This window comes from Tubulanus polymorphus, chromosome 4, assembly GCF_964204645.1.
Source record: "Tubulanus polymorphus chromosome 4, tnTubPoly1.2, whole genome shotgun sequence".
NCBI classification, from domain to species: Eukaryota; Metazoa; Nemertea; class Palaeonemertea; order Tubulaniformes; family Tubulanidae; genus Tubulanus; species Tubulanus polymorphus.
In genome coordinates this window covers 2,380,090-2,491,232 of record NC_134028.1, presented here as the reverse complement: position 1 = coordinate 2,491,232, position 111,143 = coordinate 2,380,090, and the positions used below count along the sequence as shown (strand labels likewise).

At 38.1% G+C, this 111,143-nt stretch overlaps 9 protein-coding genes and 1 long non-coding RNA gene across 16 annotated transcripts; 4 read left to right on the top strand and 6 right to left on the bottom strand.

Annotated features, from left to right (window-relative positions):
- Positions 1-3,152: 3,152 nt before the first annotated feature.
- LOC141903362 (uncharacterized) lies at positions 3,153-4,559 on the bottom strand. The gene has a single exon (XM_074791469.1). It carries the CDS (start codon positions 4,557-4,559, stop codon positions 3,153-3,155), a length of 1,407 nt encoding a protein of 468 aa, XP_074647570.1.
- Positions 4,560-8,484: 3,925 nt separating this feature from the next.
- LOC141904649 (uncharacterized) lies at positions 8,485-8,828 on the top strand. The gene is made up of 3 exons (XR_012619163.1): positions 8,485-8,584; positions 8,665-8,733; positions 8,813-8,828. It is a non-coding gene; the product is annotated as an uncharacterized LOC141904649 (long non-coding RNA).
- An 11,697-nt stretch (positions 8,829-20,525) lies between these two features.
- LOC141903360 (somatostatin receptor type 1-like) lies at positions 20,526-21,515 on the bottom strand. The gene has a single exon (XM_074791466.1). It carries the CDS (start codon positions 21,513-21,515, stop codon positions 20,526-20,528), a length of 990 nt encoding a protein of 329 aa, XP_074647567.1.
- A 978-nt stretch (positions 21,516-22,493) lies between these two features.
- LOC141903986 (translational activator of cytochrome c oxidase 1-like) lies at positions 22,494-24,271 on the top strand. The gene is made up of 5 exons (XM_074792414.1): positions 22,494-23,031; positions 23,118-23,227; positions 23,330-23,466; positions 23,556-23,727; positions 23,937-24,271. The coding sequence occupies exons 1-5, from the start codon at positions 22,773-22,775 to the stop codon at positions 24,153-24,155; spliced, it is 897 nt and encodes a 298-aa protein (XP_074648515.1). The 5' UTR covers positions 22,494-22,772; the 3' UTR covers positions 24,156-24,271.
- Positions 24,272-24,669: 398 nt separating this feature from the next.
- Positions 24,670-26,836, bottom strand: LOC141903840 (uncharacterized). Its single transcript, XM_074792178.1, has 3 exons — positions 26,764-26,836; positions 25,412-26,582; positions 24,670-25,081 (listed from the first exon to the last, which is right to left on the bottom strand). The coding sequence occupies exons 2-3, from the start codon at positions 26,518-26,520 to the stop codon at positions 24,859-24,861; spliced, it is 1,332 nt and encodes a 443-aa protein (XP_074648279.1). The 5' UTR covers positions 26,521-26,582; positions 26,764-26,836; the 3' UTR covers positions 24,670-24,858.
- A 433-nt stretch (positions 26,837-27,269) lies between these two features.
- On the bottom strand, positions 27,270-42,771 carry LOC141903839 (protein FAM149A-like). Of its 2 annotated transcripts, XM_074792176.1 has the most exons (17): positions 42,383-42,771; positions 37,220-37,342; positions 36,560-36,710; positions 35,690-35,835; positions 35,255-35,380; positions 35,034-35,159; positions 34,755-34,884; positions 34,512-34,566; positions 34,304-34,428; positions 33,438-33,538; positions 33,044-33,218; positions 32,422-32,610; positions 31,908-32,042; positions 31,140-31,215; positions 30,975-31,064; positions 29,964-30,017; positions 27,270-28,908 (listed from the first exon to the last, which is right to left on the bottom strand). In XM_074792176.1, exons 1-17 carry the CDS (start codon positions 42,421-42,423, stop codon positions 28,838-28,840), a joined length of 1,914 nt encoding a protein of 637 aa, XP_074648277.1. In that variant the 5' UTR covers positions 42,424-42,771; the 3' UTR covers positions 27,270-28,837. The 2 variants fall into 2 exon arrangements, with proteins under 2 accessions (XP_074648277.1, XP_074648278.1); XM_074792177.1 differs by lacking the exon at positions 29,964-30,017.
- A 755-nt stretch (positions 42,772-43,526) lies between these two features.
- On the bottom strand, positions 43,527-90,075 carry LOC141903135 (FAD-dependent oxidoreductase domain-containing protein 2-like). Of its 3 annotated transcripts, none has more exons than XM_074791111.1 (10): positions 89,960-90,075; positions 76,637-76,818; positions 64,619-64,949; positions 59,694-59,824; positions 53,232-53,352; positions 51,714-51,947; positions 51,167-51,333; positions 49,108-49,273; positions 46,647-46,882; positions 43,527-46,350 (listed from the first exon to the last, which is right to left on the bottom strand). In XM_074791111.1, the coding sequence occupies exons 2-10, from the start codon at positions 76,812-76,814 to the stop codon at positions 46,016-46,018; spliced, it is 1,899 nt and encodes a 632-aa protein (XP_074647212.1). In that variant the 5' UTR covers positions 76,815-76,818; positions 89,960-90,075; the 3' UTR covers positions 43,527-46,015. The 3 variants fall into 3 exon arrangements, with proteins under 3 accessions (XP_074647212.1, XP_074647211.1, XP_074647210.1); XM_074791110.1 differs by lacking the exon at positions 89,960-90,075 and adding an exon at positions 84,450-84,544; XM_074791109.1 differs by lacking the exon at positions 89,960-90,075 and adding an exon at positions 81,682-81,801.
- On the top strand, positions 85,177-88,374 carry LOC141903634 (uncharacterized). Of its 3 annotated transcripts, XR_012619085.1 has the most exons (6): positions 85,177-85,288; positions 85,385-85,483; positions 86,079-86,234; positions 86,447-86,641; positions 86,771-87,345; positions 87,621-88,374. XR_012619085.1 is itself a non-coding variant. In XM_074791839.1 (5 exons), exons 1-5 carry the CDS (start codon positions 85,186-85,188, stop codon positions 87,187-87,189), a joined length of 972 nt encoding a protein of 323 aa, XP_074647940.1. In that variant the 5' UTR covers positions 85,177-85,185; the 3' UTR covers positions 87,190-88,374. The 3 variants fall into 3 exon arrangements, 2 of the variants coding, with proteins under 2 accessions (XP_074647940.1, XP_074647941.1); XM_074791839.1 differs by having other exon boundaries at positions 86,771-88,374; XM_074791840.1 differs by lacking the exon at positions 85,385-85,483 and having other exon boundaries at positions 85,183-85,288; positions 86,771-88,374.
- Positions 89,605-91,081, top strand: LOC141903136 (very long chain fatty acid elongase 5-like). 2 transcript variants are annotated; one of them, XM_074791114.1, is made up of 4 exons: positions 89,605-89,646; positions 89,743-89,790; positions 89,884-90,035; positions 90,285-91,081. In XM_074791114.1, the coding sequence occupies exons 3-4, from the start codon at positions 89,895-89,897 to the stop codon at positions 90,831-90,833; spliced, it is 690 nt and encodes a 229-aa protein (XP_074647215.1). In that variant the 5' UTR covers positions 89,605-89,646; positions 89,743-89,790; positions 89,884-89,894; the 3' UTR covers positions 90,834-91,081. The 2 variants fall into 2 exon arrangements, with proteins under 2 accessions (XP_074647215.1, XP_074647213.1); XM_074791112.1 differs by having other exon boundaries at positions 89,636-89,790.
- A 796-nt stretch (positions 91,082-91,877) lies between these two features.
- LOC141903411 (uncharacterized) lies at positions 91,878-110,792 on the bottom strand. The gene is made up of 8 exons (XM_074791520.1): positions 110,287-110,792; positions 105,612-105,712; positions 101,063-101,213; positions 98,732-100,262; positions 98,175-98,307; positions 97,235-97,411; positions 96,569-96,788; positions 91,878-96,455 (listed from the first exon to the last, which is right to left on the bottom strand). The coding sequence occupies exons 1-8, from the start codon at positions 110,567-110,569 to the stop codon at positions 96,217-96,219; spliced, it is 2,835 nt and encodes a 944-aa protein (XP_074647621.1). The 5' UTR covers positions 110,570-110,792; the 3' UTR covers positions 91,878-96,216.
- Positions 110,793-111,143: the final 351 nt, after the last annotated feature.

Here is a 111,143-nt window from a genome sequence, read left to right as displayed (position 1 = left end):
CATCATCAATGCTCAACTTTCTGGCTTATGTATATCTAAAGCAATCCCGATTGTGAATGATTCATTTTCATTTGATGATTGTATTCAAAACTAAATATTCATTTTTATACTTCTAGTACTTAAATCTAATTAGAATCGAATTTGTTCGGGAGTTTATTCACTATAAACTATTCGGTTACTCGTCGCTCATTATCAGTCTTGTAGAATTTGTGCATGTTTATAGTTATTGTACGTGATTCGATATTTTCTTTAATTTATAGTTCCAGTGTTATATTTAATATGATTCTGATCAATAATTGATTTATCCGCCATCTGCGCCCGAGTAAACTATACACGGCGAATAGACCAGTTGCGTAGGAGTACACCCAACCGGAAGTTGGTAATCCTTCATTACATTTCATTTGTCTGATTCATTTTATCGATTTTTTCGGATATCGAAATACGACATGAAAACCATTCACAGCTAGTTTCATATCGATGATTGTAAATCATTTAACACATGTATATTTGTTATTTTCATGTATACCAATAAAATGGCTAAACGGTAAATCAAACGCCTCCAAAAAACCATTGTCATCTTCTTATCAAGTCAAAAATATGATGCCAGCATTAATTAATTTCGCAAGATATCTTATTCATCTTATCACTTATCATTTAACGCCATATCGTTAAGCAACGATTCAAAGAAAAAATTCCAATGGATGCTGATGTGTTAAAGAAATACGTACATTTGAAAAAAAAATTAGCTAAATGTGTTTAATCTGACCCAAACAATCAAAAGAGTCGCATTGTGGCAAATAATGAAACAAGTCAAATCTGAAAAATCTGATATATTCACCTACCCTGATAATCAGGCCCCACGTTGAGATATCCGACACATCTATGATAATTACTTGTTCTATATAGTACACGATAAATATATGACGTATTTAATCATTGATTAATCGAAGGTGGACAAACAGATGGCCACTCCCTACAGTTGACAAGTACGTCTGACTCGAGACAGCTGAAGCTTCATTTAGGCGACCAAAATGGTCAATGTGATTTACCATAACATCGAAAATTGGTTGTCGATAGCGAAGACATTTTTGAGCGTATGGATACATGTAAAATGTGCGTGTAAGCTCGGTTATTATGAACATTATTCTTCTTAGGGCGCTTCAACCAGTAATAACAGCATTGTATATTTGTACACAGGTTTTTATGCTATCACTATTTGAAAATGAAATTCATTCCAATATGAAATGGATGTAACTACGAACGTTATATCTTGAAATGACACACAATTTTTGAACAAGTGGTCGTAACATGACAAATTACGTGTTTGTGCTATATGATATATGTACATATTGAATGATATGATTATTTTTTGTTTAGAATATTGGTTTATTCTAAGATGAAAATGGGTGAAATAGTTTTTATATCGGAAGGTTCCTCCACCGAGAACAAGATTACTCACACTAAATCTAATCTGTCATTATACTGCAACGATCAAACAATTCAAATTCAAACAGGTCCACACCGTTCTTGCATCAATCGCATCGCCGTAAATTAAGAACGACATAATATTCACCGCAGACGATATCAGATCGTATACACACGTAATTAACCGAGCTTATCAGCGTTATCGGTGGGATAAGCTCTCCCGATGTCCGCGTTCCCACCTAAAAACAATCGTTTATCCAGACAGCCGGTCGTGTTGGAGCGAAACAGAAACGAAATGCGAGAACTACTCAAAACGTTTCGCTCTCCATCGATCGTTATACCACGTTAAAGAAAGAGTTCTCCCGATTCAGTTATTTAAACAGATCATCTGATTTAATGTGCGGGATAAACCTGAAAATTCATTCCATCATTCCATACGCGCCGCCTGTGTGGTATGAGCCATCGTATTGATCGACCAATGTTCATTTCTTATGTAAATCACTCTGATAGGCGTCTCTATTTCTCAATACATCTGCAACAGCTGGTCACATATCGTGACTGGAAACGTTGTATATATATATAGAATATGTGGTGCTGTCGACACAAATATGTGTTCATTGATGGAGTTCGCCACGTTTGAGTAGTTTTTACCATCATTTTACTGATTATTCGTGGATCCCTGTGTGAAATAACCACATGCTCCCTTCACACATAGGACGAATGTATGAATCAGTTACGTATGAAAATGAAAAAGATCTGTTTGTTTTTTTCCCCTTACGAAATGTTCGATTAATTCATCTTAGTTGTGTTTATATGAATTTTTGAGGATTTCTGTTGCAGTTACCGATCAAATGCTTATCGTCTTGTCAAAATAAGATTTTCTTGCCTGCCGCAAAATCCGTTTGCAAAATCCTACGAACGACTGTTACCATTACGTAATTCATTGTGTATTACTAAATGAAATCATAGTGTGCGCATAGTTAGACAACCGCTAATCGTGAGAAGATTATTCGGAAATAAGGACAAATAAATAAAATATGTAAAATGAAAGGTTACTGCAATAATGTCACAGCAATCTGCTGTTTGGCCAGATTTGCTCCAACTTGCTGGTTCGAAGTTGGTCTGACAGTTGTTGATATTATATGTCGCATACCAGTCGTCAATTTTGAATGACATCAGGGTCCACAGTTGTGAGTTGATATTTGACTCTAGACTTAACTCATTGAAGATGAACTCAGAGTTAACTCTAAACTCACAATTGTGGAACTGGAGAAGGAAATAATCCATAAAGGATTATCAAGAATTGAAGTCTATTTAAGTTTTTGCTCACATGACCAGATATAGATATCTTTATTGAAATTCGAATGTTCTAGCTTTGGCGTGACAACATGTTGAACGTAATATAGAAAACGATGCCAACCTGTCAGAAGCGATATAACGACTTAAAGTGACTCATTACGCTAATTGAAGCTAATGGATATTACATTAACGCCGAACACGTATGTTACACATTGAATTTTCAATTCACGTTTAAGTCTGCGCGGAGATTAGTCTTTTCAGGTGTAAATCCGTTACGGCGCTTTTAACGTACATTACAAAATTGTATTGAAATTCAAAAACTGTAGTTTAGGTATTTCTTTCGAAACACTTTCTCTTCAGATTCTTAAGATCTACGTATATAAGACAGTGAAAGTTCAAAGAAGGTTTATCTGCGAGTAGATAATCGTCTAAAGAACGCTTAACTTGCTCCCTGCGTTTCTTTTACGCCTCAGATTTGTTGGGGTTGTTGAGGGCTTTTTAGAATTTTGCGCCGACTGTTTGCCTCTGCGCACAGGTTTAAACTTACGAGGCGTGCCTATTCGACCCATTATGATCGCTAAAGATGAAAGTTTGGATCTCTTTTTCTTCGATTTAACCACAGGTGGTGGCGGTGTCGGCGGCTTCTTCGTCGTCTGTCTAAAAGCTTTCGTCGACTGTTGAGAAAGCACGTCCATCATGGCCGTCAAATTTGTTCCGGGATTCAATCCTGCATCCTGCCCTTTTACACCGTCAGCGTCGTCGAGCACTGAAACACTACCAACAAAATTCTGTACGTGTTCACCCTTCATTTCGGCGAGCAATTGCATCGTCGCACCGAATGATTTACTATTTTCGGTTTCCGAAGCTGAATCGCCATTAAACAACAGAGATCTTGACGATAGCGCGTTATTAGAATTCGCTAAAAGAGGACTCATCGCTTGAATTCTACCGTTCAATCGTCCAAAATTCAGCTTCTGCGAACTCCGAAAAGTCGATCTCGATGCGATGGACTCATTTACCGGTGACAGTGATGGAGTTCTGGCGCTATTATTGTTTACTATCTCACCCGATTTCAAAGAACTTTCGTCCGTAATTTGAATTAATGGTGGTAGTTTTCGAGCCATCTTTACGTGTCTTTGCATCGACGGTAATCGGCCTAGTATCCGTGCCCATCTTTCCCAATCCTTTTGTTGATTATACACGTCAATTTCTCTTCGTTTCTGCCCTTCTTCTTGCCAAAATGTTCCCGTACGGAAAGTCATACTGTCGAACTGTTTCTTAGCCGCATTTCCTCGCTTATTCAACATGTCCGCGATATGATTGAAACCTAATCTTCTGGCGTAGAGATACGGAGTCAAGCCATCTTTATCGGGTACGTCGACGGGCAGGTGATATTTCTTCATGTGGTCCAATACTAAATGAACCACATCAACGTCACCGGACATGGTCGCGTGATGCAACGGCGTCTTACCAGTTTCGTCGGGACTTCGTAAATCAATATTCCCGAGCGCGTTGTCGAAAATCTGTTGCACTTCGGAAATTCTTCCCAAACTACAAGCCCACGACAAAACGCACATTCCGTTTTCTTTATTTACGAAACAGCTATTCGCACCTCGACGAAGTAAATATTGAAATAATTTCGAACGTTTCGCGTCGTCGTCGATGAACAAAGCCACCGTCAAAACACCGTCGCCTTCTTCGTTCCTGCAGTTAATCGGAACGCCGTAATTGACGAGAAGTCGTTGCACTTCTTTAAATCGGGTGTCGGTTATAGCCTGGAAAAGTTTCACGACGTTCGGCGATCGCTCAGTCCCCGAGAGTCTGTTAGCCACCATTGTGCAGATGATATATATATACGTATATATATCTTGTACTAGATATCACGTGGTGTATTACGATTAATATTTGAGAATTTGATATCTACAACGACGGTCTAAATAGAGTTTAATTACTCACTTCCGGTGTACATGCTGACTGATATCTGCGAGTCTATACACGATACTGCGCACAACACTTATATATTACATATAATTGCAGAAAAAATCCATCATTTTACGACATTATAAATTAAATTTCTACTACATTAAAATCTTTGCCGCTGTTATTTATCGCGAACGGTATCAATTTAAATGCGATTAATATTCGCCGCATGTCAAACTGTCGGTGAGTTTATTTATCACGGCAGCGACGCTATAGTAAGAGTCTTGTCATTATCAGCCGGTTTAAAGTATTGTCCGCAAACGTCGCAAATTAAGTATAATATAAGTATTCTACGTGAGCAGTACGCGCGGGTTCCTCTGATTACTGCATAAATCCTAAGAATTTTTTCGACGACCTCCAGTATTTTAGTGGTTTGAATGTCAAACAGGTTATAGTACGTATAAGATCCCTCACCTATCTGTTCCAGCAATGCACGCACCGATTAATGCGAGCTAATGAATCCCGATTCACTTTCTAAGTCGCACCAAGCTGTGACGTTCCTGGCTAAATATTTGTTTTACGCGAAAGAATTACGCCACCGAACAGATTGAGATATATCCGTTCAATTTCCATTAGATGCCACGTAATGGCAATCTAGAATTAGATTTCGTTTCAAAGAACCACGCATCTTCTTAATTCCATCGTCCGAATGTCTGCATTACTGCAATAGACTACGTTTACTAATTTCGTTCATGTGCCGGTATATCAACGAGTCGTTCCCGCAATCTTTCCTCTGTCCGCCACATTTTAAATCTGTCTGTTGTGCTTATTAATACCGAAGGCTTTTATGGTTTTATTCGACCAATAAAACGATTAACTCTTTAGTTAACTACCGTTAACTAACCGACGCGTCACGTGTATTTCAGCGTTTAGTAATACGCTAACTCCGCGGTAAGATTAATCTGCGCGGTGTCCCAGAATAAATATGATTTCTTCGATATGATCAAATTATATTTGTTTGTTTAGATCTCGTTTCCACAAAGTCGGGGTTTGGCGACAATTCGAAATGCAGACAAAGCTGTTAGTGAGCATTCCGAATGAATAAAATAGTACATTGCGGTACGAACGTCGAGAAACTATGAAACGAAATCTACTGACTAAACGAAATAGGTACCAACCGACAGTAGCGCTAACTGACAGCATAAATCTACCGGTTACTTTCGTCCCGTGGATGCAAACGGAAATTGCTGTCGCGTAGAAATGATTGATTTCTGTGCTACAAAAACTATTTAACTATTTTTGTCTGGCGCGGGTCTTCTTCGAGGAGATCTGTTATCATAAAATACGTGGTTTTTCAGTCATGTCTTCCGATAGTACGTATATAAATAACGAGGTCTGCTGCATATTAATTAAACCATCGACTCGTCCGTTTTTAGAGTCCATGATTGAATTAGCAACCGAATGAAAACGTTATAGAAGCTCAATTTCACGGTAAATTTCTCGCTCGACGCATAACGACCCTTGGGAAATATACATTGTTGAAAATGACGAATGGAAAGCTTCATCCAGTAATTGGATGCCGTGGATGGCAACGAAAAATCAAAACTTGTTTTCATACGCGTTGATAGGGTGCAGGGAGTTCTAAGAAGTGATATTCGTATGGTTCCAACCTTGCATTTATGATGAACTTGGTTGTGACATGTTTACATTTTCGTAAATTCTGTTATAGTTTACAGTGGATTAATTACTACAGAGTACGGATACAAATATGTATCGGCAATGCTTTTAAATTCGGTTCATCTCGTTCACACGAATGTCAAATAAAACCGAATAATAATTCAAGAATGTGTGAAGTACTATCAACACAATTTTCTACTATTTGACTCGAATATTTACACATCGAGGCCACTTTAACACAAGAGAAGTGCAAAAAACTGTTTTAGTTTTCTATTATTCTATTGCAAGAGAGAGATTTGAATTTGGTTCATTGGTAAATAGTGCTTTATAGATAAAATGTTTTAAGAGCGGGCAACACAAATTTGAACCATAAACCTCCTGTGGGACACGCTGATATTTAGTATATCTGTATAGTACTGTAAATGTCATGCTTATTCTGAACTCCTTTCTCTCGTGGTTGAGGAGCGTTTAAATAGAACAATGCAGTCATTTTTAGACACAAATGTGATTCACGGGTCAGTAATTGTATGTGTTTAATATAAACCGATCCGATTAACAATTTGTAGATTCACCTGTTTTAAACTGCTTTATCTAGCCGCGTTACTCGATTTAGTTTGATTGATGATTACGATCATTTTCATTTTAATCTACAATCTAGTCACGTTCGGAGCTGTTTTAATGCACGGATCTTAGAATAATCGCATTAATCTTCGAAGACGGCCATGCATTAAACGACATGTAGCACTTTAAGAATAATTTCTAGCAAAGGAAATGGAATTTCAAAAAATAGAATTATATAAATCTATGATATTAAACTAATATATAAAACTATATAGAAAGTAATATGAAACTATGAAAATCTCTCAACGTTTTCGATTGGATAAGCAATTTTTCCTGAGATCTGATCAATTAAAAGTGAAAAACCCATTTTGGTCATTCTGGACTGGAACGGGCGGACAGCGATGTGAAAATATGTTCGCGTGCCTGAATATCAATGCCGACATCTGGCGGAATATCGTTCAGGTATTCACACATTCGATGATGAAATTAGTTCCAAATTCGTCAATTAACGTTAACCATGCTTGTTTCATAGATAGCAGAATAGAAGTATTGAAAAACTGCAAACATCGCGACGCGTGTTTACATTCATCCTGCTCTACGATGAGGTCATCCAACTGCTATTTGTCGCGAGCATCATTTACAAACGTCCTATTCTAACTGGTGGACGGGACGTGGTTGAAGCTTCATCATGATTTCGACAAAAGTGAGAACGTTAAGATCAACGTCGAGTTCTGCCAAAACAATCGCTGAAAACCGTTTGTGGATTTGTTTTCGGCCGTTGATGATTTGTATGAAAGTATGCGGTACCTGGTACGACGAGAATATGACTTACACTATGGCCGGGAAAATTCACAAAATCTACTGTTTCACGGCAGTTTTTATAAGCTTTATTAATTTTGTGAGGACATTATTGGTTCATTTTGACAAGAGATTATGGGCTGGAATCAGCAGGTCATTCGGAATGAAGTTCATATTCGGAATGTTTTCGTTGCTGTCGCTGGCCGTTCATATCGCGTTAATCTATGCGGCAAAGAAATGCTGGTTTCAGGAATTTTGCCGTTTGTGGACGAAACTGAATAATCACAAACATGATGACGACAAGGATGAAAGTCTTGTCGAATCAACAAGAAAATGGGTAAAAGTCATGTCTGGGTTTGTAATATTTGTCGTAGTGTCGGGGATATTATCGGCTGTGTATGGTGCTCTAATGCCGAGTTCTTATTTCGCATCGATGCCCGAGTATATCTCTCCAATATCCATCCTCGACCCGAATTTACCGTATTTCGTACCATTTCTTGCCTTTCTACAGCTGTTCAGTAATTTCGCTACGCAAACTTTGGTACCTTTATTTATCGTTTGTGCAAATCTCGTCCGAAAGGAATTCGCAAATTTGAACGCGCGTCTAACAGACTCGATTCGTGAAGGTAAAATATCGTCGCCCGATAGCAGTAAATCCTCACAATATTTCAGAGGATGGCACACAAAAATCTGTGAATTTCTGAAACCGATACGCAGTTATTTCTCATTCTATATCGTGGCTGGTTACGTGTCGTCGTTAGTAATGATATGTCTTGTAGTTTACGACATTATCAAACAGGGATATGTGAAAATCGAAGTTTTGATGACGTTAATCATGTGGTTATTGTCATCGCTTGCTTGTCTTTTATGTTTAACAGTACTTGGTTTGATGGTTAACAATGAGGTAAGACTGTTCCTGCTTACGATTCTGAACAATTACATATTAACAGTATAATAAAGAACACATTCAATTTATGTCTACAGGCTCATGCCCCTGCTGAAGAGGTCTATACCATTAATCAACATACATTATCAGATAAAGATGCAACTGAGGTAAATAAGGACGTAGTTTTCTTGTAACATCGAAGAAATAACTTCTAAATAAGTCTCATATATATTTTTTCGGTTTTAGTTGATCATGTTCCTGCAACGTTTAAATGGCCCTTCGATTGGATTTAGTGGATTGGGACTCTTCGTAATTGATGCCGATTTCATTCTCTCAGTAAATATAAAGTGAAAAATAAGTTCCTTGTGGGCGTCTCCAGGATTTTGAAGGAGTAGAATTTGACGGAGCCAGAAGAAGCATTTGCGAGCCCTCGCCCAAGGAATTTTGGACATTTTTTATTGTAGAATTTTCGTTTTGTTCTTCTCGACATAACTTACCAAACGTAAAGCGAGCAGAAAGTTCCATTTCAAAAAGGGCCGTTTACATTCAGTGCCCCCTGCCTTTATATTCCTAACTTGAGCTCCCCAGTTTTACGAATCCGTTTGCTTCGAATAAATTCATAGAATTTGCTGTTCTCTAAAATCTATTTTTGCAGGTTCTTGGCACGTTGCTTACCTACCTCATCATAGTTATACAGTTCAAACAGGCTGAAAATGGCGGACCGAACTCAGAGTGTTCAAACAGCACCTTGTCCTGAAAATGCGATTTACTCTTCGCAATATATACGTATATATCTGTATCAACTTTAATCTCAGAATATTTAATAATCAGATAATCATAGAAGTGTATTAGATAAGTATTATGTTATTTGGTTATAGTTAGAACAATCGTTAATTATGATTCTTGTACAACTACATAAAATCTAGTTTAATACAGTAAGTCACACTATAATGCGCAGTCTCTGCGGAATTGTATATCGGGATATTGGTTTGGCAATGATTTCAGAATAAACACAGAGTCCATGATTCGACTAAGACTATAATATTGACAATGATCTTGACGATGTAATAGTTTTCATTCGCAAATAAACCCATCACTGGCTAAATCCTCCGTACTTTACATGTCATGGGACAGGTAGTTATGTACTTAACAAATCAACGCTGTGTAATGATATTCCTAAACAACGCACATTACCGTGCACATCGATTTTGCCGGATGCTTTGATCAGAAAACGGAAATGAAGTTATGCTTGCCTAATGGATGTTGCCGGATTAACACGTTTTCGATTACAATATGGTTGAGAAATTTTGACTATTTCAAAAGTATCAGACATTTGCACGCTGAATATACCGTTTTTTACACAGCATAAAAGAGGCGTTATAGCTAACGGATATTTGTGATAATGATTGTCAGTGAGGATATTCATCGAAATACCCTTTGGGTTGCGTGGCGACCATTGATAATATGCTTGAAATGATCAGCTAGCTGGTACGATGCCGATTCCAAATCGAAAATCAACATCTTTCACAAGTTTTACTGCGCTTTCGCCTTCCGCATTAACTCGTTTAACATTTTACGCATCATTTCGGTTTCTTTCGACAAAAAACATGCAGCGCTATTCGCAAGGCTCGACAGTCGCGCGCGTCATTTACGGTTTTACGAGTTCTACAAGTTTCATTTGATATCCATCTAAGTTTTTAGCAGCGTTGCAATAAAACGTTGTTAATGATTCGCTAACAAACAGTGTTGACCAGATTCTATTCAGCGGCAAAATACATTAATTTGTTGAATCCTTTAGATTTATTTGAATGAGGTGATGATGTGTATCCATCGCAAACACCCTTAATCATTAATTGCATTTAGTTTGTTCGAGCAATTTTCGCTCAGATCTGTTTATTCGATGCAATGTTGTCATGTTTGCCGGAGCGACTGATTTCACCATCGAAAAATTGACATCGATTTGCGCAGGTTTTGTCGTAAAAAAAAACACAGAGCCCCCTGGAGTGGGGTAAGATGATTGTTGTTCAACAAGAGGACGGAACCATAACGCTAATACAAATAAATCGTTTAATCACAAAATTTCTAATAGGATATCTATTGCAGGAAGAGCAACATTTAAAACCAGCACAAATTATGCATAGTTGACATATGCTTATATAGAAAGCCAAAATGTGAGACATTCGCTTTCATGCTGTCAGCTTTTATTTATCGGGTAAGCAATAAAACAAGTTTCTGCACCGTAAAATTCTAGGTTGATGACGTAGATGAAGAACAAAACAGATATATCCGAACAAATGTCCCGCTCAACTTAACCCGCTTCTCCCGAGAAAAGGATAAGATTAAGGATTTTCCACTAAGGTTAAGAGAACCATTAACGAATTCCGTTCGGTAAAACATCCGAAGTCCCCTAGAAGCATGGACTGAAGCTCCGGGATCGGTAAAACGGTTGTTTTGATATTCCAGGGTTCTGGTAAAATGAATATATCACTGCTGTGGAAAGAATTCCCAAAACATCCGGTGATGATTCTCCACGCAATATTTTCTCGTACCGTAAAAAGACCATATATTTTCGTATGAATTGTTACAGTTATGTCTCTTACTCGGTGAAAGGCCTAAGTCGGGTCCGGTGCTAGTACCGGTGCTAGTAGTTAGAGCTGTGTCACCACTGGTAAATCAGCGGTAATCGTCACAAGTCAGACTCGACCCGGTAAATAACACGACGCGCATTTTTACGACACGCATTTCGTCTGCCATCTAACACGTGTATTTTGAATATCAAAAAACTGCAAACATCGCGACGCGTGTTTACATTCATCCTGCTATACGATGAGGTCATCAAACTGCTATTTGTCGCGAGCATCATTTACAAACGTCCTCTTCTAACTGGATGACGGGACATGGTAGAAACTTCATCATGATTTCGACAAAAGTGGGTCCGTTAAGATCGCCGTCAAATTCTGCCGAAACAATCGCTGAAAACCGTCTGTGGATTTGTTTTCGGCCGTTGATGATTTGTATGAAAGTATGCGGTACCTGGTACGATGAGACGATGACTTGCACTATGGCCGGGAAAATTCACAAAATCTACTGTTTCACGGCAGTTTTTATAAGCTTTATAAATTTTGTGAGGGCATTATTGGTTCATGTTGACAAGAGATTATGGGCTGGAACCGACAGGTCATTCGGAATGAAGTTCATATTCGGAATGTTTTCGTTGCTGTCGCTGGCCGTTCATATCGCGTTGATTTATGCGGCAAAGAAATGCTGGTTTCAGGAATTTTGCCTTTTGTGGACGAAACTGAATAATCACAAACACGATGACGACAAGGATGAAAGTCTTATTCTAGCTACAAGAAAATGGGTAAAGGCCATGTCCGGTTGTATTATATGCCTTCTGGTGACGAGCATATCAGCGGGTGTGTTTGGTGCTCTAATGCCGAGTTCTTATTTCGCATCGATGCCCGAGTATATCTCTCCAATATCCATCCTCGACCCGAATTTACCGTATTTCGTTCCATTTCTTACTGTTCTTCAGACGGCCAGTAACCTCGCTACGCAATCTTTGGTACCGTTATTCATCGTTTGTGCGAATCTCGTCCGACAGGAATTCGCAAATTTGAACGCGCGTCTAACAGACTCGATTCGTGAAGGTAAAATATCGTCGCCCGATAGCAGTAAATCCTCACAATATTTCAGAGGATGGCACACAAAAATCTGTGAATTTCTGAAACCGATACGCAGTTATTTCTCATTCTATATCGTGGCTGGTTACGTGTCGTCGTTAGTGATGATATGTCTTGTAGTTTACGACATTATCAAACAGGGATATGTGAAAATCGAAGTTTTGATGACGTTAATCATGTGGTTATTGGCATCAATTATATGTCTTTTATGTCTAACTATACTTGGTTTGATGGTTAACAATGAGGTAAGACTGTTCCTGCTTACGATTCTGATTGGTTACCTATAACGGTGTTACAAAAATACATTCAATCTATGTCAACAGGCTCATGCCCCTGCTGAAGAGGTCTATACCATTGATCAACATACATTATCAGATAAAGATGCAAATGAGGTAAATAAGTCTGTAGTTTTCTTGTATCGCCAAAGAAATAACTTCTAAATAAGTCTCATGTATATTTTTTTCCGGTTTTAGTTGATCATGTTCCTGCAACGTTTAAATGGCCCTTCGATTGGATTTAGTGGATTGGGACTCTTTGTAATTGATGCCGATTTCATTCTGTCGGTAAATATAAAGTGAGGGATAACTTCCTCTCGTCCCATGCTGTTGATGCCTATATGCCTATGTTTTGCATCCACGTAATTTCCGCTTGGAATGAATGTAAAAACACAACTGTGGAATTAGTTTTTGCTCAAATCTATTTTTGCAGGTTCTTGGCACGTTGCTTACCTACCTCATCATAGTTATACAGTTCAAACAGGCTGAAAATAGCGGACCGAACTCAGAGTGTTCAAACAGCACCTTGTCCTGAAATGCGTTCCCCTTCGCAACGCCTTAAGATTTCTGTGTCAACTTTATAATCTCAAAATAATCATTGAAAAATCAAATAATGAATATACTAGACGAATATCATCAATTAGAACTATTAAGTCATTATGCCGTTCATTGATTATGATTCTTGTACAACTACACTAAATTTAGTTCATCAACTTTAATCTATATGATCTATGATGTACAAATAACTAGACGAGTAATATACTTTATAAGTTAACTATTTATTTGACGCACGAGCTTTCGCTACAGGTGAATGAGTCATTATACTATGTGCAGTCCCTGTAGGATTCGTTATCTGGAAATCGGTGTTGGCAAAACTTCTGAATAAACACAAAGTCTAATCTACCAACTTAAGTATTGACAATGATATTGATGCTGTAACAGTTTCATTCGCAATAAAGCCATCACTGGTTTTAATATTCTCAACACTATGTGGTTGCAGGGACAGGCAGTTCTGTTTGACAAGTCAACATTGTTTAATGGTTTTCCTTACACAACGAGCATTACCGGGTAACCATAATTTTGCCGGATGCTTTGATCAATAAACGCAAAAAAGTTATGCTCGCGTAATGGATGTTGCGCGAATAACACATTTTCGATTACAACTTGGTTGACAAATTGTGAGCACCTCATAATCAGACATTTTCACAGAGAATGCAGTTAATTGCACACCGTATAAAGAGGCGTAACGGATATTTGTGATAATGATAGTCAGTGAGGATATTCATCGAAATACCCTTTGGGTTGCGTGGCGACCATTGATAATATGCTTAAAATTGTCAGGTTGCTGGTACGATGCCGATTCCAAATCGAAAATCACCATCTTTCACAAGTTTTACTGCGCTTTCGCGTTCAGTATTAACTCGTTTAACATTTTACGCGCCATTTCGGTTTCTTTCGACAAAAACATGCAACGCTATTCGCAAGGCTCGACAGTCGCGCGCGTCATTTACGGTTCTTACTCGTTCATACCCATTACCTGCCAGCTGATCGTCTTATATGCCTCCAGAAAACGATCAATTCAACAGTTCTGCGCGAGATGGCAAGAGATTCAAAACTACAAACAAAACGAAATTGACTTCGAAGATGTTGAAAAACGTCACCTCGCCATCACCCGGCGGTTTTCGTACGGCGCCTGCGCTGCGTTGGTATTTGGTGGACTTTACCAAATTTGCTATGCCGCTGTCGGTATAACCATACCCAAAGAACTTCTAATCTCAATACCCGAGTACATATCTCCTGTTTCGCTTGATAATGAAAACCTGTCGTATTTCCTACCGCTATTTGCCGCGTTTCAAATTTTTAGCTTCTTTCCGACAATCACTACCGAATTCTTCTTCATACTGTTTGCGTATAACGTCACCAAGGAGTTCGTTCACCTGAATAAACACATCAAAGAATTTACGGACGCCGATTTCCACATCACTGGACGAAGAGAGGTCGATTACGAATCGCGCAGTGTCGGCTATTTCAGAAAATGGCACACGTTGATATATCGATGTTTTAGCATCGGGCGCAGTTGTTTTTCGGTGTATGTCGGGGCAGGGTTTACCGCGGCATTAGTGAATATTTGCTTGTCAGTTTACGAGGTTATTCAACAAGGATTCCAACAGACGCAGATCATCGCGACTTTGATGATATTTATAATAACATCGTTTCTGTTTATGATTATCATAACGACTTGTGGCTTACAAGTAAATCTAAAGGTAGGGAACTGCATAAAGTAGAAATTTCGATGTTACGTCGCAAAACTTTTATGTCAACTCTTAAAGCACATATTTCGGTATCAAATGATCCTTGATTCAAGTAGAAATACATTCTAGCTGTTTGTGGTTTTTTAATGTAAATGAATGCGCGTATGTTTTTAAATCCAGGCACATGAGCCGCTTGATGATTTGTATAATATAGATGCTGGTAAACTGTCCACCGAAGACGCGAACGAGGTAGGAGGAGTAGTGATTATTACTGATGCTGAGTTATGGATGTTCCAAATTTATCTATTCTTTTGTTTCTCGTATGTGAAACAAAGCATTGTTAACGTATATGAAACAAAGCATTGTTAACATTTTTATTTGAATAATAATAATAATAATTTATTTTCGTAAATCGGTTACGAGGTATCCAGTGCAAGCCAACAGGCTGTACATAAAATTAAGGCGCTGGAACCTTGTGCAGAGTGCAGGGGAATGTGCAGTGATACTTATAAATAATGCTATTAATAATCTTAATGCTAACAATAATAATTATGCTAATCAATAATAATAATAATAATAATAATAATAATAATAATAATAATAATAATAATAATAATAATAATGCTAACAATAATAATACATGTAATGCTAATCAATAATAATAATAATAATAATACAAATTCTAATAATGATGACAACAATAACTTATACAAATACAAATACAATGATAATCATAATTACGGCAATATACTATAACCATTAATATTTCAGCAATTTAGGTAAAGATACTCATAATGATAATAATAATAGTAATAATAATAATAATAATGATAATAATAATAATAATAATAATAATAATATTAATCAATAATAATAATAATAATAATAATAATAATAATAATAATAGTAATAATAATAATAATAATGATAATAATAATAATAATAATAATAATAATAATAGTAATAATAATAATAATAATGATTGATTAATAATAATAATAATAATAATAATAATAATGATTGATTACAAATATGGAGAAAGCAAATGCCACAGATAATAATGATTACAAAGATAGATAGTCTAGTATAGCAGTCTAGTCAAGTTTAGTTAAGACTAAACACATACCAAGTTTTTCCTCAACGGGAGATGAATAATTACGCGTATTTCAGTAATATTTGTTTATTTGAAGATGATGGTTTTCCTGCAAAAGCTGAAAGGGCCAGCCATCGGTTTTACAGGATTTGGTCTGTACACAGTCGATTCTGACTTCATTTTGTCGGTTAGTTCGTCACTTTCAACAATGAATAGCTATCCTCAGTACAATGACTGTTCTGCAGGACACTTAACGGAAATATTGGTATTTTTCTCTTGCAGTTGATTGGCACATTACTTACGTATCTGGTAATCGTTATACAGTTTAAGCAAGCTGAAATGGCCACGGCGGGCAGTTCGCTGCCGAACACATCTCCGAATATTGCGACAACTGTGGCCCATTGAATGTGCTTTTCATAGATGCTCCTTTCATAGATAACCTGCGTTCATTATCTATTAATTTCGTTGTAAATCACTACAAATGACACTCTATGTGGATACAACGCTAGAATTTTCTCTTAATTTCTTCGCGGCTTAATGTGGAGCCATAAAACGTCATGAAAAATAATACAGCATGTAGAATTTGTTATCACAATAGATATGTTTCAAGTTCCATTTGATATCCATCTAAGTTTTTAGAAGCATTGCAACAGTGTTGACCAGATTCTATTCAGCGGTAAAATACATTAATCTGTTGAATCCTTTAGATTTATTTGAATGAGGTGATGGACGTGTATCCATCGCAAACACGCTTAATCATTGGTTGTATTTAGTTCGATCAATGTTGTTTATTTGATACCGTGATGTCATGTTTGCCAGAGCGACTGATTTCACTACCAAAAAATTGATATTAATTTGCGGAGGATCAATTTGTCGTAAAATAAACACAAACCCCCCTGGTGTGAAATAAGATGATGTTGTTCGACATGAGGACGGAATCATAACGCTAATCCAAATAAATCGTTTAATCACAAAATTTCTAATTGGAAATCTATTGCAGGACGAGCAACATTTAAAACTAGCAAAAATTATACATAGTTCACATATGCTTATATAGAAAGCCAATATGTGAGACAATCGCTTTCATGCATCGGTTTTTATTTATCGGGTAAGCAATAAAACGAGTTTCTGCACCGTAAAAATCTAGGTTGATGACGTAGATGAACAAGTTAAAAGAAGAACAAAACATATATATTCAAATAAACTCCAGCTCAATTTGCCCCGCTTCTTCCGAGAACATGATTAGGAGTAGGGTTTCCCATTAAGGTCAAGGGAACGATTTTAAAAATTTGATTCGGTAAAACATAAGGAGTCAACTAGAAGCACAGGCTGCATCTTTATTTCGATTATATATACGTCTCTTACTCGGCGAATAGCCTAATAACCGGGTCCGGTGCTTGTATCGGAGTTAGAATCAAGAGCTGTGTCGTCGCAGTCACAGTCGTGGCAAATGGGCAGACTCGACCCGGTCAATAACACGACGCGCATTTTTACTTGCATCGTCTGCCATCTAAACACGTGTATTCTAAATATTGAAAAACTGCAACGCGACGCGTGTTTGCATTCACCCTGCCCTGCGAAGAGGTCGTCCAACAGACATTTTGTCGCGAGCACAATTTACAAATTTCCTCTCCTGGCCGCTAGACTGTGAACGGTAAGAGCTTCATCATGTCTTCGACAAGAATGGAAACGTTACAATCGACGTCAAATTCTGCCAAATCAATCGCTGAAAACCGTTTGTGGATTTGTTTTCGACCGTTGATGATTTGTATGAAAGTATGCGGTACCTGGTACGATGAGACGATGACTTACACTATGGCCGGGAAAATTCACAAAATCTACTGTTTCACGACCGTTTTCATAAACCTTACGGATTTTTCGAGGATGATTTTAGTTTATTTTGACAGGAGACTATGGGCTGGAACCAAAAGGTCATTCGGAATACAGTTCATTTTCGGAATGTTTTCGTTGCTGTCGCTGGCCGTTCATATCGCGTTGATGTATGCGGCAAAGAAATGCTGGTTTCAGGAATTTTGCCTTTTGTGGGCGAAACTGAATGATCATAAACACGATGACGACAAGGATGAAAGTCTTATTGTATCAATAAGAAAATGGGTAAAAATCTCGTGTGGATTTATAATATCCTTAGTGGTGACGGGGATATTAGGTGGTATGTCTACTGCCTTCATGCCAAAATCGTATTTTGCATCCATGCCATCGTATATCTCTCCAATATCCATCTTAGACCCGAATCTATCGTATTTCGTACCATTTCTTACTGTTGTTCAGATGTTCGGCAACCTCGTAACGCAAACTATAATACCGTTGTTCGTTGTTTGTGCAAATCTCGTCCGACAGGAATTCGCAAATTTGAACGCGCGTCTAACAGACTCGATTCGTGAAGGTAAAATATCGTCGCCCGATAGCAGTAAATCCTCACAATATTTCAGAGGATGGCACACAAAAATCTGTGAATTTCTGAAACCGATACGCAGTTATTTCTCATTCTATATCGTGGCTGGTTACGTGTCGTCGTTAATAATGAAATGTCTTGTAGTTTACGACATTATCAAACAGGGATATGTGAAAATCGAAGTTTTGACGGCGTTGATCATCTGGTTATTGACATCGATAATGTGTCTTTTGTGTCTAACTGTACTTGGTTTGATGGTAAACAATGAGGTAAGACTGTTCCTGCTTACGATTCTGAACAGTTACATATTAACAGTATAATAAAGAATACATTCAATTTATGTCTACAGGCTCATGCCCCTGCTGAAGAGGTCTATACCATTAATCAACATACATTATCAGATAAAGATGCAAATGAGGTAAATGAAGGCATTGTATTGATAATAATAATAATTATCATAATAATGATAATGACGATGACGATAACGATGATAATAATAATGATAATAATAATGATGATAATAATAAAATTTGTATAGCGCGAAAAAAAAGCAATGTTCAAATGCGCTCCTCCAGGTTAACGTCAAGGTATGAAATAGTTGAGTTTTGATCATGGATTTAAATTCATTCTAAAACTAGTCTCTATTATTTTTGTTTTAGTTGATCATGTTCCTGCAACGTTTAAATGGCCCTTCGATTGGATTTAGTGGATTGGGACTCTTCGTAATTGATGCTGATTTCTTACTTTCGGTAAATACAGTATATTTGAATATAGGTTTCTCGTGGGCGCTACAAAGATCTTGAAAACGGTTTGGATTTGACGGAGTGGGGCCAGAGAGCTCAAGGCGAAGGATTTGAAGGCCCACATCCAAAAAGATTCTGAAGATTTGGGACAGATGGGCTGAGGCGTTTTCACGAGCTTTAACCGCAATATTTTTGTTAAGCACAGGAAATAACTATTAAATCCCTAAACGCAAAGCAAGCAGATACATCTATTTCAAAAAGGGGGGCATTCCCACCCACCACGCCTGATTGAATTTATGTATTTTATTCAGTTCCTAATGCTCCGGGTGAATACAAAAAAACAACTGTGAATTTTGCTATCTTAGCTAAAATCTATTTTTGCAGGTTCTTGGCACGTTGCTTACTTATCTCATCATAGTTATACAGTTCAAACAGGCCGAAAATAGCGGACCGAACTCAGAGTGTTCGAACAGCACCTTGTCCTGAAAATGCTCTTCACCGGGCTCTTTACTCTTCGCCGTACGTCTAAATTTCTATTATCAACTATAATCTCCAGATGACAATTAAGGAATCGGATATGTATTAGTTCATATTACATGTGCATCATGAATGTGTGGTTTTTTGCAGGTCTTCTTGTCGAAACGATGAGAACTAATTCGGGATATTTACTATACCTCGGTTAAGTTTGACAATAACTTCCGATTAGATTCGGCAAACCAAGTCTAACTACGTAAATATTAACAATGTGGCATTAACGTTGTAACAATTCTATTTGTAATTAATCTAGCTAAATAATTCTTCATTCATAATGTACGTGCCATGGGACAAATTCTGTCATGTCGACTATTTAAAAATGCTACGCTCTCTAATGATATTCATACAAAACGCTTGCGTGGTAGATTTATATTCATGTATAAAGCAAAATAATTATACACTATAATTTTGTAAATCTGGTGTCTATTGAAGTGAATTATTCAGGAAATAAATAAATAAATAAAATAGATGGATTTTATCGGATGCTTGATCGGTAAGCGTGAAGAAATTAATACTCGCCTCGAAAGCGTTCGATTACAACTTTGAAAAGTGTGAGCACTGCGCTGCGGTTGCAACATATGGTGGAATTTTCCAAATTTGCTATATAATAACCCCCCTCTTCCCGCGTACTTATTCCTTATTTCTTTTTGTGTATTTCGTTCCGAATTCAGATTCCATCATTCAATCCGTTATGATTTATGCCGGAGCAACTTTTCTCATTAAAAATAGATAAATCATTTATTTGCACAGGGCCCCTGGAGTATAAAGCTTACACAAAGTTGACTCATTTTGAATTGTTTTACCGACAGTTACCGGAACGCTGTTTGCAAACGGTTGTAGTGCAGTTGATATCCATTACCGGGTGAGCAAAATAAACACCTGTAAAATGGTATGAGTTGATAATATGAGTTTTCATATCCACGATCGAAAGCCATGTGTTTTCAACTGTCGGATTATATCCATCAACTAGCAGCATCTGAGCAATATGTAACGAACCTCGGCGCGGTAGAAATCTAGGCATATGACGTAGATGAAAAAGTTCAGACAAAAATTCAAGTCTTGCACATTAGTCGAAATCAGCGCTAGTTTCAGTACGTCGTATTTGCTTTCAATTCCAAATGTAACTTTGAAGAAATGCTGCAGCCAGAACATTCCCCATAGAGCAATAGCCGGCGAAACTGTGATGAGAAAAATGGCCGATACAGATGTCAGATTAAGCACGAATTTATACGATTGTTTTGTACCACTCCCGCCGGTGTATGCAATCAGTCTTTCCTTGCGCCATTTAAAAATGGCGGCCATAATGAAAATACTGGAAACTGTGATCGCCAGCCATGGTATGATAAAAGATGTTAGCCATTCAAACAAAATCATTAGAAGTGTACCGTAAGACGTCAAACGTTTGAACAATAAGCTGCATTCAAGTTCACCATTTTTGTTCAATACGATATCATATGAGTGTAGAAAAGGAGCCCTTATCAGACAGCCGACCGCTAGTACTACAAACAGGGCACGTTTTCGTCGTTTAGATGTAACAATTCTACTACGTTTCATCGGGTATCTGATGGCGATACATTTTTCGACGTTAAACAGGGTTAAGTTCCAGGTCGATGTAAACGTAGTTACATACCAGATATATCTTAATAATTTACAGACGACGCTACTGGATCCTAAAACGTTGACGTTAGCTGCCCCGATATCTCGTAGAGCGTTGTACAGCCAACTATCAATTAAGCCGTTTGAAAGTATATTGAGCAAGTCACTGGCAGCTAAAAAACTTAGATAATGCGCCGTCGATTTGTCGTGACGCTTCAAACGAGGAAAGACGACCAGCGAAATGCAATTCCCAGCGATACCACTAAATACAATCACAGGAAATATATACGCGCGGTAGATGTTTGTGAATGAGATGAAGTCTCTAGTCGCTGCACGTCCGCTCGAAACATTTCCAGCCATGTCTATCTTTCAAAATAGCAAATCAAAAATTCCTATGCACCTTTCTTTAAGTCACATTAAACGATCCATTTTCTCTAAAATGTTGTCAAATGATTTTTATGTTTGACTTCATATCGCACCACACTGTTAAAAACTTTACACATCACCGATAATCACATAGGGTTACACCCCAACGCTTCTAAACGGTCCATTAAATTCTATTACCTGCTTTTAGATAGTAAGTAATTTATTTCTGTTCTAATTTATTTGAGATGTCATTTTTGCAAGCTTTCAAAACATTTCGTGTGCGGGAAATAGCAGTGTAGATATTTCAATAAACATCCCCCACTATAGGGGCGTTCACAGAGGAGTTGTTGAAAATTGTTTTTGAGCGGTATTTTTCTACAACGTTCGCGCTGACGGTAATGATAGTTTGAAATCTTGCAGAATTATCGCCCACCGTTTTTTTATGATAGTTATCGTTTAATAAATCAATGATAACGGGTGTAGTATACAAACCACTTTGCGTAAACATTTCGCAAGATTTGCCATAAAAAGTTTTGTTAAAAATCGCTCACATTGAGAAAAAAAGACTTTTAAAATGCATGAAATGAAACATACGATCATCGAAATTCAGATGCCAAGACTATCATCAATCTAAATTCGAATTCAGTCTAACTCTATTTAGAAAGTGGCTTCAGTCTTGATTAATTGAGAATATCAAAGCCTAATAGTCTTTGAACGCCCCAGGAGCCTTGTCGAATCATACACATTCAGCATAGCATTAAAACAGGCAACCAGTCTAGGCTCAGAATTCGACACGCAACCAGTCTATTATGTGATAGTACAGTCATTCTCCGATGCCGCTTCTCCGATTGTACTCTTTTTCAACGATATCATCGAATCATCCGGGCGTGATAATAGAGTCGACCCCATGTTGGACAAACTATTTACCCGTAAAGTGCTGCCGCCTCTCTCTTTAATCATGTGACCGTTCAAAATGGCGACTTCCATGCATACCCGGAAGTGCAAGAATTGATAGAGGAAGGGTTGTACTCAATCTCAAAGGATTCTTACGGCGGATTCTCTGCTTGAAATAACTTTCAAATCATTTTAACGTTGGTCCAAATTAGCAAAAGTAAGAACCATTACTTTTTAACTTCTGGAACTGACCGCCAACAGAAACTAGCTGTCAATCAACCACTATTCACTACTGCCTGACTGGGTTTGGCTTTATTAGTTTTTTGGCGGCACAAAGCATCTAGAATCTCCTCCATTATGTCACTAATCATAGCGACTCAGAGTTTGAGAGGAAACCTGTCATCGACAATATCATTTATGACTCGTCACGCGGCTAGTTCTCGCTACAGTGGGGCAGTTATCCAACGTCAACATGTGGCTAGTTTTTATACAAATATCAAGTTATACGCCGGACACAGCAAGTGGCAGAATATCCGACATATCAAAGCAGCGAAAGACAAAGAAAGAATGAATATGACCTCAAAAATTGTACTCAAAATGAATATAGCAATAAAGGGTGGGTTATTCAATCTGTCCATTTTTTCGACTGAAAAAAACGTGTTCTTGATGTAGGAAGTTTGATTTTGGTTTCGTTTATTTTAGAAGGTGGAAGTGCAGATCCGAAACTGAATCGTCAGTTGGAACGCGCGATTCTCGAAGCAGAATCGAAAGATGTTCCAAAATCAACGATTCAAAATGCTTTAAAACGTGCCGTGAGTGCAAATCAAATGCCGTAATATCTCGCTTTAAGTAGTTCGAATATTTGGTCCAGGATAAGTGAATGTTACTACTTCACCAAAATACTTATAATTCAGGGCGAAAAGAGTAAAGATGGAAAAGTGATACACGTAGAGATGAAAGGGCCCGGCAACTGTTTCCTTATTGTTGAAGTATTGACTGATAAAGCCACACGTACTAGACAAAAAATTCAAAACATTCTAAAATCCACAGGGTTTGTGCCACTGTAATAAATCCAACACGATTAAATTTCGAACATGTTCTAGATTTAAGATTTGTAAAAGATGAGTTTATATTTTTCAGAGGGCAATTGCTAGATAACGGTATGACGAGATTCTCATTCGATTACAAAGGCATCGCGCATTTACCATATGAGGGTGAAGAAAATTTGGATACAGCGATGGAACACGCCATTGAGGCAGGAGCTGAAGATGTTCAATCAGTGTTAGATTCATCAGGAAGAAATGTCTATGAAGTGAGTCCATATTTGTAAGCGAGTCCCGAGATATTCAGGCTAAAAAATTATACCTTGTTTCTTCTTATCGGTTGTGGTTAGCTTGATCATGATTTTTATAAAGTAATGTACAGGGTGCAGCCGGCGGGGTCAACTTTAAGTATGTATGAAGGCTATAGATCGGAAATGTACTGAATATCTAATTGTTGCTTCTACTTCGTACGTTTCAGTTTCATTGCGACACCAAAGATCTCCACAAAATGACAAAACATTTGGAGTCTACGACGGGAAAAACTGTTACGCATTCGAAACTGGAATATGTACCGACGAACTTTGTAAAATTAAACAAAAATCAACTAGAATTTTTATCGATTTTGTACGATAAACTGGATAACTTCGAAGATCCAGTTCTCAGTATTTATGACAATGTTGAACCAGATGTTGAATGATATACACATATCTAGAATAAGTTGTTATAAATTAGTTTACTTTTTGGGCTCAGTTTTGTGTCTGAATCTTGAGCATTTGCTCTCTTTTTTATACATCTTAAACCTAGCAAGTGTTGTGGCATGTATATCATTATCGATTGTGTTGAATAAATTATAAATCATATCTTTTACATTTTCGTTTGTAAACTTATTTCTGCTATTCTATTCTACTTGGTCGAGATCTTTTGACAACAGTTCAAGTCGATACGCCAATAAAGCAACACAATCTATCGATTATTCCAACAGCAGATTTGTCATTCCCGGATATAATGAGTTTTGAAAGGAGAAAATTTTGAGAAAGCTTCAGCATCACTTTCACATACCAATAACAGTACACACACCCATTGCACCAATTAAGGCGTAGTTCACTGTACAACTGCCGTACAAACATTTCCAATTTCAAGGAGTTGTTGGGACCCTGAACAACAGCATTTAGTATTTCAAACATGTAACAATTTAGATCTTATTCATAAAAAGTTTTATTATTAAACATACGGTAGTACTAGTAATGGGCTAGTTGCTTAAAGTTGGTTAGAGTTCACTTTCAAATGTCACTAGAGCATCAATCTAGTGGTTAACTTTCCCCAACTTTTGAGCCACTTGCCGCAAAATGATACATATCAATCTTAATGTAATAACACATGATTCTAAGCAACTGATTCAACTAGTAATGGTAGTTTGATCTTCTGTTACGCGTTGCTCGTTTACGCATGGCCTCGGCCCTCCTCTCATCACGTCGTCGTTCTTCCTCGCGAATTTCCGACATCGGTATAACTTTACGTTTGGGAATATGACGAAGTGCCGTCGTCCAATCACCCGTGTCTTTCATATCTAAAAGAATACGCGTTATTTGATCCAACGACAAAGACTTCGATCCGCTGACAAATCTGCATTGGAAAAAATAGAAACATACAGTATCATTTCAGTAATGAATAATTTTCAGTAAAGCAGTAAAATTTGTCTAATTCAGGGAAGTGGGGGTTGTCATTAGAAAATGATTACTGCTTCATCATTGGAACATAAGTAATTATACAGAGCAAAGTGACACAAACTCAATCCATTCTTTACTCTGGTTCTTATTTCGGAGCAGTCTTAAAGCCAAAATAAGCTGTTTTGGATGAACAGAACATTTTCAAAGCAAAACCACAGTTAAGTTTCTCAATCGGGTAGAAATTATTGGTTAATGTAGTCGTCGATAATAAATTAGACAGACATACCTGTAATAAAGATCAATTGGTAACTTGGCCATACGAATGCCTTCGCGCTTCGCTTTTGCCATCGTAACCGGTTGACAGACAATCTTATCGACTAATCCACCGACGATATACACATCATCGTGATTATAGTCCTCGAGCATCGCCGGTGCATTCGGTGACAAGTAAACTAACTTATCACGTGGAAATATATCTAAGTAGCTTTTCTCGGTGACGGTGAACGGGTATTCGTCGATTCCCGACGCGCTGCGGTAGAGACGCTGCACCGACGCCGAATCGGGCGACGCGTTACACACATAGAAATAAAACGGATCGCGGTGAACGCGATTGTGTCCGTGCGATTCGAGAAACTGATCGATCATATTCGTGATATCTCGCGGACGCATGATATCGTCGTAGTCGAAATCGAACACGAGTTTCTGTCCCCATAGTAACGCGTTGTAGATATTGTTGTAGTAAAATCGATTCATCATCGGTCGTTCGATTCGTTGTAAGAATGAGTTACGTCTGAACGTCGTATAATGAAATCCGCCGTCCTCGTCGCGGTATTCGGTCTTCGGCAGCGATTCTAAATGTTCGCGTTTTTTCAATCGTTTTTTCTCGGCTTTCAAACCTTGTTGCTCGACGATCGCGAGGTATTTATACGTACGGCGACGATTAGCGTATGACGGATCCATGCATATTTTCATCCACATATACATCTCCATCTGTCTAGGAACGTGGTGACCAGTCGACAACATTACGTCGTACTCCATTTTCATGAGGTCGTAATATTTTTTCTGTTCGGACGTCAATGATTCGAACCAACGATCAGCGATATGAATCTGTTCATCTTTAGTCATCAGACCGATTTCTTTCAAAGTGATCTGTTCGATCGGTACTTCAGCCCATCGACTTTTTGTTATTCCGGCCTTTTCTACATCTTCTGGTGTGTTTATATCTGCTTCATTGTTTTTCTCGTCATAAAAACATTTCGAAGTTGACAGCGCTCGACTCAATGAGATTTTCCGAAGACTATTAATATCGTTATGAGATATTCGTCTAGTTCTTTGCGGCAGAATTCTCCTGCTTAACAGTAAAACGGTTCGAAAACTTTGCAACGCGAGTCTCATTTTCACTAAGTATTCTCTGCCTTCTTCCCTTCAGTAAGATGTGAAACGGTCTGTTGGAAAACCTAAAAAAATGAAATTGAAAGTGAAAAAAAATTTAAAAGTAAATTCGACGTTTTTTGCATATTTTCCATGTCTCATTGACATTAGTTAGTATTATGCATGGTTAACTTCAAAAATTAATGGAATGCTCACGGCTTGGATCTAGAGGCATTTTTTCGACGTACAGTAAAATAATCAGTTTACCTGTTGATTTAAATCAGCACATCATGCACTAATGGTATTTTTTCACGTGGATCACGGTCGAATTATCGAAGGCTGCACTTTTTAGAAAATATGTTTAGCGCCGCTGTATAGAATAAATACTAGTACCGTCAAGTGCTGCCCCTATCACTGACGGTGGAAATGTGAACTAAGCCACCACCTAGCTGGGTCACCACGACTCACACGTTCCCGTGTAAAATGAAACTAGCTCATTTCATATCAGCTCTTTTCACGTGTCTTATTTTAACCCTTAAGTCGAATCTTTACTCACAACCGATTCACTAGGTTCAGATGTTAAATAAATATTTAAATAAACACAGGAAATTTTCTACAAAAAATTATTTCAACTTTATTTCATTTAAGACCAAGATACAAGTACCTTTCTCTTTTTAAGTACATAATGATAATAATAATAATCATATAATGATAATAATAATAAATAATAACAATTCAAATCACTATCTTTTATATTTGAAGAAAATGTTGAAAATTCTGCACAGATGAGGTTGGAGGCCGATGCCAATTTTGGCGAAATATTATAAATACCGGTAGAGCATTTTGTATAACATAACCAAATGTGACTTCTTCATTCATCCAACACTTCGAAAATTCATCTTTGCTTTTTTAGCACAGGAAGAGGTTTTATGAAAACAGTTATGCATTAATTCAACTCCTTCAGTCGACCGAGTTCAAGTTTAAACTGACCTCTATAAAACCAGCACCTGGAGTTAAACTTACAATCAGTGAACTTTTACACACCGATTAGCTTACTTCTCACCTCCAAATATTTCCAGTTGATCCAACGTACTGAACGATATATCCAGTCAGTTAGCAGGATGAAGCCTAGAATGCGTTTTTCAATATAAAAGTTTTAAAAACATTAAAACCGATATTAGTAGATTAGCTAATTCATATGAAAACTAATGTTAGAGATTTTATACGTTCTGTACATATTATAATCTATTCTATTTACAATTTCATTTACAAATATACTACAATTTGACCTATGTATAATATTCATTTATTTCAAAAACATCAATAAAAAACCGATGCTGCTGCTGCTGCTCTTGAATAAGTACGTTAATTTGATATCATGATTCAGACGTTCATCAATGTGTCCTGCATGCGCACTACTACTGCAGTGCATAGAAAATGATAATATAATGATTTCCTATCCGAATCTGTAGTAACTCACTTTCAAAAGAGATCAAAAGACTTGAATAAATGCTAAACATTACTTTTAATTATACAATAACTAACTAACTAATCTAACATTATCTACGAGTCAGCTTCAAAATATTGGGCCATTCGAAGTTATTTACAGTAGATGCTAATCCTAAATTTTGGCTGAATTAGTTTGTGCATTTGACCAGGTCTATTACCAGCTCCCTGATTTGACAAAACTTACTTCATCTTTTATAATAATAATTATTTTTAAAAAGTTTTTCACCACGCACTCGTCTTTGTATCCCTGAGGTGTAGAATAATCAACACTAGAATTTTAAGCGCTCGCGAAGTACTGAAATAGTACGCGACAATCAGTCGGTGCGAAACAGAAATCAGGCACAAATAAATTCTGTGTTCTACGATGACTAAAAAGCAATGATTTTGTATATATAGATATCACAGCTTGAACGAAGTGAAAACAGTTTGATGAAACAGAATTGTCTTTATACATTGATTTATGGATATCAGCGGACACCTGCAGCATTAACTGTTCATATCAGCAACAACTGCAATGAATTCATCTCGTCCTGATGATGTGCTTATATATATCATACACCGAATTCACAATCCAAACACTGAAATTGTCAATTGGACGCGAAGTACTCGTTTTTCGATGATGATGTGTCGATGGACGCAAGAAGATTCCGATACATGAATACCATGTAAATAAAGCCATACTGGACTAGGGATGGCATTCCTCGATAATCTCGACGACAATCCATTGTTTTATAACAAGTTTTTAAAACAAGTTTGCGATGAAGCGAATGCGTAGTTTCGTCAGCTGCCTATAGGAATTACTCGATCCACGTTTAGTTCAGTTATTAAACGATCACCTGACCAATGAACTGATCACCTTGCTGCGACGGTATGGGTTGTTAGCCGGGTGCGGATGAGATGGCACTGGAATGAGAAATCGATACCATTTGTAAACATTACACGCTACACGGAGTTTCAGATATCTGTAAATTTGGTGAAATACTAAGCAGGGTAAGTTGTTTTCTCAATTGAAACATGAAAAGTCTGTAATTTTTTAATATCTATGATTATAAGCATATACCGGTAGATTCATTTAGATAAACGATTCACTTTCTGAATTTTGACAGCAGTATTATGCGTAATAAGGGGGTACTTATATCTAATTAGCATAATCATTTCATACACTACATTAGGGAAAGTATAAATAAAGATTTTTAGAAATCGTTTATATATTGTACATTGATAAATAATATGATAGCAACTACCATAGAAAATAGTTGAACCTCAGCACTAGGTTTTTGTACGAAGTCTAGGTTCACTCTATTGCTCTATAAAATTGAATGTTCTCATATGCTAAATACTGGACTTTGTGACGAATAGAATTTCTAAAAAGGCTGAAATTCACTTTTTGCTGAACATTATAAAATGAAAAACATACTGGAATAAGAGGAATAGGAAACGAACAATATGTGAGAATGTAATGAAGAATAATGTTTGTAAAAGTACATGTGTACATGCTCCTTTAGCAGGGATTTGAACCTGATGGCACGGTACGAAACCCTGCCACACTAGCCTGAATGTGCAACTTAGATGATGTAATTATTAGCCAATCAGAAATCCTGTTTTATCTTAGCCCGGGTTTTTCTGTGAAATTAGCCTCAGTGATTATACAATGAGCAATCTCATTGGTGCCACAAGTTTTGTGGGTGATGCCATCAGGTTCGAAACCCTGCCAGGGAGGATGACATGTATATAATACATAGAGTATCTATAAAGAAGCATGTGATTAGAATCCAGTTCCGCAGGTGTAATTTACACTCAAAACTTTCAGAGTTGATAAGATGATCGAGAATGAACTGGATTTTGATTATGTTTGATGGTTCATTCTAAATCACACCACGTGGAACTGGATCTAGAATTGCAAATGAATACTGGATCTAAACAACAACTATAAATATTATGCAGAATCGATTTCTTACCAAATCTATGATTTACTCTCCCATATTGATACATAGGGAGGTGTTTAGAGTTGCCTGCAAAAAGGTTAATCGAATCCATCATTAACAATTTGGCGCAAAGAAACTTTTTTAACGACTATTCGACAAGTGGCCAGTTGCACAGACATACCGCGTAGATCTAAGCTCAGTCTTAGCATATTTTGGATCTACGACCAATCTAAAAATATCTTAAGACCATAAACTTGTATCACAACCTCGCAACTGGGGCTAAGAAATCGTGATTTCTTCCCTCGAAATAGTGTATTTCAGAAATAGACTCTATAAAAACATTTTCGTTTCTAGCTTAAATTCAAGGTCAAGTGCAGCAATCAACGCAGAGCATGTGACTCAAATAGCATATATGTAGAGAAAGAATAGAAAGTGCTGCCGGAACTTTAGAACAACCAGTTCCACGAATAGTATAATTACATGCAGAAACGATAATGACGATAATAATCGAGTGCACACGAGGCTATAATTTTACCAATGTCATAGATTGGAAGATCCAGATCGTTGCCTATAAGCTGTAACAACAGGGGAAGCAGTCTTCATTTTAGGAGGAGGGAAGCTTTGGCCTGTATTCGTAACAAAATAGAAACGCAACAACAACTGATTTAATACAGAACACAACTTGAAACGTCAACGACGACGAATTCGCTAGTTAACTACCCGAACAGAACATCGCTACTACTTACAACATAAATGCAGTCCGTCACCTTAATAGAATTCTGAATCTGATCGTTATAGGCACAAAATTACTGGCTAATCTTATACATCGTCATCGAAAGCCGAAATTGGACGGAATTTTCGAAATTAAATCGACTTATTTGTATCAGAAATTCTCGGTTGGATCATCAAGCGGATGAATTCGAATCGAAAAAATTTGGTAATTCAGTGAAATGAGTAAAATGCCATTACGAAGCGGACAATCTTTGCGTTCACTGTGTTTAAGAAGCCGAAGCACAAATTTCGCGGAAACTCAAGGAAACTCACCCCAATGCGAATGCGCATCCTGGAAATCTTCATCATCCTCTTCATCCAGCTGATAATCCGCCGGATTTGGAATGCTGTTACCCGTTACATCTACAAGAAAATAAAAACATTCATCATACACTTCTAAATACCTAGTAGGTTTATGTGTACAAAATCAATACTTACTGAGACCTGCTCTGAGAGTTGTAATACCCAGTGGCGTTGATGAGCGACGAGCTGGATTGGTAAATGGAGTGTCAGACTACAAAAAGAAAAGATCAACAATCTTACATCAACCGTAATCATGTGATCTGCTTTTTAAAGAAAGCTACTTTCGACTAAATCATTAAAATCTAGATCTATCGTTCGTTTCAAGTCCTTTCGTATCAAACTCATTTTCACTAACCAACACGAACTTCAGATACGTAAAACAAGGGTAAAACTACATTAGCTCGGGATACCATTGATACGAGTATTTATACATATAAGGATACAACAGACCTAAACGCAACAACGATTTAAGGGAAGTAAGTTTTCAGTAAGATCATTGTTCTTTTAGCTGCATGCAACGTAGCTTGAATTCAGGGTTGAATATTTGATTGCTAACAGGCTGTTTAACAAACATCAGGAATGGGATCATAGAAAATACACTCCATTAGTCAGACAGCTACAGGCAAATCACCTCACATTTTCTTTAAATGCCACCCGGAGTGAGTCTAAGAATGCATCTTATCTTTGCGCGTTTATTTGATCGCTAAAAGAAAAGCTCTACAATGAATGATATTAATATGAAGGAGGTGGTGAGGGATGTTGAAACCGTAATGGAACTCCTGGTCGCCGAGAAGCACCTCTGATGTCTCTCCACACCCTGTCTGATACAACAGGATAGCCATCAGCTTCACGTCAAATGAATATCAGTAACGACCGATACTTGGCAAAATATATCGAACTTACTCTAAATGTATGAGTTGTGCTGGGTCTGTTGAGATTTTCTGCTGGCATAGCGTAACGTTCGCGATCGCGTACAGGAACTCTGTTCTCTAGTTTATCCGCTATTGCACTACTGGCTCGATTAAACTGATTTCTCCTCTAAAACGATAAACAAATTCAAACAAGTTTTTAACAATTGCCTGCGAAAGCCTATGTAACTAATATGTAACTAACTGTCCAATAAAAAATATCAGGATCCAGTTCCACAGTTATGGGTTAGAGTTAACTCTTAGTTAAAATCAGTTCATTGTCGATGAGTTAAATCTTGAGTCAAATCTTAACTCAGAACTGTGGAACTGGGTCCAGGTGAACAGATTTTGTTGTTAAATCTTCATTATGTGGGTTCTATATAGACATGCATGAGAAGGCCACGAGTTTGACACGATAAGTTGAATCTATACAAGTGAGATCGATCAAATTAAAACTCCGGGCATTTATGGAGGCAGACGTCATTTCCAGAATGGTCTTGCGAACTTACAATGCCTCGTTGCGATGGAGGAGGATGCTCCGGACTTTCTAACCCGATCGGTGGTAGAGCTCCGTTACGAAACATCGTATACGGTGACGATGATAGATGATCCGCTTGACTAGAACTGCGATCATTAACGGTTTGTAATCGATGACCTCGAATCACCACCTCTCCTCTCATCTCTCGTCGATCTTCCTCCTGAAATTAATCAATCAATCAAAGCGTCAAAACAGGTGCGTACGTCTGAATGTGGTCGGAAACCCGACGAATTGTGAATCACTGAATTGTTGAAGTCACTGAGAATGAGAAGGCTTCGTGAAACCAGTCTCAACTTATGTTTTCTTTCATGAAATCTAGCCTACAACATAGTGTTTAATACCAGGGCAAACTCAGGTTTAAATCTTAAAACAGTCTCAAACATTCAAAGTGATTAGATGAGCCAAAATCTGAGTTACAATACCAGGTAGGCCAAAAATCAAACCATGAAACCTCTCACAATTTTTACTTCATATTGTGATTTTTCTGGCAGTTACTTGTCTTTTGAAACCAATAAATGGATGGATTTTTGGAAATGAGGGGCAAGTTTCAAACTTTCTAATTCATTGAAATAAATGGCTTAAGTGATACTTACAACACTGGGTGTTTTAGCTCTATCTAATGGTGCCAGACGGCCACGTGGAGCCCCTTTAATGCGCGCCGACGTGAGATGAGTGTGCAATGTATCCGATGATCGGGCACCAGGAGGACGACCGATAAACTTGAGACTTGATCCAGGACGAGGAATTATGTCTTTTTCAGATACATCACTGGAAAAAAATTCAAAACATTGAAATCAGGAATAAATAAGATAACGAAAAATAGAACACTTCCCACAGTTAATGGCTATATGCTAAATATGGAACCGGTATTCAGTATCAGTATCAGCATATAAGTGAGTGACCGCTCTGCGATCTTGCACTGGTTAGCTGTACATAGTCCGTTATCTGTCTTAAATTAAAAAGTTATCCGTATTAAAAATTACTTACGGAATGTTTGAATTTTCCCTTCTCAACAACATCTTAGTTGAAATAGTTAAAACACTTGCTAATGAGCCGTCCATGTTTGACTGAGCCGTTGACCACCGAGACTAAAATAAAACACGAACAACATATTTCAAACTTCAGATAAACGGGCATGTGATACTCATGTAAATATTTCAATGAATCTTGGTGCAGTCGTGTTTTGAAAAATCGAACAACGCACAGCAAACAATTGATCAAATCGAATGAAGCAATAGGTATATATTTTCTGCAATAAATGAAAAAGTGCGATCGGCATGCATCGATTTCTTTCTTGAAATGATGATAAAATCATTAAAGACATTTCTGAAAATAAAATCATTTTTCATGATGAAATAAGAGTTGACTGTATATATATATAGAATTAGTGAAATAAACATTGTGGTAAATAGTCAGTCAGTCTAAACGGTGAGGGTGATTTTTTGAACACTATACTGGGAGATCCTGGGATATAGGGTTGCCGAATAGATCTTTAAGGTCGGCCAGTGTACAAGTATTAGCGGTGTATAGACGCTGAAATAATAACAATGAAAGCTTCATGCAGAACCAGCGCAGTTGATAGCGACGTACGTAAGCTATATACGGAAGCGATAGTTAGGAGCGTTAGAGACATTGATTATTCTAAAAACAGCAAGAATTTCACATTGATAAGGGTTTAATAACAAACATTGATTAATAATGATGATATACAGTAAGTTAGAAGTAAGCAAGAGATATATTTCATTCTAAAGCGGCTAGATTTACAAATCAATAATAGTTTAACAACAAACTTAATCGACAAATATGAGTTAGATATGGATTTCATGAACGAAGAGTTTATAGAAGATTTTTACCTTCTCTTGAAATCGAGGATACGTTAATTCTCTTTGAGGCAGATCAATAGGTAACCTCGATGACGGAGAAATGGCAATTGGAAGATCAGGAATTTCGGGTAAATCGCCAGAACCTTTGGCACTCTCTGAAATAACGAATTCGAACGATAATGAAAATATGAATTCAGTAAATGCGAGTCATACCTAGAAAGAATGAACTGAAACTCACTTTTTATTACGTCACTCGTGACCATTCTGATCATAACTCGCATCCATGAAACAATCTACAAAAATAAATAATACAAATTTAAGAAATATTATTTTTGACAGAACTAGTTCCACAATCACGAGTTAAAACCTTGACTTAACTGTAGTCAGATTTTAACCTTTTAAGCAGCCAAACATTATTTCAAACGTCAGATTCTCATAATCAGATGGAATACGTGTATATTTTACGTAGGTTTATACGTACTTCTGACCAGGCGAAATCAAACGTAGTGTTAGATACACTATCTCTGAGACAGGCATTAGGTGTAAGCGGTGGGTATCCTTTACGAAGATAACGTCCTCCTCGCCTTCCTCTTCCACCTCCTCCTTCATCTCTGAATTCATAGGAAAGAATAGAGTTTTTCATAGTAGCAGAACCCACTGAACTACAGGTTCTGATGACATCACGCGTTCAACTCACATTAACCACTTTACTACTCTTCGTTTAAGATTTTACAAATTATTTAGATATCTTAATACGTACATGTAATCAACTGCTATCACATCTTCATAAAGTCCATCTTGGGCAAAGATTTCCTCTTCTAAATATGAGACATTAGCACCAGGTGGAGGCAATTTGGCATCTACATGCTGCCCATTTATACACAATCTGCAATATCATCGCAATACACAAGTACAGATAGTAGAGAAAACATCCAGCATTTAAAAAGAAATATTCGAAAAACTTCTTCAAAGCGAACTTACATCTGGGGTTCATGAGAAACGAGATCGTTGTCGAATATTTCGACCAACATGTTCCCCGTCGAGTCGTCCATAGGTATCAGTTGAAAACCGTCGTCTTGAGGAGGTACGACTTGTTTTCCGAGAATCCTGAATAAAGGGGGATAGAGGAGAAATTGAGAAAAAACCAAAAGAACAAGAAGTACAGCGTTCGGTACCATTAGATACGCATGTCATGAATATATTAAATGAAAAAGCTTGAATTAATGGGAAGAACGATAAAATCACAAAATCAGTACCAATTTCCATTTCCATGCAATAAACGTTGCATTTTATTGATTTCATTAATTGGATATATCACTAACATATCGTTATTTTATTGCTACTAACATTTTCTAATTTCCGCGAGCGATTTAACACAAACGGCGCGTTACTAATTGATTTTCGCTATTTTTTTACCTGAGGTGTACAAACTGCGACGACCATTCTTTACATTCTTTCGCCAGGTTCGATAAATGCTCGGGTTCTTTGTTCGATTCGAACAGCATCGAATCGATTTCATTGAACACGTGTCGTACGTTGACCGTCGCTTGTCTATCGAATTCCTGTCATTGATACAAACAAAAACCTGCTTGAAAAACATTTCATCATCGAGAGACTCTCAAAAACAGGATTCAGGTCAACTTGCGACTCAAACGGTTCTACATTCATCAGAAATGGCAAAACTTTGTTAGTCGACTTTTTGGCAAACTGAAACCGAATGTCAGTTAGTCAGAACAGGGACACTTCCCTGTTCAGAAGTATAATCCCGAAATAGCGAACCATGCAACTGAGCACAGTTGCAGGACTAAGTTCCAAGATGGCCGATAATGAAATGCATAAGACCGAACTATAGCGCGTTCGGTTATTAGCTGCGACAACCAGTCAACCAATTACCAAATCCAAAGTTTGTCTTGGTTGCGTCGTATTGCCGCATAAGTTGCACATTGACCTAAATCGGTAATTACAAGCAGTATACACCTTCAAACCATTATTGCCAGTGCAATTAATTACATTCCATACAAAAATCATATTTCAAAATCTGCAAATACTTCAATCAAAAACAATCAATCAATCAAGTTATCACAGCAAAACAAAATGCAAACATATATATAAACTTGAAATTAATGCACTGCAACTATCTATCTATAGATATATAAACCAATCAGTAACAATCAGAGAACTTGACGAGCTTCCACGAAGCCACAAATCAAAATTCTTCGATTGTAACAGATTCTGATGTTTATATAATGATTTGATAAGGCGTATACTTACATCTCCCCAACTTACGTCATCCCAAGAACAGCTGGAATCGATGCTACTACGCTCAGTAGTGTTACCCGTCGCCCAGCCTCCGTTATTGATCTGAACGGCCGACCGGAAACTGTGAGTCTCCGCCGTCGGTGAAGATCGACCGCTGACCGTCGGCGTCGTATCATGACTGAAAATAAGACAACCATTTACAAACTATAAATCAATGCTGCGTAAACTGTTGATATGTTGAAAAAATCGACCTCTTAAAGATTAAATTTGGGCCGGGTGATGACAATTCCAGACAAAATGAACTGACGAAATAAATAACTTCAAATAAGTTGTTTTTTTTTTAAAGATGAATACAAGTAGGTAGTCTGAATCACTCCAAGAAATTCTTAGTGTCAAATTAAAAAAGCTAAAAAGATCAATTCAAGTTGATTTTACTACGTTAGAGAAGACCTTTCGACAATTTCATTAACAATTCCTCATTGAGGAATTTCCGTAGCTGTCTTTAGTGCACCGTCATACCCGAGCAAATAAAGCTTATATTACAGAACTGTTTAATAATGAATGACTTCAGGTTTAGCAAACAGTATAACCACAAACATGACATCGAGTACACGCTAGTGACGAGTAGAGGGCACATTACCGGTCACTAACTTTAAACACAATTCCAATCAAATATCGTTTACATACCTGACACTAGCAGCTAACGCTTCCTCGATGCTGGCTAGGTAATCGGGTATAACATCTTCATCAGCGCGTTCCGGTAACGGGTGAGATAAAGCATCAACTTGTCCAGTTCTACTAATTCCACGTCTAATAAAACAAAAATAAAAATAAACTATCAGGAGCGGGACATATGAATATAGGCTACAAGTGTTTCGCAAACCGACTTCAAAGAAAGGAACATATTAACAAGTTACTGAAACATATCAATCCATGAAAAAAGGTCTGAATGAATATTCAATTTCTTAAACTTCAGTCTTTCAATTCAAGTGTGGGAATAATCATTGATTTCATCAAATCACTGGCTTCACTTTTCACGAGTACATTTTTCAAAGTAAATGATATGACATATTTCTAGCTAAAACTAGACTGCAGCGCTCGAGCTTTACTCATCAAAAAAGATATTCTCTTTTTTTTAAATTTTTCCAATTACCACGAATAAATACATCCATAAACCGGCGGTATTATGTTATACGGCCAATTCGATTTTTCTCGCACACTTGCGGTTTATACGGCAAACGAGTGACATTTATGAGGATATGATGTGTGTTTGAAATAATAACAGAATAAGTTTCCATAGTGACAAACGTACATGGACAAAGTTGAGGACGTCCTCATTATACTATACTAATACAGCAACTCTCTCCAAGAGCAATCTCCACGTTACGAAATATAGACATTTCACTACTTCCCATGATGCAGTACGAGAGGAAAAGTCTCGAAAACTGACGTTTACTTTTAAGCTGAAAATCAAACCCGTCGCCAAAACGACGCGTATTATAAGCTGAAATTTCACAGATATAAAACATGATCGGTAGATAAAACGTGGCGGATATGAATAAATTATTGAATATAATTTTGAAGGACTTTTCTCGCTCTGACAAACGAGGTATGTCAATATGCCAATTAAGCAAAGTTGTTCTTCATTTACTGCGATACTGAAGTAGACTCTCGTAATATCGAATAGAACAAAACCTAAACTCCCCTATATCATTACCATTACCCGGTGCAAGAACACTACATACAGTGCCAATATATCAAAACACACTGTAGACTGAATTTAGGGTTTTCTTAGTATAGGGAAAGAGAAAGGGCAAGACTAACTTTGGTCAGGTCCGTGCCAAACTTTAACACCTGACAAATGATTGCAACTGGTTCCGCAAGTGACTCATTTCGCTTTGTTTAAGCATTATTTAGTATCGAGTGAGTGGTTTACGTGTGAGCGCGCTCTCTAATTAGGCAAGGGCTTAACTTGGCCCGGGCCAAATTGTCTGCGATCACGGCTATCGATATCAGGGCGCGCGACCCAGGACAGATGGATAAATCAGGCTATGAATTTTAAAATCCACCTGTCGTCATAGACAGTCTATATTTCGGTTGTTTTAGACGTTAATAGTTCGAGATTAATCACGAAATCATAAATGATCACGAAATAGATTAATTTGTCATGATCTTCAATCATCGAACAAAATCGAAATGACTCGAAGACCGGCCGATGAGATGACGAAAAAATCAATAAAAAATAATTTCCGTAGCTTAGTCGAAACTATGCTAATGGAAATAGACGGACAGAAATTATTCGTATATTTCGTAGATTTATCTCGATTAGAAAAATACTGATTGTGAAAAAATCAGAATGGATTCAGACTGAAATCAATCGAACAGTTCAGACTTACCCTTTAACTATTAAAACTTCCTCTAAAGGTCGACTAAACACTCCACTCGATAAAGGAATAGTCATATCTTAATTCAACGACGTTTTACTGAATTTTGTACCCTCGAATTTCGCTTAAATCTATGTATATTATTTCAATCCGACATCAGAGCATTAACATCAGCGTTATCATCAACTAAATAACTGCTTAAATTTACCAACTATCAAATTCTGCGAATTGTCATATCGAAATAACTGTTAATCAACTTAGAGACGGCGGGAGACTCCGAAGTTCCTCTCTTCGAAATACAATATGAAAAGTTATTACGAAATTCCCACAATTTTTCACGTTCGTCTAAATCCGTTTATATCTCTCTCAATTTCGAGTGAATATTTCTTCGAGCGTAAAAATTCCTGCTCGAAATATCTCGAGAAAAAAAGATTTCCCAATCGCGAAGAATAAAGATCACGTATTTTCGGGTCTATGAAACGTGCGATTTAAACATTATCCAAAAGTCAGTTAGTCGACATCTTCGCAGATTTAAATTCCTGATGGGAACAACAAAAACAAAGCGACATTCATCCGGCTGCTGTATACATCAATCTACCTGTTGATTTCATACGCGACCTGCATTTAATACGACGATCAATAGAATACTAACTGAATCTATGACCGAGCATCAAAACGTTTTTATCCGCATCACTGATCCATCAAACTCTCGACAACGGCGTTTTAAGTTCCGAGGCACTTTGATTGCGTCGATGTTGTTTGAGAAGCTATCGAAAACGCGTGTATCATACCTCCATCGTATTAGTCTCCATTGTTCAACATTTTTATGCCAACTTCACGAAGAACCAGCGCAATATTTCCAGTTACTGTAATAAGTGGTTGCGCGATGAATATCAGCGGCTGAAATGATGTTTCGTCGGTAGCTCCTTGCAGCGCGGAATTCACAGCTTTGTTTCAGCTGTCATTGGCTTTGATCCTGTTTCACTATTGAAGACGTATTGTCGCAAGTTGAAAATTGAATTGAAACCAGTCTTTAGGCTGTAATTACGCTTTACAGACTTGACAACCGTAGCAGGACATCAAAGAATTCAAAAGTCAGAAGAATGAATCTCACACCGCGCGTTACTAAAAACCGGATAGTGACTTTCACCGATAGCTAAAGACTGATTCAAAAGGAAGATGAGTTTCATAACTTTTCAGAGAAATTCTCCATTCTGGACCCATGCAGAGAGGTCGTTATCACCTTATAAAGATTCTCTCTTGCCTCCGTGCATTAGTTCACGGTAGGAGATCTATATCACCTCGAAGGGGGTCTGTCTCTCTTCATACTTAGATATGACTAATATCATCATAACAAATACTAGCCTACCACACCCTCATTATCACTAAACGCCAATGATCTCCACATTTCAGAGAGGCTGCATTCATTTTTGCGGACGCCAAATGCTAGCCTAAGTTTTCAAAACATTGAAAGATAAGCTTCACTTTGTCGTAACCTCTCACATTAGAACATCGACATTCATATCAACTCAGGGCAGCAGATTTTTTAACAGAGTTGATGATTTTTAGATGGGTGGATGCAACATTGACAGGGGTATAGCAACAACCTCAGCGGAGATGTGTTGACTAGGCCGAATGATTTCTGGTGAAAACAACCATCAGGCCTACCCGAGATAGGGTACAGATTACAGCTTTTTATACAACCACCGCCCCCCCCCCCATTATTTCTATCTCAACAAGAAATTCTGATAGCGCTCAATTATTGACACCGCATAATTTAAAATCGTCGAAATTTCACAGTTCGATTGTTAGCGATGTAATAATAACCCGTCATAATTCAGAAACAGATTGCTTGCATAGCCGACATTTCAAACCTGAAGGTTATCGCGCAATTCCACCTGGACCGTTCCGGTATAATGTTTAAGATTGTTACCATGGCAACGAGTTAATAGTAATCAATGAGAAAAAACGTCGAGGCTATTTCGTGGTATTTGCCGAGCGATCATATACAGCGATGTCACGCTCAGTCACCAACAGTGAGATTCAAGACTGTTTGTCTAAGACTCCGCGAAAACAATGTCGTTTTCAAATATCAATAACTACGCTGTACGCAGTAGAATAAAACAGCCAGACGCACGCACGCACGGAGGCAGGGCTTAACAAACACTCTTCACGTTTCCATCCGACAAACGATTCTTTAATTCAATCGAAGACAAAAATTCACAAAAACGATGTAAAATTGATATAGGTTTTTGAAGCTTCGACTCAAAGTGAACCATTTAAAAAAATTACATTATTTCATTTTTCAAAATTATTTCTTGAGAAATATTACAAATGCATTTTCAGAATGGGTCTCATGACATGAGTTGAAACATCGAAATTATTTATTAGTTTTGCTTTATAATTGTGTTTTTTTTTGTACGGATATTCTTGTTACAGTAACCAGTGAATAACCTTTTTGAAATTGAGAGATTTGTTCTTTAAAAAGAAAATGTCATCGAATTCCTTTAAAATTCAAGAGGTTTCATTTCACTCAAAACCTCATTTTCCAAAACATTCTAGGCCGACTGGATCTTCACAAGGCTGAATAGAATTTCAGAAAGTGATGCGTATTTTTGAAAGGTGTCAACATCCAAATAACGTGGTAGAAACCGTCTACGAATACGCCATCTATATCATTTCAAACTAATCAAACCATGCATTTATCAATTGCAAAGCTTTTCAAATATTCCTTCCTAATCTACAATCTGTTCTTAAGATTATTTAAAGTGGATTCAGATCATTCTGAGCAGACTAAGACTCATGGGCCGACAGCCTGTTTTAAGAGGGCTCAAAAAGTATTACATGAAATAAAAATAGATGACTATAATTTGGTACAGTATGAACCCGGGCCTAGACCAGCTGCACATTACACTTCACCAATGATGCATAAAAATATGCACACTAAATCAGATGATCAGTTTGCTCCACTTCTGTTTACTGAAACATTATTTATGACAGATTCAGGACGGAATCTTCTATTGCAACTTCGAGGGAATTTTTTGAGCCAAGTCTTGTGCAGCAGACTGCTGCTCCATTAGCCTGCAAGTAGTGGAAAACTGCTCTAAAAGGATTGCTGTTTTTTTGAAAGGGCATCGGAAATAGCAACACGCCAACGGGGCGTGCGCTCCCATCATAAATACGCCCCTGGTAGGGTTTCTGAGTAAGTCTCAAGATGCAAAGGATGGAGATATCATATCGGGTGGGGGTCGTTCATTTATTACGTACGCATTAGGGGAGGGGGAGGGGTCAGTGCAATTGCGTGCTGTGTAATGCTTAAATGAAAAAATGGCCGATTTTGCGTACAGAGGGGGGGTTGAAAATTCAAACTTTATGTGTACGTAATAAATGAATGATACCGTGTCATTCAAATTAGGCCTTGGTTGGGACTGGGTCGGGAGGAGCTGAAATTTGAAAAAATACTTACACTTCCAGTGGAATTGTCCTCCTAGTATACATCCCAGTCATGATGTGATGATTGCGACATCTACGCAATTGTCCACATGCTTCGACAATGATATGGAAAGTGTCATTATATTAACTCAACACAACATTTGACTCTAGATGGCGAATTATTTTTTTGATTTTAAGGAATTTTGCGAAACCAGGAAGTTGATCGAAGCGAGAAAGCTTCCCTGACGACGCCGATTCGACGCTGTTTACGGCACGATTCACACGATTTAACGCCTTCTTAACTCATTCGATCGAATCTTCCCGATGTATTCTACCATTTCGGTGCCAATTTCTATCCGTTTGACACTCGGGAACATCACAATCGACGACGATTTATCGAAATCACTCGCGTTTCACTCCTCGCAAACAAACAACAAACAAAATGGCGGCCGGTGATGTGACGTCATCGGTATGCTGAGATAGAATGTGATGACGTCATATTCCGCGAAATATGAAAAACACGTGGGGTCAGAACTGTCAAATTTAAAGTTTTGGACTCCAACCGGTTTCAATCAGTCAACTATGGTCAAAATTCAAACTGGAAACTATGTAACTGCAGGTCCTGAGTTAGTCCCTAGAATGCCAATTTGGGTGGCTCCAACTGCATGGATTGAAGCTTTGTTCACACAACCCTGAAACTTGAAAGTAGAATAAAATCGAATGGTAGAGTATGAGATGAAACAAATCCTCTGTGATGTGGATCCTCTCTGTTTGTTATTGATAGTTGTATGGGTGTGCGCATGTAGGCCTACAGACCACTTGGCCAAAAATTTGCCCCGATTTATGACCAAGCTTGAATAACCAGCGGGGTGAATGGTGGCAAGTGTAGAAATGTATATTGTGAATACTACGTATTTTCGTGGACACTAAAACGAATTTTGAGTCAATGGTATTCTTGACATGACACTTGCTCCTTTGTTGAGCATTTTTCACCAGTTGCTCAAAATGCAATATTTTGCTCCTGGGTGAGAGGTTCTAAGCAGGTCTATCAGTGAATTGGATGGTACTGTAGGGCTTAGCGAAAATAGCTTATATTTCATGTCCTTGACAGAAGGTACACATTGCAGCGTCAAGAAATGTGAATCAATAGAATAAAACCATAGCTTTTTTATTGAGTTTTTATTTTGAAAATAAATATTCATTTTACACCGAAACCATCTTCCACAAATACTTTGGGTCATTATACTCTAAAAATATATCTATGTTTTTAGGCTCCACCACATGATAAAAATTGTGTATTTGATGGCTTTGCATACATTAGGTGACCAGGCCACCAGCAAGCAGTAAACATATATATATATTTCCACAACAAACAGTATATACAAGAGGGGGAACCCCTTTCAACATGCTGACAACTGCTGACACATAATCACTCTTATATTAAACAGTCCATTGTTAATGAAATACAGACAATCCCTAGATTTTTAAAGTTATAGGTGGCCGGATCACAGGTAATACAATGATGTTAACATGATATTAGATAACATGCTTTTATAACAACAGAATAACCAACTGCATCTAACATCAAGCACACAATACCAGGTGCTTCAGTTGTTATTTACAATGTATGAGATGTTACATTATTAATCCGCAGCCTGGAACCCCTTTATATTTACTTGTTTGTTTCTAATGATGAACGTTTTGGAATGGGGAGACTGTCTTGTAGTCCATTTGTTTGTTCATTTTCCATTAGAAAAAAATAACTGATGTCCTGAAAAGTGAAACCCTCAAAGCTAAAAGTGATGAGTGGTTGTGGGGGTGGATGCAAACTCCAGATTAAAACCAGCATAGACAGGAGTGAGCTGAACTAGAATTGACAGTCTCACCTCAAGTCATTTTGCGTACCAGACACCGCAAACATATATACATATACTATAAACCAAAATACAGAAAATAAATATTGATATAATATGAGATGAGCTGTTGATTTTTTTTTTGTCAATACAAACCTCTTGGACCCCGAATAGATATATTCATATGAAAAAATTCATGAGATTCCGCACTCATGAAGTGTTAATACATCATGTATTCGTATTTATAATTTATCAAAGCTCATTCATTAATCCTAAGAATAGTTCTTCCATGGCCAGGTATAGAAAGAAGTCAATAAGGAGATTTGAAAAATGTTATCACCAAAGACAATGAAATACCTTGGATGTATTTCATCATTTTATCATTTCCACCGAGTAAGGCATAGCATTTTTAGATCAGTGCACCCAATAATGATGATTAAAATTGACAATTGATCAATTTCTTTTAGATTAAAGCATTTATGTCCTCTGTGACGCCATATACCCGAGAAAAATTACCAGTTTCCAACATCATTATAACCGTTTTCATAACAATATGTATATACTACGTACCAGTAATATTATAAACATTAGATAAACTATATTTTGATATTTCTCAGAAATGTCTGAAGAAAAGGTACGTAGGCATTAGTGTATCAGAAATAAATGCTGTTTACCTGTCCAAATATAGGTTACATACCTTTTTTCTTTATCTTAAAACTATGTATAAACCATCAACTAACCGATGAGTAAATGTAACCAACAAGAAAAACTACATGCAGTATATATGTCAAAAAATACTACTATGTTCTATCTGAAGCACCTTTCATGTCAACATTCTCGAAACTATTTTTTGAAAAACGACTTGCGCTCAAAAGATTATGATATCATGGTAGGCTCGTCGATGAGAACTGTATTATTCAAGGTGGTGGCGCCATCTAGTGACTACATATAAAAACTATTGCTCGCCGCAACAGATTTTCTTAGTTATTCTTCCAATTACAGTTAACATATTGATTTTCTCAGGAGAAACCAAGACCCCCAGAAATGCGGTTGTAAACTTCTCCTAAGAAATCCCCACGAACATATACCAGGGGTCAAACAGCAGAACGAATCACAGTAGGTGTCTATCAGTTCAACCCAGCCACCTCACATATATAATGCAAGAAATACATCAAACTTCATTTCTCTGTACGGGTATATCATTCACAATGTTATGTTTTATCTATGAAAGGAGATTGAACCGGAAATGAAGCGCCGTCAAACAGTAGCTACTTAATATCACAGGTTTTAGTCAGGTTGCCCACAAATATACATCAACCACTAATGGCCCACTAATACAAGCACAAATTAAAACAGATTCCTCTACTTGTGAGTGATATTGGGGAAATTGGTACCAGTTAAAATTATCAAAGCTAGGAAAATATGTACTGATTAGTGTCTCAGCCGAGAGGACATCACTAATAAATTCATGAATACATTCATGAATAAGCATCAAACTGATTTACAAATGTGTATGATAAATATGGGATTAACCCGCGAGGAATCGTCAATAAAAGTCACTAATTACCCCATAAATAACTTCACAATTGACAAACAGCTGTGAGCACAAAAGCTCTTCTCGTTTTAAAAGCAATTCACGCTTAAACTATTCATTAATTCCTAGCTTACATAAATATTGTGTATCAAGTCAATAAAATCCTTTTGATTTCTAGTAATAATACTGATATAGCTTCTAATTTTCATGAATTATATTTCAGTTGAATGAACATTTCGGTGCAGCGTTTTCAGCGGGATGGACTTTTTGCGTGTGGTTTTTATCCGAAAAATTCAGGTAGTTTCAATACGAAATTCGTCAACATGCCGGCATTCTTGGCGAATGTTACTTCTTCTGACTCGCCGATAAGACCATTTCCGCGAATATACGGCATGCAGCCTGCCGGTAGATTTTCGCCGGTCATCAACAATGTCATGCAGGATTCGCCGAAAAATTCTCGCAAGTCGGTGTTCATGGCGTACTCGAAGAAACGTCGCAACGGTACGAGATGTTCTTCTTGTCCGGTCCACTTGGTTAAAAAGTCTTCTAGAATATGATGCTCTCGGTCCGGTGTTGGCAGTGTTTGTTTTTTAGCACGATTTTTCATATCTTCTTCTGTAAAGCAAAAAGTTCATGGTATGTTAAATCAGTAAATAGATAAAAATCAAACTACATTTCTATATAATAACAGCCTCTCAACTGTTAACTATCATCTGTCAAAATATCCAACGGTGAACACTCAATTTCCGGATATATTGATGGAAAAATTGACGCCACTTTTGAAATTCAGGGCAACGCCCTTAATAACATAGCCTTTTTAAGGAATTGGAACTCATGAAGTGAATAGTGAAGTGAGGTATACAACATCATACATATAGATTCAATTCAAGTATGGATATACATTCACCAACCTGTGGGTAATGTTTTGTAGTAATAAAAAACTGGATGGAGGAAATTAGACTGGAAGCTGCGATGTGGGTCACCGATTGCTCGATCCTGTTTGAAAACGTCTTTTCCCGGGCCGGAGAAATTCTTTCCATATTCCATCACGACGACGATCACTTGTTCGGCGTCGTGGCCCGTCACATTCGGTATAGACGGAACCAGTTCTAAAGGATACTCTTCAAGGTATACAAACTGGTTGTCGCTGCAAAGATGAACAAAATATACTTCTTGAGTAAGATGAACAAAAAAGTTCATAAGTCTAATGACTAATATCAAGTAACATCTTAAAAAGGTCATCATTCAATTATGGACTGTTTTGCGAAACTGTTATGACTTAAACCGTAGGGTACCTTCAAATTAGTTAGTAATCGATTGAGTTGAACTGAGGAGTTGGTTTTATGGATTCTCTTTAGTCAATCGATAAAACAACATGGTTTTCAGTCTTTCAAAATGGATGAAAAAATACTATGGTTTTTAGGTATGTTTTTAAGTAGTTATTATCGACGTATTTCTATTGTGGGTGCATAGGTGCTACACGTGCGTTGTAAAAAATCCTCTCCACGCGCACAACTGACACTTCATGACTTATTCAATAACTTTGTCAAGAAAAATGAGAGAGTTTTATATCGTCAGCAAATGAGAATATGAGAGTTCTACATCCACAACACAATGCATAAACAATTGAGCATGTATAAATCACTTGTATGTGATTTAATTCCGAAATTGAAATATTCATGACGAAGGATGAATTGAAAATACCCATATAAGCCTACTGAAAATCATTAATTAAACACAGCTGTTTGAAGGGGAAGGTTCCACGTCACCCTGAAATATTTGCACTTAATTCTAAAACATTCGTTGTGAATTAATTATATGCAGTAGAATCTGCTCGACATCGGATTGACTTGGATGAATAATAATCTTTCAACTCGGATATATTCTGAAACTGATCACGATTGATAAGACACGATATCCATGTTGTGATGATAGTTTACAAAGAATCCACAATAATGAAGAGAAATAAAGTCCAAAAATGTTTCCATGAGCTTAGTTTCTATGTTTCGACTATATCCTAAAAGCCTCTTTGTTTTGGATTGTATGTATGCAGGAACAATTTTCATGGTCCAATAGTATTTGCTGAGCAAGAGTATCATACAAAGAAAATGGCAAAAGAAAAACCTAATACATGTAGTTATAGGTGAAGTTTATGCTATGAACATGTAGATCTATTCAAATAAACAATTCAACAAGTTTTATTCATACAAACTGATGCTCATCTACAGTTTACATTTATACTCTTAATACTGACGGTTTTTACAGACACATAAATTTCATGAATCCATCTTAAAATTCTGCATGTTTTCCGCTTACTAAACGCACCTCGCCTATCTACATAACTTCTACCAGGGACACCCTATAAACAAGAGTCCATAATTGCAACGTAACTGCTTAAGTTTTCTATTTCATTTCTTCCAAATAGCAATTGCCTCCCAGCGGCTTCCTACTGTAACTATGGATAATGGAGATTAAATGTGTTCATTGTTTCACGCATCGTTAGTCGTTATATATAAACAGTCGTAGCGGCAACAAATTGCTTCGATTCAGTGAATGTAGACTAATCCAATAATATCTCATTAACGCAATAGTCACAAAACCTAACGATACATACATTGGAATGAGCGGCTTGATCAACAAGCTAAATATAATTTCATCATGAAATACTGTATTATTATGGTGTATGTATGTAATAGGCAGTGATAGGTTTCATTAGAACAGGGAAGTGTCATTACACCTCCCTGTTTCTAATGAAGCCTATCACTGCCTATTACACTTCCCTGATTAGAACTAAAGTGACGACTAACAGTAAAACAATGGTAGGTAGTAAGGATGTTGTACACAATTACAGCGAACATATAATCCATCATTGGATGGAAATCATCATGAATCATCGTCTCTCAGCAACTTGGAATATCCGTCTGACGTCAGAACGCATTCGCAAATTAGACCTCTATTTGAAAGAAGTGAACTGACACTGACAACGTAGTTTTGGCCGAATGTGATTGAAAAGTAATTAGTATGAATAGAAATTGTAAATATGAACATGTCAGAATATGAGAACACTGAAATCATTCTCAAAATCATCAAATTTATACACCATATTCCTAAAAACGTAAATCTCTAGGGCCATGACAAGGTTGGCCGCTTTATTTGACTTACTTTTCCCCTGACTATTCCCTGACATGTACGCTATTTTACTTGACTAGGCCCGCTAAGAATCCAATCAATTAACGCAGTCAAATACGCCAAGACATTGATGCAATCTAGACATCTCAACAAATTTCCTGGACTTTTACCTGATCCTTAGCTTTTTACAAAATTCCAAGATCAATAAAATAATAATTTAATTGAACTGCTGACAATACTCACTCCTTCAATATAATAACGTCTGCGAGCATTTGGAACATTTGATAAATCCCTGAAGCTTCATTTATCCTTTTGATGACGTAGTTCAGCAGATCGAACTGTTGTCCAGTCACAGACGGCCATGGAACCTGATGATTCTTCCACTCTAGGATATGGAACAACGTTCTGGCTGTAAATGAAGGAATATTCGAGTTTAAATCATGTTAATCATGGCTTTTAGGAATGAAAATTTAAATGATAATCATTTTGTGCATAAAAAGGTGCAATTAATGAACTAAAATCAGTAAGTCATCCGGAAAAGGAAGATGTTCAGAAGTAGGTAATCATTCAGAGGACAATTTCGATCTAGTTTCGAACAGACTCTCAACCAACTATAACTGATACAAAGTAATAAATTGTACATTAAAGACCATAAGTGCTTCCGAACAACAATCTGAGAGTCTTGTCACTAACATCTTCGCTCAACTACTCACAAATGGCAAAGTAAGACAACTTAACGCACTACTTCATATTGATTCCATATCCGAGCCACATCACAAACGAGCAAGTGAGACGTAATTATTTATAGGAAAAAACCACCAGGATAGAAACTACATGTAATCAGTTAATGGAGCAGTGATTATGAAACCTATCTAGATGAGTGGTATATATATTCATCGCACAATTGATAGCTATGTCTTCACACCCACGAGGCAATTACGCCTTCTTATTTTATGATTATTAGAGAAATTCATCGGGGTCTCAAACAAGACATTATCATATACTGTAAAGATCATAAAACTATTCATAACATTATGATTTTCTATATATCCGATGACAAGGTTCGCTTTGGGGAGAAGCACTGCATGGAATCATCATTGCATCTAGCTCTATTAATGCTTAACTGTTATAAACAATCAGTCTGCTTTCGGAAAAAGTGATAAGTCAGAAGGGATATAACAGTTTTCTTTATGAAATGATAATATTTGTACTGGTCTTATAAGGCGTTGTTCACGCGTTCATTTACCCCGTTTCGAAGGAGGAGAGGGACACATAGGTGGACATAAAACGAGGCAATCAAAAGTATACATTACACGATGATAATAGCTTCGCTAATAACCTGTTGTCATCGACGTTTACTTCGAGAGGCGTCTAATGTACGCGTACGCAACGACGCGTGTTTTTCCTCAGCAGACATGAACTCAAATAAACCGAAGAAACGATTACCGCGCCATTTCATCCATCATATAACCTGCCTTGTTCGAGCGTCTCCGTTTGTCATCATATGAAAATAATAGCTAGCGGCCGTCGACGACTAGCGTTCAGTTGATACAAGTAACGGCTACGGTCACTATACACCGCGATATTGTCATACGCAGCGATTTCATTAGTGAATCGACTGCAATACGGGTCCGGTGGGAGAAATACTCCCGAGATTTCCGGCGATTAACAAATTAATCGAGCTTCGTATGTTGTTGTAGACCTCGTGTGTAGTGTACAGTTTTAAATCGCGCAAAATCGATTTAATATGAAAAATGGCCTCCGAAGAAACACTTTCAGCACGCTTAATACATTACGCTGTGTTATTTCGAAATTTCTAGCTACATCCGTGTAGAATATATAAACATGAATATCAATTTGGGCACGGGTTTTCTGAATTGCGAGATACAATATGGCCCCCACAGGCATAGGCATATACCACATAATTCCTTTACATTCTGAAATGGCGCTACTAAATTCTATAGCCGATGAATTGAAGATTTATAAGATCTGGGGCCAGTTGCTCAAAGTTTGGTTAAAGATAACCGGCCATTAAATACCATAGTAACAATGAAATTTCAATTGTCACCATATCAACTATCCACTGGTTAGCTCTAACCAACCTTTGAGCAACTGGCCCCTGGGCTATAGAAAAATACCCGCGCTTTCCACAAGTTTTACTCTAGTACGTATAGAATATTGAAACATGAATATCAAACGCCCTTGCACGTATCTATTTGCTGAGGTAGTAAAGCTTCTAAAAAGGCCACTACTCAACTCCTCACAGACCATTACAGTATTACGAGCATCCGGCTAGAATTACCTGTGTAACGGAAACCGTGGATAAAACCTCCGGCTGATTTACGGTGATCAAGACCATGCGATATGGTCCCGGCTATGAAGACGTTTGGTATGTTGACCGATTCAAAATTTGGTTTCATCGCTGGATACTTCTTCAGTTTGCCTTTTCCCAATGAAAACTTCGTTTGGCTGGAATGAGAAAATAGAAAATACCTTTAAGCTAGTCCAAAGTGACATAAGCTAGAATTGAAGTACAACATTCTCCCTCTCTCTCTTTGATTAGAACAGGGAATATTTTCGTTATCAGAAGAAAGATCCAAAAGAAAAACCATCTTAAGTCACTGCAGTTTATCATGACTAGAAATCGTTATGCCATGAGACAATCTCGCAATAAATGACATCTCACAACTGCGGAGAGCACTCGTACGCCGATAAAAGATGCGTTTTTAATTGCGATCGCGGGTACGAACGTCAAGATTAAACTATCAAATTTGTCAGCCCAGAGATACACATCGCGTTGCAGCTGTATATTTATCGATCGGCCGCTACTCAACCGTCAATTTACTTACTTGCTGAATATACTTTTATCGAATTGGAAGCCCAGACAACGTACTATAACGTCGTAATGGTCACGCAGAGGGTTGTTGTCGAATTTTGATATCGATTCAGTGCCGATATTCACATCCGTCACGTATAAATAACCGTCTTTGTGCTTGAAAACAACGAGATCTTCGACGGGAGCCTCTAAAATACCGTCTAATGACTTGAGTTGATACGTATCGAGTAGTCCATTATTCACGGCCCTGCAAATATAAAATACTACGACTAATGACAAGATAGAAGAGTTTTAGAAATGCGGTTGAAGTGATTTTGAACGAAACGTTGTCGAGTTCAAGGAGGTACATGTACGATGATTAATAAACATAAACTGCAGCGAACTGTTAATTATTCACATGTAATTTCCTTCACGAAATGAAATGATGCATACAGGACTACGTTTAGGCACGTAGGCACATCGCATCATTTTCCTCGTAGTTCATTGATTTTGCAATGAAAGCTGATCCTTCGTACGTGGGCAGAAATCGTAGAGAATATGATAAACCGGTAGGCTCGCTATGCAAACAAATGGGTACGCATTCTCCTGAAGGTTTTTTCTATGCGATGGATGTCTTTAAATCAGGTCTTTCTTCCTCACTGAATCATCATTCACCGATGAAGCAGATCTACATTCGTGAATAAGATAAAGTAGTCTGTTTCATGCTAATTTAGTCGAGACATGGAACTACCACTGCAGGACCTAAGTTTATCCATGGTTAAATGCTGGGAACTCCCTCATAGATTTTCAGACTGAAAACTGTTCCTAGTTTGGGCTCAATCCTTACAGCGACCCCGTCCTCCCCGATCGAAGATACATCGTCCAATTTCACCATTCAGAAATGATTGCGGTGAGAAATAAACCACAATTACGTCTCATAAAGGTGTGATAACGCAAATTTCTCTCCAGGGTCATGCCGTGTAAGACTTGCATAATTCATAGAGAACAGAGTAACCGCGTAACACGACTGGAGAACCAACCTCGGGGACTCATCTCATCATCGTCAGTGATTACTGGTGATTTGCTGGTGTCTCGTGTACACGGCAATGCCGTGCAACTGATTTGCCATCTTCTTGCCAACAACATTCGTTCGAGGGAAATATAGCAATTCATCGGAATAAGCCTACGATGCATGACCAGTGCGTACGAGTGACGCAAATCGTATCATTTGCGCGACATAAAACTGTCACTGGCACAAATTCATACGGATTTATCCGATTTCAGTACGGTTCAGTTTACACCACCAACAAGCACCGACCACCGTTTGTTTTTTTTTTTGTCGATATAGAAACCACTGCTGCGTAGGAGCTTCATGTGAATCAATTCTATTGATGACTGAAGTATTTGTTAAAATTAATAATGAGAAAAAAATATTCATCCATTATCTTCCAAATCATTCGTTACCACTTAACTTCATGATATCAACTGAAAAATTGAAATGTCGCCACATCCAAATTAATTCTCCAATTCAATTATTATATTCATGACTTACCGCAAGTCACCTACGTAATGAGTGGACCATGCCAGTCGCACCCTCGACCTGCTTAACATGTGAATATAATTAGTCGCACCAAGGATTGAGTCAGCAGTTTCAAAAGCAGAATTCCCTCGACCTGGAAAGAAAAAAGCCAAGAATGAGAAATGATTTAAAAGTATTTGGGGTCATACCAATCCTCAATTCATCTCTAAAGAAATTTTGGATGGAGCAGTAAATGTAAAGATAAATAGTACTTTGAAGGTTGACTTGATTTTACCACAAGTCCGAGCTTTCGCTAGTATCTATTAGCTTTTATACTCAAGTAGCAAAAGCTTGTACTTTTAATAAAATCAAGTTAACCTACAAAGTACTTTTTGTCTTTATGTTTACTGATTCGACAACAGGTTAACACGACTCCTACGCAACTCTCCTAGTGAATGGAGCAGTGACTGTTGCATAACTTGATGGATAAATCTCGCATACATAAACCTGTACAGTGTATCGAGTAAACAGCCATGAGGAAGGTGAAGCCACCGTGGAGAATCTTTCAGGCATGTAATGACTAAATTATCGGCTAATTATCCCCGCAGGTTAACGCATATTTACATATTTGTCTAGCTGTCACCAACTCCCCTCAATACCGAAATTAAAGGTGACGTTTTATCGTTGGCTCGATTTAGAATTATTACCTCCGCGGGCAAACAAATCGTATCTCGACAACAAATTGCAAATATTCGGGAATTTAACAAGAATAACAGCATCCACCGCCATAACCACCTCCTCGGCATCCACCGCCATAACCACTTCCTCAGTGACACCGGTGATCAAACAAACTTCGCCAGACATGTTATGAAATAGTTTCGGTGACGAGAAAAGCTTCAGAAATGATTTTCCAAACGAGAGAAATTCATTCAACGACTGTTACTACGATATTATGCAAATATTAACTCATCGAAGATTGAACAAGGATGCAGATTGAATACACACTTTTCAGGTAAACGAACTTCAGTAGAAAACTAATGATGATTGATGTGTTCAATTATAAAATACATCAATCCTTAACGGCTAAGACACTCCTCCGGGTAGAAACTTTCTTATTTGTTACTCAACAAATACTCAACAGAATCAATGTGTATAATAAATGAGACACTTTTCATGGAGAAATTGGGATAGCTAATGTAACCAAAAATGAAAGATTACCATTCTCGCTTTACGTAAAGATCTGAAGGTATAGGGAGATTTTATCTAAATATTAACAGAAGCCATTTTTGGGAAGAAAGATTAGTCCAGATAATATGAGGGTTAATCGATTCAAATTCAGTGAGGAAAATCGCGTAAAGGTTTTCGCATAAATTTCTTCTACCGATGGCAATAATGAAAACAGTCACCACGATGTTAACAGCTCTAGACGCTATACGCGTAAAAACCATAAATAATAAGAAAACATTTCATGGATTTGTAAAGAACACAAAATCATGACCACGCGATAAGAGCTCCGTACCACGTTTTTCCCACATTCAGCTATGATTGAGAATATCTGATATTTCACCGGTCGTTTTACTGAATCTGGCATTTCATAATAGAACATAACTGAATCCCGATTCTTCGTCCGACGGGGCTCAATATCGCGGCGTTACACGAACATCTGACAAAGCCAATTTCATAGCACAGAGAAGCCAAAGGGAGAGATTGATAGTCATTCAATCAGTGAACAAAAATGAACAACAAAACCCATCGGAAAAGCTTTTTGAACACGTCATTGATATACGAAACTTTAATGGCTGATCTACCTGAAGACTGGCGAAATCATCAAACAACATACTTGAGGCTCTCAGAAATGAAAAGCCAGGCAAAAATGAGTTAGAGCGTACTTCAAGAGGAAAGTTATCCGAGACATTTGAGTGATTACTCGTCGAGCTCTCATCAAAGAAAATATTTCCAATTACTACGGCGCAAAATGCATCATCGGCAGTACTCGTCCACCCACAGGTGTTTTTGTGGTAAAAAGAATAATTTCACCATTTCATCCGCAATCACTGATACTACGTCTGATGATTGAAGATTTGGTTTTTCCAGGAATAGAAGCAACAAATGAAAATGATTTAATCAAATCACCGGCGTTCGTATTTTTCAAATACGGAATGATTCGTTTCATCGTCTCACAAATTCTTCGCCGATTTCTATTCTTCAGGGAACGGTTTTCTTTTTGTTTCGCTCGCTAAAAATTAATCGAAACGACACAATGATCGAGCGTTAGTGTTTCGTACCCGAGTCGAGTCGATCGGCGAATTGTAACATAGTGGAATATTAGCGTCCCTTAGAGTGACATCAATATCCCTCTTAAAGTAATCAATCCAACCGAACTGATATAAATAAATGATGAAGACGTGAAAGCTGCTTACGAAATCATTAACAATTTCTCCGCGCGCCGCGTCGGGAGAAATACTGAAACAACAATACGTAATCGATATTCGCATTTACATTTTAACGAAACTCGGAAGAGAATATTCAATTAAACGCAATTAACTTCATCACGGATTTCATGAAATGAAAACAACATCCGATGATGAAATGATTGTTCCAGAACATGAATATTCTGCATGAATTATATCTATTTTTAGTTAATGATTGATTATTCGTTAATAGAAAATCTAACGATTCTAATAACGCCTGAAAACGAGACACACCCTTAATGAAACCAGACCCTCCGTCGGTAATCATATTACAAACAAGTGATCAGTAAAATTGTGATATCAAATTCGTGAAATCAATTTGTACAAACGGGGAAAAACATGAAAACAATTACATCGTAACACTGTGGTATTTAGACAAGTCACACACGCAAAAAGTCTATTCCAAATTTGGCCAGTTCCAGGTAAGGACCCATTTTTGTACTCTAACTCTAGTGATAGTGCGAATGCGGCTATACAGCAGCACAGACAGCTGTTAGATCACGATTGGTAGAACACTATATCCGTGTTGATTATTCCTTAAGATGACTATTAGGATATAGTCGAAACGTTGAAATAAACTCATATCTCGAAGTTTCATTTTCGGACTTTTTATTATCATTGTGGGATTCTCTCCTCACAGCTGTTAGAGCAGAAAAGTCAAATTTGATTCTAAATTATTATTCTTCCTACCATAAATATTGATTACAAAATAGTCGTATTCAAATTCTATCAGTCGCGATGAAATCTGGTTTATGGGACTCGCGGATTATGAGAAAAATTATGACCCAAATGAAATACGTGATTTACGTTACATATTCTAATCCTGCAAATTTACATTTTAATCTAGTTGAATTGTGGCAGATTTAATGGTATATTAATAACCTTCGCAAAATTCCTCGCCTGATGTTGCAAACCTGCACAACCTGTTTCCATCGAAAATTTGATTAAACATCGGTATGAAAGTAGCATAGAACATCAATAATCACCGTATATAGACACACAGATTCTTTATCAATACTTTTTGATCAAACTGTCACCGACGCTATAATATCACCAGCTGAACTCTTCCCTACGCATCAAACACACACCCACACGACAATATTTTATTTCCAGTTTTTCATTTAACCTCTTGCACGCACTTCAAACGCCCGAGGCCCCAGCGCTGTATCAAGGATTTATCTATAAATACGCTCTGAATAAAGGATACAGATATAACGCAGAAGGTTAAGCAGAATCAATGTCATTTTAGAGTAAAATCAAAACCAGAAAAATATTACATATTCATACTGTGTAATGTGAGTAGTGTTGATAAGAAACAATAATATATGAGACTAGAAAGAAGAAAGTGTCCTTATAACTGTCTTTGCTTTTCTAGAGGTTCAATCTCTTTATTTCAGGTTGTCAAGTGGTCCCTTTGAAAAAGTCGGGGAAAGGTGGGGGTCACATTCTTATCTTGATAGGGCTAAAAATAGGGGTTTTAGACGGCTGAACAGGGCATAAAAGTACTCAATTTCATGAAATGAACCGTCAAAACTATGTCTAACACGTCAATATAACATGTCACTGAAATTACAAACATTATTCTGTGATTCCATCTTCATATTCATATTCAATGACTTGATGAAGTTTTTGAATAAAGACTTTAAAACGTTCCCCAAAATTTGCGACTTCTCATTTGGAAATATGTTACACGATACCAGCTCTCTGAAGAGCTATCATCTGAGGGATTGTTAAATTATAACCCAGAGAACAGCGATCATCTGACCATCAGTTTGATAGATTGAACATGAGAAGATAAAACATGTATAGTCTAAGCCGGCGCCGCTGACGAGGGTCGCGTTCATCCGGTGGTACACCAAACTAAATCGCTCTGAACGCTGATGGATTCTGAAGGGTATTACGATGAAATCCAATCATCGAGTAATGAAATTTTTGACATAAATAGGTAATTTTATCCGCAGCGACCGGCTGCGATAGAGATAGACAGGCGTCTGCTATCAGGGGGCCAACGTCTGACGTAGTCAGTTTCCATCAAAGTCGAAAGTGACACCGACAGCAGTAAACTCTACAGCAGTCGTGATTTAAAGTGATTTCAACGGGAATTTATCCGTCAATCAGTGAGAACCGAGCGAGTGACAGGTTTCAATTTACTCGATGATTTCAATCACGCCGTTGACACGAGAATGATCGTCGATGATTATAAACGTCGTTTCGATCTGGACACAGCGTACGCCATCAACGTCATCGAGTTTCGACACATTTCACAAACGTAGAAATCTCTGGTCTCTCGATATCAGTTATATCCGTTTCGGAAAGAAAAAACTTCAACGGATTTCCGTATCAATCCAAATTTCTACTGCTGTTTTCAGTATTTCTGGTGACACTTTATTCATCAATGGAATCGAGGGATTTATACCGAAAAGATGTAGTTTTAGCCGAAGAGGCTTACAAACTGAACATTAGACAATCATGCCGTTAGAATTAGCATTTCACAAAAAAATAATGTCATTAAATTTGCATTTCAGAGACAAACTGCAGTAAAAACAAGACACAGATTCAGCATTAGCATGAAATCGAGAGATCTTGTATTCCAGCATTTGTAACGACCATTAAATACATGACTTATGAGTGACTATTTTGAATAAATGGCAACAGATCTTCTGATCATTGCATGAGATTCTGGGTTGTGGTATTTTCAAACTAATCTCCAAAATATTTTCATTGTTATTACCAGAAGTCATATAATGATCGCAGTAACTGGGACAGAATGGCTATATATCATGGTCTGGTGGCTTTCGTCTATTTGCGTTGGCCGTAATTGAATCTATCTATCAGTTTTAGTCGATTGGCGATTGCCCGTACAAGCCTGAATTGAGCATTCAATCAACATTCATCGGAAACGCCAAAAGGTCAGGCGCTCAATGAAAAATATATTTTCTCATCAATCACTGTCCCTCAAAACCCGAGGATTGGACTTTATTTTTCCTGTATTGACTCATGTATTGCCTACCAGAGCAGCCGATGATAATACGGAGTAAAACTTCTTGCCTATTCAACTCAAAGCTGGTTGATTATTTGCTATAACGATTAAAACCAGCGTTATTCACGGACATACCATAGATCAACATCTTCAATAGGTTTTCTGAATCAATGAATTGCACCTATTTCACGGTTAATGATGATCAATGATTTGATCATTATTTGCTCTTCAGTAGACCATGTCACTTCTAGTACCATATTCGAGTTACATCATTGATTTAACGGACATCTGGACCACGCGGTTCATTATATGGCCGTAACTAGAATCTTGTTCAGATTTAATTCCAATTCAAGTAAACCAATTGTCGATGACCCTTTAGATACAGCGGTTAATCATCCGCGCTATAGTGTACACGGTAAAATCAGATCGTTCATGTTTGTATCAATGAATATAGAAACGGATTGGAATTACTGATGGACAGCATTTCTGATTTCAGATATTCATTTCGAGGCAGGAAGAACGCTGTCATTATCATCACTTCACTTCCTCAGTAACCTCCGTAGAAAAAATGAGGATAACACTAATTCAATCAGGCTCTCAGACCGCCGGCATATTCCCTGCCCATTAACAGTTTTAGCTCAGGGAAATAAAAGTAACTCTCGCCTGACCCATTCAATCAGTAATGATCACACACTACGAACAAATTCACACTGAAAAAGTATACTTTATGCCCATAATTGTTGTAAAAGTTTTACCAACTCTACTATCAGAGGATTGTCTCCACTGACTGCCAGAGGATTGTCTCTTCTGACTGTCAGAGGATTGTCGGATTGTCTAATTGTATTCACATGGTAATGCATCATACACCATTGAAGGCCATCAAGATCATTCCATGATAATCAATGCCTTATTGACCACTACCCATTTCAGGACTTTTGAGGACCGCTATGAATACTTTGGTAACAGCACATTATTTCTTTTCAATTCGACACATTCGATGTCTTGAAAAGATTCCGATTGGACAGGATCTTCGAAAAGACTTACCTAATATCAGTACGGATTTTCCTTCGAATTCATCTGGATTGATCGACACATCTTCGTAACCAACCGTATATTCAACTCCTTGGAATTTTGGAATGTTTGGTTTTGACAAGCCGGTGGCGACAACTATCGTCCTGTAATTAGAATCAATACACGAATGACAACATAAATAATTTACATAGAGAATCACAATAATCACAGCAATGCGATAAACATTCGGGAGGACGAGTCAGTCTCGAGAGCCTGAAGATGAATCAACTGAATATCCCAAGCCGTTCTTCAAAGGGTTATCATAAGTAGCTTGTAAGGTCATCAAGCATGTCAATAGATTCGTGATTGCGTTCAAGTCGGATTGATGACGGTAATTTTCCGTGATCAGTCCACGACGGAGCTGTCCTTTGGCGTCTGCCATCAACGAATTATGATGCCAATTAGTATCGATATCGGCTATAACAGAGATTCTACCACAAACACGAGCTAAATATCACCACATCTCTACTAGCTAGCTAATGTCGAGCAATTAAACGTCGTGATTAATTCGTAATTGCTTATTAACATCGAACGAATTAATCGATCTACTGTGTTTCATTGATTTAACTTCAGATGCTACGTATACTGAGATCTCGTGCACCTGTTTCTCGAAAAAGACGATAACAAGTATGTAACGAGAAAAAATCAAATACGCCGACTAGCTATTAATCTAAGCTTTGTCAGTTGGACTTGGCAGAACCGTAGAGATTATGTATTAGCAATTTGCTGAAGATGTCGGTAGCTCGGGATTTAGAGGCCGGTTCCCAGGCACTCCGAGATTTGGCCAGAAAAGCAATAAAATCTCAGATACGGGCAAGACGTCTTACTTTAAAAACAACAGATCCGGGCACCGACTAAAATACTGATCCCTGTGTGAGCGATTCATTCATGTGAAAAATAGTGATCGCCTCGAATCACCTCGAATCATCTCGAAGATTTTCTGATTAAAGTTTTTTGTATTCAAAATTTCAATTTTTTTCAGGGAACGTCATCAGAGCGATAACAGATGAATTTCACCAACAGCAGTTTTAGGATCACAGAAGAATGAATTGCCACACGGTGATTGTCAACTTTTTTATGATAAAACAAAACAACTGGTAATGATATTTTCAATAGCCCAACGGCTCCAGCAACTGCATTCGAGTGACCGCGCTCCAGCCACTGCGCTCCAGCGACTGCACTCCAGCCACTGCGCTCAAGCCACTGCGCTCCAGCCACTGCGCTCCAGCCACTGCACTCCAGCGACTGCGCTCCAGCGATCGCGCTCCTGCGACCACACTCCAGTGACCACACTCCAGTGACTGCGCTCCAGCGACCGCGCTCCTGCGACCACACTCCAGTGACCACACTCCAGCGACTGAAAATACTTTTACAGCGCTTTGTTATAAATCTGAGACTTGAAGATATGAAAGACGTCAGCGAAATAACTGGCGCAGTGTGAGAATGCTTAAAAATTAGCCTGTTACTGACAACGTTCATGTTACATTCTCATATCATGGATAAATCACCGGTGTCTGTGGTATAGAATCACAGCGATAACAATTAACACTGATTTCTACTTGTTCGAATTACAAACATATCATGAAAAGTGAAGTCACCTTCGATGAAACATCCGTTGGTATAAAGAGACCACCGGTGTATACTTGTGAAATGAATGTCATTTGAAGACACCGGATAGAAGATAACACTCGTTCAGAAGACACCGGGAACAGTAGATCCTGACTGTATTTGACACCAGGAACAGTAGACCCTGACTGTATTCCGGATATCGTCAAGGTTAAGACTGACTGTTTGACCTATGTGATCTGATGTGATAATTCAAGGTTTTAACTAAAATCTCATCATCAGAGAAATGAAAATTTTATCAGTGTTATGATATATTTTCATTTACCTTTCTCTGATGATGTGTTTCAGTGAGTGTCCTGATGACTTATCTGCTGATGTTGCCTTTTCTTACGGACTAATATCATCGATTCCCCACCAGATCCGCCCTTGAACATGATCAGAAGGGCAAAATACCAACATACATCTCATCTAATCTCATTTGCAATTTAAAGGGGAAAAGTGATTTATCGCGAAAAAGTGTGCGGTCAGCGGTTCGTTTTAGAAATTGAGATGATTACTGCGATGGTTTATCGCAGGGCACCGGTTCCTCGTGTGTGGGTATTACCAGCGATGAGGCACGTTGAACAAACACACTCGCAAGATTTTATGGCGAAGGTGAAATGAAAGAGAGAAAACAGTGACGGCTTCGTAAATACGATTAGACATTCACCGGCGTAATTGACATTCATCCATTCGGCGTGGAATGTTGTGTGAAATAACAATCCATCGATGATTTCAATTCCTCTCCTGTAAATTATCAGTCAGTTAGTCATCAGTCAGTAGTCAGTCAGTAGTCAGTCAGTCGTCAGTCAGTCATCAGTCAGTTATCAGTCAGTCATCAGTCAGTCATCAGTCAGTCATCAGTCAGTCATCAGTCAGTCAGTCGGATGGACGGGCAGTCAGTCAGTCGGATGGACGGGCAGTCAGTCAGTCAGCCGGATGAGGTGCTGTCAGCCTCGTAGTTCCAGAGAGAAGTAGTTGACACACTACTTGTGTAGTACATGTATTACTACTACTGATGATGATAGAAGTGAAGCATCAACTCAACTCAATCTCTCTTCACATGAAGTAGGATAAAAATTTACGCGTTAAGGCGACAACTCGTCGACCGAGATATTCCGACTCATACCGCAATGAAGATAAATGAGAGACAGAGTGCGACTGAAAGATGTTCGTTGAAAATAGATTTTACCCATTTTATTGTAGAAGAGTACAGGGACTAACCCTGGGTTTATTTCAAACCTGATGAACTCAATTCCGCGATGAAGATCTACGTGGAAATAACTTTCAAAAAGTTAAGTTTGTTAATGAACCTTTGTTTGTCAAGATCTGAGAGTGAATCTGTGGCAGGTGAATGGAGAAATTGCTAGCTATATAATGGAACAATTCATTCAATATTCACAAATCATATATTGATAGAGAATTCTCTGAGTTTCCAGGTTATTTTTGCAAAAAGTTTTCCCTGACTTTTCTGATTCCTAGTGTGTTTTTCAGGTAAGTGGCCACCATGAGTGACTAGTGATGAATTCAGGTAAAGTATCACTAATAGAATTGCAGGAAATATCGATCAAAGCTTGAGAAAATGATATCATATACCAACCTCCCCTGGCGCTATTTAGAAAATCAGTCTTGTTGCAGCGCAACCCCAAATCTCTAAGGCATTCCAGCGATCATTATGTAATGTGAGCATAAATGACTAAGATGAAAATGAGGAGAATTAGTCCAGCATCATTATGTAATCTGAGCACAAATGATGAACGCGAAAATGAAGAGAAATATAGCTGCAAAGCAGCGACAACGGGTTTCTGCTTAACTGGTTCAAATATCGCACAGGGTAGCGTACAAAGATTTCATGGAAATAATTTTAATCAGTCCATAACATGACTATTTCAAAACAGCACAACATATGGTCAACAATATGCTGGATATATAATTCAATCAGGTCTACCACGTAAAAAGTACTGATGTACCAACTCTAGTCAAAATGGCTTTGAGGATACCGAAGATATGGTGCTTGCAAAGTCCCCTGGTGGCAGCTGCATGAACTTGTCTATCGCACATGCTCTCCGTGCGCGTTTTGAATCATCATCAAAATGCAAACTAATTCACACATAAACCGATCTAGACGCTGATTAATATTCATAAAACTAAAACTTAAACTGCTCAAGTCTGGCGGCGAAAAAACTCCGCGTAAAATCTTAGATGAAATATTCATACGGCGACGACGACGAGTTGAGTTGACATTCGTCTGCGTAATAACGAACATGAAAACGAACAGATCGACGACAGCTGATGAACAACGAACCATCTCACTGTCAACATGTCTACTTCATCGCTGTCTCATCCGACACGCGTTTAAATTATCGCTTACAGACACTGTATGAAATCTAAACAAATTGCTAGAAAAATAATTGCGGCGCGGCAGTCATTTTTACCGAAACGTCGACGCCGATGAACTTCCTGCGGGCGATCGGATCGATTCACCGATTGCACTCCTAGTTTCGAGATATCGTCGGACAAAACCCGACGTGTCGGATTGTCGCCCGCCGCCGCAAAATCTGCCTCATTACACAGGATTGAACGCTATAACTGACAATCTCATCCCATAATCGCACACCAGACGTGATGATCTCCACCGACCGAACATCGCTTGTTGTTGTTGTGGAGAAACTTTCAGCCTTGATGTCTAGACCTAGTCCGGTAGAATAATTAATCAAAAGTGCTTTCATGAACAATTAATTTCGTTCGTGTGTCTCTGGGAAGGTCTCGGAGAGGAAGGGCATTTATCTAACTTCAGGTTCAAATATCAATCTACGTGAAGACTCTTAGCATGGTTCCCATAGTTAAATGAATTCAAAGTTCCTTAGTTTTTCCCAAGTATTTCATGGGTAATTTTTCAATTTTCCCAAATGCAAATCTGGAGTTCTTTGCAGTGGCCGCGCTGTTAAAAATGCGATGCATTAACCCTTTCAGTGCATCTACACCGCAGTGCAGTGTATAAATCAGTGATGGATTTTGCTAGTACACCGCACTGCGGTATATTGATGTAATCAGTAATTAGTAATTATCTCTATTGAAAAATGGCAGCACTTGTCAAACAGTGAAATACTAGTAACTAACGATACACCGCACCGCGGTGTAGACGCACTATAGTGGTATTCCCGTAGTTCAACACACTAGGGTGGAATTTTTGAAAATTTTCAAATTATCTTCAGCACTATAGGGTATTAATTAGTCAGCACTGAAAGGGTTAAAAAGCCATTCTCAAAATAAACATTTCTAGCAATACTTACTTGCATGAGTAGTTGTTGCCGTGTTGGTCGTTGAATGACAGCAAACTAGGAGCATTCGGACTCGGTGCCGGCAGCATCGCGATATTGCTCACATCCGTATTATGCTGGACTTTGATGCCCAATTTTTGTTGATAGTCTTTTAAATACTGAATCATCACAGACTTGTCGGGAAAGAACTCTTTCGAGTAATGACGAAACAGCAAAGATTCGTCGTCGCTCAACAGCGAGTTCCAGTCATGTCTCAAATTGAATTCTTTGTTAGTTTTTCCAGTGTGACGTTTATTAATACTTATCAACTTGTTGTGGCGAGGATACGTGCTGAAAAATGTACCTGCAACGACAAAAATAAAAGGGAAATCATTATCTATCGAATTCACTTTGTATTCAGATTTGAATGAGTTATTCATATATTCATCCATTTCAGAGACGTCCAAATTTATTTATCTTGAGCATATATATCACCATCAACAAGGGATACTGGAGTTGTAAGAGGGTATCTATATAGTTTATAGAGAAACCAAAAAGGGAGAAATTCCCATATAGGACCATTAAATTATTTTTTCTGATATATCATTGCGGATTTGTCCAATTATAGCTAATTCAATATGATAAGAGGATTGCTGGGTGGATGAACAACGGCACTGTGTAAGAACTTTTAATAAAATAAATGGAAGGGAATCAATATTCGCTCGTATCATGGACGTATAAACCAGATCTTGTTCCATGCTCATACCTAATCAAGAATGTTTTGACATTATTTTGTTTATGCATACTGATAGGATCTGCACCTGGCGAGCAAATGATTTTAATTTCTCTACGAGAAAGATAAAAAAAGATTTATTTTTGACTCATTGAACATCATGAATAATATTGATACCATTGATGTCAAACATTTCGTGGTGAATTTGCCATCAATTTCCCTGAAACTCTAATATCTTTTGTAATAGTTTATACATTCGCCTTGCAGATGTTCATTGACATCAATTTCTAATATCCTATGATTGATTGAAACCGTTGCCCGAAGCTTCCACATCACGCATTAAACCAAGGACCAAGATTTTAAGACAACAGATAATATTATCAGGGTTCTTCTCAGCTTCAAGACTTTATAGATGACCGCGAGACATCATTGTTTTTCCTCAAATACCGAGCATGCTGGCTGCATGGGAATTAATACGAGAAAGAATTGAGCCAGCAGCGTGGACGACGAGTGGTTAGAATGTTCGATTCTGGGAAGCCAGGTCCTGGGTTTGAACCCTGTTCATGACCGTAGAGTCCCCGGGCCTTTTATCACCCAAAGTTAAATGGGTACCTGATAGATGACTCCTGAGCGCCCGGCAGCTGCTCGGATGTTATTTATCCCCAGGGAGAGATGTCTGAGAAATAGTTCGAGTCATAGGCTGGGGGTAGTAATACTAATTTGATGGAAAGTTCTGTTGAACAATGTAGCACAGGAAAAAGGGCGCAATAGAAATTAGATTACTATTACTATTACTACTATTCAATAATGGCGATTGAAGACAGATCTGTGTAGCTGATAAATCCTGTAGTAATTTGTTTATCGAGCTCTCATTGTATTCACTGATTCATCGCGTTCCACGTCGATCAAATAATTCGACAAAATGCGAAATTAAAAATCAATTTTTCTCTCTTTTTTTCTCCGGGTCTCAATCGTTTGTTGCAGCCACCGATCACGTAGACGAATCAGTCAAATTTTATTAATAAAAAAAAATTTTTTTTTGTTTTTTGAATCGTTACAACCAGTAATCGCGCCTGATCGGTAGGTCTCCCCAAGTGACTGAGAAATGGTTTGAGTCATAGGCTGGGGGTAATAATATTTAATGAGTCTTAACCCTAGGGTTAGCGTCTTAACGTATTCTATCATCACGTGACCGAGACGCCGCCCACATGTCAACAGCTGTAAGATGATGATAATCTTATCAGGAAAAAGACACCCACGCATTCATTAATCTATTCTCAGAGAGGCCGCCGCCTGTTATCACGACTAGTGTGAAACAAGACAAAACTTCGATTCTCTTCTCATTACATCTCAAACAGTAATCGTTTAATACGAGATGCCATCAGCAGTGACGACCGACGTCAGAACACGCCGAAATATAACACGTTAAGAACTTCTCGCGACCAATTAGTATCGCTCAGCCAGTCAGTCGTATTTGTGATCGTGCTGCGACAATTTCCGGCCAAGAAATCTAGACCCGAGACGAACGAGATCTTGTTTTTATATGTAACGAATGGCAAACGTTTTCATCATTTATAAAACCTTATAAGTTATTCTCCGACCGTCCGCAAAAAAGACATCTGTCTGTCGGATAGGCGTCTGTCAGACCGGAACACATGATGGTCATCAAACAACAACATTCCATCAGATTATTTCATGCTCAACATGACAAATGTTGTTATTAGCACATTTTACTTCCTAAACTTGTGTTCTATACACAGTTTATAGCAGCGATCACGGGATGATTTCGCCTGGATCACATCGGTACGGACAGATCAGACCCCAGTCAAATTTGACCCATGTCTGATCAAAGAGCGAGACAATGCTGTGGCAAGTATTCTCAGGCAATAATTTGAACCATGCTAAAATATGGCATGGGGCTGGTCTCCAACATTTTTTATCTGGCCTGTGTAAAGGGTTGGCCCCGGGCCTTATATGGCATTAGCCAAAAACACTTGCATGATCATGGCTTAGAGCCAATAGGATATGTATTATCTCTGCTCGCAACCAAGCCCTGGGTGAAACTAAAGAGTCTCAGTACATGCTGTTCCTCTCTCTCTCTCTGGCTGTCTGAACAACGACGACAGTAACGTGCTGTTCCTTTCTCTCTGGCTGTCTGAACAACGATGACAGTACCGTGCTGTTCCTCTCTCTCTCTCTCTCTCTCTCTCTCTCTCTCTCTCTCTCTCTCTCTCTCTCTGGCTGTCTGAACAACGACGACAGTAACGTGCTGTTCCTCTCTCTCTGGCTGTCTGAACAGTGACGACAGTAACGTGCTGTTCCTCTCTTTCTCTGGCTGTCTGAACAGCGACGATACTGTCGAGATGAATGATTAAACCATGATGGAATTCAATCCATGTATTTTTCTCATTTCCTTATTGAACCGGTTGGAATAATGATTCCAAACGACCGTAGTCGGCTATAATTGTATCATGAGGGGAATTAATTTCACGAGATTTGATTAAATGGAAGAATTTCATGCAAAACGTCGATCTAAATGTTGTGAGTAAAGTCACTAACTTCATTACGTAATAACCACTAATGTTAATAATGAATAGACGATTCATTCAGGACCCAGTCGCCCATTCAGGGCCCAGTCGCTCATTCAGGGGCCAGTCCCTCATTCAGGGCCCAGTCGCTCATTCAGGGGCCAGCCGCTCATTCAGGGCCCAGTCGCTCATTCAGGGCCCAGTCGCTCATTCAGGGCCCAGTCGCTCATTCAGGGGAGTCAAAATTAGTTTTAGATAACTATTGGATAAATGATGGCATAAAAATGGACTTTCACTCTCACTACAACCACCGGTTAACTCTATAATCATTGATGTATAAACTACAGCTCTACGCCCATTTGGCATTAGCACAGAGGAATGAGGCACCTATTATCTCGAGGAATGAGGTAGCTATCACCTCGAGGAATGAGGTACCAGTCACCTCGAGAAATGAGGCACCTGTTACCTCCAGGAATGAGGTACCAGTCACCTCGAGAAATGAGGCACCTGTTACCTCGAGGAATGAGGTACCAGTCACCTCGAGAAATGAGGCACCTGTTACCTCGAGGAATGAGGTACCAGTCACCTCGAGGAATGAGGCACCTGTTACCTCGAGGAATGAGGCATCTATCACTTCAAGTAGATATCCCATTGCAAGAAGTGCATAAAGAGGATTGAAATAAGACAACTACAAGGTTACAGGAAATCACTCTAAGTGCTTTGCATTTCGTTTTTTTCATACACTCAATGACTTTTTTTCACAAACATTACTTGGAAATATTCTATATCAGCAGCGAGAGTTTTATTACACAAAGATCAAGTCGTATATCCGGCAACAGCAACAGCTTCTGGTGAAAAACAATCGCGAAGTAGTCGTTGGTACGAGTATGATAATCTGTGATGTGTGAAGATTGCGGTCTGGTGATGAACGACGTTTCATGACATTGAACGATTACGGGAAATACGCAAACAGCCTTTTTACCCAAACTCAATTGATGGATGAATATAAACTAACTTAAAATCAACTGGATATGATAGAAGCCCGATCACACGGAGACGATTTGGTCCGGGAAAAATTGGCCCAAGCCTAATAAGAGAGTGCGTTACCACACAAACCACTCACTCGATACTTAAACAAAGCGAAATGAGTCACTTGCGGAACCAGTTGCAATTTACACGCAATTACTTGACCCGAGCTAGACTTTGGCTCAGGCCTGGTCCGGTGTTTTTTGGTCGGGCCAAATAGGCATTTGCCACCCACGTGAACAGCTGTTTCGGGCCACTAGGCTGGACTAAAAACATCGGACTAGGCCAGAGCCAAATCATTGCATGCGAATACTAACTGGATCAGGAATTCTTTAGTATCGAGCGAATGATTTTATACGCGAATGTTTACGGAATTTAACTCGAGGTCCGATCCGGACCAGTTTGACCAGGGCCGGATCATCTCCGCGTGATCACAGTGTCGATCGATGATAAAACAACAACAATATCGAGAGTCTGTTTCATGAGTCGTACCACACTACGATTCTATCAGAACAACCGCCTTTAATTACCACAGCGTTAATTAATCAACTTGTTGCTGCAGGCAACGTCGCCCGTAGATTCCGTGCGTGCGGTGAAAATTGTACCCAGCGGCGCGTCGACTGACAATGACTTAAAAGGCGTCATTTCACAGCGCGGTTAGTTTTACTAGAAAACACATGGAGCAAGAGAGAGAGAGAAAGGAAACCTGACAACAAAAGAGTGAAAAATCTGGATTCGTGCGCGACAAACTGGAAACAGTCACGTACTGAGAAATATGAAGGATTTATTTACTTACCATTAGAATATTGTGGTAGAATTTTCTCCATTTTCCCACTTCCTGCCCTCCCTTTACCTCCCTTTACCTCCCTCTACCTCTGTGTGCTTCATATCTCTGTTCCTCCCACTCTTAATCTTACTCATTTGTCAAACTCACTCTCCCTCTCATAGAAGATTATACCACTTTTTTCGAAATGACAACTGAAGAATGCTTTGGTCGAACACACGGTGAATCAGTATGGATTAATTCTGAACACAATACAAGACAAAACGACTTACATAATGAATAAACTAAATACACAACCATTAACAACATTATATTAGCATTAACTGTTATATTTACTTATCATGATAAGTAATAAATTGAGAAAGCAATGTTAAAGATCGAAGGCAAACGAGAGGATGAACTCTATCATTTCATTGCCGAAAATATTTTCATCAAAAAAACCTTTACTTATAAAAAACCTATGTGAATTAGAATCAATTGAAAACTCTATTTCTTCAACTCTCGTTTAAATTAGCCGAATTCGTGAATGAATGCTCGTAACTATTTTTCTTTTGCTCTTACGATCGTTTTTCTCGATGTTAATTTGTACATCACGGTTCGTAAAAGTGTTTTGATTTCTTTGAATTTGGCGGATGAACATTTGAAGATGAACAGGCAATATACGACCACACGCTACTGACTGGAGGCATTTCTCACTCTCACTGCAGTCTAAGAGATGTTTTGATGTCGTCCCGCGATTCCTTTGGGATAGAATTACGACGTAGTTCATCGCTGATCTATTTATCAATCAGACCGTCGCAATTTTTTATCCGTCCCCGACCGACGACGACGACGACGATGGTATCAGAAATAGTACTCGTAGAATACATAAGCACTTGTATCTGGTGTCGTGCGTGAATGATATCGTTGTGTAACCGTACAGTTAACCGAACTGAAAGGTGATACATCGAATCATTCGATACGACATTTCGGACCAGAGACGCTAATGTCAACTACTTCGAATTGAGAGGTTCATTTAGCGGGCATAATAGCCGCGATCACGCGAGCATTTTTGGCCCGACCAAAACTTTTGGACCAGGTAAGAGCCAAATTTTAGCGCGGGGTTATATCATAGCCACAATCACACGCAGCCAAATTTGACTCGGGGCCTGATCCATTACATGTATACCACCCGACCAAAACAAAATAATGCTTAAACTAAGCCGAGTGAACCGAGTATAAACATCTACAAGTTTAAGTAACAATTTCGAATAAAATTTACAATTAGAATCAGTAGACACGTGAAACAGGAATCTCTGTCAGGGGAACCTACGATTTCCAGTTACGCCAGTCATTATCCCCCGTGTCAGGATTTCAAAGGTTTCCATAGCAACTCTTTGTTTTCAAGTTACATTAATCCTGGATCGGCAGGAATGCGTTGTGATTGGTAGGAATCGCTGGGACTTGCGAGAATTTCAGCTGAAATTTCTCATTTCGTCGCCTTCCAGAGCAAGAACGGGTCGACAGAAAGGACGCTCCATTCGCAGTACGCAGATAATACATCACGACAAATTATAAATGGACACGTCAACTTTAGATCGATGTAGAATCAATTCTTGTATCTCTGACTTGAGATTGAGTCCCCGGTGAATCTACGACTACTGTGTTTGTATGTCTATACACTTAAATCGGAGTCTGACTTCAAAGAGTCAAACGGTTCGAAAGATAGAATCCGAAATGAATGAGAACATTACATAAATTTGATGAGAATTGATGTAGACAGTAATGCCGAGCAAAACTGATGATAAATTGATTTAATCAAACACCTAATTAAGAGTGACTTCATTTGACAAGAAGCCATTAGAAACAGCAATCAATGAAAGTGCAATATTCTGCATGGATCCCGAAAGATGAATTTCAATTTGATCATTTCAGCGCATCTTTTTGTCAAAGGCACGAAGAATAATTCAAATCTGTGTCTATGGCTACAGAACATTGCGCGCACAAACGAACAGCAATGCCCTAATGTTGAAGATCTATAGAATATTTCAAATGTTTCAAATATTTCATCAGCACATAGCGCAGAGTAGCGCGACGTTGTTATCGGGCTTCAAAAAGATTAAAGAACGATCTCCGGTCGAAAAAAACATATAGCACCTGAAATACAATACAGCGTTGAGAATCTCACATCTCAGGGAAGAAACGTGAACACAACGATCAAATTCCCAAGGGCTAAATATTGAAAATTGAGTGTCGTAACCTTTCCATATGCGACACCAGAACGCTTGGGTAGGTTTTCGATCATCCCATTTAGTACGCCTCAGTCAACCCGGGTCACCCTAGAGAAATTTAGGACTGGCCAAACGGATAAATGCTACAGTTCACTATATTCGTAATGACTGGTCACCAATTCCCACAATCCGGCTGCTTATTCGCCAATGACCGATGGCCCCGTACTAAAATATCAGCATCTATTATCTGATATCACGTAGCTGCATAATAGCGGAATCACCGAGGCCGGACAGGAAATCCTATAGATAACAATCACAACTGTCCAGAAGATCTGAACAGATACGCACAGATCGGTTGTTGCGGAGGCTGATATGAGACAGTTTGCTGATGCGACGGATGCTGATGGTGGTGTTACTGTTGTCAACGTACGCGCACTAGCAAGCGTAATTGGTAATAATCATTTCGCTACTGGTAACAGACTAAGAGACAGTCGGTAATCTGCTTGTAACCAGTGTTGCTAAATACACACGTGAACGCTACTAATCAGATGCAAATGGTGAAAAGAACCTCAGGAACACGACAACAACTACCTGCATTAGAGAGCTTAATGATACATTTAGCGCTATCATTATCACAACATTAAGACTGTTAAGTTTCGTGGCGGGGACACTATTGACGGTTGACTTGTCATATGGTAGGCCTAGTACACGAACATAACAACAACGGTGTCAAGTCAGAATTGGCCAGTACAAATATATGTAGATGAGGGAGGAGGGAGGGAGGGGTAGAAAGAGGGGAGAGAGGATGGGAGGTGCAGAGGGGAAGGAGAGGAAGGGAAGGAGAGAAAGAGTCTGACGACTGAAAGAACGGACGTCCTCGAGGTCGAAACAAATTGATGAGCAACGAAAGAGAATTGAGTGGGCGACCAGTAAGATGGTGAGCATTACGTCAGCGATGTGTATTAACTTTTCTCTGCGTATAAGAAACACCGAGTTAACACGCATGTACGCTGACAACGCTACCAGAAATACCCGCTACACTACAGAAATAACATTTTAATACTCCTAACATTAAAAGCTCTCTATTTTTGGCGCAATGGAAGTCACGATCTCTCGGATTTAGCGATAAAATTACTGAAAATGAGACAAAAAGCCACAACCTTGAATAGTAAATTTCTCCCACGCAGCCAATAGAGAAAGAAGATTTTTTGATATTAAAAATGTAACGCAATGAAATGGATGTTAAAAGGAATTGGGAACTGAGCGCTCATTCCGAGCAGGTTTTAGAATGTTGATTAAAATTTTACAGTGGGAGCCAAATGAACTCACATCATGGGTATAAACATTTATGTTTAAGAACATACAATTACTATACATGTTAGGCTCTATTGGTATTCATAGCTCAAACTTTGATGAAAAATTGATTAGGTAAATACAGATGAAGATTCTGAAGTATTCAATTTTCGGTGTTAATTTCATATTTCGATAGCAGCTGTCACATCGAACCATCACAAAACAGCAAATATTAGAGTCATATTCAATGAAACGGTTGAATGAAGTTATATAAATACAGGGTGTCCATCAATCAATACTTCCGATAAAGTGTGAGAGTGAATTAAATCTTTAGATGCGAATAATGATGAATGGTGAGTGTTACATAATAGTTTTATTAATAATTCAAAAGTCGAGCAATTGCAACCCACGCGGCAGATCCGTGGCAGGTCCGAGGATATCTCCTCTCTGTCGTATCAAACTGTTGATTTAAGGTGCGTAAATGGAGTCGAGTGTTTGTATATTTGTTACCTGTGTGCACAGGTTTAGCCACGGTCCATTACAACCGCAATAACTAATGCGAGACTTATCAAATAATTCAATCTCTGACATTAACCGACCTCCTCGACTACGAATTGAAAAATACAACTACAGAAACTGTAGCCGATAGCGACGAAATCTACATTTACAGTTCAACTCGCCGGTAAATGAATGAAATCAGGCCCTCGGCCCGAGCGAGATTAAATTCAATTGTTGAAGTCGCCGATCACAAGAAAGTCGTTAAAAGCAACTAATTATAATTTCACTTCATGGTAAATATCAATGCGCCTTGAGATTCATGATAAAAATATGAACAACAGCAACAGCAGCAGCAGCAGCAGCAACAGCAGCAGCAGCAGCAGCAGCATTGTTGATGAAACAGCTCCTTTTAACTGGTTTCATAAGAGGTTTTAGCTTTGAACTTATTCGAAAAAGTGGCTTTAGAAGTTAAATATATACGTTTACCGTATAGCTAAAGCCTAATGTAAGGGTTTTTGATAAAGCGAGGAAGAATGAAGTTTATAATTGAAACGATAAATATAAACGAGCCACTTTAGCTAATTGTCATTAAAGTTCGGCGGAAACTTTTTGATGATTTGTTTATGATATCGTGTGGCGGTGGATCCTCCAACCTCCCCTCCCCCCTGATGCTTAACAGAATCAAATAGATCAAAGAGAAACGTTAATGTATTATGTATAGGAAATGACGTGGCCGGAATAAACGTAGGTTGAGACCGGTGGTTCGGTGAGATGTCTGGTCAGTCGGCGACAACGCGCTCTTTTTTTTCATTCGTCCGTTTGATAAAACAATCGTTGACGGAACCGGATTACCGTGTCCGTCGATGAACGAACAACTAATGGTCGCCCGATGTTAACAGAATTTGTTCGTTTCGACGACCGATGGTCTTAAAAGCAAACGTGAGCTGAAAGTACGAAACCGGTTGACAAAGAGAATGAGGAATCTCGGGGAAATACGCGTAATCGGCGAACTGATAGCGTCTCATCCGCTTTCCTATGAAATCTATCAAAAACATATCAAAGCGGATCATCTTTTTCATTTTAAAGTTTCAGTTAACCATTGACGTCTGCGTTATGACGATATACAGAGAATCCCACATTGATATAAGTTAATAATCTATTGATTCGACGTTTCAAGTATAAACTTATAGTCATCTTCAGGAAAACTGAGTTAAACACAAAAACAACTTATTGTTAACCGAGTATTGCTGATGATGACTATTAGATTCTCTCAAAACACAGATGACTACAAGGTTATAGTGGAAATCAATGAATGATTAGCTAAAAGGACTCAATCTATCTCGATTTACAGGATTCTCTATACAATTTTCAGTTGAATACTGAATCGACGAGGGAATCAGTTGAGTCTACTGCGCTGAATATAAAAGAGCGCGCGAATGAAAATTAGTCATTTCAAAATGAATGAATTCAGCCTGAAATTTCATTCAACGACATGAACTGGAATCATAAATTCAGCGTCTGCCGAATGTAAATTGATAATGAATAATAACACCTTCATCAATGAACGTGCGGGAAATCTATCAAATATGAGCTTAAAGCCACGTTCACATCATCACTATTTAGTCCATTCTTGGCCGTACAGAGAATGGACTAATTTGAAACTGACCAAAATAATGCTAATAATTTATAAATATATATATATATATATATGATCTGTAATAGGTTGAGGTAATTATCTACATCAGAGACCTCCGAGGTCAAAACCTAAAGAAAAGTACATAACCGATAAAAACACCGGTGAGATAAAAAATATAAACCGCTATCTGAACGGATGTTATTATGAAACCTACGCCGAACTTGTTTGTCCGTATCACAATCCATTACGGCAAATGGGATAGATTTTCATTCATTATACGCCCATAAAAAACGTACGTATTCGATCGACGCACAACAGATCTACGCATTAATGAATTAATTTCTTATTTCGCGTGTGTGTGTATATATATATATATATATATACATATATATCGAACATGAATTTAGCATTAGTCGAATTGTCATTCATCGGTGACAAGACGTTGTTTATCATTAATTACCGAAGCTTTTTCCACGTCGGTTACGATCAAATATGACGCACGTAATTTCGCATAATGTTTCTGAAGCCGGGCGCACACTTTTACGATTTTCTACGGATCGTCGAGCTGACAATGGTCGACTGAGTTCAATGGTAAAACAGGGCGGTTTGGGGCTTAACCGACTGCGGGCTCAAAAATACAAGAATGGAAACGCGTTCGAATTTATCATCAACTTAAATACATTAGTAAAGAGAACATATATGAATACAAAAGGGCACTAAGGGATGTATATTGTATAAGAAATGTATTCTGATAATGCAACTAAATGCTTCTCTACTTAAGGAATTCCTCAGGTCTGGCACGACTTTCTTCGCCCCTATGATGCTCGTGCCATAAACAAGCATCATTTCCTATCTTTCACCACTTTCCAAAAACCTGGACTGCAAAGTTGTTAAGAGTTAACTAGCGGATGAATACTATAGTTAGTAACAACGAGCTTCTCAACTATCCACTGGTTTACTCTAACCGACTTTCAAACCACTGGCCCCAGCTGTAGGTTATCTGAAGTTGGAATACGTTTCTATTTCAATAAATGATGCAAGTAAAGTAGTCATCGATCGCTGATAGGTAGAATAGGTTTAAACTCGTTACCGAGATGGAGGTAGAGGTAGTTAACTAGTCCGGCGGGATTCATAACTCAGACACCGATCATCGACGAAATGTCGCATTTATATAATTAGATAACAAGTTGAGTGGCGAATTGCGTTGAATAAAACAAGACCTGTGGGTTATGAATAACTCAGGTCAATGATTATTCCAATCTCGGCGCAGACTGAAGCGATTATTCTCGACGGAACGTTCGTTCGTCGTCGTCGCGCTCCGTTCAGTAAAACGGGAAACTTACCTGAAGAATTGCCGCGTTCGAATAACATATAATCTCTGTTAGCTTTCTGTAGATAATGACCGAGTTGTAGGCCGGCGGGCCCGGCTCCTATCACGCAGTATTCCCAGTACCGAGACGGGCTGACGGTCGCCAGCAGCCATGATGAAATTAGTAGGAAGACTTGGAAAATATTGGACATAACGCTGAAAATAGAAACGAAGAAGAGCGTGGTTAATGAATTCATCGCAGTTCGTGACTTCGCACACTTATCTAAATCTAATTAGTTATCATCGCGTAGTCGGCTTTTTCATTATCGAAATACTTTCCCGAAAGAACATTATCTAAACAGCTATTTAAAAGCTTCAACCGCGACGCGTTCGCGACTAATTTCATTGAAATGACAGCTCAGTCAATATCTCAAAAAGCGGCTCGAGAGAGAAATTACGTTTCACGAAGTTCCCAACGTTAGATGATCTAATTTACATCGGAAACAATGTTTGTTTTGAGCTTGAACATTATCGATATTTCAATTTCGGCAGATTGAACAGATAGTGCTGGAATCATTCAATTTCCCATGTAACTTTAACAACCGTACAATAGTGACCGGGATTGATGGAGAGATTACTATACACAGTCCATATAGATCAGTCTTTCACGGATATAGGAGGAGTTTTCAAGGAATTCAAAGGAGAAAATTTCAAATTTCGAGGAATTGTCCGCATCAATATCCAAACAACAGTTGGGTACTGTTGATTTAGGTAAATTGAAGTAATCATTCCCCTTTAAACTACCTTAACTTTGTTTCTAATTTGGTAAATACCTTCTTGGGCTATAATAAAGATAAAATCCTAGTCTCAGCTGAACTGTAGCCTTCTTTCAATTGAGAAGGAGTTTTTACGAAATCAAGAAGTCGTTTGGACCCTGCTCTATATAGCATTGAGCAGCTAATGATTAAACAGTAAAGACGTAAGTCGCTGTTTTCAGTCGTGCTTCGTTAATCAACGTCAGTCGTTGCGGCATTGCGTCGTCGATCTATTAAATTGAATCGACAAATACTACTGATTGAATTCCGTTGACTCTTAACTTGCCTCGACAGCAAAACGAAGCCAACGGCTAGTTCTATACTTCAGTACTGAGAGAACAGGCAAATAGTTTATCTCCATTGAGGAATTAACCTCACAAATTACACTAACGATGCTGAACTTATTAACTTCAGTTCGTCCTGCAGGTTACAGAAATCGGACGATTCTATATAAAGCATTTGGAATCAAAATAACTTAAACTAAAAGATATCTATCAGAATGAGAAACTTGGAATCCATAACAACTTATCAAGCCTCGTTGCTCACTAATGCGCTATCTTTAGTTTGTTGCTAAATCGTATTCATAATGTATCTTCAACTCTAGAAAACATCTTAGTCGTTTGCTAAATTTGAAGATCGCCAGGAATGTCCACAAGTCCGTCATCGGACATCAAGGAGTCGACCAATCTCCTGAAGCTATTCTAACTATTAACCATTTTTAGTCACATAGTAAAGAATATGGAAAGAATGGGGATTGAATTAAAAAACTGTTGCGCCCACCACCTCACGCGCCAAACTCAAAATAACATAACTAACGAAATCAATGAATGATGAAACAATAGACAATCACCATGGTTATAATGAGAGTAGAATCGTGACTGATGCTGCACGATGATGGTGAGACGATGGTGCACGATGATGGCGAGATGGTGGTGCGTGGGAGTTCCTCTCATCACCGATTAATTCACAATTCATAATAACAGTAATTAATACACAACTCACGACACTAATATCAGAAAAACGTGTCGTTCCATTTATTATCATCATGTAGCTTTTTAAAACGGAGTTCGGATCATCTTTTTAAGACAATTCTAAGGTTAAACTACAACTTCAAACTATTTACATCGATCAAAATATGAAATGTGCGCTTGATATAGCCGTGATCATACATATAGCCGTGATCACATGTACAGCCATGGACGAATTTGTTCACAAAGTTGCCAAAGAATGCCTGTGCCTGTTTGACCCAATCAGAAGATAAATTGAGGAGTTGTGCACTAGGGGGCTACAGCATTCATAGTTTGCCAGGGACATCTGTGAAGAGAAGAAAATACAATTCCCTGATTTGCTGATAAGAGATTCCACCCTGTGACCACAACGCACGAGATACGAGACATCGGAACATTCTCAGAGCTACGTACGTTAATGCGACTTACTCGCTCCGTCGTCGAGACGACCGGATTAGCTCAGATTGACCATCGTCGACATGAATCGATGAATAACCGCACCGCTCGGCATCGCTCGAGTCAATGCTCGATGATGATGATGATATTTTTTATGATGACGACGACGAGGAGAGATAAGTTTGATCTCACAACATCTCGTCAACTCCTCGACTTCTAGATCTTAAGTTACCATGGTGACAAATATACGAATGTAAAGAAATCCATCGAATTGACCCGTCTCCCACCCGCCCGCGCCGACCAAATCGAATCGATTTTCTCGTATCAATCGAGCGAATAAAAATGACTTTTCAAATCGACCGGGGACCAATAACGTTAGTCTCGGGCCGACGCAAAACCAATTTCAAATTGACATTTCCCATCAATTTTCACCGATCTACAGCGGTCATTTTGAACGCATTGTGCCAATAATTCATCAACTATGTAATAAAAAAACTAAGCGTTATCCGAAGCATGCATGGGAACGAACCGATGTGAAATGAACAGCCAGCTATAGTCTCTCTTGTCTGTTGTATACCACGTAATATTATCAAAGTTAACATCGCGTTATAACACATTTTGTTATCAGATAAAGCTCTTTAAGGTTTTAGTCGCTAGCGTTTAAAACAGGCGATTTCGACAATATTACCGGCGATGACGGAAATATTTGCGTCATCGCCGCAGCCGCTATAACGCCTTATAACAAAAAAAAACCAGGAAAAGATTTATTTGCGGGAAGATCGAACGAAGTTATCAATGATGCCCAGAACGGGATAATCCTATATTGATGGTAGACATCAGGCGGACATTCGAAATCTATCAACCGCCTCTCACCATCGGACACTTAATATATATTTCCTACACGCTTTTTCATCATTGAACCTCATATCTATATACAATACTGATCAATGACAACTGCAGTACATATCAACGTTAAATCTCATAGTTATCGAGCTTCAAATGACAAATTAGCTGATCAAAAAATACAACGTCGTTTCGCTGAGCGTTTATTAAGACAAAGCAGCTATTAATAATTCTTTATTCATAGCGAAGACGAATGATTTAAAGGATAACTGACACTTTTTTAAAGATTTTCTACTTTTTACACTAAACGATATATTATAGTATACAATAAGGTGATTTCATAATTGATTTAAAGGAAAACGAAGCTGCTCATGAAGCTGGTACGTTTTAACTGTGAACCTATATCCTGAATTTGAAGTAGTTTATGTTATCGAGGTGAAAGACAACCATATCGAGGTCTATAGTTGATATAAAACCCATGCACCGGTGTCAACGTTTACAGAAGTTACCTGAAAATTAACGTTTGTTGTCATAACTGATTGTCATCAACGGCGTGTGAGAATTTTGCCAACAAATTTGTGGATAAAAATTACCATGGAAACGACGAGAATTGGTTCGATACGGAGGGTGAACGTTTGCTAGCACCGAACGACGATGACGACGTTATAGAGGGGACCAAACTGGTGCCGCATTAATGTCAAGCTTTTTAAAAGGAAATTTACAAGTGAAAGATTTCCACTAGCATTCAACGAAAGAACACTGATACATCTACGTGTTTAACTGAATTCATAGGTCGGTGAAAAATAGGCTGAATTTAGTTACATAACTTTTAAATGTTTTACTCTTCTGCGAATTGCAGAATTTAACCTTTAACAAACTTCTTCATGAACTAAAATGAAAATACCGGAGGCGTTGTGAAGGGTTTTAACTACATATAACTAGAACTTCAAATTGAAAAAAATCAAACACATCCTAGGTATACATTATACACACTATTCAGTAGGAAACTCAATGGGGCTGACAAAAATTCTAAAATTTCAATTAACATAATTCGAAACGATCAACAAAATTGGAACGATTTCTGGTAAGTTTTCACTTTTGCGTTTAATTGAATAGAAAAAAACATGTACGAGTCTCGTGCAACCTTCACGATCTTCTTACGCGAAGAAACCTCATCGAAAACGTCATTTCAAAAGATTAATTTTCTCCAGCCTTACGCACGCGAACAACTCAACTTTGAGAGAAAAACCTCGGAGAAACTATTCATTCAACGACTTCTGGAGAATCTTTTTTTGTAAAGGAAAATTTCACCTGCTGCGCCGAGTCCTGAAGACGGCGAAAGAATCAATTCAATTTGTTACCAGAATATTATATCGAATCTAGACGAAATAGGGTCATTAATTCAAAGAAGAAATTAACACAAAAAGTAGCCGTTTTTATGTAAATCATGTCCTATGTCATATACATTGTACAAGTCAATTTACCGGTTTACTTGTTTTGATCAACCTTGAGTGATTAGTGTCCCTGTCATTCTCTATATACAAGAACGCTTTGTTGAGACGAGACACGGTAATAAATAAATTCAAGCACAGACAAGCAAAATCCAATAATAATTATTATAAACATAGAGAAAAACTATAATCAAGTTTTTTTTTTCAAATTGATTTCAATATTTTCTACGACTAACCAAAAGTGCATTTAAGATGTTTCGGTGATTTTATTCTTCGTCATAAGTTCTGAAATGCGCTTATGTCCATTTAAGGAATTAGAAATATCGATAATTTTCAAAACTTTTTCGGCAAAAACTTTTCAAAATAATCTGTAAAATCATTTTCATCGAATAACTCCTTAAATGAAAAATTACATATAAGTTTGTCATTACTAAAAACAACCGTCAAAATATGATCGTTTTTGTCAAAGAAAGCAGCGCGCAACAGACTAGAACAGGGATAAGCAACCTACGCAGCATCAGCAACGTAGCTTACCCCTGATATAACGAGAAAACCAAATATGCTTACCGTGTGAAATAACTTGAATTCGAATCCCGGTTGACACGATTCCAGTTAAGGAGTTCTGCTTAAATGAATGAGCTTTACACAACTGCTAGTAGTAAGCAATGATAGGATTACAGTGAAATGCATGCCGCGTTTTGTATTAATGGCCAACACTCCCTGACAATGATTGGCCACGTTCCGCCAAGTTCAGTTGACAATCGCACTAGCGACATCTACTGGTTCAAATCGGAACTATTCGGCTTGCATAACCGCCCTCGACGCGGTTACATAAGCCGAGAAATTCTATAAATGAGCTCAGTATTGAAAAACGATGAATTATGTTCAAAAAATTGACATTTTCGATTGAAATTATTTCATTCAAAACTTTCTTTCGTTTGAAGTTTCATTTCGTAGCTGAATTCAAGTCGAGTCGCCCGCCTGCTCGCTGATACGAGATATCGCGAATAGATATAGATTTTCAGCCCTTCGACCCCGATTTATGATAACATCGATCAGTTTTCCTCGGAGAGGAATCACTGACACCCGGCGACAAGATTTATAACCGTAGATTTTGAACGATCCAGTCATCTATCAGCGCCCTGTTGAGCTCTCTGGCGTCAACGACATTATTAACGGAGATGACATCCAATTTTTCAATAAATCGCTGAACCGTTGATCATAAAAAACTATCGGGAAGCTGAATTTACGGATGCACAGAAAAATATTTTCAAAGCTCTATAACATCATTTATCTATATCAGACGACCGAGGATCATATTCATATATTTTACATATAGGTACGCTTAAACATTATTCGGATTTTCAATATAGGGTTATACATTAATTTGAATAATGTTTCACAGGTGTTTCAGAATCAGTTTCTATACGTTCAGAAATATTGCCAAGCGGCGCATTCGATGTAGAAAGTATCAATAATAATCGCGGTACGCTTTGTATCCGCTAAAGACTCCCATAATCGCCGTATAAAAATGAATGGAAAGAGATTTCTCTACGCAGAGCCACAGGTGTGGAAAATAACAACATCATAACAATCATCTAATAGAAACTATATATACACATATAACCACTCGTGGCAAATTTTCAGATTAGGATTTAAAAGAAGTAGAGACAGTTGACAATTTGCAGTAATATAAAAAGGCCTGCTCCGATCAAAATTTAAAATTCTTATAATTCCTTAAAATTCTCTTCACACGAGCGGAAATGAGCGAAGATGAACAGGAGACTCGGGTTCAAGTCATTTACTCGCAGCGGTAGTACTGATATATTATCATCATATCTATACGGCGATCGGCTGTACCAATCTGAGCTTCCGTGACCAAATTAACAACACCAAGATTAACAGTAATGGAACGTTTGTGCACTTGTCTCCGTATGAAACACGGGCTCAGTTTTCATCCGCAGGGACGTATAGAGTGACACAAACTGTGCCACCTACGTACCGATTCCGAACACATTGCCAATTGTTCCGAATGTCGTGTAGCTCGACGTGATAAATATAGAAACAGTTAATTTACTACCTGATCGGGCATAAGTGAGCAGAAAATTAGTATCGACCACCGGCTCAAAAATATTCACACCCCGATCACCAATAGTTCAATTATAGAAATAGATTTCAAACCACTCAACATTCAATTTGTAGAATGTGGCGATTAACTTTAAAAATCCAGTTGAAGTTTGAAATGTTCGCAAAAATTGAGATAAATATGAGATAAAAGACCTTATCAATTATTCTAGTATCTGTTAAGTCCCTGGTTGTATGTCCTTCAGATTGTAATATTATTATTCAGATGGTAAATTACATTTTCTCCAGGTGAATATGGATTCTCTCCTAGTCTGTACTTGTATGAAATAAACACTTTTATCATTATTCTTCATTAAACGTGATAGAAAAAATTCAGCTCCGTTGAAAATGATAAACAGAAATCTCGCGGTTGTCGCGATACTCACTGATATCGGTAAGGGCTGTAAATGGGCTACAACCACACGGTAAATATAGCCCTAACAACCGGCATAATCTCAGACTAAGTGGACGAACTGTTAACTAACCACCGACTGATATAACAGGAATCTAACTCCACTAATGGACAGTGCAGGAACCTAATGAGTAAAAGACTCTCACAAAAATCAACGGAACTCAAATTTATGATGGGAGAAGGTTTTGTCATGCGCGACGACACTACAGGATGTCTACGGATGGAGGCAGGAAATCATGCAGCAACTCCGCACTTTCACTTCTCAGTTATCGCAGAAAGTACAGGATATTGACTGTGTTTGCGCAGCAAAATGAAAGTCAATCCGTTACTTAGGGCTTTAATAATATCGACTGTATGAGCAAACGGCTGTCATTAGTTCGGTCATTCGTCGTATGACACGTCTGCAATTACATCTAAACACCGCAGAGAAAGGGAACACGATCCCGAATAGGATTCGAAGTCATTTAACAATTCAAAACACAAGTCGAGGGACCAAATATCAAAATAGACAACTACATGTTCACAACTTCAAATATTGACGTTATTCATTTTACATGCCGTTGGTGATCTGCCATCTTAATTGAGTGGCCAAGTCTCATCTGGACATCGATGTAACGACGACATAAATTTAATTCCGCCAATTTTCGCCACACGGACACAAGACAGCTGCAGCAGCTAGCGGCTAATCGAGGCTGTGAATATCATCTGACTAGTGATATTAGAACAAACTGTTCCTCGATCGAATAGCATTAGATATATGATATAATATAGTATAGTGTGTTAGCAATACTTTACTTACCACCAGTTTTAGAAAACAATGTTTAAACCGCATTTATGATACTGTGCATTACAGTACATGCATTTCTAGTTCTAAATGCACAACAGGATACAAACGGAAATCCCCTATAGTTTCTGTGAAACGTCATTCGCATTCCTAAACAAAACATCCGCATTAAGCCACTATCACTTTGCAGACCCAATTCAATCAGAGTACATTGAATTTAACTGAGTTTTCTATGTAAGAGAATTGATCCATAATGATCTCGATACGACGATAGTATCAGTCCTAGATATGAATATATGACCTCATTTATAGAGACTTCCTCTAGACGACACGTTCTCACGACTATCTATACGACTAGCGTGCTTTAAAATATGGGCCAATGTAAAGCATTAACGGCTAAAGTAAAAAATTCCATCAAATACAGAATCGTGAACAGGCAAGGCTTTCAGCAATGGTCTGATGAACTTTAAAGCCCCCCCCCCCCCCCCGGGATTTGTGTCTTTATTTTTTTATTTTGTTAAATAATAATGGACATTTGCCTAGTCGGATCACATGAATAGCATTTTTTCATCTAAAGCTACAATTTTAATCTAACCACTTTCATATCCAGTCATTGAATACCAGGGACCGAGTTTGTTTTATTTGGCACGCCTATCTAAGAACTATGATGACAACTATTTGTAGATTCTTCACTACACCACCAGATGTCAGCACATTATGAAGTAGACAGTTAAGAGTCCATTCGTCCACCATGTCTATTCAAAGAAAACTTGTGGCATGTCTATTAAATGTTTCAGAGGCCAAAAGATCCGACGTGATACAAGAAATTACTAAAGCGGCTTTATCTATCAATGGTAAGTACATATCAACCTATGTTTCGCTTGTCATACATAACGTATATACCACAAAATCCTACTCAAACAATGCGAAGTATACGTTTATATTTTCAGCTGGAGAGAAACCGATAAAATGCAGCGTGTTGAATATTTTCTCAGATATTGTTTATAACCGTTCTGTCATCACTATAGTTGCACCTCTAAGATACATAGGTAAGGCAGTCACCAAATAGGCAGCTTGTACCTCAGAATTCAATAGGCAAATTCTTTGAATTGTAATAGGTCACCTAGCATAACAACTAGCCAAGAGATCAGCTTTATATTACAAAGGAAGGAGGGATCTAGACTAAATCAAATATATTACTTAACATACAGTATGATTAAAATGCATTGAAAGAGTGAAGGAATAAAGGCTTTAAGTTTATGAAGTTAAGATCATGTAGTGCTCGCGTTTTATCCATATCAATTACAGTTATACGCTGACCAACTTAAAATTCAGAGGCAGATCCACGGGTAGACTTTGACAGGTGCACAAAGAGATGAAAAGGACAAGCCAAAACAAGGGTCTAGAAAATACAGTTAAATTTCAATGCATTTTAATACAATTTCAAGGCACTTGAGGGACATAAGCTAAATCTTGCACTGCCAACTGCTGCCTTATTAGTGGCGGGTGGGAAGAATTCCCTGAAAAATATTGCTATTCTAGTTTCAAAAGGGCACGGGAAAATAGCAACACGTGCACCTTGTCTGGATCCCTCTCCTGGAATTTCAAATGTTATATGATAGAAATGTACGTACGATATTGCAGCATCGAGTGTGAAAGCATGTTGTATACGAGCGTATGAACTGATTGATCTCTCCAATCACAGCGGGGGTCATCCACGACTCGGAGCTGTCGACCTCGTACCATTCCATCCTATATCAGAAAACGTGACATTAGAAGAGTGTGCAACTATCGCAAGAGGTGAGTTCTCGTCATTATCTGAATATTAAGCTTTCATGACAAAAAAATTTCCGTTCCAAATACAAAACTTCACGAGAACTTCTTTCCATGCCTTATTATTAATCAATTTTTCCTGTAAGACGATATGAAACATACGCAAAGGTGAAGGAATATAGAACTATTCACAATTATCAGAATTCAAATCAATACAACGTTTACATGTTTTACTTCAGAGTTGGCAACAGATTTGGCAACCTCGGTACCAGGTTCTGCTTCATTCCTATTTGGTTATGCGGATCGGCCCGAAAAACGTAGCTTGGTCCAAAGACGAAAGCAAGTTAACTGGTTTCAAGGAAAACACGGAATAGACTACAGTCAGCTGAAACGAGATATCGGACCCAGTCCCGGAGCTAGATATGGTCTGACGGGTAAGAGAAAATATACTACAATGATAACTATCAGGTTTTTTCAGGCCTAATAACTTATTTGAAGAGTTGACCCTAAAAAGAAACATTTACAAAAATATAGGTCTACAGCAATACTCTTTATTTTTCTAGGTATTGGAAGCTTTCCCTATGTAATGAACTGTAACGTAACAATCGATACGAAAGATCTAGAGTTCGGTAAACAAATTGCTCGAGCAATACGAGGTTCTAGTAATGGAGGTCTCCCTGGTGTGCAGTCTATGGCGTTCTCAAATAAAGGAGCCATTGAAATTGCCTGCAACGTCGAAAGTATTTATTCAGAAACTGGTCTGGCAATGAAAGACTTTATCTGTTCATTTGGGAAGTATTATCATGTGGCACCAGCGGCACTGGCGCGGAGGATTGCTGAACTGGCTTCAGAACGGGATGTGATAACTCGTGGTACAGCGATTGTAGGCTTCACGCCGGAAAGGGCTAAACAGCTCGCAGAAACCGCTCTCGATTCAAATATAGAGGATTACTGGAAATCACAAACAAGACCACTGATGTAGCATATCTAATGCTTTTGTTTTTGCTTCATCGATTAATAATTTCGAATGATAAATTGGGGCAGGTGATATTTTGCCGACGCAACATTATTCCTGGTAATGCTATTTTGCTGACAAATCATTCTGATTGGCTACTTTACGTCGCGCGAGCTCACTGAGGTACGACACTTTGAGTAATTTAAGGGAGGTGTGAGGAACAGAGTAAGCGAAAATAAGAGCGGATAAAGCAGTATTCGAACCGGGCCAGCATCTCCCAACTAAAACCACTTGTTGAAACTGTTCAAATCTTTTAACTACATATAGCACTAAATCTAATCCTAACCCTATCTCTACCTAGTTGTAAAATGGACCCTAACCCTCTAGACCCTCCCGAGGCCCCTATCGAAACCCATTCCTGAACCTAATAGGCCTAAAATAATTTCATTTTTTTTCAGTATAACTTATCTAGATGTTGGAAAATTTGCATTTACTAAAATAATGCTGCATCGGCGAAATATCCACATCCATAATAGATATCGAATTTGAGGTAATGTTCCAGCAAGATTTGATATCTTCTCCTATCTACTACGGTTTGTTCCATCCAGTGATTTCATGCCTGTGGTGAATCAAAGGGACTTGACTTGTCACATTAGTGCACGGATAACACCAGTAGGCCCTATCGCTGTGTATATAAATAGATGGTTACAGAACGTGTCGAAGGTGCCTGGTGGAGGACAAGCAGACGCGCATTCAGAATACACTAAGTTTTAGCTAGGCATGCTAGGAACGGCCGGCGAGAATTAATTAAGCCTAAGCGTCAAGGAAAGTTGTCACTCGTCTTTCGACAACATTGAGTCGATTGACCGCTTTTTCAATTTGTATTGTGGATGACTAATTCATTCGTACATTTATTAGTGGGCCAACTATCAGTCCCATCATTTCCAAGCAATATACCTGCGCAATAAAGTATTTCCACACTTTCTTAAGAAAAAGCGCCGGAGTTTGGATTTGAAATTTTTTGTTCGGCTCAACGACCTTGGTTGCTTGAATTGATTCTACCGGAATAATTAATTCACGGTTCCCGGATAGTTGGTGATCGTGAAAGAAAGGATTGTACTCAGCCCGTTGTGGCAGCACCATACGGTTCTGTATTGCATTGCAACCAAAACTGTTTAAAAATGTATGGAAAAATAAATAGCCAATAATGATTTTGGAATTACGTATTGATTGTTTTAGTGCAGTATTTTCAAAATTAGAGGATTTTTCACGGACGCAACGACTGATTTGGAGGCGAAGAAAAACTAGAATTCGAAGTCCCACGGTCGTTTGCCTACACTGGCATGCGAGTCTCTTGCGGGCTGTCGAATCACTGACATAAAGGGACCATCAACCACTCCAGAGGCGGATCTAGGGGGGTGAATAGGGTGGCTAGCCACCCCCTCAAATGCCTTCCAAAAATTTTTTATAAGGGGCTTTTTCGTGTAAATAGCCTATCTCTAAGAAGATGAAATAAGAATGTTAGCTGCCTAATCACAGTAGTGTTGTGACTTTACTATTATATACACCGTATGCTACGAGCAATCATCGAGATGATTGCTCCTAAGTTAATGTATCTCAGCCATTCCGCTAGGGCGCATATGTATCCGGTAAACGGTCATTTTCCCAATCAAAACTATTTGACTTTTTCCCAATCTGTGTCAAGAACCAGAACCATGACAAATTGTAAATTATGATGACAAATGTTTGAAAAATGACCTGCTACGCTTCCTAATCATCTCATTAAAACTATCAACACCTCATCCTGGCGCCACGGCTCGGATGTCATAATTTTCACTGAAAACATCGGCACAAATGGTGTCAAATTGCACCATTCACCATGAAATGTTTCAAAATATGAATAAACAAAAAGTGGGAAAGTTTTGCTTGCCTAATCATCCCGCAGGGCGTCAAAGGGACCATCAGTAGGTTGGCCGGTTGGAAAATAAATGGCCAGTACAGTCCGGCTATCATAACTTCGGACGTGGTCAATGTGGCCTGTGGTGCTCTAAACCGGCGGGTCACGCAATCATTCATTGGATTGTTTTTACATTGATTAAGATCTCAACCTTTACACCGTAAATCTTCAGAGTGGTGTTTGCATTTATTTGTAAATATCTATTACATATTTGATGTTCGCCAAAAGTACCGGTACATATCGGGCGCTGCTTCGATGGTAATCGCATTGAAAAATGATAAAACCATCGCAATTTAAACATCATTTTTCGTTATTCGCTATAATATAATAATATATATATAATATATATCTCATCTCGACGCGTTCACGATTCAATCTGTACATTACTCACTGTGATAAAACGTGACCTTTAGCTGTGGTTGTCATCTAATGATATGCGTTCGTGTCTTTATTCTTATTTCAAAAACAGGTTTAAACACACAGCGCGACGTCGCCGGTGCCACGGGCGTTCTTGATTTAACACACGCGTAAGTTCTGTGTTGTAGAAATATACAGTCCATACTGGTAGATAGATAGTTTAATATCATCGCAAACAAATTGTTGTGCACATCTATTTATATTAGGATATCGAATTATTGAACGGCTTTATGTAATTCTGAAGAAGCATCAAGGTACGTAACTTCTATCTGTATGTATTTTGGATAGACAATTGTTAGATTTTTCGTTCCATAACATCAACGGAAAGTGAATGGGTTTCTATTTAGGATCTGCTGAAATGGTATCGTTGACCGGGTTGCACAAATTCTTGTCGGCGGTGGTACGATTAGAGACGTTTCCTACCTTCATTACTTATCTCATTGTGGTTTATCTAGCTCGATATTGGAAGAAAATTTCTAGACCGAGAGAATGTCGTTCGGTAAGTAAGTAGCCTGCCGGTCATAGCTAGTCTAGTACCTAGCCGTCGTTCCACGGAACCGTAGTAACAACGACTGGTATTCAGACCTTATAGAGATAATATTCTCACTTCTTTGAGCATACTATATACGTATTTTCATACCCAGAAGAGGCCATGCATGTTCGATGCAATCTTCTGAACACAAAAATGAAAACAAAAAAGAGGAATTTTCATATGTCATTTTATTTGAAAACCCGTTCCTTTCTTCAGGTACTCATGGTTTACAATTTCGGATGCAGCGCTCTCAGTCTGTATACGTTATACGGATTTGCAATCGGATTAGTAGAGACTCAGTCTTTCTTTAAGATGGAAACTTCTCCGGTGCTACAAAATGTCTACTTCTGGTACATGGTGTGCAAACGGATCGAACTTTTGGACACGATTTTTATGATTTTACGCCATCGAGAAAGGCAACTAACGTTTTTACACATCTACCACCATTCGTCGATGTTGCTTCTGTCTGACTATTGTTACCACTTCACGCCCTGGTCGGCGATGGCTATTTTCCTGGCTTTGAATTCTTTCGTACACGTGGTGCTTTATTTGTATTACGGACTTTGCGCTATGGGCTATCAACCACCGTGGAAAAAACAAATGACGCAAATACAGATTATCCAGTTTCTGATCGGATTTCTTTTTTCAATAAAAGGCTATACGAGCCACGGCTTTTGTATCTATTCGATAATATACGGTATGAGCATGACGGCATTATTCGGAAATTTCTACTATCAGGCTTACCACAAGAAGAAAAATATTTAATAATTGATTAAACGAAGTACAATGGTATATATGATATTTCTTTTATTTAGGGTTTGCTACATCGTAGCGATAATTTGTATCATATTGCAACTATTCAAACATTAAACAGCCTTTTGTCCCAGGTGTCTATGGCATTTCGTTAGATCGAGGTGTAAAACGAATATACGTCAGAAATCTGTATACATGTACTGGCTAACATTCGCCTGATGATGGCTATTTAAAGCCGAAACGTTGCTCAATATATTCATTTAATGCAGAACCTTTCATCGTTGTTGTTTCCTGTACGTTACGTTTTCCTGGTTTTGATATGGATCTAAACAGTTTAAATATTTTCTCTGACTCTCAGGGCAAAATGATGTTTTGATGGATTTTATCGGTTATCAATTCGTAACGAGATATCAGTAACAGTTATCACTGATAACTCATTTATTATTTAATCGAATTTATACCTATTAGAGTCGACATGTGTATATTGTCCATGTCTTGACCGTCAATACTACTTGAACTTAAGGTAGCCACTTGAACTCCGGTAGAGACCGGCAACCAGTCTAATCAGCAATAGCACTAGGGAGGATGCTCTCTCTCTATGCATGATCTTTACACATAGGATCTTTTTACAGGTGTCTCGTTCTCCTTGCCTTGTTTGTCCTATGCAATTTTGTCGAGTATTTTGAATTCTATTGAAATAAATGATGACATGCTGTGACGTCACTTTGTAGTTTGTGACGTCACGTGACCTAGTTCCTCCAATCCTCTTCTTAAGATCCTAACAGGTTGAAATTTTAGCTTCTTATTAAGAAGTGTTCGTTAAGAGAAATGTTTTCATTAGGCTAGAATTGATTTCTGTTCCTTGTTTCTGCTAAGTTTTAAAGTTGACCCGGCCAGCCGCCAATGTATCCTGTACATAACTTTAAAAAAAAAGAATTATGATCAGGCTAACAAGTACAGAGTAGACCCAGCAGCTCCGGTTTACTATACAAGTGACCTGGCCGATTAAGAGAAACTCTTTTAAACCCTTATAGTCGTCGCCCATCAGATATCTTTGTTTCAGCGCACAGAATGATAACCCGATAGAAATTCAATGCCATAAAACAAGAGCCATAAAACATCTATTTTTATTTCTGACAAATTGATATATAATAATATAATATTTCTTTCATAAATATTACAAATGCATACCGACGAAGCTAGCACAGTGTGCATTTTTTATCGAGAGAAACACAATGAAAGCCGCTACTTTAGACAGTAAGTACATTTACAGGCACAGAACAACAACTGTAATCAGATGAAAAATTCTTTTAATCTGCTACGAGAACTGATTGCCGGTAGTTTTTCACATTGAACCATGTGACAAAGAATGAATTGATGATGAAAAATTGAAAATGAAATTAATATACAAGAAAACAAAATGCCAAGCGATGAAACCAAAGTGTATTGCTTTTCTGGTCAGATAGCAAGTTTCAGTGATGCAGTCCATTAATCACGGAATGAGTCAAACAAATGAACAATTTTTTTCAAACATTCAAACCAATACACAATAGATTTCGGCCGCTTTGGTTTATCAATGTCATTCAACATACCGTATTGAAGAAACTAGAGGAGACTCAACGTTAACAGAAAGAGAAAATAGCCGAATACATAGGATTCATCAAAACAAAGCAGGCTTCATCATCATCACATCATCTAAATACAAATCATAAATAAATAAATAAATAAGGGAACATCATACAAGAGACATGATCGATAAAGTTAAAATCAGTAAATATTACTAACAGTACTTGATTGATAGCTTGCATCGAATATTTTTAGAAAGATATTTTCACACCCCTGAAATCCAAATCAAGCGAACACCGTAACCATAGCTAACACTTAACAATCTAAAGGGAATAGAAGAGGTTGCTTGCCATATAACTAAACACTGGTTAAACCGCGGCCAAAATTTCTAACACAGCTCAGCACATAGTTTTTACATACATAGCGATGTTCAAAATGTCACCTTTATAGTTTTTGTAATCAACCACAAGAAGAAACAATTACACATCAACTATCTAGTGAGTGAGTGACGTTTGCAGGCAGAACATTGTGACCCTGTTGCCGGATATACACACATTCAGATGTTTGAAAACGGAAAAGTTCGATCGATAAAAATATAGTCACGTATGTGCAAGATTAACAATATATCTATGACAGCATACAAGCAATAATACTTATGCCATGCCATTTGAATAATCGTTACATTAAGAATATATAACTTTTAAGTATATATTTCAATTTTCTCTATAAATCAAACTTTGTACAAGGGTGAATTCTCATTTGGGTGCATATATCTAAGTTTTGCATGGTATTTTTTTGTTATTCGACTTCACATGACAAAAGAACAGACACAGCTTTATACGGAAAATCATATATACGCGTAAATATCGAAGGTCAATGGAGGTATTAGATAGTATTCCCCACCAGGAGACACAAATGCATATTCATCTATTCAAATCTAGTTTTGAAAACGACCCCGTTTCTCTATTTCAAAGGCTTCCTCCAAAGCAGTACATGCGTTGATGTACACACTTATCAGAAAAATTATGGATAAATCCATTCAAATTCAATCATTATGAATAAGTTTTTCGTATCATCAGTTACTTGATAACCCAATAATTCATTAAATACTTCAGTCAATCCCTCAAATAAGTATAAAGTGTCCATCCAGAGAATTAAGGCTACAATTTAAGTCATAGGATGTGCTGCCCTCTGACGAACAAATTTGAAACCATCTGCACAACAATTCTAGGCCCTACAACTAGGGCAGTGATCGGTGAACACTTATCGTATATTTTTCAAATACAATCTACAAGATCTAAAACGCTAGAAATAATAACATACACCAACCTAAGCTTGGCAAAAAATTACGTAACTATTTGTACAATTTGCTTTAGACTTTATAATTACATAACGATCAAAGCAATTTAACACGTTTACTATAGATTTACCATTATTCATTTGACATAAACATTAATCATTACAGAATATATAATCATTTTCTAAAAATGTTCTCTTTTAAGCCATATCTAAACATCATAAATCTAATGAATTTACATCCGGACAGCGGACAGGACCTCGCCCCACATTTAGCGACTTGTTGCAAAGATTTTGTTTACATTGTTGATAATACTCCGTTAATAATGCAATTCGGTAGATTGACCGTTGTGACAAAATTCACAACCCGCGATAAGTAAGCTCTCTTTTTTAAAATACACCGGTATTTTTGCGATGACGCGATGATTTTTTTTAATGTGAAAGATGATGAATATTTGGACTAGCATCGAGTATAGTTCATCGAGGCGATGCTAAAAGCTTGGAATTCACAAATATGAATATCTAACATCGATGGATTCAGGTGAAAATGATGATTTGGAATATTTGAGGTTTTCTTTTTACTCAGTGTGCACTGTTTTCTTTAGCGCGATGATGAAGAGATATAATCTTACACCGGGGTTGATTTGATATTATATCTATGAACTCGAGGAGCAGATGTTGTGGTTGATGAAAATTGAAATACGAAAATGATCAATTGTATAAAAACTCTCATCCACACTGTATGCAGGCAGACACGGCACGGCGTATATACAATTGGAATAATTGCGCGCGTTGAAAAAACATTTTCACTCTCATAATATTTTAAGAATCAGCCATTCAAACTATTAAGAAGACGTTATATATTCATTTGATGATATTGTAGTAGTACAATACGTTTTTTTGAATTACAAAATTATCCAGCGATGATGACATGAAAAAAATGAGCTACGATTGTTTGTTTATGATTAATTTTTCGTCAGAAAATAAATATCAGCATTTTTGGGGGTAGAATAAATAACCATGTATACATTTCATATGTACATATCGTGTATGAGTGATGTATTATTACCTGCGTTAACGGTGTTCTTGCAAGATTTCCATCATTTTTTGATAAACATTAATTGATGAACGAACAAACACAGTTTTTAATATTTCTACCTAATCTAGAATAATTTTTTCCTAAGGAGTTATGTATGTAATAGCACATAATCAACAGCGACTAGTATTAAAATGTAAAATAGCACATTCTCTTCTTTCAATTTTTGGCTGGATTTTCTAACGTGGCAAATAGGTGCATAGGGGAAAAACTAAACCACAATTCCGTAACTTGAAAAAATTGATCATTCACCTTTGTTTAACCCCAACTAAAGTGACCGTGGTGAGGAACCAAGATGACTCCTGGATGACTTTATTGCGTCATTGTCGCTGTCACATGACTGAAATATGCTTTAACTTAAATAGTGACCTTGCATTGGAGGCAGGTCATTGAAATTGATTCGCCTACCAGAGTTACTGGATCTTGGGCTTTTGTTGTTGTGACAAAAATGACGTAGCATTAACCATTCTTTAACACGATGCGATGCGCCGGCGTACCGATCACCGTGAACTCTACGTGAACTGGGCTGAATGCCAGACGCCTCGAGCCCCCAGATCAAAAACAAAATTCTATTGAAGCCTTGTAATTGAATCAGCTTTGATTGCAGTGCCAGAATTTATCTTTATAAATGATAGTTTAATTTGAATAGTCACCCCATGTTTTGGTATCAAACATAAATCTATTACATATTACAGCTCACTATCCCTACTGCAGTTTCACTAATTATGAAGCTGATGATGTTTTTTGAGTTTAAGCAGGATTTATAACTTGCATTTGTTTTTTGGTTTTTTATTAAGATGTTTGAAATCTATGGCTAGACACCCGACGATTAAATACTTCATGATGAATGATGACATACAATAGGCGAGATTTATAGATGGGCTTTACGTTACAGATGATTTAGGGCGGGAGGTAATTCTGATATTCAGCATATGTTGTCTATGTACATTTATAATGCCCGACAATTTCTTCGAAAATTCACCCAACAAAATGACGATAAGCAAAAACTGCTATTTTTTCAGTTACGATCATAGAATTATGCATTGATTTGTGAGTGCCTTAAAGAGTTACAGGTGACAGGGGACTATATCACTAGGAAATCAAATAAAAAACACAGCCTGCATATGCTGAGATTCAACTTTCTTCTGTCCCCTCACGATCATCGGCAAATCTCAAATTTGACTTATCTTTCACCTCAATTCACATTTTACATTCGACCAATTACATATCTTTCGAGCAAGTATTGCAAATAGCTGTGACAAGCACCATTGAAGTACCGCATTCATCATTGACATGTCAGGAGGTACGAGAAATAAATTAAGTATCGTAAATATCAAGCATCTTTAGATTATACTGAATGCTTCCAATATCTAATTCTAACACAACTAACGCATTGTTAGCTTGCATTGAAATACGTCATTCACCAAACGTCAAATTCTAAATCAAGTCGAATGTTTCGGCGTACAAATTCTTCGGAAATTCCAACTTTCCTTTCAGCACGGTTAGCATTCGTCTGTGCTCGACGCTTAGTTCGCGCAAATTCGAGATGATCATTAGAAGTCGCGGAAAAAGTCCGATTTCCTGAGGATGGCTGGCGGAGATCTGAATTTGTAACGCTTGTATAAGAAGTTCTTGTAGTTTGCTGACCTTCTCGCGATTTTTCAATCCCTGGCGATCTGCAAAGGTTATGAAAAAAAAATTACGCCATGAAAAGCACTTAGTGCGCTTATCTGTTTCCTCAGGGAGGATTTCAGGTAATGCCTAGTTATATATTTGTGCGTATATTTACCAGGCGTGATCAGCATCAGAGCGCAGAACAACGCAATCTCTTTGCTGTTCAAGTAAAATGCATTAAAACGTATGGAAAAGTTGAACATCAACTCGACGAAGTTTTCGCCCATGAAAAATGTCGATTTCAGCTGTTCTCGCGTGAACTGTAAACCACTGCCGAGCAGGAACATCGAATTGGTATCACCTTCGATGAAATTTGCGTGGATTACACACGCGACCTGTAAAATGAACACAAAAATACAAGTACATGAGATTATATGCCTACGGCAACAAATGATGTCAAGTTGCTTCCAACAGCATGAATAATCAATACTGTGGCACTTGGAAGAATACCTCTTCCTATTATTAGGCATTATTAGGTGTAAACGATGTGAATCATAAACGGTCTCTAAATTTTTGCTCTAGGGGCTGGCGTATTCCATTGCAAAATAGAAAAATTTGCGTTTAAAAAATTCATGACAGTATATGAAATGGTATTAGTCATGAAATGACCTTGACACAAGCGAATAATTTTTTCCAGTTTTTCGAAACGTTCTACATCATCATTGATATACGAGTTGCATGAATGTCAAAGGTTACAAAAGAACTTGGTTGAAATAATTCGCCTGAATAGGACAGAATTCCTCCAACAAAACGAACATTTAAGCGCCATTTCGAAACTCACCTCAAAACAAACACCTTTGATTAGATTAATCTGATCTTCCGTGTTCAATGAAGTGAATCCGGGGATTCGTTTGGCGAATCGTACAACATCCTGTAACACCTCGTTGAATCTCATAAGGAATCCCTGCCAGCAAACTTTCGGCAGATCTTCTTCAGGAATTTCATTGTATGGGTCAGCCTGAAACAATGCAATCAATGATAAAGCAACATTTAAATGAACCCAATGCCCCAGGTTTCTCTAGTCAATTTCTCTATCATTCAGTTTTTCATCAACAACTTCTTTTCCGTTTATAAAGGGTTAACTTCAATAGTGGTCAATAAAACTAAGCCTTAGAGACTTGTTCTGGCTAGGTCGAAGCAATATTTATGGTCATATATAAAAATATCATCGATCAAAATATAAAGTGGATGATTAGAACGCAGGCTTTGTTGGGATATGCTGCCATCTATATTTCACACAATATTGATTAGTGAAAGCGAATGGCTTCAGTATAATTCACACATATGTTATTAGTGATCTATGCATTGTACTCGAGTAGAGTACATTTGACTAGATACAGCTATGTCACATCTCATTTGTGTCTGAAAGGATAGCTGTTATTTGTCGTATGGTCAGGTATTTGCTGAACTCACAGCTGACCTTTAGCTTGACCATTCAAGGTACATAGATACCTCAGCACACCCACACACATACACAGTGTTGTTTATTACGGATCAACATAGAAGAATAATTTGCATTATTACAGTACATATTATCACTGGCGATGCATCAATTTAGAGTTGTATTTAATAGTGCAAGTCTACTTCCAACTTTCAATATCCTACTCGTGCGTACCTGAGCACTTTAATGAACTTAGTGCAACATTTCAAGTGTCTATCTATCTAACTGATAAATGAGGTGGGAGAGACCATCCCTCAGTGCGTTTATTCACGCTACTTACCACAATGGATATCTCTTCTGATCTGTTGGTTATATGTTTTGTCACCACACGTTCTATGACGGCCTCCATCACCGTTCGTTTTTTGTTTGTCTCCAAATTCTGCTTCATTTGTAGCACTTTTTCTTTAGTGTACCTGGAAAACACGATACCGGTGACATTTGAATAAAGAGAAAAATAAGAATAATTCGCCATATATTGTATTAGTGCACTGTGTATCTTTCAAAGAATGTAACAGATCAGCTCTTTCTGTTGTCTACTGTTAGCATATTCTGGTGGTAACTAGATATTTTTCTAAATCATTCAGGGTGGACACTTTTCTAGATGTTACCCTGATTTTCACCTTCTTTTTTTTTCTTACAAAATTCCATGACCATCCCCCTGACTTTTTAAACGAAAACCTGATTTCCGGGTAAGTGACAACCCTGAATTAATAATGATCGCTGTTTCTAAGCATTTGTTTTTCTCCAGATTGTTTCGAAGTTAAGGTTCATTATAAAATACTACTCGTACGAATTCAAGTCCCAACCGGTGAGTTCATTCGAAATTCCAGGACTTACCGAAACGAGTCTATGTAAGCCTCGTGTATTTTGTTGATTAAAGGACTAATAGGGTCTAACGGTTGTTGATGATCCAAGCTAACAAATGGACCGACGGACATGTAAGACGAAGGTGTACAAGTATCTGTAGATAAGTCTTTCACTAGAATTTGTTGGAATGGCACTGATGACTGATAAAGTATATTTGCATTGCTGTAATGTTCTAAGTTGGTCTCATTGATTTCCGTGTCATCTCCCGGCACGTTGATGTGCAGCGGAATTTTGAGGCTGTCGCGATGTCGAGAGTTGCTATGATTCGCTATGACCGGAATGCCGCCACCGCTGGCGCCGATGCTGCTGTTATCAACGAGCGTATTTTCCGTCGTCGTATTGCGTATGAGATCGAGTGGCGCCACCATCGGCTGAGCGATATACGTCATGTTCGTCGGGGATGAGGAGGGATGAGAAGGTTGTTCGTTGATCGGTTCGACGATGACCGGCAGCTCCATCGACGACGCGTTCACGTTCGTTCGCATTTTTTTCGGCGGGCTTTCCGGCTGGAGATTCTCAGCCTCGACCTTCACGACGACAGGCGTCGGACTGGATGGTCGATACGGACGCTTTTTTAATGGACTACGACTAACTTGTTCTTGAGATTTCACCAGCGACAACGGTTTGTTTTCGGCGACAGGCGACTTATACGACGTTACCGGAAGCTGTTGCTGCGGCTGTTGGCGATGAGATAAAGATGGCGCCGTCGTAGGCGATGAATTTGGAGAATGTTCGTTGGCGGGAGACGGAGGATGGGAATGATCGTGAGTTGTATCGGGATCGCACGGAGGCGACGACGATTGAGATTTCAAACACGCCGACGACGACATCAATTTGGAGGAAGAGTCATTCGATTTTGAATCGTCGGTTTGCGTCGCGTTGGAGGCCGGTGGCGTCCGAGATGACACGTGTAAAATAGGCTGTTGAATACTCGTAGTCGTCGTCGTGTGACTGAAGGCAGACGTTATCGGATGTGCAGACGTCTGGTAGAGCTGCGCTGTTTGATTCAAAATCATTCCGGTTTGAGCCTGACGTTGCATCTGTAAGAGAAACTCGATTACCGACGCCGGAGGATGTGCCATCGACGTCTGCTGCAATTTACTGATCAAAGTCGCGTTTTCGATAGTTTTCGCCGGCTGCGATTCGACGGCTTGCGTCGTCAGAAAACTCTGACTCTGCGACACGCTAGAGCTCGTCGACGTCGGCCCGGTTTCGGTGGTTTCCGTTCCGGTCGATGTCACCTTATAGTCCTGTATGGATAATTTTTTCGGTGAATTTCGCGAATGCGCGTTACTCTGCGACGTCGACGTGGAAGATCGTTGTTGAGCGTTGCCGCTTACAGCTTTCAGCAAAGCAGGAAAATTGATATTCGACAACGGCGTATCCGTTTTTAGACTTAGTAATCCGTGTAACGCTTTAGCGCTTTGCGTATCTTCGATGATACGCGTCGCTTCGTGGATCATTTCTCTCATTTTTCGCGAGCGTCGTCCGAGTTTCGCAGCTGAAAAACATAAAAAACAACACGAGTCAAGAGTTTGACGATATAGTTACTAAGTCAACCAACATGACTGCAAAACTGAATCGGGATGTAATGATACCTAAACCCTCAATCATTGTGGGTTTACTTACTACAAATTATCTTAACAGTAAGCACTTAGAGGGAATCACTCCCGGTATTCACTGAGAATGAACCGAAGTCCTAATGCTGACTGGCTTTAATCCTCAGAAAATGACAGGAACATGTGAACTGCCTGAAAGTTGACCTATGGGTGGATTCAATTAAGTTTATAGTTGGTTTATAAGTAAACAAATTTAAATATTGACCAGTGCTGAAAGTTCACGGCTCGGATATTTGTTCGATGCAGTCAACATAGTTCAATAAGTACTGACAACCTTTGTCTAAGAATAGTGGTCACTCACACGTACTTCACAGTTATAGGCAGCTTATTAAAGTGCACATGACCCACTATCTGGGTATTGATTCAAATAGTTACATAATACAAGGGAATGAATCGATATTACATGCACAATAGCCTCTATCACACAGAGACAATTTGGCCTGGGCTGATTTGGCACCTGTGTGAACAGTTAGCCAGGGCTCGATCTGGCATGGGCCAACAACGCATGTGTGATTGTGGCTCAAATATATGCGCAACTAACAAATTTCAACATCAATCATACAGGACTTCAAAAAAAAATTGAAACATGTGTTTGATATATCAGATATGTCAGAATAAAAATTCTGGATCAATTTTGCAGCAGCTTGGTGACTGACAAGGGTAATGCATTATTTGTTATTACCTGCACGAGACATGCCAAGCGCAATGCACTTTTGTAGTCGACAGAATTGACACCTATTTCTCGTTTGTACGGTTATTTCGCAGTTTTTGTCGTAGTAACATTTCCGCCGGTTCGGATCACCGATATCTTGTAGCGCGCGTCGGAAAAACCCCTGAAACAATGATACACGTTAAATCAACAAGTGAATTATTTATAGAGCAAAAACCCAACTATGCGTTTTTACGAACATCCGGGTGATGTATTCATTTTTAGATTTATTTGTTCGGTAAAAAGGACATGAACTTTTCAGTTAAATGCGTAGTTGACCAAGCCACCGACCAGAAAGGTAACGTCAGACTGGTAATAAGAGAAGTCCAGAGTACGGGTCACTGAATGGCTAATCATGTGAAACCTAACCCAACCGACGTCTATAGTACATTCATTACTCATTGCTTCGTAAGCATTAATCAATTAATTGTCGAAATCCAATATCGCTTGTTATTAGAAATTACGAAACTATTAAACCTTCAAACCGAGCGAAAGATTTCTTCATCTTTATCTACCACTAGTTGCGAATATTATGAAACAAATTCGGGGTCTTTCAATCTTTCATTGCGTTTGTGTCTGACGGTTACAATTGAAAATGATTGACACATTTCTCATCAGACGTTTACCTTTGTCTAACCAGCGATTTACCTTTGTCTAACCAGCGATGGAGTTCGTGCTATTATTACCTGGTCAAGATACATACATCAATTTCCAACTTCCCAATTATCAAACAAAGCTGATAGTTATATACATACTGTAGGTAATAATTAAAGGCAACTTCTCAGCATGTGGCGCTGATGCTGCTGGCAAAAGTTTACAGAGAATTAAAGTCTGGGTCATTAGTTTATATCAGGGTTCGCCGCTATTTGCAGTCTTTGATTTTCTATACCATTTGCAGTGCCAACTTACTAAGACGGAATACTAGGCCTATAGTACTTAAATTACCAGGAAACATTATCCACATCGCATATCCAAAAATTCCACCAAAACACGAAAGTAGATCAAAGACAAAACCTAAAACCTGTCAACATTTTCAAGCTTAGGACGGAAAATTATTACGAATTTCCGTAAATTTTCCGGGATTTCCAGGTAGAGATCCTGCTATATTTCATACAGCATATTTAGCCTGAAACCAAACTAATCATTTTAAAACGTTAGTAAGATGTGAGTAACATGTGTCACTAAGCGCAGTCACTAACAGGTCATAAAGCGGATAACTAACAATCATTCAAACTCCCATTCAATTTGTAAATTTCACCAGGGATGACTGCACCTTCGAGCTCCCTCGCGCAACCGCGAGCTCAGAGAGATGACTTTTAGGTGAACTCTTGATAATTTTTCCTGATCATTGGACAAACAGTATTGCCAAGTTAAGAGATAACTTCTTTGTAGCCGAAGGGATAATTAATATCATTTTTGAGATGGGGAACAGGGTTCACTGAAAGGTAAAATCTCTTTCCGTGACAGAAAAAATACAGCGTGAGACCAGAAAATCAATTTGTAAAATCAATGAGTAAAGATCCTTTCCATAATGACAAAATACTACAGAATATATATGAATATATCACGCAAATACTAAAATACATCTGTTTTCAAACACAAAAAGATTTTCAATAGCCTACAGCATCAACATCAGCATCGTCACTAAATTCAGCAAAGTATCAATTTACCAAACTTACACGACTTTCATATATGCTTTTTTAATGGATGACTAAAAAAGAGACGGTACTGAGTTCTTGAACTCAAACTGCCACAAACTGTGATCTGAACCCCTACTCATCACAGCTGAAAATCAGTTGTTGCGGTTGTAGCACTTTGAATGAACTGTCTTGAACTCAAAAGATCACCATTAGATTTATCTGGTCATTGATTTTGACTTTCCGGGGGCACTGATCACTTGTTGGACAGCGGCCAGTGCGGCTACGCGGTGGCAATGCCATGAATAAACAAAGGTAAACATATAGGTACGAATCGCCTTTCTATGACTGGTTAATTGAAGTTCAGAATTCTCCTACGCATAATTTCACTATCGGTCAAATAAATGTAATGGAGAGTCATTTCTCAAAAAGAACAAAACATTTCACCTGTGCATTGCCAACCATATAAACAGCTATCAGTGATTACGTATTCAGAAAACTCTGAGCAAAGTTTCATTCTCATTAAAAACTTAATTAACCGGTTTTAAAAGAAAAACACGCAATGTCAAGGTCGCTCGCTGTAATTCATCATCATTTCCTTATGTAAGAGATGTTTTTTAACCGGGTTGGTTGTTGTCGTCGGGCAGAATTTGAAAGTATATTACGCGTAATAAAAGAACTACAATAACTAGGTTTTTTTTTTTAATGATCAATCATTTGGAAAGCAGTTCGTGAATTTGCGTCGGCAGCGAGAGAAATGAGTATTTCGCGGAATTGTTGTTACATAGTCTGAAACAATATTTATAGCATTTCAACCACAACTAGCTCATGCACTGTACATCGACTACCTGCAAAAATTCCCTGAAAAAATCATCAATCGAAATCACGATTCTCTAAATGTAATTGTACACATCACCATTAAACGCACGAAACGATGAAAATGCGGTTTTTCTTATTCCATATAAATTCCTAGAACTTTCCCGAAGGTGCAATCTGTTTTTATCGTATTTTTCTAGCCCTGGAACCTGATTTTTTGATCGAGGGGGATGACTCAGATCCTGTTTTCGACGTCTGGTGTTCACCGCAGTTCACACGTTACACGTGTTCGTTTAATTATATATAAATAGATATAATCGTGGCCTTTCGTTTATCCATATATACATTTATACATTTAAACTATTTACAACGTCTACATTGACGGGGCAAAAGGACAGAGTTTAATTAATAAATCCTGCTGGCAATTACTGCCTCTGCAAATGAGTTCACAATCACATTCATCATAAAGCCGTTTTTGAGATTGAAAGGTTGTTCTCAGGTTAACCATATGGAAAGTCATGGAGTCGCTCATAATTTCATCTGCTGATTGTAAACTATTATATATATATAAATATATAAATATATATATATATATATATATATATATATATATATATATATATATATATATATATATATATCACTTTCTTGTGGGTTTCAGTAACCTCGGTAACCTGATTCTCAGGTAAATAATGTCACTAAATTTTTCGAGAACAAAATACTAGTTGCGGGAAACCAGGTTAATTTTATTTTGAATAAAGTGTTTACATATAATTCAAGCGCCGCGGATCAAAGCGGGTTCGATTTGAGAAAATGCGTGACCCAATTATGTAACAACGAACAAGGCCCTGAAGGTCTTTCACTTTTTATCGACCTAATTCTACAGAGCAATAGAATTCTAGAAATGTTCCTTTTTTCATAATCCTTTATTTTGTTTCTATTGACCGAAGGGCTTGTGAAGTAGAGGATGTTTTTTCTCATTTTTCAGTTTCACTCGCCTAAAGTTATGAACCGCAAACGAAGCAAAATAGAACTCTCTAAGCTTTTACCAAGAACTGATAGAAAAACGATGGCAATAAAATCATAGACAATGAAGCAAATAATAGGTCGATCCTGGTAAAAATATTGTCTTACTTGAGCCAAACTGGATGATAAGGTCTTTGAGCTTTTTAAATCATAGTTCAAATAAGTCAGAGAATCGCGTAGCGAAGATGTTATCCTATTTTCAGATATTACATCTATGCGTTAACCGAGGATATACAGATGTTCGTTGAATATATTTCTGGAGAAAACATCTAGCGCAGAAATGGAGGAAATCAGGGTAAAAGGAGGTGATACTTCGCCTGATCTGTTACTAAAACTCCAAAACGATAAACTTACAAAATTAAAGCGGATAATTTACCGCTGAACTCCTGAACCTACGTTCTGCGCGGGCTTAAAAAAATACATTAATGAGTCGTTCAGATCAGTATTTGGTGACCCAAAGACCGCAGATTCACCTGCGTTAACAAGACTACTGCGACACATACACACATGAGATGAACTCAAATAGAAACTGATCGATTACAGAGATGTGTAATGACAAATCGTACCGACAAATCGTTTATGGATTAGCAAAACATATCACAAAACCAAAGCACAAACTGAACAGCTCTCCGCAAAGCTGTTTAAGTCAAAGCTACAAAAGACAAACGGAATTTCCTCAAGAGATTCGAGATCACTCTAGCCTATGTTTGAACTCGGGGCATATGAAAATTAGAGCGTTAATTCTCAAGGACGGTAATTTATTACGAGGTCACAGAAAAAGCCTCTACCTGTCCGCTGTATTTGATTATAACGGCACTGCTCAATATCACATTAAGTCATTACTATCATTAATCAAGACAAGAAGCTATCTTTAACACGAATGCATACGCTGAATAAAACTGATTTGAATGTAATTGGATTACAAAATGGGCAGCACTTGTCTAGTGATTTGAAAACAAGTTCTCAATAGGGCTTTATCAGGTTCCAAACAACCCCTGACTAATGAGCATTTATTATTGGGCGATTGCACAGTTCTCACTCACCTTGCAACCTTCACACGTTAAGACACCATAATGTACGCCAGATGACTTATCACCACAGACCAAACACTTTGGAACTGGTCCAACTGATGAAACCGGTTCATCTGAAATTACAGAAAACAATATATTATAGTTACATCAAAGCAGTAGAGATCAAAACATAGACGAAAGAAAAGAATTTCTTTAGTTATAAAAAATGCTTTCTGTCTTCCCAGCATATCTGTATATAAAAACTGGACACGATTTATCATCCATAACGCTCATTTTAAATCATCAATGAACTTGTTGCTGATTTTAATAAACCGCGCGCGCCGCTATTCAGGGTTCATTGAAAGTTGATATATAATTAATGATGTAAAAGTTAGAGACTATCTTTCATCTTCCCGTTGACCGGATAGCGAGGCACACCACTGAGCAGAAAGCTATCAATGACATAAGAAAACTTTACCAGAATAATATTAGGTACAAATATATATCGATGAGGTCAGGGTATTTTTGTCGTTGTGGGGAGATAAATCAGTTAATCCCAGCCACAGTAACCCCTTTCAGAGATGGGTATAGGTTGGTACGAGAATCTGAAGAAGAAATTTATGATTATTCTGCCCAGATGACACCACAAGTATATCTGTGACCCATGATCCTATTACATATTGCTTCTATTAACGGTTTTCATTTGCTAGACAAGTAATTAACAGATGATCGAACTACAGGTGGTAGTGTGTGACCTTTGTTTGACTTTGAATCATAAACTCGGAGAGAATTTTATGGTCCTTCGATGATGATTATAACGATCTAACACATCAGACAGGCTGCAACAATCAGTTTATTTAAATGTATCAGAAACGTTGGGTCACATGGAAACGGACGATCCTCGCTGGAGGTGGAGGCGGATGATCAAAATGGACACGTTGCGTTTCTCAGAAAAATCGAATGACTCGACTCACGTAGTAAACATGTTTTCAGCCGATGATTGACGAGAATGTTTTTCTTTATTGCACGTCATCGATGTTATTTTTGATTTCAGGTCCAATACATTCCATAATAATTCAACACATGCGTGAGTCTGGAGAGTGACTTTTACCACCGCGTTTAATGATAATTATCTTCAAATAACATGATTTATTTATATCTCGCGTCGTCATTTAACTAACTCCATTTAGAGAAAGGTGAACAACATTAACAAAAATAGCATGTAAGTTAGAGGAACAACAGGAAACTGGTCAGCTTGTACTTATTTCAATCAATGCGAACTATCAACCTCCCCCAAACCATCCAACCCCCCCCCCCCCCCCGTGACAGGTGCACGTTTCCATAGAACATTCCCTACAATAACAAGAACGACCTTGAAAGTCTTGTATAAATATTTATTGAGCTATTAATTCACTTATCTGAGTAGAAGTAGGACTAGTGAATAATACCACTGTACACTAACAAGAATGAACCCTTCTACGATATCTGGGCTCTATTAGAGTACACGCGACCCATATTACTACATGGATGAGTAGTGGTGGATGATAGTACGGTAGTTAATGGGAGGAAGGTCACTCGTCCGTTATGATATATATTGAAGAATTCAGAGCCCGGTAATAAACCCGGGAGTTAATGAGAATGATCCTGGTTCCATCATTTACCAACGCATTCGTGACTTATTTGAACCCCTCTTCCATCATGTTACAACCGAACACCAGCCATAAATCCTGAAAAACGATAACCAAGCGTAACCTAGCGTACAGCAAGTGTGGAAAAATTTCAGACACTTTCAGCCAATGACACGATTTAGATTATCATTCATTCAGTGCATATCAGACCTATATACATGACTATTTTTAGAAAATGTTTACGCGAGGTATCTGTATTTCCAAGAAGTCATAAACATTCATAAAAACACATGTCTGGTTCTTTTATTTCGCACTTTAACCTCTTTACGATTTCCTGTGGTTGAAGCGGAGCACCTTTTTATCCTGTTAGGAGCAATAGCTAGAACTAATGCAACATCGCAATACTAGTTATTGGCCCCCAGTCTACGTGCCGCCTTTCATTCGTCAAATTCGAATAGAACAGGTATGGTAAAGATAACGACAGGCCAGTCACATTTCTCTTACATCGGAATCTATAGACATTTCTTCTAATAGCAACATTAACATAAAAAACAGTCATTTTTCTCTATTAATAGAAATGTCGCATATTAGTTCGTTATTCAAATGCTTCATTTCTATTCGTTAGGTTATCACCACTTAATACTTCACTAGACTTCAAAATCATCTTATGTCATTTTGATAATAGGACATGTCTCGATTCTTAGCAGATGAAAATTCCTGGAAGGAATGAGTGTGGACATTATTAATCGATGAACCGGTATAGCATTAGCACCATAATGGCAGAGAGGTCATCGAGCAGTAAGAGTACACTAATAGTATAGCCCTTTTAAAATGTGTTAGATACTAGTAATTATCATTACCCCCAGACACAATTGACTAGCAAATGCAAATGTAAAGCCAGCCACGTGAATAAATTCACGATATCCGCATTCTTTATGTATACATATATGTAGAAATAGAAAAAAAAAACACTAGCGCCATTTTCCCAATCACATGAGCGTCGTATAAAAACATGGATAATAAGTAGGGCAAGTATTTATTCCACCTTCAGACTGAAGAAGAAAGAAACGCGTAGTAGTTGTTGTAATTTTTTTCAAGCATGACTCATGGGGGTCGGTCGACAGATGAAACAGATTGGTCTAATCATGAACTCTCTTAACACGCGTGCTATTTGCCCTAGAAGTCGTGACCTTACTGCTCGGAAAAACAAGTTTTCCAAAAGACTTTTTGCTCTTTGCTATGAATGTAGCAGCAGCCACTGGACCGCTGGATGACCGATGCCATGAAGAGGTTAATCAGAGGTTCTGGGGGAATGACTTCATTTCTCAACAATAAAAATGTACCGATTGTAACGAAGATCAATAACACTTTATTGGTTTATTGGTCGGCAAGTAACTTGAGAGGTGAACGTTGATAGACCGCGAATGATATAACTTGAATAGTTCATAAAGTTGAATTCGATAGAATTGGAATCGAGCCATCTGTTTGCCTGACACATCTAATCACCCTAAAGTATTGGTAATGGTATGAACTGTGCGAGCACTCTTAAGCAAAGCCAAGCATGTCCGGTCAACTTTCTCAACTATCATAACCTGTGCCAAATACCGTAGACCTGTTGACCAAGCGTTTAGGTTAAATCCAACTGAACGGTTAAAACTGCGATACTGGCCGATGAGTGACCTGTCGACAATTAAACCGTTTAATTATATACACACTGTTGCAGGGATGTGACAATTATCTGTCAAATCCTATACACATCTCAGAACAGGTGATAGCGAGGGCAATTATTGATAGTTCTGAGAGAACTTTCATACGGATATACGGATATACGGATATATATATATATATATATATATATATATATATATATATATATATATATATATATATATATATATATATATATATATGTATATATATATATATATATATATATTATATATATGATCTATTATTATATATCAGAAACGGTTAGTTTCTCAATGTTTTTGCATGAATGATGATAAACCTGTTGATATCGCTCTCGCTGTTTGATACATTCCTCCTCCCGATCTCCGTTTGATTGGCAGACGCCTCCTTACATGGACGATCATTCATGTATCAGGAACAAAACCTGTCAAATTATCATCTCCTCAATCCGTTCAGCATAAGTGGCTTTTTGTGAAATACAAGGAGAGTACCTAATTTTCATTCAAGGGTGATGAATACGTGCATCAATGAGCGCATGATTTTACGGATTCATGTAGAACAATAATAATGACAACAACGAGGAACATTTCTTACTCATTTCAGGTGGACAAGAAATTTAATGAAGTAAAATATGAATTTTGACGATCAATGAAGTAAGGAATCATTCTTTTCTAATAGTAGTATTTTTTATGGTTTTACGACTGAACAAAGTCATTGTTTTTATGACAAGATTTTATGACAGCTCCAGCCATTACCAGTGCACGGTGGTACATTCCAGAAAATACCGACACATTTTCCTAAAAAAGACTTATCTTCTGAAAACCTGTACTAAAAGAGACCTATCTTCTGAAAATCTATACGTTTCATCACCGCAATAAAAAATCTCAAAACAGATTATGGTATGTGTGCATAGCAGGATTTATTCGCAAGTAGATCAGAGTGAAGCTTATTGATCCAGTCTGATAACCTATTAGAAATCTAAAAAAGATGCTCATACATAACTATTAACCATAATCGGCAGACTAGCAGCAGAGGCTATTCAAATAATTGGAAAAAAATATTTTGAACCACGAATTGCAGCAGGTGTAACTGGATTTAATCACCAGTACTTCAATCAGTTGTACTTTTAATCAGGTGCCTACATAAAAAACCCTCTATACAGTGAAAACAAAGGGAACCTTACACTCATGACATAGACATCATGGAAATGTACTATTGAAGCTATTATTCAGGGCAACCAACTTTGGAAAGTTCCCATCAGCACCGGCTTTTCATCGAAATAAGAAAGAATCAAGGGTAAAACCTTTCACATAACGCAAAATCAAATAAGTATTTAAAGCCATACAGCCGCGATACTTATCACCATCAGCACTTTATCAACAGACACTTACTACTACTTTGCTGTACTTTATACGCTTCTGCTTCATTGATATCGAAGTTTATGGGAGCCAGATTACTTTCACTTACGACGACGACCTCCTCGTCCGTGTTGTTGCTACTGTCAGCCGGGTTTACGTGGCAAATTACCAAATTCTGCGGCATGTCATCGTCGGACATTGACGCTTCGTCATCGCCCCCGGTCGATGTTTGAGCCGGTTCGACCTGAACGTCGACCGCCGGATGTACCTCCTGATGTATCAAACCGGTGCTATTACTGTCCGAATGTTCCAACATGGTCAATTCACCGATGTATTGTTTACTGTCATTCACAAATCCGTTTACTACTAGTTTATAATCCAGCTAACAATTCACGCCCATCAATCGGTCTCTACTTAAAATAAATAATCAAATACTAATCCTTTAAAAACTTGTCAGTATATTCAGTTATATTCTCTGATCTGCGAATAAGCCATTTAATTGTTCATACGTTCACCAATAACCACTGGATGTTCACTACACGGCATTCATTGATCGAATGAAGACATTTACAACCGTAGAGCGCTCTATCTAGAACACAGCGACCTAATTCAAGCGCCGGTGATTGGCTGCCTTCGTTATGATGTCACAGGCTCTACAAATTGACCTGGATGACAGAAGAATCGATTTGTAGAACTTGTTTGTGACAGAGGCTCGAGTAAACAAATGCGTTAATAGGTTTTTTCTTTAATAATAGCCCGCATCAGACTGCCACCTCATCATAAATGGTTATTTTAGATTCATTTCGAAAAAATATATCTGAAGTCGAATGAGTCTAGATCCCACAGAGCCATATTCAGAAATCGATGAAACCCTTAATAAATGATATTTA

Excerpts from the sequence above, each read along its gene's own strand:
- LOC141903362 (XM_074791469.1), bottom strand. The coding sequence starts at position 4,559 with ATGGTGGCTAACAGACTCTCGGGGACTGAGCGATCGCCGAACGTCGTG.
- LOC141903360 (XM_074791466.1), bottom strand. The coding sequence starts at position 21,515 with ATGGCTGGAAATGTTTCGAGCGGACGTGCAGCGACTAGAGACTTCATC.
- LOC141903986 (XM_074792414.1), top strand. The coding sequence starts at position 22,773 with ATGTCACTAATCATAGCGACTCAGAGTTTGAGAGGAAACCTGTCATCG. Across the intron at positions 23,032-23,117 it reads AATGAATATAGCAATAAAGG|AAGGTGGAAGTGCAGATCCG; the intron begins GTGGGTTATTCA and ends CGTTTATTTTAG. Across the intron at positions 23,467-23,555 it reads AACATTCTAAAATCCACAGG|AGGGCAATTGCTAGATAACG; the intron begins GTTTGTGCCACT and ends TATATTTTTCAG.
- LOC141903840 (XM_074792178.1), bottom strand. The coding sequence starts at position 26,520 with ATGAGACTCGCGTTGCAAAGTTTTCGAACCGTTTTACTGTTAAGCAGG. Across the intron at positions 25,082-25,411 it reads CCAATTGATCTTTATTACAG|ATTTGTCAGCGGATCGAAGT; the intron begins GTATGTCTGTCT and ends TTTCCAATGCAG.
- LOC141903839 (XM_074792176.1), bottom strand. The coding sequence starts at position 42,423 with ATGACTGGGATGTATACTAGGAGGACAATTCCACTGGAAGT. Across the intron at positions 35,160-35,254 it reads GTTTCTCATGAACCCCAGAT|ATTGTGTATAAATGGGCAGC; the intron begins GTAAGTTCGCTT and ends ATGATATTGCAG. Across the intron at positions 32,611-33,043 it reads GAGCTAAAACACCCAGTGTT|GAGGAAGATCGACGAGAGAT; the intron begins GTAAGTATCACT and ends GATTAATTTCAG.
- LOC141903135 (XM_074791111.1), bottom strand. The coding sequence starts at position 76,814 with ATGTCCAATATTTTCCAAGTCTTCCTACTAATTTCATCATGGCTGCTG. Across the intron at positions 59,825-64,618 it reads GGCAACAACTACTCATGCAA|GACGATAGTTGTCGCCACCG; the intron begins GTAAGTATTGCT and ends TTCTAATTACAG. Across the intron at positions 53,353-59,693 it reads AAAATCCGTACTGATATTAG|GTCGAGGGAATTCTGCTTTT; the intron begins GTAAGTCTTTTC and ends TTTTCTTTCCAG.
- LOC141903634 (XM_074791839.1), top strand. The coding sequence starts at position 85,186 with ATGTCTATTCAAAGAAAACTTGTGGCATGTCTATTAAATGTTTCAGAG. Across the intron at positions 85,289-85,384 it reads AGCGGCTTTATCTATCAATG|CTGGAGAGAAACCGATAAAA; the intron begins GTAAGTACATAT and ends TTATATTTTCAG. Across the intron at positions 86,235-86,446 it reads GTGTGCAACTATCGCAAGAG|AGTTGGCAACAGATTTGGCA; the intron begins GTGAGTTCTCGT and ends GTTTTACTTCAG.
- LOC141903136 (XM_074791114.1), top strand. The coding sequence starts at position 89,895 with ATGGTATCGTTGACCGGGTTGCACAAATTCTTGTCGGCGGTGGTACGA. Across the intron at positions 90,036-90,284 it reads GACCGAGAGAATGTCGTTCG|GTACTCATGGTTTACAATTT; the intron begins GTAAGTAAGTAG and ends TCCTTTCTTCAG.
- LOC141903411 (XM_074791520.1), bottom strand. The coding sequence starts at position 110,569 with ATGTTGGAACATTCGGACAGTAATAGCACCGGTTTGATACATCAGGAG. Across the intron at positions 98,308-98,731 it reads GCTTACATAGACTCGTTTCG|GTACACTAAAGAAAAAGTGC; the intron begins GTAAGTCCTGGA and ends CGTGTTTTCCAG. Across the intron at positions 96,789-97,234 it reads TCAAAGGTGTTTGTTTTGAG|GTCGCGTGTGTAATCCACGC; the intron begins GTGAGTTTCGAA and ends TTCATTTTACAG.